The sequence below is a fragment of the Scyliorhinus torazame genome, chromosome 16 (genome assembly GCF_047496885.1).
Source record: "Scyliorhinus torazame isolate Kashiwa2021f chromosome 16, sScyTor2.1, whole genome shotgun sequence".
Taxonomy (NCBI): domain Eukaryota; kingdom Metazoa; phylum Chordata; class Chondrichthyes; order Carcharhiniformes; family Scyliorhinidae; genus Scyliorhinus; species Scyliorhinus torazame.
In genome coordinates, this window is record NC_092722.1 from 110,102,919 (window position 1) to 110,247,097 (window position 144,179).

General features: G+C 49.9%; 1 protein-coding gene across 1 annotated transcript; it reads left to right on the plus strand.

Moving 5' to 3' along the window:
* The first annotated feature begins 139,111 nt into the window (after window positions 1-139,111).
* Window positions 139,112-139,661, plus strand: LOC140392991 (small ribosomal subunit protein uS17-like). Its single transcript, XM_072478829.1, has one exon. The coding sequence runs from the start codon at window positions 139,131-139,133 to the stop codon at window positions 139,611-139,613; it is 483 nt and encodes a 160-aa protein (XP_072334930.1). The 5' UTR covers window positions 139,112-139,130; the 3' UTR covers window positions 139,614-139,661.
* Window positions 139,662-144,179: the final 4,518 nt, after the last annotated feature.

Consider the following 144,179-nt stretch of genomic DNA (forward strand, 5'->3'; position numbering starts at 1 on the left):
TGGCATAATGCACCTCTTTGTCCCTTGCTGCTAACTGCTCTTTTAAACCTCTATTCTCCTTCTCACTTCGCTCACGTCTACCTCACTACTTCTGTCTCTCTCCTCTATCTCTCTACGGAGCGTCCTAACGACCTCCTCTGTGCTTCGCAATTGTGCCAAGCAGGACACGATTGCCACCGGCTTGCGAGCGTTCCCCAAGCTCTTCTTGTGGATCTCTGACAGGTTCTCCCACCAAGTATGTCCTATACTCCCGGGACCTGTTTCCTCATTAGCGCAGAATTCACTCCAAAGGGGCCATCCTTTCCCTTTGAGATCCTTTCCTGATCTCATCTTCCCAAACGGGACACTGTCCTACTCTACTGGTCGCTGCGACCTCAAATTCCTGGGGGTTCATAAGGCGTTCCATTGCCTTCGTTGCCATTTTCTCTATCTAGGTTCTCTTCTGAATTTGGAACAGGGGGTGATAAAATGGTGATGTAAACACGGGTAAGGCTTACGCTAATTTCCAGCCTACAAACTCCCGACAGTTTTACGCAACAAAATCTCTCAGGTTTACCTTATATCCCTGTTAGTACACATGCATTAACACACTTCCGAATTTCACAGGCTTGATCAGTACTGTTCTTACGCTTGTGGTTTTTCTGTTTCCAATTGGATTCCAATTCAAATTTGGGTTCTCTCGGAGTGGTTAGGCCACTTCTAAGTCGAGTCCCACCGGAGTCGCCAGTAAATATTGCTAACTTGCTGTTGTCTCTTAATTTGGCTCTGTTTAATTACGTTTGCTCAAGAGTCGCCAGGTATCTTTCGACACCGCCACAAGGTTCAAAACCGAATACTGATCAAAGACTCGATACACCAGTTAGTAAGCTCAAAAGCAATGCTCATTTATTTACATACGGTCAAATCTACTCATGTATAAAACTCTACAACTTAAACTATCACTATTACTAAAAGCCTATACTTAGCTTCGGGTGCCCACTCAGTCAGAGGAACAATGGCCGTTGCTCGGTTCTGAAGCTGCTGGGTTGAGCTGTTTACAGGATAGCAACTAGGAGCGTCTATCTCGTAGCGTGCGTTGACTTGGAACTTACTTGGTCTGGTGTAGCTGCTCGGTAGGTCTCTCCTCGCTGAGAGCCAAGGCCAAGAGAGAGATCCTCTCTTGGGGAATACTTTTTATACCCCAAAAGGGCTTCGCGTGCTTTTGGGCGGGCCTTGAACCTGGCCCCAATTAATTGGGCCGTTTCCCAATTGTCCTTATCGATTTTCCTCCAATAGAGGGGTGGGTTCCCTGGTTGCTGGGCGTGTCCTCGGTGGCCGTTGGTTTGCTTTGTTTTAGTCTCCTCCGGCGTCGGGATGTCTGGCTTGAGCCTTGTTTACCTAAATGATGCCTTTTGTTCCCAGGGATGGCTCATTAGTATGTAGATGGCTTAGCAATACCGGTCCTGTCTGAGAGCTAAGGCTCTAATAAACAGACAGACCTTGCTTTTTCGGTATTGTCCAATTTTCGGTATTGTCCAATTTTCCCTGCATTCTTTGCAAGTGTCCATTTTGTAATCGGGACGTGGCCATCCCAGATGGCTACACTGTCTTCATAGCTGAGGCGCTTTCTCCCCGTATTCGTACTGCATCCCCTTGCCCTACGCAGCTGTCCTACCGCCCTCCCCCTCGTCAACCTATCAAATTGCCCCTGCAAATTTTTCCTCGTCGCCAATCCCTCCGTGTGGTTGCCCTATCTACCTCAACTATCTCCATAAGACCATAAGACATAGGAGCGGAAGTAAGGCCATTCGGCCCATCGAGTCCACTCCACCATTCAATCATGGCTGATTTCAACTCCACTTACCCGCTCTCTCTCCATAGCCCTTAATTCCTCGAGAAATCAAGAATTTATCAACTTCTGTCTTAATGACACTCAACGTCCCGGCCTCCACCGCCCTCCGTGGCAATGAATTCCACAGACCCACCACTCTCTGGCTGAAGAAATTTCTCCTCATCTCTGTTCTATAGTGACTCCCTTTTAGTCTAAGGCTGTGCCCCCGGATCCTAGTCTCCCCTGCTAATGGAAACAACTTCCCTACGTCCACCCTATCTAAGCCATTCATTATCTTGTAAGTTTCTATTAGATCTCCCCTCAACCTCCTAAACTCCAATTAATATAATCCCAGGATCCTCTGACGTTCATCTATGTTAGGCCTACCATTCCTGGGATCATCCGTGTGAATCTCCGCTGGACACGCTCCATGTGCCAGTATGTCCTTCCTGAGGTGTGGGGCCCAAAATTGCTCACAGTATTCTAAATGGGGCCTAGCTAGTGCTTTATAAAGCCTCAGAAGTACATCCCTGCTTTTATATTCCAAGCCATTTGAGATAAATGACAACATTGCATTTGCTTTCTTAATTATGGACTCAACCTGCAAGTTTACCTTTAGAGAATCCTGGACTAGGACTCCCAAGTCCCTTTGCACTTCAGCATTATGAATTTTGTCACCGTTTAGAAAATAGTCCATGCCTCTATTCTTTTTTCCAAAGTGCAAGACCTCACACTTGCCCACGTTGAATTTCATCAGCCATTTCTTGGACCACTCCCCTAAACTGTCTAAATCTTTCTGCAGCCTCCCCACCTCCTCAATACTATCTGCCCCTCCACCTACCTTTGTATCATCGGCAAACTTGCCCAGAATGCCCCCAGTTCCGTCATCTAGATCGTTAATATATAAAGAGAACAGCTGTGGCCCCAACACTGAACCCTGCGGGACACCACTCGCACCGGTTGCCATTCCGAAAAAGAACCTTTTATCCCAACTCTCTGCCTTCTGCCTGACAGCCAATCGTCAATCCATGTTAGTACCTTGCCTCGAATACCATGAATACCTTATTTTACTCAGCAGTCTCCCGTGAGGCACCTTATCAAAGGCCTTTTGGAAGTCAAGATAGATAACATCAATTGGCTCTCCTTGGTCTAACCTATTTGTTATCTCTTCAAAGATCTCATTCATTAGCCGTCCATATTCCTCCCTCCTTTCCTTACCTGCATGAGCTTTGAATGAGATAATCTCCCCCGGACCACTGCTTCTAATGCTTCCCAAAATGTGGCTGCTGACACCTCCCCATTTTGGTTCAATTCTACATAATCTTTACTCACAGCCTGGACGTTGTCACAAAACCCTCTATCTGCCAACATCCCTGAATCGAGCCTCCACCCCGGCCTCTGCTCCCATCCCGATCTAAGCCAAATCTCCAGCCAGTGGGGCGCATGGTCCGTGATTACTATCCCTGCGTATTCTGCCCCCTCCATCCCAACCAAAACCTTCTGGTTCATCATAAAAAAGTTGATTCTTGAATACACGCTATAAACATGTGAGAAAAAGGAATACTCCCTTCCCCCTGGGTTCTTGAAGTGCCAAGGGTCCACCATACCCATCTTTTCCATAAACCCACCCAGCTCCTTTGCCATCTGTATCCCACCCATTGACCTGGGGCTCGATCTACCTACCTTGGGCTCTAGAACACAATTAAAATCTCTTCCCAATTCATTTTTTCCAATTGAGGAGCGATTTAGTGTGGCCAATCCACCTAGCCTGCACATCTTTGGGTTGTGGGGGTAAAACCCAAGCTAACACGGGGTGAATGTGCAAACTCCACACGGACAGTGACCCAGAGCCGGGATCGAACCTGGGACCTTGGCGTTGTGAGGCAGCAGTGCTGACCACTGCGCCACGGTGCTGCCCTATCTCCTCCCATAATCAACTGGTGCATGTCCAAGTCCGGGATCGTTGCCAGCAACCCCCTCACAAAACCTACGTTGTCCCAATTCAGCATCCCCTCTAATACCCCACTCACCATCAATATCTCCCATCTGGGTCCCTCACTTCCTTTGCGTTCACAAACCCCGTTTTCTTGCTCATCAAAACTGACACCCCATGATTTTGAATCAAACCCCGATTGGAAAACCTGACCCACCTATCTCATTCTCAGCCTAACCAGGTCCTTCATACGGAGGTGCGTCTCCTGCGGAAAGACCACCCCTGCTTTTAAACTCTTTAGGTGCGCAAAGCCTGGAGATCTTTTCAGCAGTCCATTGAGCCCTCGCACGTTCCATGTTATCAGCCATACCGGGCTTATCCCTCCATTCCCCTCTACCGTCCGCCTTCCTCACCATTTCAGCTCTACCCCCGTTTATTTCACCCTGTTCCTGGCCCACCCAAGAAGTCCCCTTTCTCCGCCGCTGACCATGTTTCTTGTCAACCTCGCTGCGTCGCATCTTCCCCCCTACCCCGACCGCGCCTCCATGGCCACCTCTCTCAGCCTGCTCCCACATCTCACTTCCGATCATCAGAATTACCTGCCAGCGCGGAAACTCCTGCCCAAAGGCTTCTCCTACCGACCTCGCCACCGCTCCTCCACCCTCACCTCTTTGTTCTGTGAAGAAGTCGTCCCATGGACCTCCCCCTCCCCCATCCAAACAAATACTCATCTCAAACAAAGGTCACCTTTCCCAAAGACAAACAAAAAGAAAAAAACACAGCCACAGGCAGAGGAGGGGGTGGGGTGGGCGCCCCCTTAGAAACTTTTCACCCCTGCTTTGTCAACCCAACGGAATAAAGGAGAAGACCCCTTCACATTGGAGGAAAAGAACCCCCTCCTTCCAAACGCCACTCTACCCGTATTCTTCATTACTCCAGAGTGCCATCATCTCCGTCTCCCCCAGTTTATGCTCCTTGATAAAATCATTGGCCGCTTCTGGGGGCTCAAAATAGTATTCCTGGTCTTGGTAGGTCAGCCATAGCTTCGCCGGGCAGAGCACCTGACACCTGGTCTGACATCGATACAGCACTGTCGTGGCACTGTTGAACCCTGCACACCGTTTTGCCAGTTCGGCTCCAATGTTCTGGTATATTCGGACCTTGTTCCCCTCCCATTCACAGTTCCATTTCTCCCTGGCCCACAGCAGATCTTCTCTTTCTCCATGAACTTGTGGAGTCTCACGATAATCGCCCGTGGCGACTTCCCAGCTCTTGGCTTCTGCCTCAGAGACCTGTACGCTCTGCCCACCTGGAGGGGCCTTGTCCAGCACCCACTGTAGCCACTTAAATTGGCCAACTCCCGATTTAAAATGGCAAATGGCAAAGGCTGATGGGAAAGTCAGCCAACAAGACAAAAAACAGCAGCTGCAGGTTTGCTGTGTATTTACCTCTGCAAAAACCGGACAACATCGGTACCAATGACCATCAGCATAACAAAGTGAACAGCCATCTGCATACTGATGCGCAATGCCCGGGAACAATAAGTAACATTTTGACACACAAAGCAAAGCCAGACTCCTCGGCGCCGGCAGGAGCCAAAACAAAGGAGGTGAACGAGCACCTCAAGACCGCCCATCGATCAGGGAACCGCTCCAGTATTGGAGAAAATCGAACCAAGCGATTGGGACAAAGTCCAATCACTTGGGACCAGGTATAGGGTCTGCCCCGAAAGACGGGAAGCCCCTGGGGACTATAAGAATTGAGCCCCAAGTTCAAATCGCTCTCTTCTTCACCTCTTCGCTCTCTTCGCGCTCTTCTTCCTGCCCGGGTCACCCAGCAACAACTAACCAACATTGACCGTGACCGGTGCAGTGACTCCAGTGATCATCGAACTCGTAAGTCTTAAATCCAACGCTCGCTATGAGATAGGCGCTCCCAGCTACCAATCCGTACCAACTTCGAATCCCGCAGACTCAGAACCCGAACGAAAGGCCATTTGTTCCCCTGACCTGGTGGGCCAGTTCAAAGTTAAGTATAGGCCTGATAGTTGTAGAAGTAACTTAGATGTAGAATTTGTGCATGAGTACCGATTGCTGTGTATAATAAATTTGCTTTGATTTAAATCTTACTAAGCGGTGTATTGGATTATTGATCATTACTCGGACTTGAACCTCATGGCGGTATCATAAAGATACTTGGCGACTCGAGAGCAAAGGTAATAAAACAGAGCAATTGAACCAAGGAGAAAATTAGCAACACCCCTCCGCCGCCAGCCCCGCCAGCATCCTCGAAATGTACCTCATGGCATTCGCACCTTTCACTCCTTATGATTCAGGCAGGTCAACTATTCGCAGATTTTGCATTCTCAACCTGGTTTTCTGCTCCTCCACCTTTGCTCTCAACATCTTGCAAAGATCTCCTAAGAGCCCAACCTCTGCCTCCAGTGTCACCACTCTATCGCTGTGTTCCGACATCATCCTCTCGATCTCTCGGATCTGGGACCCCTGAGCCTCCATACATTTTTCCTCCCTCTCCATTGAGCCCTTCAGGGGTGCCACAGCCCCTACGATGGCCTTCGAGCATCCTCGTGCCTCTCCTTCCTCTGATGACTGAACTCTTCCTTGATGAAGACCATCAACTCTTCCGTCTGGGGCCTTCCAACTTGCACTGACCCTTCCCCCTCTGCCATCTTTCCACTAGCTGCTGCACCATAGGTCTCTTTCAACTCTTTAGCCAGAACTCTCGCCTTCTTCTGCCGGATTTTGTAACCAGCAGACATGCCACTCCCAAGGGGAACATCTCCTCCGACCTTCAGTCACGCTTTTCTGTCGAAGTTACACCCAATTTCGGGTAAAAAGTGCTCCTTTCTAAGCCTTCAAGCAGGAGCTGCCACCGGAGGCCTGCTTATCCTTCCGTACTTTACCGCTGCATTTACGTGTGTCCCCAGGATGCACGTCTGAGGTGGAAGCAGCCTGCTGCTCACCGCGTCCTATGGCCTCCGATGCCCCTGGCAGGCATCCTCTGGGGGGCCCTGAGGGCGGAGGGCCCCGGCCGACTTGTCGGCGGTCCATGCCTCGCTGTTCTGGGTGCTGACTCCGAGATGCGCCATCGTCAGGGGGATGGAACTCGGAGGAGCTGGTGGCTGTCGTCGCCACTCCATAGGGTGGCTCTGGGTTGGCAACCTGCACCCCCCTTACCGGTCGGTGCACATAGGACCCTGGGGGTCACCTCGGGATGGAGGAGCAGCTGGATCGAGCCCGGTTGCCCCTGCATCATGTGCATGTACATAAGGGGTTAATGTGCAACCAGAAGATCATGAGAGGGCAGCACTAACGGGCAGAAAAGCCAGACACAGGCTGTTCCTCTCTCTTCTTTTGCTTGGTCTGTAATGAGAGCAGAAGCACATAGTCTTAGCTTAGAGTGATTAGTGTAGTCAAACAAAGGTACTGTATTTAGATCTAGTAACCTTACTACTAGTATTGATATTAAAGTAAAGAACGCACGCAATTGTTAATTTAGTTACTCAATAAACCTTTCATTACTTCTGGACGACTTCAAGTCTTTTTCGTCAAGATACAGAAAACCACATTCGCAACTGGATTGAGTAACACATGTTACGTTCAGGAGTGTAAGCAAACACAATCTGAAAGAGGAACAAAAGATCTGCCAGCCTGGCAGCTCCCCGATGTTTGCAGCAAAGTGTTGATGCCCTCGGTGATGCTCCTCAGTGACTGGGACATGCTCTAGAGTGCCCCGGCCATGCCCACCTGCGACTGGGACATGCTTTGGAGTGCTTTGCCAATGCCCACCTGAGAATGGGATATGCTCTGCAGCACCTCATACAGATCCACTTGGGACTGTGGACACGTCACCCAGCGACTGGGACATGCTGTCGAAGCGCTCAGCCATGGCCGTCACTGACTGAGCCACGCCTTGGACACCTCCACACATGCTGCTGACATCATTCAACCAGGCTTTCCACTGCGGTCAACACCCGACCTGCTGGAATATTGCTGACATCCCCCTCAGAAAATGCCGGCCACACCCGAATGCAGCATTGGTAGTTTGGGCAGCAGCTCTGGTAAACCTGATCCAGAGGCTCAGCATCTGAGGGATCCAGCAGACTGCTGTCTCGCCTGGGCGTGCCTGCTTGCACCTAATATGCATCAGCAACTGTGAGGTGCTCACTTGAATGTACCCCAGAAGCCTGACCACGACTGTTGCCAACCAAAGTGTGTGCCTCTGCGTTGGTGGAGGGTGAGGATGATAGCTGTGCCGCGAAATTGGTGGCCTCCTCGGAGCTCCCCTCCGAGGTGTTCTCATGGGAAGCGGTGGAAGGGGGACACCCTGGATGGGCCGGCACTGTCGGATGGAGATTCTGCGGGATAATGGACATGTGGTCAGTGGGATCGATGGCTCCAGTCTGTATGACATTAAAAACTCAGGTTTGACAGGTCATCTGGATGTGGGCCTGTGGATCCTTGCCTCTGCACTGTATGTCAACCTCTACGTTGGTGACTGATCTGCCCTCGGCCACCCTCATTGCCTCCAGGATCCATTCTCACAAGGGTGAGGACTCTGATGTCTAGCACTCTCCGCCCATCTGGGGCCTCTCCCGTCTGTTGTGGGCCACCTTCTCCTGCGGGGACACAGACGGGGCATCGTGAGCCGCAGACTTTGTTTGTCGCAGGTGGAGAGGGGGATAAGGGGGTGAGGATGGGGGGATGGGGGCCAGTGTGGGCATCTCTGCGGCCTGATGGAGGTCATTGATCTACTTACGGCTGGGTGCCGGTCCTCCTGGTGATGCTCCGAGAGCTGACTGCCACTGCCACCTCCGTCCAGGTGACACTAGTGCCCTATGCCTGACCTTCCCTCATGGGGAAACAGGACATCCCGTCGGCACTCAACCACGTCCAACAATCTGGCCAGGTCAGCATCCCCAAATTGTGGGGCTGGTCTCCTCGGTGGCATGACTGCGAACTGTGTGGGGTTTGCTCTGCAGGATCGGTTTAAGTGCTTCTCCCCCTTGTTGACCGCGAGCTGGCGGACGCAATCCCAGCGAATCAGCCGGTGGCGGGACCATTGTTTGTGAAGCCCGTGGAGCCTTGTTAAGTGGTCCAATTAATGTTTGATAACGCCAAGTCAAGCGTCGGGAGGCTTGAGGCAGTTCTTGCTCGCTACGCCATTTGGAAAATTTTCCATTAAATTTTGCCCCTAAAGAGCACGGGCGGGATTCACCGCCGGCGAGATTCTCCGTTCTGCCGGCGCTCGGGGGTTTCCAGAAGGCGTGGGGCAGCCCCACAATGGGAAACCCCACTGGCCGGCTGGCGTAACGGAGAATCCCGCCAGTGGGTCGGGGAAGAAATGTGGCGCGGAGGGGTGGAAAATCCCGCCCCGCATTCCCAGTTTCCCCATTCTCTCCATGTAAATACTGTGGCTTCAAGAGCAGGTCAGAGGCTGGTCATTCTGCAATGAGTGCCTCACCTCCTGACTCCTCAAAGCCTGTCCACCGTCTGCAAAGCACAAGCCAGTAGCGTGATGGAATACTCTCCACTTGTCTGGATGAGTGCAGCCCCAATAACACTCAAGAAGTTCAAAACCATCCAGGATAAAGTAGGCCCCTTGATTGTCTTCTCATCCACCATCCCCTCAGTCACACTCTCCACCACCAGTGGCAGTAGTGTGTACTATCGATCTCTGTGGTATTTTTAAAATACAGACTTGCAGACCACAATGACACAACCCAAACAAGAGCTTTATTAGAAAGGTGTTTACTCTCCAGACTGACGGTTAGCCTGCCCAAACTACCAATGACATCATCAGTACATCATGTGAATGAACATTTAAAGTGACCTTGTTCCAACTGGGAACAAACATGAATACACAACACTTTCTGTCCCCCTTTACATCAGAGAGGTTCCTGCAATGAAACACAATATAACATTAGCAATCAAAATTTACACGATGAACAATGAACAAGCGCAGCAGTCAATAACTTGGACATTTTGGAGGACGTCAATTCCTGTTTGCTTGTCGGTGAACATCTGACGTCTGCTTTCACTTCAGAGATTAGCCTCTACTTCTTCTCTACCTCCCGTCTGTATTCCTTTGCAGTTCATTCCATTTCAAACTTTCATTCAGACTGCTGAGCGTGTCACACCCAGTTTGAATCTTAGCTGGAGTAAGCTGTAGTTGGCATTCTGAAGGTGTTGGCGGTCTTTGACTTCGCTCAAGCTCGGTTTCCAGTCTCTTTAGAGACTGTTTTTTCGTTGCCTATTGCTGCCCCTCTAGGCTGGATAGCAGGGCCCCCTTTGCCTAAATCTTGTGGCACAGCCTCTGTCATGCCTTCTCCAAATTGTGATGTGCTTCCATCAGACCCTGCGTCTCACCCCTCGAGGTTTCATTCTTGCTGCATTCACCCACATAGAACATAGAAGATAGAACGATACAGTGCAGTACAGGCCCTTCGGCCCACGATGTTGCACCGAAACAAAAGCCATCTAACCTACATTATGCCATTATCATCCATATGCTTATCCAATAAACTTTTAAATGCCCTCAATGTTGGCGAGTTCACTACTGTAGCAGGTAGGGCATTCCACGGCCTCACCACTCTTTGCGTAAAGGACCTACCTCTGACCTCTGTCCTATATCTATTACCCCTCAGTTTAAAGTTATGTCCCCTCGTGCCAGCCATTTCCATCCGCGGGAGAAGGCTCCCACTGTCCACCCTATCTAACCCCCTGATCATTTTGTATGCCTCTATTAAGTCTCCTCTTAACCTTCTTCTCTCCAACGAAAACAACCTCAAGTCCATCAGCCTTTCCTCATAAGATTTTCCCTCCATACCGGGCAACATCCTGGTAAATCTCCTCTGCACCCGCTCCAAAGCCTCCACGTCCTTCCTATAATGTGGTGACCAGAACTGTACGCAATACTCCAAATGCGGCCGTACCAGAGTTTTGTACAGCTGCAACATGACCTGACTCCGGAACTCAATCCCTCTACCAATAAAGGCCAACACTCCATAGGCCTTCTTCACAACCCTATCAACCTGGGTGGCAACTTTCAGGGATCTATGTACATGGACACCTAGATCCCTCTGCTCATCCACACTTCCAAGAACTTTACCATAAGCCAAATATTCCGCATTCCTGTTATTCCTTCCAAAGTGAACCACCTCACACTTCTCTACATTAAACTCCATTTGCCACCTCTCAGCCCAGCTCTGCAGCTTATCTATGTCCCTCTGTAACCTGCTACATCCTTCCACACTGTCGACAACACCACCAACTTTAGTGTCGTCTGCAAATTTACTCACCCACCCTTCTGCGCCTTCCTCTAGGTCATTGATAAAAATGACAAACAGCAGCGGCCCCAGAACAGATCCTTGTGGTACGCCACTTGTAGCTGAACTCCATTCTGAACATTTCCCATCAACCACCCCCCTCTGTCTTCTTTCAGCTAGCCAATTTCTGATCCACATCTCTAAATCACCCTCAATCCCCAGCCTCCGTATTTTCTGCAATAGCCTACCGTGGGGAACCTTATCAAACGCTTTACTGAAATCCATATACACCACATCAACTGCTCTACCCTCGTCTACCTGTTCAGTCACCTTCTCAAAGAACTCGATAAGGTTTATGAGGCATGACCTACCCTTCACAAAGCCATGCTGACTATCCCTGATCATATTATTCCTGTCTAGATGATTATAAATCTTGTCTCTTATAATCCCCTCCAAGACTTTACCCACTACAGACGTGAGGCTCACCGGTCTATAGTTGCCGGGGTTGTCTCTGCTCCCCTTTTTGAACAAAGGGACCACATTTGCTATCCTCCAGTCCTCTGGCACTATTCCTGTAGCCAATGATGACATAAAAATCAAAGCCAAAGGTCCAGCAATCTCTTCCCTGGCCTCCCAGAGAATCCTAGGATAAATCCCATCAGGCCACGGGGACTTATCTATTTTCAGCCTGTCCAGAATTGCCAACACCTCTTCCCTAAGTACCTCAATGCCATCTATTCTAATAGCCTGGGTCTCAGCATTCTCCTCCACAACATTATCTTTTTCCTGAGTGAATACTGACGAAAAATATTCCTTTAGTATCTCGCCTATCTCTTCAGACTCCACACACAACTTCCCATCCCTGTCCTTGACTGGTCCTACTCTTACCCTAGTCATTCGCTTATTCCTGACATACCTATAGAAAGCTTTTGTGTTTTCCTTGATCCTACCTGCCAAATACTTCTCATGTCCCCTCCTTGCTCGTCTTAGCTCTCTCTTTAGGTCCTTCCTCGCTACCTTGTAACTTATCCATCGCCCCAACTGAAACTTCACACCTCATCTTCACATAGGCCTTCCTCTTAACAAGAGATTCTTTGGTAAACCACGGTTCCCTCGCTCTACACCTTCCTCCCTGCCTGACCGGTACATACTTATCAAGAACACGCAGTAGCTGATCCTTGAACAAGCTCCACTTATCCAGTGTGCCCAACACTTGCAGCCTACTTCTCCAACCTATCCCCCCCAAGTCACGTCTAATGGCATCATAATTGCCCTTCCCCCCGCTATAACTCTTGCCCTGTGGTGTATACTTATCCCTTTCCATCACGAACGTAAACGTCACAGAATTGTGGTCACTGTCCACAAAGTGCTCTCCTACCTCCAAATCCAACACCTGGCCTGGTTCATTACCCAAAACCAAATCCAACGTGGCCTCGCCTCTTGTTGGCCTGTCAACATATTGTTTCAGGAAACCCTCCTGCACACACTGTACAAAAAACGACCCATCTAATGTACTCAAACTATATCTTTTCCAGTCAATATTTGGAAAGTTAAAGTCTCCCATAATAACTACCCTGTTACTTTCGCTCATATCCAGGATCATCCTCGCCATCCTTTCCTCTACATCCCTAGAACTATTCGGAGGCCTATAGAAAACCCCCAACAGGGTGACCTCTCCTTTCCTGTTTCTAACCTCAGCCCATATTACCTCGGAAGAGGAGTCCCCATCTAGCATCCTCTCCACCACCGTAATACTGCTCTTGACTAGCATCGCCACACCTCCCCCTCTTTTGCCTCCTTCTCTGAGCTTACTAAAACACCTAAACCCCGGAACCTGCAACATCCATTCCTGTCCCTGCTCTATCCATGTCTCCGAAATGGCCACAACATCGAAGTCCCAGGTACCAACCCATGCTGCCAGTTCCCCTACCTTATTTCGTATACTCCTGGCATTGAAGTAGACACACTTCAAACCACCTACCTGAACACTGGCCCCCTCCTGCGACGTCAAATCTGTGCTCCTGACCTCTATACTCTCATTCTCCCGTACCCTAAAACTACAATCCAGGTTCCCTTGCCCCTGCTGCATTAGTTTAAACCCCCCCAAAGAGCACTAACAAATCTCCCCCCCAGGATATTTGTGCCCCTCAGGTTCAGATGTAGACCATCCTGTCTGTAGAGGTCCCACCTTCCCCAGAAAGAGCCCCAGTTATCCAGAAATCTGAATCTCTCCCGCCTGCACCATCCCTGTAGCCACGTGTTTAATTGCTCTCTCTCCCTATTCCTCATCTCATTATCACGTGGCACGGGCAACAACCCAGAGATAACAACTCTGTTTGTTCTAGTTCTGAGCTTCCATCCTAGCTCCCTGAAAGCCTGCCTGACATCCTTGTCCCCTTTCCTACCTATGTCATTAGTGCCAATGTGGACCACGACTTGGGGCTGCTCCCCCTCCCCCTTAAGGACCCGGAAAACACGATCCGAGACATCACGTACCCTTGCACCTGGGAGGCAACATACCAAACGTGAGTCTCTCACGCTCCCACAAAATCTCCTATCTGTGCCCCTGACTATAGAGTCCCCAATTACTAATGCTCTGCTCCTCTCCCCCCTTCCCTTCTGAGCAACAGGGACAGACTCCGTGCCAGAGGCCCGTACCCCATGGCTTACCCCTGGTAAGTCCCCCCCCCCCCCACAAGTATCCAAAGCGGTATACTTGTTTCTCAGGGGAACGACCGCAGGGGATCCCTGCACTGACTGCTTCTTCCCAGTCCCTCTTACAGTTACCCATCTATCTCCAATCTTTGGTGTAACTAATTCCCTGAAGCTGCTATCTATGACCCCCTCTGCCTCCCGAATGATCCGAAGTTCTTCCAACTCCAGCTCCAGTTCCCTAACTCGGTCTTGGAGGAGCTGGAGATGGCAGCACTTCCTGCAGGTAAAATCAGCAAGGACACTAACGGCATCCCTCACCTCAAACATCCTGCAGGAGGAACATTGCACTCCCTTCCCTGCCATCCTTCTAACTTTCAACCAAGATCTGGCTAACAACTAAATTTAAAAAAATAAAAATAATAATAATAATAATTACCTCACACCAATGGGTTTTATTATTAGGTTAGAGGAGGAGGGCGGGTGGGAGACACTACACGTGTAGTGTAGGGTTTCCTCTCCACCAGAATTTATTGGTGAGGGACTTCCCAGAAGTCCGCGGGTCGAACTTCCTGTTCCCGCCTTAAAAAAAAATACAACAGCAAAGAGGAACAGAAACGGGACCAGGTAAGTGTTTACTTAAATACTCACCCACCAGCAGCCCCCGCACTCCGCTCCCGCTGAAACTCCAAGAGATGCTCCTGCAAGGTAAGTTATTTTAAACTTCAATACTCACCCACCAGCAGCCTCTGCACTCCGCTCCCGCTGAAACTCCAAGTGATTGCCCCTGCAAGGTAAGTTATTTTAAACTTCAATACTCACCCACCAGCAGCCTCTGCACTCCGCTCCCGCTGAAACATGTTTTGGGCATTGTTTCTGGAATAACAGCTTCTAAACTATCTAGTTGAAGCTGTTGCTCCTTAACATCACAGACATGGATATATCTCTGGAATTGGTGGGGGGGGGGGGGCTGTTATAACTCTCATGGAGGTCACAAGATAAGGACAATTAGATTCCAGAGGATGACCTCCTCTGATTATGAGTTCCCCCGGTAACGAGGGGCGAGATTTCCCCCTTAACTGAGAGCCCAGCATTCTAGTATAAAAACCCTGGCCTGGGAGCAGGTCAGGGATGAAGCCCTTTGGGGGGAATGGAGAGTGTAATATTGTGACTAAACAGAATCTTGGTTTTCTACCTGGCTGATCCATGTGCTGCTTTAGCGGATTCTACACAAAGGGAAAACATAAATTCATTCCAGGGGCGTCATTCTCCGACCCCCCGCCGGGTCGGAGAATGGCCGTTGGCCGCCGTGAATCCCGCCCCCGCCCCCGCCGAAGTCTCCGCTCCCGGAGATTGGGCGGGGGCGGGAATCCAGCCGCGCCGGTTGGCGGGACCCCCCGCTGGATTCTCCGGCCCGGATGGGCCGAAGTCCCGCCCAGAAACTGCCTGTCCCGCCGACGTAAATCAAACCTGGTATTTACCGGCGGGACCAGGCAGCGTGGGCGGGCTCCGGGGTCCTGGGGGGGGGCGCGGGGCGATCTGACCCCGGGGGGTGCCCCCACGGTGGCCTGGCCCGCGATCGGGGCCCACCGATCTGTGGGCGGGCCTGTGCCGCGGGGGCACTCTTTCCCTTCCGCCTCCGCTACGGCCTCCACCATGGCGGAGGCGGAAGAGACTCTCCCCACTGCGCATGCGCGGGAAACTTTCGGCGGCCGCTGACGCTCCCGCGCATGCGCGGGGAAACTGACAGCGGCCGCTGACGCTCCCGCGCATGCGCCGCATTTCCGCGCCAGCTGGCGGGGCAACAAACGCCATTTCCGCCAGCTGGCGGGGCGGAAATCCCTCCGGCGTCGGCCTAGCCCCTCAATGTTGGGGCTAGGCCGCCAAAGATGCGGAGACTTCCGCACCTTTTTGCCGGCGCGATGCCCGTCTGATTTGCGCCGGCTTTGGCGCCAGTCGGCGGGCATCCCACCGTTGGGGGAGAATTTCGCCCCAGATATCCTCGCTGAGTTTTTCAGTATACCTTCATTTTTGACAAAGCATTCATCTGCATCTTCCGTAAGCTCTTCACCCTTTTGTTTCTCGGCCCTGACCTACATTTGTTCCAGCAGCCCGAGCCTTTGTTGTCTTGGACCCAGCACTGCGACACTGAGCCTTGGCCACAGCTGCTGTTAGAGCATTTTCAGCAGCTGCTACCTTCTGTTGCTTTAGGCTTTTAGTTGGGCCTGCTTCGGAGTCTGACATGAGATTCACCTCGTCCCAGTCTGGCTTGATTCTCTCCAGCCAGGTTCTCCCCATTCGGGCTGGATAATTACTTTGAACAAGGTGCAGGGACAAGTCTGTGCTATGTCTGTCTATCTGCACATTTACATCGATACAGCCCGCATAATTTCTCTTGATAAACAGTTTCTGGGACCAACAAACAGCTGCGCCAGTGTCCACCACTATTTTCACTGGTTGTCAATCCAGCAAAGGAGTGACCCAGTAATGGTCTGTTGTGCCCATAATGGCCAATACATTCAACGACAGTTCATTATCTGACTGTGACTCTAGTCCATTTTGGTGCCCTTTTCATATCACGTGGGTACTTTTCACTGTTCGATTTTCAATTTATGTATTTGGGTCTTCCTTTTTAGAATTCTTGTTTGAAACTTGTTTCTTTCTCCAACAAGCATGTTCATTGTCCCCCTTTTGACCAAAATTCTTGCCTTTTGCCTCAGCAATCAGTTGCTGTGTGCCCAGTTTCTGCACAGAGATGGCAATTTTGAACCAGTGTTGGTGTTTGGGGTCTCAGCTGATATTTTATGGATTTTAGTGGTTGCGCTTAATTGTTGCACTTCCTTAGCTGTTAGTTCCATAGAGGTTGTGACTTCTAAATTCTCCTTTAGGTCAAAGTTACTCTCTGTTAACAGCCTTTTTGTATAACTTTGATTATTAGCCCACACACATGCTTGTCTCTAATGGTGTCATTTAAGACATCTTTAAATTTACAGAATTCAGCGAATTTCTTTAATGTAGCTACGATTCAGCTTCCTGCTGGTTATGTTTCTGGAACCTGAATCTTTTGGCAATGACCAAGGATTTCAGTGAGAAATGGACCTGCAATATCTCCACAAGTTTGCGAGCCTGGCTTTTCTGATTGCAGCAAACTTCGCAGGAGGGTGAAAGCTTTCCCCCATCAAAATTTTGTTCGCCTGGAAAAAGTATTTGAATGTTTCAGTGTATGAGTCCAGTGCTTGATGCTTTCATCATACAGTCCCATGGTGCCAAAAACTCCCACAATTTTACTGTGGGAAAACTTGAGTAAGCACAAATGTGTGCCACAAAGTTTTTAGCACTACCTCATTTCTTTTTTCCCCTTTCAAACAAGGTAACCCTCAGCTCAGCCTGTTTCTTTCCGAATTTTGCAAGGGATGTTACAAAACTTCTCTCGCTCTCAATTAATTGTTGCAGGTTCTTTGTTATGTTACTTGCTACTCACAGTGGAGGGAGCACTGTTGCAGAATTTGTTGGGCAGAGCATGTGGCAAGCATCTTGTGATGCAGTTTTCCCCAAAATGTTTATTTAAATTTTGGTTCCTTCATGGTTGCTGCTATTGTTTGGCATCCCTCCATTGTCAGCTTTGGTGTATCGATGTGTTTATCTTCTTAATCCTTTTTTAGATGGCTGCAGCGTGGATTGGAGATTTCTTTTACTCCACCAAATTTCTGCAATTTCTTTCTGTTTTTTACAGTGCGGGTCAACCACCTCACTGCCAGTTTCTTTGTGGTATTTTTAAAGGACAGACTTGTAGACCACAAAGGTACAAAACAAACAAGAGCTTTATTGGCAAGGTGTTTATTCCCCAGGCTGCTAGAATAGACTGACTGTTCGCTCGCCCAAACTGTCCATGATATCATCAGTACGTCACTTGATCGAACTCTTAAAGTGACCTTGTTCCAACTAGGAACAAACATGACAACACAACAATCTCTAAGATACACTGCAGCAACTCAGACTCACAAAATGGTTACAGGACAGAAGAAGACCTGGCTGTCTGAAGGAGCAATTCACCTAGTGTCACTCCCCCACCTTCTCCCTGTGGCCCTGCACTTTCCTCCTTTCCACATAATAATCCCATTCCCTCTTGAGTGCCTCAACTGAATCTGACTCAACCACACTCTCAGGTAGTCCACTGCAACTCCTTCAACAGTACCTACCAAACCTTTGGAAACATAGAAAATAGAAAACAGATGCAGGAGTAGGCTATTTGGCCCTTTGAGCCTTCACCACAATTCAATATGATAATGGTTGATCATGCAAATATAGTATCCCATTCCTGCTTTCTCTCCATGCTCCTTGATCCCTTTAGCCGCAAGCGCCACGCCCAGTTCCCTCTTGAATATATCCAATGAACTGTCCCCAACAGCTTTCTGTGGTAGAGAATTCCACAAGTTCACAGTTCTCTGAGAGAGGAAGTGTTTCCTCATCTCGTCTTGAATGGCTTACCCCTTATTCTTAGTATGTGACTAGTTCTGGACGTCCCCAACATCAGGAACATTTTCCCACATCTAGCCTATCCAGTCCCATCAGGATATTTATGAGATCCCCTCTCAATCTTCTAAACTCCAGTGAGTACAAGCCCAGTCGATCCAGTCTTTCTTCATATGTGAGTCCTGCCATCCCAGGAATTAGTCTTGTGACCCTTCGCTGGACACCCTCAATAGCAAGAATGTCCTTCCTCAAACTAGGAGACCAAAACTGCATATAATATTCAAGATGTGGCCTCACCAAGGCCTTGTATAACTGCAGCAAGACATCCCTACTCCTATATTCAAATCCTCTCACTATGAAGGCCAGCATTCCATTAACTTTCTTCACCGCCTGCTGTACCTGAATGCCAATCTTCCTAAACTGCCACTGTTCCGATAATAATCTGTGTTCCTATTTTAGCTACCAAAGTGAATAATCTCACATTTACCCACATTATATTGCATTTGCCAAGTATTTGCCCACTCAGCCAGCTTGTCCAAGTCAACCTGCAGCCTCTTTGCATCCTCCTCAAAGCACACACTGCCACCCAGCTTAATGTTATCTACAAATTTGGAGATATTGCACGCAATTCATTCGTCCAATTTATTAATGTATATTGTGAACAGTTGGGGTCCCAGCACTGAACACTGCGGTACCCCTCTAGTGACTGTCTGCCACTCTGAAAAGAACCCATTTATCCCCACTCTCTGCTTCCTGTCTGCCAACCAGTTCTCTATCCACGTCAATACATTACTCCCAATATCATGAACTTTAACTTTGCTCACTAATCTCTTGTGTGGGACCTTGTCAAAAACCTTTTGAAAGTCCAGATACACAACATCTACTGGTTCACCCTTGTCCACTCTACTGGTCACATCCTCAAAAAATTCCAGAAGCTTGATCAAGCATGATTTCCCTTTAGTGAATCCATGTTGACTTGGACTGATCCTGTCCCCACTTTCCAAATGCTCAGTTATTTCATCCTTAATAATTGACTCCATAATTTTCCCCACTGCCAATGTCAGGCTAACTGATCTATAATTCCCTATTTTCTCTCTCCCTCCTTTTTTAAAAAAGTGTGATTACATTAGCTATCCTCCAATCCATTGGAACCCTTCCAGAGTCGTTAGAATGCTGGAAAATGATCATTAATGCATCCACTATTTCACTTCCTTAAGGGCCATTTACTTAAGTACTCTGGGATGCAGAACATCAGGCCCTGGGGAATTATCGGGTTTTAATCTCATCAATTTCCCCAATACAATTCCCTGACTAATAAGGATTTCCTTCAGTTCCTCCTTCATGCTAGACCCTCTGTCGCCGAGTATTTCCGGAAGGTTATTTTGTGTCCTCCTTTGTGAAGACAGATCCAAAGTAATTGTGCGACTTGGTCTGCCATCTCTTCGTTCCCCATTATGAATTCACGTGATTCTAACTGTAAGGGACCTACATTTGCCTTGACCAGTCTTATTCTCTTCACATATCTATAGAAGCTTTTGCAGTCAGTTTTTATGTTTTCTGAAAGCTTACTCTCCTTATCTATTTTCCCCAGCCAAATTAAAATCTTTGTCCTCCTCTGCTGAATTTAAAATTTCTTCCAGTCCTCAGGCTTACTGCTTTTTCTGGCCAATTTATCTGCCTCCTCTTTGACTTTAACACTATCCCTGATTTCCCTTGTTAGCCATGGTTGAGCCACCTTTCCCGTCTTACTCTTGCACCAGTCAGGGATGTACAATTGTTGAAGATAAGATCTCTACTATGATCTCTACATAAAGAAATGCTGAAAAGAAGAAGGGCAGCGGACACATGGGGACACAACCGCCTGAAAGTTCCTCTTCAAGACGCACGCCACCCTGACCTGGAACTATATCATTGTTCCTTCACTGATGCTGGTCAGTATTCTGGATCTCTTTTTCTAACAGCATGCTGATTTTACCTATGCCACATGGCGGCACACCATCTCATTCTCAAGGGTATTTAAGGATGGGAAATAAATGCCAGCCTTGATGACATCCACGTCCAATGAATGAATAATAAAAAATTAATGTAAATGTCCATTGCATGCTCCCCAAAGCCTTGGCATCATTCCTAAAGTATGGGCGTAGAATCTAATGCAATAGATTCTACTGCAATTGGGGCCCAGCCAGTGATTAATAAAGATTTAGCGTAACATCCTTGCATTTATAGTTTATGCCTCCAATTAAAGGCACGACTTCTACATCATTTGAATAGCCTTCTTATTTGGCCCTTCCACCTTCCACAGTGTGTGCATAAACTTCCAGGCCCTGCTGTTTCTTGCGCACAGCTTAAAATTGTACCATTTAGATTATAGTGCCTCTTCACCATTTTTCCTACCAAATGTATCACTTCGCACCTCACTGCATTGCATTGTATCTACCATGTATCTGCTGATTTCACCCATCTGTCCATACCCTCCTGACCTCTGCTACTGTCCTTCTCACTATTCTCTCCCTTTCTGAACTTTATGACATGTGCAGATTTTTGAAATGTTGCCCTGTATACCAAAGAACAGGCCATCAATGTATATCAGAAAGAGCAGTGAATCATAGAATCAGAGAATTTACAGTGCAGAAGGAGGCCCTTCGGCCCATCTAGTCTGCACTGGCCCTTGAAAAGAGCACCCTACTTAAGCCCACACCTCCACCCTATCCCTGTAACCCAGTAACCCGTCCTAACCTTTTTTTTTAGTGGGCCAACACTGACCCCCTGGGATTCATCACTTCCTTCCAGACGGAAAAAACAACTGTTCACCACTACGCGGTTCCTTAGCAAATGTTGTATCTAGACTGCCATGGGCTTCAATTTTGCTAATGCATCCATTATTTAGTATATCATAAACCCCTTTTAGAAGTCCATATACACATCATCAACCACACTGCACTGATCAACCTACACTGTTCATTAAAAAACTCAAATCAATTTGGTCAAACACAATTTGCCTTTAACACATCCATGCTGGCTATTAGTTACTTATCCATATTTCTCCAAATGACAGCTAACATTGTCCTGGATTAGTCCATAGAATCCCAACAGTGCAGAAGGAGACAATCAACCCATCAAGTCTCCATTGGCCCTCCAAAAGAGCACTCTCCCTAGGCCCACTCCACCGCGTGTTGATCATGGCCAATCCACCTAACCCGCACATCCTTTTGGACTAAGGGAGGAAACCAGAGCACCAGGAGGAAATGCACACCGACACGGGGAGAAAGTGCAAACCCCACACAGACAGTCACCCAGAATTGAACCTGGGTCCCTGGCATTGTGAGGCAGCAGTGCTAACCACTGTGCCACCATTATTGCCCTTAAGAGTTTCCCAACCACTGACTTCAAGCTAATTGGATGGTAGATGCTGGGTTTACCCTCCCCTTTTTTGAACAAGGAGATTTAATTCTATAGCACAACCCCATATCGAGAAGAGTTGGAAAACTGTGGGCCGAGCCTCCAAAATTTCCATCATTATATCTGTCAGCAATCAAAGATGTATCGTATCGGCTGGGTGACTTTTTGATTTGAAAGCTGCTGACCTTTTTTTAAAAAAAAAATTAGAGTACCCAATTCATTTTTTTTTCCAATTAAGGGGCAATTTAGCGTGGCTAATCCACCTAACTTGCACATCTTTTGGGTTGTGGGGGCGAAACCCACGCAAACACGGGGAGAATGTGCAAACTCCGCACGGTCAGTGACCCAGAGCAAGGATCGAACCTGGGACCTCGGCACCGTGCGCCCGCAGTGCTAACCCACTGCGCCACCAGCTGCTGACCTTTTGAGTCATGATGTGGAGATGCCGGCGTTGGATTGGGGTGAGCACAGTAAGAGTCTTACAACATCAGGTTAAAGTCCAACAGGTTTGTTTCGAATTCACCTGAGGAAGGAGCAGTGCTCCGAAAGCTAGTGATTTGAAACAAACCTGGTGGACTTTAACCTGTTGTTGTAAGACTTCTTACTGTGACCTTTTAAGTACATCCTCTTGTTCCATTTTTACCCAATGTTTATGCAGTTCACCATCTTTTTTACTGTGACATTGGCACCACACTCTTCATTGCCCATCCTTTTGCTGCAATTTCTCTACTGAGTTATGAACCAATAATTATCCTTTTCCTGTTTCATTTAATCTCACTGGGTGGACTCTTACCAGAATTTGGCAAAGTGTCAGGCTCAGACTTAAACTGGCATATAACTCTCCAGTTGCACATACCAGTTTTTTTCTCCAGATATTGAACCTTTTTAAAGGAAAAAAAAGAGTGGGCGTGGTTTATGCCATCACTCTGGCAAGGTGGGCCTGATAGAGCCGGCAAAGGGTGCCCCGATCAGCACTGAGGCCTAATGGCCCCCAGCCCCCACCAAGGAGGTATCGGGGGCTCTTCCACTTCCCCTGACAATTATTACCAGCATTCTTTATGTCCGCTCTTACCCCCACACAACACATAAGTGACACCCCCCCCCCCACCCCCCATGGGGCTCCTACTAAGGCCCCCTCTGACACTTGCCCCTAGCACTGGTTGGCACTGCCAATCTGTGCCAGGGGCAGTGCCAGAGCACTGCCAGACATCTCCCCCCCCCCCTTCCCCGGGGGCTATACCAAATTCTGCGTCCTCAGTAGGATCCCTTCGACTGATTGTCCTTTGGCCAAACCTGTTGCCAACCTTGGCGATGTGACATCACATCGGCAAGGGATGAATATTTAGTGAGGGGGGATTATGTGGTGGGGGGCCTGTTAATAATATTTAAATGCAGTAAAATGCATTCAAATGTGGTTCACGCCCTTTGTTGACATGAATCTCGTGACATCACTAGCGAGGGGGCGGGAAGAATCAGGAAACGCAACCTCTCCGGAGAGAATCACATTTCCCAATTCTCTCTGGATTTTACACCCACCATCCTATGTATGGCTAGGTGGACTCAAAATCACTCCCCATATCTTTAGACATCTGAGGTGCATTAGCTTTGGATGCCCTTCCTTTCTCCCTTTTGGTGCAAGTGCTGTTGGTACCAAACTATTTTTTGAAAACCTCCCACTGCCCATTTTCTGTTTTATGTGCCAATCTTTGATTCCATTGCCCCTTGGCCAGATATCCTTTAAAATCTCGGAAATTAGCCCTCCTCCAATTGAATATTTCCATGTTTGATTTTTCCTTGTGCATTTCTACAATTATTTTAAATCTGATCTTAAGATCACTCCTTCCCAAATGACCCTCCACTAAAACATGATTCTTTGGCCCCACTTCATTCCCCAGAACAAGAACCAACATTGTTTCCTTCCTCATTGAGTTAGAAATGTAATGATCAAGAAAGTTCTCTTGTACATAATTCAATAATTCTTCACCCCTCTTTGACGTTTAGGCTGTTATTTCTCCAGACTATATCTGAAGCCTTCCATTGTCACTACTATAGGCCATGATCTTGAGCCCACATTCGCCATCTGGGGGATCGGCGGTGACGGAGGCAAATCTCGTGAGAATCAGGAAATGTGATTTCACCAGTCAGATCACGTTTCCCGATATTCCCTGCCCCTTGCCTGCGGCGTCACGGGATTCAAGCCCACAAAATGGTGAACCTCATTTTAATAAATTAGAATACATTTGCATGTTCATAGCACCCCCCCACCCCCCACCCCCGCCCCGGCCAAATGTTCCCCTCCCTCACTAAATATTCATACGTCATGTCGGCGAGGTTTACAACAGGTTTGGCCAGGTGTGAGGCAGTCAAGGGGGTCCCTCCTGGGGCACAGAGGTAAGTATAGCCCACCAGCGGTTAGGGGGACATGCCCGGGCAGTTCCCCGGCACTGCCCCCAGCGCAAGTTGGCAATGCCAGATTGGCACTGTGCCAACTAGGACATACCAACCTGGCAGTGCCGACCTGTGCTACAGGCAGCGCCAGGGCAGACCCGAGTGAGAGCCCCAAGGGGCGGTGCGCGTTCATGTGTGGTGGGCTGGGGGGAGAGCAGAAACTGGGGAGTTGGGGCCGGGTGGGCTGCCGGCTAGACTTCTGCATTGCTAGTTGGGGAGTCACAACGCTGGCGATGAATGTCGAAGGGGGGGAGCGGTTTGCCAACGGTGAATGTCGGGGATTGGGGTTGGTTTGCCGATGAGGATTTTGCAGAGGGGTTGGTGGGGTGGGCCCCCGATATCTCCGTCATGGAGGCTGGGGGGTGTTAAACTGCAGCACAGATCAGGGTACCCTTTAAAGATTGTGCCCTGATCTCTTGGATCCGGTTCCCAGCTCGATGAGGCCCCGCCACAGTGACGGTGTAAACCACGCCCACGCAGTTGTTTTTGGCAAAGACGCTCAAGATTCTGTGAGAAAACTGGCCCTCACGGCGCCGAGGTCCCAGGTTCGATCCCGGCTCTGGGTCACTGTCCGTGTGGAGTTTGCACCTTCTCCCCGTGTTTGTGTGGGTTTCGCTCCCACAAACCAAAGATGTGCAGGCTAGGTGGATTGGCCATGCTAAATTGCCCCTTAATTGGAAAAAATGAATTGGGTACTCTAAATGTAAAAAAAAAGAAAAACTGGCCTGTGAAACTGGAGAGTTACACGCCTGTTTTCTGTCTGAGCCTGACACTTCGCCAAATTTGGTAAGATTCCGCCCTGTAGTTCTTGCATGTTTCTGAAATTTGTGAGCAAATTTGCTCCTCTACCTCCTTCCCAGCAGTGGAATAGCTACTCTGTTGTTCCCTAATTCTAATCAAATAGATTCTGACTACTACCTTTGATCGATACTGCCGTTGCCACCACCTCCTTTATTCTTCCCTATTCTTCCTGAACCCATTGTAACCAGGAATCTGGGGCGTCATTCTCCGACCCCCCAGCAGGTCGGTGAATGGCCATTGGCCGCCGTGAATCCCGCCCCCGCCGGTTGCCGAAGTCTCCGGTACCGGAGATTCGGCGGGGGCGGGAATCGGGCCGCGCCGGTTGGCGGGCCCCCCCGCTTGATTCTCCGGCCCGAATGGGCCGAAGTCCCGCCGAGAAATTGCCTGTCCCGCCGGCGTAAATTAGAGTACCTATTTACCGGCGGGACAAGGCGGCATGGGCGGGCTCCGGGGTCCTGGGGAGGACGCGGGGCGATCTGACCCCGGAGGGTGCCCCCACGGTGGCCTGGCCTGCGATCGGGGCCCACCGATCCGCGGGCGGGCCTGTGCCGTTGGGGCACTCTTTTCCTTCCGCCTCCGCAACGGTCTCCACCATGGCGGAGGCGTAAGAGACTCTCCCCACTGCGCATGCGCGGGAAACTGTCAGCGGCCGCTGACGCTCCCGCGCATGCGCCGCCCCGACATGTCATTTCCGCGCCAGCTGGCGGGGCAACAAACGCCGTTTTCGCCAGCTGGCGGGGCGGAAATCCCTCCGGCGCCGGCCTAGCCCCTCAATGTTGGGGCTCAGCCCCCAAAGATGTGGAGCATTCCGCACCTTTGGGGCGGCTCGATGCCCGTCTGATTGGCGCCGTTTTGGGCGCCAGTCGGCGGACATCGCGCCGTTTGGGGAGAATTTCGCCCCTGAAGTTCACATTACTGCCCGTGTTTGAGCCAGATCTCCATTCTTGCCACTATATTGTAACCCTGTCTGGCAATTTGCATCTCAACTCCCCAGCCTCATTGACGCACACACAGTATGAATACATTTTCACCTCCCTTACATTTCCCCGCTTCTGATTCCTCCTAATTCCAAGATGTGGAGATGCCGGCGTTGGACTGGGGTGAGCACAGTACGAAGTCTTACAACACCAGGTTAAAGTCCAACAGGTTTGTTTCGATGTCACTAGCTTTCGGAGCTCTGCTCCTTCCTCAGGTGAATGAGGAACCTACCTCTTCATTCACCTGAGGAAGGAGCAGTGCTCCGAAAGCTAGTGACATCGAAACAAACCTGTTGGACTTTAACCTGGTGTTGTAAGACTTCGTACTGTCCTATTTCCAAATCATTCTTTATTTCATTGTTGTTTGTCTCTCCCAGTGTTCTGTGTACCCTGTATCCCCTCTCTAATGCTTTATATTCATGCTCTGTAATATATGCTTCTTTCTTTCACTGAATTAAGTAGTTCCCCCATGTCCATGAATGACTTACCTGTAAGTGAGTTACCTGTAATGGTTAATGTTTCTTTCGGAAACCAACATGCATTTTTGTTGCTCCATCTTCTTTTGCATCCTACGAATGTCTCCCGTCCCATCTCAATATAAGGTTATGCCAAAATAATTTCACTGGAATTGGCCCCAGAATGCTGAGGAGCAAATTCCCTGCACAATTTCGCCCCCTTTGGCAAACTACCAGCAGCACAGTTTACTGGCACTATACACTGCACGTGGAAGCCAGATAATATTGAAGGAAAGTTCTGACAGCTCCTGGCCCCTTCACACCCTCTCAGCTGCATTCACTCCCTCGGCTTCCAATCATCAGCTGCAGTTCAGTCCAATTTCTCAGTTGGTTTATATTGTCTCCTACCACCCCCCCACCCCCCCCCCCACCCCCCGAAGCTTCGCTCGTAGGAAAATGTTGTTTATCTTCTGAATCATTTCGTAAGATATAGGGGCATAATTAAGCCATTCAGCCCATCGAGCCTGCTCTGCCATTCGATCATGGCAGATATGGGGCGGGATTCTCCCCTACCCGGCGGGGCGGGCCATACCGGCGTCGAGGAGTGGCGTGAACCACTCCGGCGTCGGGCCGCCCGGAAGGTGCGGATCCTCTGCACCTTCAGGGGCTAGGCCGGCGCTGGCGGGGTTGGTGCCGCACCAGCCGGTGCGGAAGGGCTGCGGTGCACCACGCCAACCTGCACCGAAGGCCCTCCGCTGGCCGGCGCGGGTTGGCGCATGTGCGGGAGCACCAGCGTGTTCTGGCATCATCCCAGCGCATGCGCAGAGTGGTTCCTCTCCGCGCCGGCCATGGCAGGGGTTGACAGCAGCCGGCACGGAGGGAAAGAGTGCCCCCATGGCACAGGCCCGCCCGCGGATCCGTGGGCCCCGATCGTGGGCCAGCCACCGTGGGGGCACACCCTGGGGCGAGATCCCCCCCGCGCCCCCCCCAAGGACTCTCCAGGCCGGTACGGACCTGGTTTGATGTACGTCGGCAGGACTGGCTGAAAACGGGTGGCCGCTCGGCCCATCGCGGGCCGGAGAACCGCCAGGGGGGCGCTGCCAGCGGCCGCTGACTGGCGCGGCACGAGTCCCGCCCCCGCCAAAACCCCGGCGCCGGAGAATTTGGCAGCCGCCGTCGGGGCGGCAGGGTGGGATTCAAGCCGCACCGCCCGCCCCCCCCCCCCCCCCCCCCCCCGCGCCCCCCGGCGATTCTCCGGCCCAGTAGGGGTCGGAGAATCCCGCCCATGTTCCTCATCCCCATTCTCCTGCCTTCTTCCCATAACCCCGATCCCCTTATTCATTAAGAAATCCCCTGATTAATCAAGAGCATCAGGGGTGGGGTTCTTCATCGGCTGATGCCGGAATCGCGATTGGTTAAGAATCACTCGTAAGCCGAAAATTAAGGTTGCCGCTGGAACGCCATGTTCCGGTGTTGTCATGTGAGAGTACCTTTAAGAAATGGATGTTTAAGCAATGTACCTTTAAGAAAACAGTGATGTCAGAGAGTGGGTGGAGCTGAGCTCAATTCAGCCATTTTGAAGTTTCAGTTTGAAAAAGAGCTTGGATGTGTGTCTGTGTTTTGCAGTGAGCTGGATCTGCTGTGACCTCTGCCATGAAAGACTATCTCAGGATCATTTGGGTGATTTAAACTCATAATAGTAAAGCCTTTAATCTGATGTATTTCTGTTTAAAGATGTTAAGTCTCATGGATGTTGAAAGGGATAACTGAAGGATTATTTAGTGTTGTAATTTTTGGGGTTATCTTTGAAGAAATGGGTGTTAAGAGATCCAATGTTTATTTAAGAGGTTATGTTGAGTTCATGGAATAAACATTTGTTTTGTGTTAAAAACCACGTGTCCATAATTGTAATACCACACCTGGAGAACAAGCCGCGTGCTTCAAAAGCAACAACCCATTAAAGGGAGAGGTTGGTTGAACTCCATGATACATTTTGGGGTTCTGAAAATGCCTCCCCATAACAATTGGGGGCTCGAGGGGGATAAAAGTCTCTCTATTGGATTGGCTTTTGTGAACTTAAAGACAGTGAAGGTTTGTTGCTTTTCCGTTGTGGTATTTTAGTTTAAGTGGGGAGAGTGTTGTGAACAATGGCTCTTTCGGAGGCTCAGAAGTTTTGGGGTTGGACACGGTACCACGTGATACCTTACGGACAGAGAGTAAAAACAGACTGTTAGGTTTGGCAAAAGCATTGCAGTTAATACGGCCTAGCAAAATATGAAAAGATGAGGTACTTAACGCGGTATTTGCGCATTTACGTTTGCCTGTGATACATTCTGACTCATTAGATATGGCAAAGCTCCAGTTGCAGATTAAGCAATTTGAACATGAAAAAGAATTAAAGCGGCTTGAATATGCAATGAGAAAAAAAGAAAGAGATAGAGAGGAAAAAGAAAAGGAGAGAGAAGAAAGAAACAACGAAAGAGCTAGAGAGGAAAGGGAAAAAGAGAGAGAGTTTGAACTTCGGAAAATGGCTCTGAAACATGAAAATCAGGTAAAATTGGCAGACGCAAAGGGACACGTACAGTTGGAGGAGATGGATGCGGATAATGAGACAGAGCGTCATAGTCGAAGACGTGGTGGGGATCTATTTAAATATGTCCAAGCATTGCCAAGATTTGACGAAAAGGAGGTAGGAGCCTTTTTCATTTCATTTGAGAAGGTAGCTAAACGAATACAATGGCCACAGGACTTGTGGGTATTACTGATTCAAACAAAGCTGGTAGGTAGGGCTAGTGAAGTGTTTGCATCACTACCAGAGGAGGTATCTGGAACGTATGAGGATGTGAAGAAATCCATCTTAAGTGCATATGAGTTAGTGCCTAAGCTTACAGACAATGGTTTAGAAATTTAAGGAAAGAATTTGGTCAAACATACATGGAGTTTGAAAGGCTCAAACAGAGTAATTTTGATAGGTGGATAAGGGCTTTGAAAATAGACCAAACGTATGAAGCTCTCAGAGAAATGATACTTTTGGAGGAGTTTAAAAATTCAATTCCTGATGTAGTGAGAACTCATGTGGAAGAACAGGGGGTTAAAACTGTGAGATTAGCAGCAGAAATGGCAGATGATTATGAATTAGTTCGTAAATCAAAGATTGGTTTCCGACATCAGTTTCAGCTGGTGAGGGATAGAAACTGGGGACATGAGAAATACTCAAGTGGTAAAGGTAAAGGTGATCTGATGGGAGATAATAAAGAGAGTTTACCTCAGATGTAAAAAGAAATCCAGGAGGATGGAAAAGAAATGAAAAGTTTCAAATGTTTTCACTGTAATAAACTAGGCCATGTAAAGTCACAGTGTTGGTGGTTGAAGAAAAGCACTGGGAAGGCTGACGTGGTAAAACAGGATAAGACAGTGGTATTTGTTAGAGTGTTAAAGGAAAGCCCAAGGGAAGCGAAGGAGGTGCAAACGATTGTCCAGCCTGTTCAAGAAGTAATTGTTAAGAAGGTGCCAGATGTCTTTAAAGAATTTACTTGTGTGGGTAAAATTTACTCATGTGTATCAGGAGGAGCAGGTAAAGAAGTCACAATTTTAAGAGATACAGGGGCTAGTCAATCTTTAATGGTAAGAGATGAGGAGTTATGTAGTTTGGGAAGAATGTTGCCAGAAAAGGTGGCGATATGTGGAATTCAGGATGAGAGGAGTAGTGTTCCATTATATAAGGTAAGGTTGGAAAGTCCAGTGAAGAGTGGTGAAGTGGTAGTAGGAGTAATAGATAAACTATCTTGTCCAGGAATACAGTTTATCTTGGGTAATGATATAACTGGATTGCAGGTGGGAGTGATGCCTACTGTGGTTGATAAGCCAGTGGAAAATCAGATAACTGAAGCGTTGAAGGACGAATATCCTGGGATTTTTCCGGATCGTGTAGTAACAAGGTCGCAAAGTCACAGGTTAAGACAAGAGGAGAAATCAAAGAGTGAAGATGAATTTGAAGTGCAATTATCAGAAACGATTTTTGATCAGATGGTTGAAAAAGAACAAGAACAGGTGGAGGATGAGGCGGATATTTTTAGTTCAGGAAAATTGGCAGAGTACAACAGAAAGATGTAGAAATAAAACGGATATATCAGAAAGCATATACGGAAGAGGAATCTGAGAGTATACCAAAGTGTTATTACCGTAAAAGTGATGTCTTGATGAGAAAATGGTGACCTTTACATATGCAGGCGGATGAAAAGTGGGCAAAAGTTCATCAAGTAGTATTGCCGGTAGGGTATAGAAAGGAGGTGTTGTGAGTTGCACATGAGGTACCAGTGTGAGGTCATTTGGGAATAAGGAAAACTCAAGCTAAAATCCAGAAACATTTTTATTGGCCTGGACTACATAAAGATGTAGTTAAATTTTGTCAATCATGCCACACATGTCAAGTTATAGGGAAACCTCAAGCAGTGATAAAACCAGCGCCCTTAATACCCATTCCAGTATTTGAGGAACCCTTTACGAGGGTCATAATTGATTGTGTAGGACCGCTTCCTAAAACAAAAAGTGGGAATCAATATCTTTTTACTATAATGGATGTGTCTACTAGGTTTCCAGAGGCCATTCCAGTACATAATATTACAGCTAAAAGGATTGTGGAGGAGTTACTTAAATTCTTTACTAGATGTGGACTACCCACAGAAATACAATCGGATCAAGGATCAAATTTTACTTCAAAGTTATTCAAATAAATTATGGATAGTTTAGGAATAAAACAATTTAAATCAACTGCGTACCATCCAGAATCGCAGGGAGCGTTAGAAAGTGGCATCAGACAGTAAAGACAATGTTGAGGGCATATTGTCAAGATTATCCAGAGGATTGGGATAAAGGAATCTCATTCGTATTGTTTGCAATTAGGGATGCACCTAATGAGTCTACCAAATTTAGTCCTTTTGAACTAATTTTCGGTCATGAGGTAAGAGGACCACTTAAATTGATTAATGAAAAATTGGTGGGTGAGAAATCGGAAATTATTGGATTACGTGTCAAATTTTAGGGAACGATTAAATAGAGCAGGTGAATTGGCTAGACAACATTTGAAAGTTGCACAAAATGTGATGAAACGGGCAGCGGACAAGAAATCCAAAGTTCGCAGTTTTGCCAGTGGGGATAAAGTTTTAGTGTTGTTACCAGTGGTAGGGGAGCCTTTAAAAGCTAGGTTTTGTGGACTGTATCAGATTGAAAGGAAATTAAGTGAGGTGAATTATGTGGTAAAAACACCAGATAGAAGGAAGAATCACCGAGTGTGTCATGTGAATATGCTTAAAAGGTACTTTGAAAGGGTAGGAGAGAAAAAGGAGGTTTTAATGATTCTAACTCAAAGTGACAAACCAAATCCAGATGACTGTGAATTTGACATACCTCAAATTAAATTGGAAAATGAGGATGTTCTTAAAAATTGGGATGAATTGTTAAGTTACCTTCCAGAGGAAAAACAAACTGACCTGAAAGAGTTATTGATATCACATGGGCAGGTTTGTAGAGATAAATTGGGAAGTACTCAAATGGCTATACATGATGTAGATGTGGGAAATGCTGTTCCGATCAAACAACATCCATATAGACTTAACCCTTTAAAATTGGCACAAGTTAACAGATTGAGAGTATGTTGAAGAATGGCATAATTGAAGTGGGTTGCAGCCAATGAAGCCCACCCATAGTGATGGTACCTAAACCAGACGGTACCCAGCGGCTGTGTGTGGACTATATAAAGGTGAATGCAGTTACAAGAACGAACTCTTATCCTATCCCACATTTGAAGGATTGCATTGAGAAAGTGGGACAATCAGCTTTTATTTTCAACTTCCAGACATGGAAAGAACATTTTAAACATCGTATGGAGTTCTTCGATCGACTTCAGGAGGCGGGTTTGATGATGAACCTAGCCGAAAGTGAATTTGGAGAAGCCCGAATCACTTTCCTTGAGGAGTTTCTGATACCCTCAAGACAAAGGGAAATAATACGATCTCTTAGCATGAGTGGATTTGATCGAACCTTTGTGCACAAGATTTGTAGCCTGGTTGCTCCACTGATGGACCTGCTGAAGAAACGTAAAAAATGTCAATGCACAGGGGACTTTCAGCAGGCATTTGACTGCCTGAAAGCTGTGATCACCAATGCTCCTGTATTGGAGAACTGCAAGGGACTCTGTGGTCAGATTGAACTAAAGTATCTGATTCTAAAGAGAAATGCCGAGGAGTAGAGGAATGGATGGATCGTGCAGAGACTTTCTTGTTCAAAGAGAATGTCAATCGAGAAGGATTTCGGTTGGAGGAAGAAGAACGGGAAAAATGGACGTTATTATTATACCTGTTTGCATGTGTTGTTTTTTTTTTAGCCGGTAAAGTGTTTTTACTGTGTACATTTCTTAATTGATGGTGCAAAGGTGAAAAATGAAACCATGTTGAAGTTGATGGGTTTTTTTTTTGGGGGGGAGGTGTCATGTGAGAGTACCTTTAAGAAATGGATGTTTAAGCAATGTACCTTTATGAAAACAGTGATGTCAGAGAGTGGGTGGAGCTGAGCTCAGTTCAGCCATTTTGAAGTTTCAGTTTGAAAAAGAGCTTGGGTGTGTGTCTGTGTTTGCAGTGAGCTGGATCTGCTGTTACCTCTACCATGAAAGGCTATCTCTGGATCATTTGGGTGATTTAAACTCATAATAGTAAAGCCTTTAACCTGATGTGTTTCTGGTTAAAGGTGTTAAGTCTCATGGATGTTGAAAAGGATAACTGAAGGATTATTTAGTGTTGTAATTTTTGGCGTTATCTTTGAAGAAAGGGGTGTTAATTTAAGAGGTTAAGTTGAGTTCATGGAATAAACATTTGTTTTGTGTTAAAAACCACGTGTCCATAATTGTAATATCACACCTGGAGAACAAGCCGCGTGCTTCAAAAGCAACAATCCATTAAAGGAGAGCTTGGTTGAACTCCATGATACATTTTGGGGTTCTGAAAATGCCTCGCCCATAACAGTGCCTTGATAGTGGCGTGAATGTGGGACACGCCGCACGCCTACGTGGGCATGCAAAATGTACAGTAGCATGCACTGACATCTTCTGAATGGGCAATCGGTGGCATACTGATGACCCCCACCCCCCCACCCCGCACAATCTGGTGCCACCCTGCTGGTGGAATATCACACAGCCCACCCAAGGTGAACGCCCATACTAGACCCCACAGGATGGTGCAGGACAGGGGCGCAGAGCGCATTGCTGACATGGGTAGTGCCAACCACCGGTACCCCTCCCGGCAGGGATGGGTGGTGGGGTTAGAGGCTGGGGCTGGCCAGGCACTGACGGGGCCAGGGATACGATGCAGAGGGCAAAGCGTCAGGTGGAATGGCTGGGAATGGGAGTGGGTATTTGGGGGGGGGAGGACAGTGCGGGGGCAAGGCCTGCAGTATCAGCCATGGCCACTGCGCTGCCCTTTCTGCCTGGTTGGGCACAGGAATACTCACCATGCTAACATGTCTGCCCTTCGCCCCCTCCAGATAATGGAGTTCGGTATCCAACCAGCCATGGTTGGCATCTGACTGGCCGCTGCAGCGCCGGCAGAAGCATTTTGGCTGCATGAGCTGGAGCTGCTCGGGGAGGGCCCAGCAGAACTGGAGCCTGCCCTAGAGGAGCAGGAGCCAGCCAGTGAGGATGGAGATCCGGCTGTTCAACAGGCCGAGGAGGAGGTGGAAAGAAGGTGTAGCATCAGGTCCCGTGTATAGCGGCAGTGTTTGTCGTTCGAGGACCTGCTGGACTGAGTGTATTGCTGAAGACTCCGGCTAACCAGGGAGACCATCCGACATATATTCCGAATCATATCGCATCGGGAACTGCAGGGATATGGGGGAGGACACCCGCTCTCGGTGGCCGTTAAGGTGACAGTTGCCCTCAACCTTTATGCCACGGGGTCCTTCCAAGCGCAGAGTGGAGGCCCGTCTGGGGTCACCCAGACCTCCGTGCACAGGTGCATCTGCGCCGGATGGGTGCCCTATATGCCCGGGTGGCACAATACATCAACCTGAATATGGACTGAGCCTACCAGGTTGCACAGGCAGCGGGATTTGCCGGCATCCCTGGGATGCTCCAGGTCCGGGGGTGATAGACTACCATCGGGATGGTAGGACACCCACGATCAGTCCTGGCGTCAGCGCTTAGTCTGAAACGGAGAATCCCGCCCCAGATTTGTGCTTGAGGTGCTGTTAACTTCAAGGTTACAGACCAAGAACTGGAAGGTGGAATTAGACAGAGTAGTTCTTTCTTGGAGCATAATAACTAGGAGCAGGGTAGGCAATTTAGCCTCTCGAGCCTGCTCCACCATTTAATACGATCATGGCTGATCTCAGCATGGCCCCAACTCCATCGTCCTGCCCATTCTCCGTAACCCTTCAACCCATTACTAATTAAAAATCTGTCCAACTCCTCCTTAAATTTACTCACTGTCCCAGCATCCACCGCACTCTGGGGTAGTGAATCGCAGATTCACAACCCTTCACGAATACAGGAAGTCGGTCATTCAACCCCTCGAGCCTGCTCCGCCATTCAATCAGATCATGGCTGATCTCTTCCTGGCCTCAAATCAACCTCTTTACCAGTTCCCCATGTCCCTTTAACCTGTTTTTTTTTTCCAGAAATATATCTATCTCCTTGAAATCATTTTATGACTCAGATGAGGAGAAGAAGTTTCTCCTCCTCTCTGTTTTAAATTTGCTACCCTTTACAGTGAATCGCATTGTGGCTTCACAGCGCTAGGGTCCCAGGTTTGATTCCCTGCTGGGTCACTGTCTGTGCGGAGTCTGCACGTTCTCCCCGTGTCTACGTGGGTTTCCTCCGGGTGCTCCGGTTTCCTCCCACAGTCCAAAGATGTGCAGGTTAGGTGGTTTGGCCATGATAAATTGCCCTTTGTGTCCAAAATAGGTTAGGAGGGGTTATTGGGTTACGGGGATAGGGTGGAAGTGAGGGCTTAAGTGGGTCGGTGCGGACTCGATGGACCGAATGGCCCCCTCCTGCACTGTATGTTCTATGTTCTATCCTGAGGCTATTACCTCTCGTTCCAGAATACACCATAAGAGGAAGCATCCGCTCCACGTCGACTTTGTCAACACCTTTTTTGGAAAAAATCTTTTTACTGCCTTTTCTCATATTTGTAAACAGTTGTTACTGAAATACATTACATTTTTCTTGCCCGTGCTAATTTGCTTTATTTTACAGAGAAGTTTGTTTTGTCACTCATTTGACTAACTGTACGTACATTTTACTGTCCTCTGGATCGGTCTATGATATCCCCCCCTTCCTCCTCTCCTTCCTCCTCCCCTTGTGGTTTTCCCCATTCAGAGAGTCCATAAGTTCGAAAAGTTCATAAATTTAGTCTCTGAGGTGGGCGACGAATTCTGGTTGACCGTAAGGGTGGCACACCACTCATCGTCTGGATCGATGCTGTATACTGATAGAGGCTGGATTCTTTGCTTCGGGGACACCCTGTTTTTTGTAACGATACCGACTCGAAAAGGCGCCTTCGAGTCCTCCGTGTCAATATCAGGTAGCAGGTCCGAATCGGACTCGGCGACCGTGGGTTGAATGGCCCGGCCAATCCTGCGCGGCTGGCTGGAGCGACAAGAGTTGGCAGACTGAGCTGATCTGCATAAAGCAGCATAGTGGCCAAGTTTGCCACATCTCAGGCATCGTCGGGATTTGGCAGGGCATTGCCGCTTTAAGTGGGCGGAGCTACAGTTACCGCACGTTGTAGCGTCAGTACGTTCGCTGCGCCACCCGCATGAGTGGTGCGGTCGTACGTGGTGCGCGCCTGCGCAGTACGTTCATCGACGTCGCCGTCCCCTCGTTCGGTGCGCACAAGCACAGGAGTCCGCGAAAAGTGCGCGAAATGGCCGTCCTCATCCAGGCTGAGGCCCTGGAGTTGCTCGATTGCTTGGACCCGTTCTGCCTCGTGGGGACCTTGCCGCGCCGTTTCAGCCACTTGGATGTGGGAATACCGACTAATGGCGTGTTCGTGTATCACGCAGGTCTCGATGGCAATCACTAGGGTGAGCTGCTTTACCTTGAGGAGCTGCTGGCGTAGGAGGTCCGACTGAACACCAAAAATGATCTGGTCGCGTATCATGGAGTCGGAGGTGGGCCCGTAATTGCAGGACTGCGCAAGGATGCGGAGGTGGGTGAGAAACGACTGGAAAAGTTCATCCTTACCCTGCAAACGCTGTTGGAATACATAGCGCTCGAAACTTTCATTCACCTCGATGTTGCAGTGACTGTCAAACTTGAGGAGGACCGTCTTGAATTTTGATTTATCTTCACCATCAGCAAAGGTGAGAGAATTGAAAATATGGATGGCATGGTCCCCGGCCGTGGATAGGAAGAGAGCGGTCTTCCTGGTGTCTGAGGCAGCTTCCTGGTCTGTGGCTTCCAGGTAGAGCTGGAAGCGATGTTTGAATATCTTCCAGTTGGCCCCCAGGTTACCGGTGATGCGGAGCGGCGGCGGTGGGCGGACGCTGTCCATTTTTCAGGATGACTGTATGCTGGTGGAAGGCAGATCACTTGCAGGTAGGTCTAAGAAGTTCTAACATCCCTCAACTCCTGGTATCATGTTGTGTTGGGTGCTCTGGATCCGTGGAACACATACAGGCCACCAACACTTAAAATAGTGCAACACTATTTTATTAAGTTAGAAACTGTTGAACATACTTTCACTGTGGGTTAACACGATGTTAGATTAAACTAAAGACCTATGCCTGTCCTAACCAGTCTCTGCACTCAGCACATGGTGAAGATCTGTGCTGTAAGCTGTAAGCTCTGTCCTTCTGAGAAGCTGCATCCCGAATGAGTGGGAACTCTGATGTCTTTATAGTGAGTGTGCTCTAACTGGTGATTGGCTGCGGTGTTGTGTGTGTTCATTAGTCCCACTGTGTGTCCATCAGTGTGTGTGTCTGCACCATGATATACTGGTGTATATTATGACACTGCCAGGCCCCGGAGGGTTGTTCCTTTACAGGATGCCTCCTCCATTTGTACCCAATCTGTGTCGGGTTCTTGTACCCATCCCCTCACTTTTTCTGCCGTTGCTGCCCAGTGGTAGTATTGTAGGTTTGGTAGAACCAGGTCCCCTCTGACATTCCCTCTTTGCAGTTTCGGTTTGGGAATTCTCGGGTTCTTGCCCCCCCACACAAACGCCATGTTAGCCTGTCTATGTTTTGGAAAAAGGCCTTGGGAATGAAGATCGGGATGGATCTAAACAGGAAGAGGAACCTTGGCAGTAAGTTTATCTTGATCGCCTGCACTCTTCCTGCCAGGAGAGTGGGAGTGAGCCCCACCGTTGAAGGTCTTTTCTTACTTCCTCCACCAGGCTGGTCAAGTTCCACTTGTGGTTCTGTGTCCAGTCTCTGGCTATTTGGATCCCCAGGTAACGGAATCTGTTCTGGGCTGTTTTGAACGGGAGCCCCTCCAGCTCTGTCCCTCCCCCTTTTGGGTTCACTGGGAATGTCTCGCTTTTTCCCAGGTTAAGTTTGTATCCCGAGAAGGTTCCAAACTCTTTCAGCATTTGCAGTATTGCCTTCAGTCCCTCCTGTGGCCTCGAGACATAGAGGAGCAGGTCATCTGCATAGAGTGAGACTCTGTGCTCTCTGTCTCCTCTCCGGATTCCCTTCCAGCTTTTCGCGTCCCACAGGGCTATCGCCAGGGGTTCGATCGCTAGCGCGAACAAGAGTGGGGACAGGGAGCAGCCCTGTCTTGTTCCTCTCTGGAGCTGGAAGTATTTAGAGCTGGTAGTGTTAGTTCGGACACTTGCTTTGGGAGCGTTGTACAGGAGCCTCACCCAGGCGGTGAATCCCGCTCCTAGCCCAAACCGCTCCAGTACCTCGAGGAGGTAGCTCCATTCGGCTCTGTCAAAGGCCTTTTCTGTGTCCCGGGAGCCGATCACCTCTGGTGTTCTCTCCCCGGGGGGGTGGGGGGGTGTCATTATCACATACAGCAGCCGCCTGATGTTCGCTGTGAGCTGCCTAACCTTGACAAAGCCCGTTTGGTCCTCTGCGACCACCTCTGGTACGCAGCCCACCAGCCTTTTGGCCAGGACCTTTGCGAGTATTTTCACATCCACGTTCAGCAGTGAAATGGGTCTGTAAACCTTGTCCTTTTGCTAAATAATATTGCTACCCCCCTAGCCCTCGTCCTGTAGCATGAGTGGTTTGTCTGTCCCACCCAGCCCTTCCTTACCAGCAGTCGGTCCTTCTCCCTCAGGTGCGTCTCTTGTAGGCAGATTATGGCTGCTTTAGTGGCTTCTTAGGTGGGCTAACACTCTGGATCTTTTCACTGGGCCGTTGAGTCCCCTTACGTTCCAGGTAACAATCCTGGTGGGGGGTTTCTGACCTATACTTATGTGGTGGACGCACCCCTGCACACCGGGGTTTCCCTTTGCTAGGGGGCCGTCCAAAATGGCCAGGGTCACCACTCACACCATGGGGTCGGGCCCCAGCGCTCAGGGGTTTCCCTTTGCCCAGGGGGCACCCAATGTGGCCACTGGCTGTGTGTACGCCACACGGGTGCGCCCTTGCGCTCCGGGGTCTCCCTCCGCCCTGATGCCCTCTCGAGTGGCTGTTTGCGGCACCCTCTTGGTTCCTCGCTCTACTCCCTGCCCGCCGAAGCCTAAGTCTGTACTGCTTCACTATCTCACCCTTCTCTCTGCTTCTCTTTTGTTCTGCGTTCTCCCCCAGACTCCTCTCTCCCCCCCCCCCAAGACCCTGTCCCTTTGTCCCCCCCTTGCGTTCTCCCCCCCCCCTCCCCTCCTTGTGCCAGGCGCTCCCCCTCCCCTGAGAGGGGCGTCGCGGCCTTCCTTTCCTGCCCTCCCGTGCTGGCCCTCCTCGCTAGGGCGGTGGCCCTCCTCCCAGTATTCGCCCAGTTCTGGCCCTGTTTAACCTTTCTCCTACTGCCCTTGTCTCGCCCTCCTGTTTGCTTTCCTCACCCTCATTTCCCTCGCTCCACTCCCCCCCATTGCATTGAGGGAGGAGACAAGCTCTGAGACAAGACAGCACAGTCCCGCGCAAAGCATAACACACATGTGCACAGTTCATGTGTCCATTGTCCTTGTTTGTGGTCTGTCCTCCGCTCTTTGTTCTGGTTTCCCCTTCCTTTTCCGTCTCGATGTCTTTCATTGCGGTTGCGTGTGCTCCTCCCCCAGCTTGTTCACTCTCACAAACCCATCAGCCGCCGCTGGGTGTTAAAATACAGCCCTTTCCCCTCAAATGTTACCCAGAGTTTGGCCGGGAATAACATCCCAAATTTGACCTTGCTTTTGTGCAGTGCTGATTTTGCCTTGTTGAATTCAGCCCTCTTTTTGGCCAGGTCCGCCCCAATGTCCTGATCCACCCTTATGGTCTTCCCTTCCCATGTGCTCTGTTCCGCTTGCCGGGCCCACTTTAGCATTCTCTCCCGGTCTTGGAACCGGTGCAGCTTCGCAATAATTGCTCTGGTCGCTGGGCTTGGGTTGGAGCGACTTGTGCGCCCTGTCTATTTCCGGTGGGTTTGGGAATACCTCCTTTCCCACTAGCTTGCCCCTCATTTGGGTGATGTAGCCTGTTGGGTCTCTGCCCTCTATCCCCTCTGGCAGACGCACTATTTTAATGTTCTGCCGTCTGGACCTATTTTCCTGGTCCTCCACTTTCCCTCAGGCTCCCCTGGGCCGTTACTAACCTTTTGACCTCGGCTTCTAGGGTTATCATCCTGTCGCTCTGGTCCGAGGCGGCCCTCTCCAACTCCAGAATCGTTTTTTTCTGCGCCTTCACTTCACTTTCCAGGCCTTCGATGGTCTGCTGCATTTTGTGCGCCGTCTCCTTCATCATTGCTTGGAGCTCCGACCAGAGCAGCTCCTTTATGCTGGTCGCTGCGTCCTGCTCACGCTCCGCTGCTTAGTCCGCCATCGTTTTCCCTTTCAGGCTCGCCTGTACCTCCGACTCATCTTGTGGGGCCGCCTGCCTCATGCGCCTTACCCTCGCTGCTGCTGCTGCTTGCGTCTCGCTGTCCCTTCAACTTGATGTTTTTCTTTTCTCCAGCCATCTGTCTGTCTCTCTTTCAGTCATGATATCCACATCAGCATATCATGGTCAATCACACACACACTGATGGACAGGCAGTTGGACCAACCAGCACACACATAACATCGCAGCCAATCACCAGCGAGAGCACACGCACTATAAAACAGGGAACACCACAGTTCCTGCTCATTCTACCAGGAGATAGCTCAGAGCACAGAGCTCACAGTGCGCCACTCAGACATAGATCATGTGCTGAGTGCCTCAATAGGATAGTGATAGGGCTGGGTCCACAGGTTAGCTGGTGAAGCACGCACCCAAGCCAGTAGTTAGTTGTTACCGTTGGTTAGACAATAAAACAGAGTTGTACCATCTCCAGCCGTGTTGGATTATTTGTGCATCAGAACACCCAACACGACATGATACCAGTAGTGGACGCAAACCAGCGACTGTGAGACCTACCTGCACCCTTTCAGAAATCCGCCATCCTGCTCCATTGAAAACATCAGCCCGCCGCAGCCGCTCCGAATCGCTGGTAAACTCGGCGTAAACTGGAAGCTGTTTAAACAGCGCTTCCAGCTCTTCCTCGAAGCCACAGACAGGGAGAATGCATCGGACACCAGGAAGATCGCCCTCCTCCTCTCCACGGTGGGGCTACACGCCATCCACATCTATAGCTCCCTGGCATTCGCGGACGGCGAGGACAAAACAAAATATAAGACGGTGCTTCTGAAGTTCGATGAACACTTCAGCGTGGAAGTCAATGAGAGCTTCGAGAGGTACCTATTCCAGCAGCGCCTGCAGTTAAGGATGAGCCTTTCCAATCTTACTTAACATACCTCCGAATCCTCGCGCAGCCCTGCGGTTATGGGGCCACCTCCGACTCCATGATCCGAGATCAGATAGTTTTTGGGGTCATCTCGGCCAATCTACGCCAGCAGCTCCTTAAAATAAAGCACCTCACCCTAGCGACTGCCATCGAGACCTGCGTCCTCCATGAGAACGCGACCAGCCGGTACTCCCAAATCCAGGCGGCCGAAACGGCACAGCACGGGTCCCACGAGGCGGAGCGGGTCCAGTCGATCGAGTGGACGAGGGCGGCCATTTTGCGCACTTTCCGAGGCCTCCCGCGCTTGTACGTGCCAAAAGATGGGACGTTGATGCAGAGGAACATGATGCGCAGGCGCGCTCTACGCAGGACCGCGCATGCGCAGTGGCGCAACGAACGCAACGAGCGCCATGACGATGTGCGGCAACTGTGGCTCCGCCCACTTAAAGCAGCAATGTCTGGCCAAAGCGCGACAATGCCTTCGATGTGGCAGGATGGGCCACTACGCTGCCTGCTGTCGAGCAGCTCAACCTGCCCACTCCCAACAATTCCGCCAGCCTCGCAGGGACGTGCGGGCGATTCAGTCCCCCTACACTGAGTCATATCCAGATAGTATGCAGATCAGCGATACAGAAATTGTAGGATCCTCGAAGGACTCTCTGTTGTGCAAGATCCTCCACCTCGTTCAGCGGGTACACACTCTGTCTCCAGAAGGCACGTCCGATTTCCCAGATGCAGACTTTAGGGCGCAGCTCCACTCACTCTTCGCGCACAAGCAGGAGGTTTTCGAGGGCATGGGCATACTGCCCTCCACGTACAAAATCCGGCTCAAACCGGATGCCACCCCGGTCATTCACGCACCTCGTAGAGTCTAAGCACCACTCAAGGACCGCCTCAAGCAGCAGCTGCAGGACCTGCAGGACCAAGGGGTGCTGTCCCGGGTCACGGAGCCAACGCCATGGGTCAGCTCCATGGTGTGCGTCAAGAAGCCCTCCGGCGAGCTCCGGATCTGTATCGACCCAAAAGATTTAAATCACAACATTATGAGGGAACACTAGCCCATACCCAAACGAGAAGAAATCACGAGCGAGATGGCTCGGGCAAAAATATTCACCAAGCTTGATGCCTCAAAGGGTTTTTGGCAGATTCAGCTGGATCAGTCCAGCTGGAAGCTGTGCACTTTCAACATTCCATTTGGCAGATACTGCTACAATAGGATGCCGTTCGGCATCATCTCGGCCTCCGAGGTGTTCCATCGCATCATGGAACAGATGATGGAGGGCATCGAAGGGGTACGCGTCTACGTAGACGACGTTATCATCTGGTCCACCACACCGCAGGAGCACATCAGTCGTCTCCAGCGTGTCTTTGCACGGATAAGAGATCAGGGCCTGCGCCTCAACCAAGCCAAATGGTCTTTTGGCCAGACTGAGCTAAAGTTTTTGGGGGACCACATCTCCCGGTCAGGTGTGCGGCCGGATGCCGACAAAGTGGCAGCCATCGCAGCCATGCAGCAGCCGGCAGACAAGAAGGCAGTGCTGAGATTTCTCGGGATGGTCAACTTCCTGGGGAAGTTTATTCTTAACTTTGCTTCCCACACGACTGCTCTTCGCCACCTGGTCAAAAAGACAACGGAATTCCAGTGGCTGCCCGCACACCAGAGTGAATGGGAGGAGCTTAAGATCAAGCTCACCACCACCCCGGTACTGGCGTTTTTCGATACCACACGGGAAACAAAGATCTCAACTGATGCCAGCCAGTCTGGCATGGGGCGGTACTCCTACAACGGGACAACACCACATCATGGGCTCCAGTCGCCTATGCGTCACGGGCCATGACCCCCACAGAACAGCGCTATGCGCAGATTGAGAAGGAGTGCCTAGGCCTGTTGACTGGCATCGACAAGTTTCACGACTATGTATACGGTCTTCCGCAGTTCACTGTGGAGACCGACCATCGCCCCCTAGTCGGAATCATTCAGAAGGACCTCAACGACATGACCCCTCGCCTCCAGCGCATTCTGCTCAAGCTCCGGAGGTACGACTTCCAACTTGTCTACACCCCGGGGAAGGATCTCATCATCGCAGATGCTCTGTCCAGGGCGGTCAACACACTGCCCAACTCGGAGGGGTTCGTTTGTCAGGTCGACGCACAGGTAGCCTTCACATTGGCCAATCTGCTGGCCACTGATGCACGTCTGGCCCACATTCGCCGTGAGACTGCGGCTGACCCCCTTCTACAACATGTGATGCGCCACATGACGGAAGGGTGGCTCAAGGGGCAGTGCCCACAATTTTACAACATCCGGGACGACTTGGCCGTCATTGATGGTGTCCTCTCGAAGTTGAACCGGATCGTGATCCCACACAGCATGCACCGGCTTGTCCTTGAACAACTGCACGAAGGCCATCTCGGAGTTGAAAAGTGCAGGCGGAGGGCCCGAGAGGCTGTGTACTGGCCGGGCATCAGCGACGACATCGCCAACATGGTGCTCAACTGCCCCACCTGCCAGAGGTTTCAGCCGGCACAACCCCCTGAGACACTTCAGCCCCATGAGTTGGTCACGTCCCCCTAGGCGAAGGTGGGCGTGGACCTCTTTCATGCGCTCGGCAGGGACTACATCATCCTGATTGACTACTTCTCAAATTATCCGGAGCTCATACGCCTGCACGACATGACATCATCAGCTGTCATCCGGGCCTGCAAAGAAACCTTTGCTCGCCATGGGATTCCGCTCACCATCATGTCTGACAACGGGCTTTGCTTTGCGAGTCAAGAATGGTCTTCTTTTGCCACTTCATACAACTTCACACACGTGACGTCCAGTCCCTTGGATCCTCAGTCGAATGGCAAGGCGGAAAAGGGCATCCACATTATGAAGCGGCCTCTCTGCAAGGCTGCTGATGCTGGATCTGACTTCTGTTTAGCCCTGCTGGCCTATTGCTCGGCCTCACTGTCCACGGGCCTCTCGCCAGCCCAGCTGTTGATGGGTCGCACCCTCAGGATCACTGTGCCGTCCATTCATGTTCCTGACCTCGACCATGCTCCAGTATTGCGAAGGATGCAACAACAGCGTGCTCAGCAGAAGGTGGCACATGACGCTCGGGCGACTGATCTTCCTGCCCTGGCGCCTGGAGACAACGTCCGCATACACCTACCGGAGCAACTGCCGAGGTTCTCCGCCACGTGGCTCCCCGCTCATTCCTGGTTCGTATGCCTGATGGCTCCATTCGCCGCCGTAATCGGCGGGCCCTTCGTCTGGTTCCGCGCTCGCTACGAGATCATGCAACGGTGCCACGCCCTCCTGTTATCCCTGATGTCGACCTTGTTGAGTTTCCTGCCACTCTGCCTCTTCCTCTCTCGCCCGTGGCCAGGCCCATTCCTCAGCCGGTGGATCCTGACCCACCCGTGAGGCGGTCAACCCGAATTCGTCATCCACCTGAGAGACTTGAGCCTGTTAGCACATTGGACTCACTGAATTGTTTTACAGTACTGTTAACAAGTTTTTTTTCTCGTCGTTCATTGTTCCAGAAGTTTTCTCTCATCATTTGCTGATTGCATTTGTTCTGTTTTTGGTACAACGTTGTTGTTCTGTTGCACCTGACACCTTCCTCTGTATATAGTTTAGCCTCATGTACATGTTGTAAATATTGCACACACATACTCAGATGCACTCAGTACACATTTCTATTTATTACCATGTAGGCACATATCCTTTGTGAAAGGGGGGATGTCATGATATCCACATCAGCATATCATGGTGCAATCACACACACACTGATGGACAGGCCATTGGACCAACCAGCACACACATAACATCGCAGCCAATCACCAGTGAGAGCACACGCACTATAAAACAGGGAACACCACAGTTCCCGCTCATTCTACCAGGAGATAGCTCAGAGCACAGAGCTCACAGCGCGCCACTGAGACATAGACCATGTGCTGAGTGCCTCACTAAGATAGTGATAGGGCTGGGTCCACAGGTTAGCTGGTGAAGCACGTACCCAAGCCAGTAGTTAGTTGTTACCGTTGGTTAGACAATAAAACAGAGTTGTACCATCTCCAGCCGTGTTGGATCATTTGTGCATCAGAACACCCAACACGACACTTTCTTTCTCCGCTGCTGTTCCTTACCCTGGGGTTGCTCTCACCTTCCCCGCTCCTCTGCTCTCGCTGGGTCTGCCTCGGGCTTCGAGTTTCTTTTTTTTTGTTGATGGTGGGGGGCGGTTGTGGTTGGTTACCTTCCTCCCTTCCTTCCTTTCTCTCGTTCCTGGTTTCTTTATTGATTTACTTTTATTTTTCCCCCTTCTCCTCTTTTTTCCCCTTCCTTCTCACTTTTCAGAGAGGTTTCCCGGTGCAGACGGGAGTCCCTCTTTGCCTCGTCGCTCACCGCGTGGTCGCCGCCGGTCCCGTTGGGGGGTTCTCTCTCTCTTTCTCCTGGTCTTTGGCCCTGCTGGCTCCACTCCCGAGCGCTTGTGTCTCTGGTTCGCGGTCCGGGCTGCCGCTTCTCTTCTGCTGCCCACGTTCTGCTATGGGGGGTGGGCTCGGTCAGGCAGGCTCGCGCTCTTAGGTTCTAGTCCTGTTCGAGGATGCGACTCTCCTCGGCCGCTTCTGAGCCTCCAGCTCCGGTTCCTCCCGCACCTTTTAAAAAAAAATTCTCTGCTCCTCTCGCACACTTATTTCTCCCACGGGCCTCACCTTGGTCCCTTGCGGCTTTTTCCTTCATGCCCGTACCTTTGGTGAGCGCTGCGTGGGTTCTTTCTTTTTTGTTAGATATTAAAAAAAAAAGTTTAAAAATACCCCCGGGACTAAACAAACAAACAAAAAACCCTGAAAGTTTAGTCCTTTAGCGGGAGCTGCTCCGTGCACGTCTTACCCCTACCGACTGGACTGTTCTCGTCAACACCTTTTATCATCCTGTATACCTCAATTTGATCTCCCCTCATTCTTCTAAACTTGAGAGAGTTTGGACCTAAATTGCAATCTCTCTTAAGACAAACTTTTCATCTCTGGAATCAACCTAGTGAACCTCCTCTGAACTGCCTCCAACGCCACTAAATCTTTCCCCAAATAGGGAGACCAATACTGTGCACAATACCCCAGGTGCAGTCTCACCAATGCCCTGTACAGTTGCAACGACACTTCCTTACTTCCATACTCTATTCCTTTAGCTATAAATTCGAGTTGGTGGGATTGTTTGATTCTCTGCTGCTACTACTTGATCCATTTGTTTTCTCACAAGTTTTCTGGCTCTCATATGAAGGTGCTAACCCTTTATAAGTGTCCACTACTGGGCGGCAGAGTGACGCAGTGGTTAGCACTGCTGCCTCACGGCGCGGAGGACCTGGATTCGATCCCGGCCCAGGGTTACTGTCCGTGTGGAGTTTGCATATTCTCCCTGTGTTTGCGTGGGTCTCACCCCCACAACCCAACGATGTGCAGGGTAGGCGAATTGGGCACACTAAATTAGCCCTTAATTGGAAAAAAAAAGAATTGGGCTCTCTAATTTGTTTTTCAACGCGTCCAGTACTATCCTTATATGTACAGCACAGAAACAGGCCATTCGGCCCACCAGATGCGTGCTGCCATTTTTCTGCTGCAGGAGCGAAGATTCTTCTCAACTTTCAATTCCTATTATTTTAATTCTTCCCCTACCCCCTTACCATGTGCCTGTCTTGTGTGTGTTTGGGTGGAGGGTGGGATGGGGTTCTGGGAATAGGTAGACTAGTAGACCATCATTCCATTATTTCCTTTATGTGTTCATCTTTTACTCTTGTTATAAATAAATAGCTTGTTAATGTTTTACTTATACATCTGGGGCTGGATTCTCCGATTCTGGGGCTCTGTCCCCATGCGTGGGAATGGAAAACTGGGGCAAAACGGCCACCGATTCCCCGTTTGGCTGTGGGCTAGCAGGACGGCAGCGTAGAGCACCCGGCTCTAGCTGACGATAAGCCCCGGAGAATTGCCGGGTCCGTGGCCGCGCATGCGCACGGCAGCGACCTGCAGCGACCTGCAGCGGCCGCGCCGTGCTTCATGGCAGAAGCCACACGCAGACCCGGCTCACAAAGTAGTCCCCCCACTTCGGTCGGCTCGCGTGCCATGGACCACCCCCCCCCCCCCCACACAGTGCCATCAACCCCGAATAATGTACCCCCCTGCCCGCGGATCTACCCTCCCCGACCTTTGGACTGAGTCCGCAGCTGCCACACCGACGAATGAGACCATGAGAGACCCACGCCATCGGGAACCCGGCCGGTCGGGGGCGGAGCATCGGGGGTGGGCCTCAGGCAATGTCCCGAGTACGCCGCTTTGGAGGGGGCGCGATTTCGGCGTCGACAACCAGAGAATCCAGTTCCTGGTGCGTGTAACTCATTGGAGCAGTCAAGGGTTAAAGATCTCAGGAAAACACACAAATTATTGATTAATTCACTTATTTTGTGACTCTGGGGTCTGTGGGGGTGGAACTGACTGCATGTGGCCAGGGTGTCATAACAACATTGTCTGTGATTCACAAAAGAGATGCTCATGGGGTTCTGCCACCACTTAAGCCCTCACTTCCACCCTATCCGCGTAACCCAATAACCTCTCCTAACCTTTTTGGACACTACGCCAGTATAAGGTGTAGTGTGTCCCATCTCTTAAAATCCCCCTAATCTCCTCCACCAATGCTGTCAAATTCCACTTGTGCATCGTGGCCCATTCCCTCGTCACCTGAATCTGCAAGTACCTGAGCCTTTCCTGAACTACCTAAAATGGCAACATCCTCAAATTGGCCCCGCCGCATTCACCCCAAACACGTCCCAATATTTAACTTATGCACAGAGAAGGCCCCAAACCTCTCCGATATTCCCATGATCCGACCATACTCTCCAGTGGGTCTGACACAACAACAACAGGTTGTCCGCTTACAGCGACACCTGGTGCTCCCTGGTAGAATTAGGTAGAAATGGAACTGCATTCAGGTGTCCAGACAGCACCTAAAATAAGGATTAGGCCCTTAACGTGTGAAAGTGGGAGAAAGGGGTTCGGAGGGAGAAGAGATGCTGAAGTGGAGAGTTACAGACTGCAGAAGGTAACGGCAGCTGAAGAAGCAGCGACTCCTGGAAATGTTAGTATGAAGTTCCAGCAAATGTTTAGGAAGGCAAATGGAATGTTGGCTTTTATTGCAAGGGGAATCAAGTATAAGAGCAGTTAAGAGTTGCTACAGGGCGTTGGTGAGACCGCATTTGGAGTACTGTGGACAGTTTTGGTCTCCTTATCTAAGAAAGGATATAACTACATTAGTAGCAGTTCAAAGAAGGTTCAATTGACTGAGTCCTGGGATCAAGTGTTTAAGAACTGAGGGAAGGTTGAGAAGTTTAGGCCTATATCCATTTGAGTTTAGAAGAATGAGAGGTGATCTTATTGAAACACATTGGCCGGGATTCTCCGAACCCCCGTCGGGTCTCCGGGCGATTCTCCGGGACCGGATGGGCTAAGCGGCTGTCCAGTTTTGGCCAGTCCCGCCGTCGTGATTTCCTCATCTCACGCATGGCAGGTGAGTGTGCGGGGGCGGTTCTCGGGGGGCGGGCGCAGGGGGATCTGACCCGGGGGGGGCCCCCACGGTGGCATGGCCCATGATCGTGGCCTACCGATCTGCGGGCGGGCTTGTTCCATGGTGGGACTTCTTTCCTCTGTGCCAGGCCACTGTAGGGCTACGACATATTGCCTGCGGGCCGGCGCGGAGAAGAGAACCCCTGCGCATGTACGGAAATACGCTGGCCATTCCGCGCATGCGCAAGATCATGCCGGCCATTCCGCGCATGCGCAAACTCGGCTGGAGCAGCGGCAACCCCTCATGCGTCCGCCTAGCCCCCAAAATTCTGAGAATTCCTCACTTTCGGGGGCTGTTGACGCCAGAGTGGTTGGCGCCGGATTTCCCGCCGGCGTGGGGACTTAGTCTGCAGAAGGAAGAACCCCGCCCATTAGATCCTGAGGGAAAACAATAACAGACAATACTGGACAATCTCAGCAGGTCTGACAGCATCTGTGGAGAGAGAAGGGAGCTAACATTTCAAGTTTGGATGACTCTTTCTCAAAGAGATCCAGACTCAAAACGTTAGCTCCTTCTTTCTCCGGAGATGCTGTCAGACCCGCTGACATGGTCTGTTTCTGTTTAAAATTCCAGCATCCACAGTAATTCTCTTAGATCCTGAGGGGTCTTGACCGGGTGGAAGCTGGGAGGATGTTTCCCCTGGTGACGCAGCCTAGGACTATTTTTTTCTCTTGAGGGTCATTAGTTTGTGTAAGTAGCGGAGGATGGGTCATTGAATATATTCAAGGCTGAGTTAGACAGATCTGTGATCGACAATGGAGTCAAGGATTACGGGGGAAAGGTAGCAAAGTGCAGTTGAGGCCACAATCAGATCAGTCATATGCTTAATGAATGGCAGGACATGTGCAAGGGGCCGAACGGCCTACACTTGTTCTTAATTCTTGTTTTTGTGTTTACAAACAATGGAAAAACAAGTCTGATGAAAATTGGGGGAGAGAGGGGAGGGAGATTGAAGTGGGAATTGAAGGATGAGAGCCTGATACTAACAGATCTCAGAATTTTGCTTTTCGGCTTTTCCACCAATGAGACAACGGCCTTTTCCAAACCTCTGTGGTCCACTAAATGAAAAAGAAATGTTGAATAAGAACCATAAGCCCTTGAAGAACAGAGGTACTTGGACCAGGAGGGCCAGCTTGCCAGTGCTTGAGGGCCATGTATGCACATCTAGGAGCAATGGATAGGCATCCATGAGATAAGGCACCAGCTCATTATTCAAGAGTCACTTTCACCATGATGCTTGAGTTAGTGGAATCCATTCTCGCTGCTAGATGGCAGTATGGAATTATTCTTCCGATTCCAAGCTGACACCAACGAGTACACCTTTGACTTACTGTGATAGTGTGAAATGGGTGCTAGTAAGTCAGCAGCTTGCTTTACATCACTCTGGAGAGTTATACAACATTTTTCATGACTTCAAGTCTTTCCAAGTGTGACATTCTCATAAATGTAAGAACTGCAAGGGTTAATGAAATGTCTGGATCAACCAGTAGAGGGAACTCGAGTTACAAGTATATAAGACATTGATGCTAAGCCTTGGGGGAAGAGAAGTCAAGGAGATATCTGGAGTACAGATTAAAGGAAAGATAGCCTGAGTGAGAGCAGATCATAGTTAATATAACAGTGTAGAGATTAGTAGTAGATGAATGTAGATTATATGTTAATCATCAATTGTGTATTATATAGGAGTAAATGTCGAATCCAATTAAGTAGTGTTAATACATTTATAGCTATGTTCAAGTTAAAGCTATTTTGTGGTCTTTGTGAACACTACGCCAACCACCTTAGCAACACAAAGAACACCCCACCAAGGTGATTCACAGTCTTGGTAGCACGCTATGAAGTGCAGGTTAAAACATTACCAAATAAGAGGCAATTATTTTTTTCTCCCCCAAACTTTCAACACTTCTGCAGCTTTCCCCTGTTCTGGCCCTGTTTCAAACGGGTCTGCCTAAAAGATTTCTTTTTCTTTTTGAAAAAAGCATTAGATATGACCCAAATTGTTAGGCCGATCCTTCATGCTTGTCATCACTCTGGAGAGCAACTTGATGGCATATCCATCTTCACAGGGCATGGGTGGTCCGTAGGGAGAGACTACTTTGCATGAAGAAAGCTTTCTGGGTCTGCCCCTGCCACCCGCTCAGGGAGTTAATTCCACACTCCAACCAAGGGTGAAAAAAGGTTTCCTCGCATCTCATATACTCCATTTGCAAATCATTTTGAACCTGTGCCCTCTAATTTCTCACTATTTACACTGTTCATAACCCTCCAGATCTTGAATTCCTCTATCACATCTCCTCTCAGCCTCCTTTTCCCCAAGGAAAACAGTCCCAGCCTCTCTAATCTACCCTTATAGCTGCAGTTGTTTATTTCTGGAATCATTCTTGTGAATCCCCCCTATACTCTCTCCAATGCCTTCACAGCCTTCCTCAAGTATGGTGCACCGAACTGGAGTCAGTGCTCCAGACCAGGCCCAACTCGTGTCTTATACAAGTTCAACACAACCTCCTTACTCTTGTACTCAATGCCCCTATTGGTAAAGCCTAAGATGCTACATGCTTTAGTAACCGTTTTGGGTATTCAAAAGGGAATTAGATTCCTATCTGAAAAGAAAGAATGTGCAAGGTTACAGGGAGAAGGCAGAGGAGTGGGTATAGGTGGAATGCTCTTTCAGAGAATGTGCAGACTCGATGGGCTGAATGGTCTCTTTCTGCACTGTAAAGATTCTGTGATTCTACAAGGTTTCACAGGCAGATGAGGAAGATTCCTGCAGCTGCAACTGTTCTTCTGGTGAGCACTGGAGAGATGCACCTCTGTGTTGGCCATGCTCAGCATGGCGCTGATAGCCTGGTATGCCAGCTTTGGGATGCCTCAGCTGTCAATTCCACAAAATCTGGGTCAGAAACCATACGCCTGAGAGTCAGTCATCTCATCTGTGATGACTGTAGGCATGTGTGTGTATTCCTTCAACAGGCCCACTGATCCGGACTTTCCCTAGGTTCTGTGAATCCGGGTTGCCAGGCTGTCCATGTCAAATCTTGCAACACGTTGAAGCCAGACCATGGTTGCACATTACAGATTAGGATCTAAGGCTGCTATAAAAACAATGCCAGAATTTCTTTGCTGAACACTACGGTTCAGTCCACCACAATGACCCTCAGCTTCCAGTCACTTCCACCACTAAAATGGTCAGGTGAGCTGCCCTCATGCCATGATGTGAGGTCATGTATTGGAGCCCAGTGTGTGTGCAGAATCCATGCCTGGGCCTGTGTTATGGACCCTGCAGATTCTCCGCTTCTGTAGGTCTGGGATTTTCAAACAACTATCAATTCAGTGAATCAATCTAATTATTTTCTGCACTCTATTAAAATATATATATATATATATATATATTACATCTGTTTGCATGCAGTGTTGGGACATATTGTGTGAAAATGGAGCACACACTTACAATCAGGTTACTGATGAAGCAAGCAGTATCTGTGTTCACAGCATTTTGGGTTTAATTCACTGACCTACATTTAAAATGAAACACCAAACAACCCATATTTCACTCTTTAAATAATCCTGCTCTAAGGCACACAAGAGACAGAATTGATTTAACACTATTGACAGGAATCTCTCGTATATATTCCCCATGTCCTTGTACATCATGGAAAACATATAAGTAATAATGAAATATGCATCTGCAGATGTTGCAATCTGTCCGACTGTCTCGAAGTAGATCTAAATAGATTGTAATAATCATCATTTACTGTCACACTCAGTGTCGGCACTGTTATTCTGAGTCGTGGGTTCAAGTCCCACTCCAGAAACACAAAATCTCGGGTGACAATGAGGGGGTGTTGCACCATCAGGGGTATAGGGCTGGATTTTACCAACCCTCTGGCAGGAGGCCTCTGAAATGGCGACGGCAGGGATCAGGAGGAACCCTAAAGTTTTCCCCATGCCGCAGGATACTCTCAATGATGGGATTGATAGCAGTGTGGCTACCTGCCTCTGGCTGGCTGGCGGCCAACTAAACTAATTAATTAGCCAATTAATGGCCACTCCCTGCCCCATCAGCATTTTACTGACATCAGGACGGACCCTCGCCAGGTTAACACTGGTGACATCCCAGCTGGTTCTGTGGGGGCAGGGTACTACTTTACGGTTACTCCATGGTCCAGCCATGGAAGTCCCACCACTGCCAGAGGGGATTTTACCCCTCTGAACACCAGGCCTAACTCCCATGCCTTGGCAATAAAAAGATTACTTCGCCTTTGAATGGAGCCTCAACATGGGGAAACCCTCTTCTTCCAGCAGCCTCAGGAGTGGCCAGCTCGACCAATGGCAATGTTGACGCTGCTGGCCCTCTGATTAGACTGACGGCTCTGAGAGGCGGGTTACTGTCCTCAATTGGACAATGGTCCCAGTGATGGCTTCTTAATTGGCTGTTGCCAATGACATCCCGCTCAGGGTCCTGCCATCAGTATGCCCGAGATCAGGACCCGCTTTGACCTTAGTGGCAGAACAACCTGAGGTTTGGAGAAATTGAGCATATCAACATTTCTAAAGGGGCAATAAATTGAGGACCTGTCTGCTCACTTCGTTGGACTTCCTTTGGAAGAAGAGTAGGTGGACCTCTCCTGGTGGAGTGGCCAATACTTATCCCTCAACCACAACAAGACCAAGAAGAACAACTGGAGCAAACACCGTGATAGTGCCAAAGTGGATGGAGACAATAAGCGATTATTATTATTATTATCTCTGGAAGATGTGTGGCTGCAGGGCCAGATGGTCGATTATCTTACATGTTAACCTGCTCAAGCCTCTGCGAATAGACCTGATTCAACATTTAATCATGATCTGGCCATTAATCTTATTGCTGCATGTGTGGGAGCTTACTGTACTCAAACGGGCTGCTGCATTTCCTACATTACAATGGGGAAGACAGTTTAAAAGTAATTCATTGGCCAGTGAAGCAGTTTTGGGCACCCTGAGATCACCAAAGTTGCCAAAATATTGGGAACAATTCTCTCTGAACTCTCTTTTCCATTTCACTCTCTGTGACCTCTCTTTAATTATTGTAATATACGTTGTATATTTTTTGCAGTGTCACTGCTTTTTGGCTAAAATGGAATAACCAGTAACTTGCAACTTGGTCTTCTGACATTCATGGCTGGGGGTTTTGTGACAGTGGCACTAGGTTGCTCACAATACATCCTTCTCTGATCAAACTGAAGTAACAATGCTGGTTTACACAGTACCATTTATGCTATAATTCAAGATTGTGTAGTCCCCCCCCCCCTTTCTGTTTACTATCTAAGCTGAGTAAACATTGATTAATTACTCTAGGCTGGTGGTTGTCATTTTCTCTAATTTGGGTGAATAACAAACCCAGTGAAGTTAACAGGATCAAAAGCAATGAATCTTAAAACTGCTACATCCCAAGGAGGCCCTGATTACCATTGTGCTGCTCTTGCTCCTGGTACTGACTCAAACTCTGCTCCTGACCCCTTGACTAACAAGGGAATCAGGGGTTATGGGGAGAAGGCAGGAGAATGGGGATAAGAAACTTATCAGCCATGATTGAATGGAGGAGCAGATCCGATGGGCCTAAAGGCCTAATTTCTGCTCCTATGACTTATGGCCTCATGCTCGCCATGGTCCTGACCCTGTTCCTGGTTTTGGTCCAGTCCTGGCTATCCTGCTCCTCCTGTGAGACTGATTGTCCTGGAGGCCTCCTATCCACCGCCGCCCCCCCCCCCCCCCACACCTGTTGCTCAGAGGAGAAAGGCATTTTTGTTGAGTTATTTCTTAGCCATTCAGTGGGACAGCATTGATGCCAGCGGCAAGGAAGAGTTGACAAGGGAGATGGAAGCCTTTTGTGTTGTCAAGTGTCACTGACTCTGTCACTGGCAAAGGTATCTTAAATTCAATTCAGATCCGACACAAAGCATGGAAGTGTCAGAATTGACTCACTTACTGCCTTTTACAGAACTAATTTAAACAAAATCCTTTGAACACAGCACATAATCCCGTAAACTGCAATTGAAAACAAAATAGGTGGCGAATTAGGAGGCAGCCTTTCTGTTTGATGATTGCCGGAGACGGAGTGATTTAGGGATGTTCCATTTCTATCAAAACTAATGTTGATTTGGAAGCTGAACCAAAGTGAAAATGGATGAAATGGCTCATTTAAACTTGTGATAACAGCACTGCAAAGTCTGCTCATCCTGTGTACACAGCTACACGGTCCAGTGTTACTCAGCAACATCAAAGTTCAGCCATCCATACCCGACAAAGAGAGTAAACAGTTGGCACAGTCCCAGTTTTATGGTACAGCGACCATCAATTGCAGTCTGCGCCCGTGTTCTCCTCCAGGTCCCCAGTCTAATCCCACTCTCCTGCAGGTTCCCTATCACCGTTTCTTTTTAACCAGCTGACAACAGTTTGTACAGGAATTTCGGAATTCCAACCATTCTGCATGGACATTCTATCCTTCCAACCCTTTTGATTTTCTTCCAACAATATTTTTGAGAGATGACTTTCTATGTACTCTCTGTTGACTGAGCGGCCTTGCGTTCAGATAAATTGAGGGTTGAACTTGGAATGCTTGGCACTATCACACTGAGACCAATATTAAAGGAAAGAACTTGCATTTATATGGCATTTTTGACAACCTCAGGACATCCACATTATAGGCAGTTAACCATGTTTGACATGTAGTCACTATCGTGATGCAGGAACTGCAGAGGCTAATTTGAACTTCGTGATCTCACAAGCTGCAGACCTGGTCATCTGTTTTGAGACGTCGGTTGAGTAGCATGAGATCAAGTACCGATGGGGGCCTTGATTTAACGTGTTATTCAAAAGATTCCACCACAGACAATGCAGATTGAGGATCGATAAATCTTTGCTAGACAAAGGTGTCAAAGGATATGGAACCAAGGTGGGCAACTGGAGTGGAAATGCAGTTTGCCATGTTGTAATGCACAATTTATGGGCTGAATGGCCCACTTCTGCTCCCATGTTACAAGAAAGAGGCAGCCTACACATTTCCCAAGCAAAAAGCAGAAAGGACTAAGTGAGATGGAGAGGAAACAAACACAAACTGGGAAAGATGGTTGATCTGAGTTTGGTGGCAGGATTTTAGATGAGGGGTGGCAAGACTTGGAATAATTTATTCAAAGAAAGGCCTGAACCCAATCAGATACAATCTGAATTCTCTGATTTCAGATTTGTTTCTGAAGTGTTTAACTTTGCTTAATATTGATTTGCTTTGCTTTGCTCGGTCACTGTAAATAATACTCTGTGCAAGCCGCCATTCTGTCTATCCACCTTATTGATGTTTGCTAAACATGAGGCATTTTGATGCCCTGTATATTACGTTTGACTCAGCCGTGCTGTTAGAGGGAGACAGGTGGTTCCCAACAGTCTGGTAATTTATTCTGGACAACTCATGTACTTCCAAGGAGTCAGCAACCAAGTAGGATTGGAAAAAGGCTTGGGAGCAAATGGTTGAATGGGGAATGGTTTGTATCAAAGGGAGAGGGGGACAGCAGACAAATGGAATGGGCAAAATATTCAGCAGAAGTTCATTTCCATCCTACCAGTATATTGAAGACCAGAAAAGAACATAAAAACATAAGAAAAAAGGGGAGTCGATCATTCGGCTCTTTGAACCTGCTCCACCATTCAGTAAGATCATGCCTGATGTGATTGTGGCCGCTACTCCACTTTTCTGCCAGCCCCAGAACTCCCTGTAGATCACATTGACTCCCTGTAGATCACAAATCTGTCCAACTCGGCCTTCAGTATATTCAATTTAATGCTCTCTGAATTAGAGAATTCCAAAGGTTAACAACCTGACTTAAATAGGAGACTATTTTTTCTGAAACTGAGCCCAAGCCTCTCCATGAGTATCCATCTTGTCAGATTCCCCAGAATCTTCTATGTTTCAATAAGATCATCTCTCATTCTTATGTGATCAAATGAGTATAAGCCCAACCCGCTCAACCTTTCTTTGTGAAACAACCCCTTTGTCACAGGAAGTAACCAAGTGAGTCTTCTCTGAACTGCCTCCTATACAAGTACATCCCTGCTGAAGTCTCTCTCTCTCTTCAGGTACTATGCCCTGAGCCCTAAACAGGCAATGGTGACCATGGACCCCCATGCTCATCTTGCTCCAGAGACATGGATCATCTTTTGCGGTGGTACATTCCTCCAGTTTGCAAGGCTCTTTAAAAAGATCATTCTTTGTCTACGATCTCTTTTACCATCTATCTTTCCCTTCTCAGACTTTCTAAATCATGATTTCTCATTACGTGCTCAAGAAATTCCAACTGTCTCTTCCCGATCTTGGTCGGCAAGGTACATTTGGTTTCAGATATAACACCTCTTCATTGGTAGTGTGACGTATTCAATTAGTGTGACCTGTCTTCATGATTCATCTGAAAAAGCACAACTCTGCAGCCTCAATTCTTCGTTGCATTGATTCACTCCCAACACTCTCTTCTTTATGTCAAAATTGGTGTGATGTAGCATTCCAAGATTCTCAGCTTAAGTAAAATGGGCAAAACTATACTGTACATCACAGTGTGAGACCACACCGAGAAGTACTGAACTTCTAGCTGTGGTTTCACCAATGCGCTGTACAGTTGCATCGAGATGTCCCTGCATTTATATCCCATCCCGCTTGTAATGAAGGCCAACATTCTATTTGCGTTCCTAATTACTTGCTCTATGCATATGCCAACCTTTTATGATTCCTGTACAAGGACACCAAATCCCTGAGTACCACATCATTCTATAGTTTCTCATTCTGTGACAGCTGTCACTTATATCACATTTTTCATCTGGATTCCTAGTATACAATGAATGCACATCTTGAGAGTTTCATTAAGGAAGTGGCAGATTTTATAAATGAGTTCTTCTAGTGTTGATTGGACTTGATCGAAACCCAGTCGGATAGTTGTCCGCAGCCAGTTCATAGGCTCCTGAAGTTAGTCATTAAAGTTAATGACTGGGAAATTAGGAATCTTGTCAATTGGGCAAGCTGACCTTAGTGCTGAATTGTCCTTTCTGCTGTTGAGCAAGACACCATGCCAGGAGCACAAACACTCAAAATCCACCCAGATAATAGCTGCTCAGAATATTTTCTGATATGGTTCCTGGTTGACAGCAGAGGACTTCATACGTTTACAATTGGGGACATATTATGACCCCAGACCAGATCCCAACAGTGGCTAGGGTACTGGGCTGAAACCCCAATATTTTATTTTTGTAAAGGGCGGCATGGTGGCTCAGTGGTTAGCATTGCTGCCTCACGCCGCCGCGGACCTGGGTTCGATCCTGGCCCCCGGTCACTGTCTGTGTGGAGTTTGTACATTGTCCCCGTATCTGGGTGGGTCTCAACCCCACAACCCAAAGAAGTGCAGGGTAGGAGGATTGGCCACGCTGAAATGCCCCTTAATTGGGAAAAAAAAGAATTGGGCACTTCAAATTTATTATTTTTTTAAATTTGTATGACGGTGTGGAAAGAATGATTCGCCCTGGGAGTGATTGCATAAAGAAATGGGGATTTGATATTTTAAAACGAACTTCATATTAACACAATATTAAACTCTTTAAAATCACACTAGAAAATAGCTTACAATTCCCCCTTGAAAAATACTACTCAATACAGTAAACACAATACCCTCAATTACGATCGCTATAACGGCGAATGCCAGAGGCGCGGCTTGGGGAGGCGGAGGGCGCGAGCTAGAGGTTGGCCTAAAAAGGGTAATGGCTAGTCGGCAGGGGAAGAGGGGAGCGGGGGGGAGGGGGCTGGAAGCCCCCCGACCGAGCTGATTCCATGGAACGTCAGAGGGCTGAATGGGCCAGTCAAGAGGGCTCGCGTGTTTGCGCATTTGAGGGGGCTGAAGACGGATGTAGCAATGCTACAAGAGACACACCTAAAGGTTACAGACCAGACGAGACTGAGAAAGGGCTGGGTTGGCCAAGTATTCCACTCAGGACTGGACTCAAAGACCAAGGAGGTAGCGATCTTGATCAACAAACGAGTGGCATTTGAGGCAGGGAATATCATGTCAGACATGGGGGGTAGGTACATAATGGTGAGTGGAAGCTGGAGGGGGTGCGGGTGGTACTCATGAACATATATGCTCCGAATTAGGACGATGTGGAATTTATGAGGCGGTTGTTAGGTAAGATCCCAGACTTAGAGTCACATAACCTGATCATGGGACGAGACTTTAACACAGTCATTGGACCGGTCAAAATCCCGGACAGGGAGGAGGCCGGCTGCAGCAAAGGAATTGAAGGGGTTTATGGAACAGATGGGGGAAGTAGACCCATGGAGGTTTGCATGGCCAAGGGCGAAGGAGTTTTCCTTTTTCTCAAATGTCCACAAGGTATACTCTCGCATTGACTTTTTTGTTCTGAGCAGGGCGCTAATACCGGAGGTGGTGGATACTGAGTACTCGGCAATCGCAGTGTTGGATCATGCCCCACATTGGGTGGATCTAGGGGTTAGTGTGGAGAGAGGGCAACGCCCGCTGTGGAGACTGGATGTGGGGTTGCTAGCAGACGAGGCGGTCTGTGGGTGGGTTAACAAGTCCATCCAGAACTACCTGGAAACAAATGATACGGAGAGGTCTCCGCAGTGACGGTTTGGGAAGCTCTGAAGGCAGTGGTCAGAGGGGAATTAATCTTGATACGGGCCCACAGTGAAAAGGCGGAACGGGCTGAGAGGGATAGATTAGTGGAGGAGATGCTCCAGGTGGACAGGAGATACTCGGAGGCCCCGGACGCGGGGCTACAGAGGGAGCGGTGGAGGTTACAGGCGGAGTTTGGGCTGTTGACAACAGGGAAAGCGGTGGAACAGTTGGGGAAGGCAAGGGGGAACGATTTATGAGTACGGGGAAAAGGCAAACAGAATTTTGGCGCTCCAGCTCAGGAAAAGGGAGGCGGCCAAGGAGACAGGGAAAGTAAAGAGTAGAGGCGGGAATGCTGTCCTGGACCCAGTGGGGGGTGAACGAGGTGTTTAAGGACTTCTATAATAAATTATATGAGTCGGAACCCCCGGCTGTGGCGGAGAGGATGAGGCAGTTTTTGGATCAGTTGAGGTTTCCGAGGGTAGATGAGGATCTGGTGGAAGGGCTGGGAGCCCCCATTGAGACTGAGGAAATAATCAAGGGGCTGGAGGGCATGCAGTCGGGCAAGGCCCCGGGGCCTGATGGCCATCCGGTGGAATTCTATAAGAAGTTTTCAGAGATATTGAGCCCACTGCTAGTGAGGACATTTAACGAAGCAAGAGAAAAGGGAGTTCTCCCCTCAACAATGTCGCAGGCCTCGATTTCATTGATCCTGAAACGAGAGAAGGATCCGGAGCAATGCGGATCACACAGGCCAATTTCTCAACTGAATGTGGACGCTGTCATGATATGCAGACACACACATAATGATATACAGACAAGCAGCTAATGGACACAGAGAACAGGACATGACCAAATAGCAGGCAGGACACTCGGGTGGGATCTGTCTATAAAAGACATGAGGCACTCACACTCCACCTCTTTCCACTGATGAACATCTAGAGAGTCAGTCAAGGGTGTTGTTACAATTTCACACCTCCACCATGTGGCTAAGAGCTAGTCTGGTTCAGTTAGACAGAGTAACCACACTTAAGTTAGCAGAGAGTCGAACTCACAGAGAACTGTGCTAACTGTGCTATTAGGTCAATAAACCTGATTGAACTAACTTCAAGGTCTGGAGTATCTTTCTGATCTAAGCTGCATCCAGTTGCAGCCAGTGTTGGACCAGTGTACCTAACACGACATGATACCAGAAGACTACTAATTTAAGGTGGCTTACCTCAGTCCGTTCCGTGACGACCAGCAAATGTATCCCGGCACCATGGAGAAGATTCAGGCTCCTCACCAGCTCAGGACCTCCAGCAATCTCAGTGTCAACTGGCGGATATTCAAGCAAAAGGTTCTGCTGTACATCGAAGCCTCAGACCTCGAGGGTGCATCTGATGCAAGAAAGATCGCCCTTCTCCTCTCAACAGCGGGTGATCAAGCCATCGAACTCTTCAACTCGTTTAACTTCACCGAAGGCCAGGACAAGACAAAGTTTCAGACCATCCTGGACAAGTTCGATAGTCACTGTGAAGTGGACACCAATGAAATCTTCGAGCGCTACATATTCAAACAACGTATTCAAGGTAAAGATGAATCTTTCAATGCCTTCTTAACTAGCCTCCGCCTGAAGCGCTGTCCTGCAACTTTGGTGACATTGCTGACTCCATGATCAGAGACCACATCGTGTTTGGAGTTCACTCTGATCCTCTGAGAGAGCAGCTACTGAAAATAAAGCATATGACCCTGCCAGTCGCGATTGAAACATGTACAGTGCATGAGCACGCAAACAATTGGTATTCCCAATACAAATCGGCTGAAAGATGAGAAACTTGCCTCCCACGAGGCAGTGAGTGTACAGGCCATCTCCCGGATGCAGCGCCTCAGCATTGAAGACAGCGGCCATCTCGCGCGCTTTTCCCGGAGCCCCACGCATGCGCGATGCGAACGGGATAACGAAGCGGCCGACACCCACACTGCGCAGGTGCAGACGTCTGCCGACCACACTGTGCATGTGCGACGACGTACACCGCGTCATGATGCCGACGTCATGACGTGCCCGAACTGCGGCAACGCCCACTTAAATGGATATTGCCCTGCAAGAGGCAGGCAATGTTTAAACTGTGGGAAGCCTGGACACTATGCAGCCTTGTGCAGGTCTGCACCACCAGTCAGAGGCCAGCGCTCCCAATTCTAACGACGGCGAGTCCAGAATGTGCAACAATGATTACAGGATTCTGATCCTGGCAGTACAACGGATCCAGAGGACGAGTGCCTGGAGTCCGCCTACCGAGTGGGCATCATTATCACACGTGAACATGCCACACCTAACTCATCTCACATTCAGTCCATCCTCGCTGTGGATTCGGAGGACGAATGGCGTGCGGTGATGCAGGTCAACTGCTGCTCCATCCAGTTCAAGCTGGACACAGGTGCTTCTGCCAACCTCCTCTCACAGGCAGACTTCAAATGCATCAAGAAGCCCCCCAAGGTCCTTCCAGCAGCCTGCCAGCTCCTGGACTATAACAGTAATGTCATCACGGCACTGGGGTCCTGCAATCTACCCGTCTCCAACCGGAGTACCCATGCACGGCTAAGGTTTGAAATTGTCAAGCCGGACAGGGCATCCCTACTGGGCGCGCATGCCTGCAAAAAGCTAAACCTGGTGCAGCGGGTTTATTCAACAACATCCTCCAACGTGGATCTTCAAGCTGGCATTCACGACATCCTCGCTCAGTATCCTGATGTGTTTGACGAGATGGGCACTTTGCCATATCGGTACAAGTTCCTACTGCGACCCGATGCCAAGCCAGTGGTCCATGCACCACGCCGGGCCCCGGCCCCGCTGAAGGAGCGCCTGAAGGAACAGCTCAAGGAGCTGCAGCAGCAGGGGATCATTTCCAGGGTAACTGAACCGACTGAGTCAGCTCAATGGTGGTGGTTAAAAAACCCTCTGGAGACCTGCGCATCTGCATTGATCCCAAGGATCTCAACCAGAATATAATGTATGAACACTACCCCATCCCGAAACGGGAGGAACTAACCAGTGAGATGGCACAGACACGGTTTTTCACCAAGTTAGATGCGTCACATGGATTCTGGCAAATCCAGCTGGATGATTCCAGCAGAAGGCTCTGCACCTTCAAATCACCGTTTGGCAGGCACTGCTATAACCGTATGCCGTTCGGCATTGTCTCGGCATCGGAAATATTTAATCGCATCATGGAGCAGATGATGGAGGGCATTGAAGGGGTTTGTGTGTACGTGGACGACATCATCACATGGTCCACGACCCCTGAGGAGCATGTTTCCCGTCTCCAGCAGGTATTCCGCCGTGTCGACACCAATGGCCTAAAGCTGAACAGGGCCAAATGTTGCTTTGGCATGTCGACACTCAAGTTCCTAGGAGACCAGATCTCTGAGCAGGGCGTGTGCCCCGACACAGACAAGGTCAAGGCCATCGCAGCCATGAAGGTCCCGGAAGACAAGAAGGCGGTATTGCGCTTCCTGGGCATGGTCAATTTTCTGGGCAAGTTCATCCCAAACATGGCCTCACACACCATGGCCCTACAAAACCTAGTGAAGAAGTCCCCTGCCTTCGAGTGGAAGGCGGCCCATCAGGCAGAGTGGTTGGAACTGAAAGCCAAGCTCACCACTGCACCCGTATTGGCATTTTTCGACCCAGACAGGGAGACGAAGATCTTGACAGATGCGAGCCAGAATGGCATCGGTGCGGTCCTGCTGCAACGCGATGACACTTCATCCTGGGCACCAGGTGCCTACGCATAAGGGCAATGACACCCACCGAACAAAGGTATGCACAAATTGAGAAGGAATGCCTGGGCCTTCTCACTGGCATTCTCAAGTTTCACGACTATATCTACGGCCTGCGACATTCACAGTAGAGACGGATCACAGGCCCCTGGTCCACATTATCCACAAGGACCTGAACGACATGACGCCTCGGTTGCAGCGCATCCTCCTCAAACTCAGAAGGTACGACTTTGACCTGGTCTACACGCCTGGCAAGGAGCTCATCATTGCCGATACACTGTCCCGCTCCATCACCGTGCCTAGTGAACCACTGAACGTCATCCGGCAAATTGAGTCACAGGTTGAGTTACAGGAGCAGCTTGTGCTAGCACCCTCCCGGCATCTGATGAGAAGGTGATTCGTATCCGTGAGGAGACAGCCAAAGACCCCCCTCTTGCAGCGTGTTATGCAACACCTAGTCAATGGCTGGCAAAAAGGGCAGTGCCCTCAATTTTTCAATGTAAAGGACAATGTAAAGGACGGTGGTTGATGGTATCCTCCTCAAACTGGACCGGATTGTAATCCCACACAGTCTCCAGAGCTTGGTGCTCCGTCAAATCCATGAGGGCCACCTGGGTGTGGAAAGGTGCAGATGCAGAGCCAGGCAGGCTGTCTACTGGCCCGGGATCAGCCAGGACATCGCGAACATGGTCCTTAATTGTGCGACCTGTCAACGCTTACAGCCAGCGCAGAGTAAGGAGAAACTTCAGCAGCATGAAATCGAAACCTCTCCGTGGTCCAAAGTTGGCATCCACCTCTTTCATGCAAATGGTCGTGATTACGTGTTAATCATTGATTACATTTCCAATTACCCTGAAGTCGTGAAGCTCACATCCTCACATCTCGGACCGTCATCAAGGCCTGTAAGGAGACGTTCTCCAGGCATGGTATCCCACTCACTGTCCTGAGTGACAATGGCCCGTGCTTCAGCAGCCATGAATGGTCTCTGTTTGCCCAGTCGTATCAGTTCAAACACGTCACTTCCAGCCCACACTATCCGCAGTCATACGGAAAAGTTGAGAAAGGGGTGCACATAGTGAAGCAGCTCATCTGCAAGGCCGCGGATTCTGCGTCTGACATTCACCTTGCGCTGCTTGCGTACAGGGCGACCCCACTGTCCACTGGCATGTCGCCGGCTCAACTCCTGATGAACAGGGATCTGCGAACCACACTTCCAGCCATACACGTGCCCAACCTGGATCACCTCCCGGTGCTGCAGAAGGTGCAGCAACTCCGAGACCGACAAAAACAGGGCCTTGGTGCTCATGCCACCGATTTGCCCGTGTTATCCCTGTCAGACACTGTTCGGGTCAAGATCCCTGATGGAGGCTGGTCAGCTCCAGCTGTCGTTGTTCGACAGGCTGCGCCCCACTCGTATGTTGTGCGTCTGGCTGATGTTTCTGTTGTGCGACGAAACAGACGGGCACTGCGCAAAGTTGCCTGCCCGCAACCACATTCTTCTCCGTTTCCTTCTGTTGTTTTGCCAACTCCTGATACCTCAACTCACGAGGCCACCAGTCAGGCTTCAATCCCGCCCATCAAGGCGCTGTCGTCCCCACCACGACCTCTCCGGCGATCGACCAGGATCAAACGCAAGCCACAGAGACTGGACTTATGAACATTTGTTCTGTTTGCTATGTTCTGTGTTCTCGCATTAGACAGCTGTTTTCACATGTACATATGTTCACATCCACTGCATGTGTATATGTTAATATTGGTCTATTCTTGTAAATACGTTCACATATGTCATCCAAACATTTTTTTAAAAGGGGAGATGTCATGATATGCAGACACACACATAATGATATACAGACATGCAGCTAATGGACACAGAGAACAGGACATGACCAATAAGCAGGCAGGACACTCAGGGGTGGGATCTGACTGTAAAAGACACGAGGCACTCACACTCCGCCTCTTTACACTTAATTTTGCAGAGAGTTGAACTCACAGAGAACTATTAGTTCAATAAACCTGATTGAACTAACTTCAAGGTCTGGAGTATCTTTCTGATCTAAGCTGCATCCAGTTGCAGCCAGTGTTAGACCAGTGTACCTAACACGACAGACGCCAAACTGCTGGCTAAGATACTGGCCACAAGGATAGAGGATTGTGTCCCGGGGGTGATAGGGGAAGACCAGATGGGATTTGTAAAGGGCAGGCAACTCAAGGCCAAAGTTCGAAGGCTTTTGAATGTTATTATGATGCCCTCAGAAGGAGAGAAGGTGGAGGTGGTGGTAACGATGGATGCGGAGAAGGCTTTTGATCGGGTGAGTGGAATTACCAGTGGGAGGCACTGGAAAGATTTGGGTTTGGTGAGGGCTTTATTGACTGGGTGCGGTTACTCTGTCAGGCACCAGTAGCGGGTGGGCGTACGAACCGGTTGAGGTCGGGGTATTTTGAACTACACCGAAGGACGAGGCAGGAATGCCCCCTCTCCCCGTTACTGTTTGCTCTGGCCATAGAGCCAATGGCCATGGCGTTAAGAGCCTCTAGGAACTGGAAAGGGCTGGTTCGGGGGGGTGGAGCACCGGGTCTCGCTTTACGCATATGAGCTGCTCTTGTATATTTCAGACCCATTGGAGGGGATGGGGGAAGTAATGCGAATCCTGGGGGAATTTGGTAATTTATCGGGGTATAAATTGAACATGGGAAAAAGCCAGGTGTTCGCGATCCAGGCAAGAGGACAGGAGAAGAGACTGGAAGAGCTGCCGCTTAGAATGATAGGGAAGAGCTTTCGATATCTGGGAATCAAGGTGGCCCGGGAATGGGAGGCACTGCACAAGTCAAACCTATCCCGGCTGGTAGGACAAATAGAAGAGACTTTAAGAGATGGGACATGCTCCCGCTATCACTGGCGGGGAGGGTATAGACCGTGAAAATTACGGTCTTCCAAAGATTTCTGTTTGTCTTTCAGTGCCTCCCCATCTTCATCCCAAAGACCCTTTTCAAGCGGGTGAATAAAGTTATTTCGAGCTTTGTGTGGGCGGGTAAAACCCTGCGAGTGAAGAAAGTGTTGCTGGAGCGCAGTCGGGGGGAGGGAGGGTTGGCGCTGTCGAACTTCTGTAATTACTACTGGGCGGCTAATATAGCCATGATTAGGAAGTGGGTAGTGGGGGAGGGGTCGGCATGGGAGCGGATGGAGGCGGCGTCATGTAAAGACACCAGTTTGGGAGCACTGATAACGGCACCTCTTCCGTTCTCGCCGGCCCGTTACTCCACAAGTCCGGTGGTGGTGGCGGCTCTGAGAATCTGGGGGCAATGGCGGAGACATAAGAGAGTGGAGGGAGCATCGATTTGGACCCCGATTTATAATAATCATCGGTTTGTACCGGATAGGCTAGATGGCGGTTCCGGAGTTGGCAAAGGGCAGGAATTAGAAGGATGGGGGATCTATTTATAGATGGGAGCTTTCCCAGCTTGAAAGCTTTGGAGGACAAATTTGAATTGCCAGCAGGGATCGGGTTTCGGTATTTGCAGGTGCGAGACGTCCTGAGAAAGCACGTTCCGGCCTTCCCGCTGCTGCCGCCATGGGGGATACAGGACAGAGTAGTCTCCAGTACCTGGGTGGGAGAGGGGAAGGTATCAGATATTTACCAGGAGCTTTCGGAGGCGGAGGAAACCCCGGTGGAGGAACTTACGGGCAAGTGGGAGGACGAGTTAGGAGGAGAGATAGAGGCGGGTCTATGGGCAGATGCCCTAAGGATAGGATTTGTTTATTGTCATGTGTACCGAGGTACAGTGAAAAGTATTTTTCTGCGAGCAGCTCAACAGATCATTAAGTACATGGGAAGAAAAGGGAAGAAAAGAAAATACATAATAGGGCAACACAACATATACAATGTAACTACATAAGCACCGGCATCGGATGAAGCATACAGGGTGTAGTGTTAATGAGGTCAGTCCATAAGAGGGTCATTTAGGAGTCTGGTGACAGTGGGGAAGAAGCTGTTTTTGAGTCTGTTCGTGCGTTTCTCAGACTTCTGTATCTCCTGCCCGATGGAAGAAGTTGGAAGAGTGAGTAAGCCGGGTGGGAGGGATCTTTGATTATGCTGCCCGCTTTCCCCAGGCAGCGGGAGGTGTAGATGGAGTCAATGGATGGGAGGCAGGTTCGTGTGATGGACTGGGCGGTGTTCACGACTCTCTGAAGTTTCTTGCGGTCCTGGGCCGAGCAGTTGCCATACCAGGCTGTGATGCAGCCCGATAGGATGCTTTCTATGGTGCATCTGTAAAAGTTGGTAAGGGTTAATGTGGACATGCCGAATTTCCTTAGTTTCCTGAGGAAGTATAGGCGCTGTTGTCATTTCTTGGTGGTAGCGCCGACGTGGGTGGACCAGGACAGATTTTTGGAGATGTGCACCCCTAGGAATTTGAAACTGCTAACCATCTCCACCTCGGCCCTGTTGATGCTGACAGGGGTGTGTACAGTACTTTGCTTCCTGAAGTCAATTACCAGCTCTTTAGTTTTGTTGGCATTGAGGGAGAGATTGTTGTCGCTACACCGCTCCATTAGATTCTCTATCTCCCTCCTGTATTCGGACTCGTCGTTATTCGAGATCCGGTCCACTATGGTCGTATCGTCAGCAAACTTGTAGATGGAGTTGGAACCAAGTTTTGCCACGCAGTCGTGTGTGTACAGGGAGTAGAGTAGGGGGCTAAGTACGCAGCCTTGTGGGGCACCGGTGTTGAGGACTATTGTGGAGGAGGTGTTGTTATTCATTCTTACTGATTGTGGTCTGTTGGTCAGAAAATCGAGGATCCAGTTGCAGAGTGGGGAGCCAAGTCCTAGGTTTTGGAGCTTTGATATGAGCTTGGCTGGGATTATGGTGTTGAAGGCGGAGCTGTAGTCAATAAATAGGAGTCTAATGTAGGAGTCCTTGTTTTCGAGATGCTTTAGGGATGAGTGTAGGGCCAGGGAAATGGTGTCTGATGTGGACCGGTTGCAGCGGTATGCGAATTGCAGTGGATCAAGGCATCCTGGGAGTATGGAGGTGATGCGCTTCATGATCAACCTCTCGAAGCACTTCATTACGACTGAAGTCAGGGCCACTGGTCGGTAGTCATTGAGGCACGTTGCCTGGTTCTTCTTTGGTACCGGTATGATGGTGGCCTTCTTGAAGCAGGTGGGGACCTCGGAGTGGAGTAGGGACAGATTAAAGATGTCCGCGAATACCTCTGCCAGCTGGTCCGCGCAGGCTCTGAGTGCACGACCAGGGATCCCGTCCGGGCCCGTCGCCTTCCGAGTGTTCACTTTCAGGAAGGCCAATCTGACTTCGGAAGCTGTGATGGTGGGTATGGGTGAATTATGGGCTGCTGGGGCACTCAACAGCAGATTGTTGGTTACCTGCTCGAACCGAGCATAGAATGCATTGAGTTCATCGGGGAGGGGTGCGTGCTGCCAGAGATACTGTTCGGCTTCGCTTTGTAGCCTGTTATGTTGTTTACTCCTTGCCACAACCACCGAGAGTCTGTCTGTGACTCTAGCTTGGTTTGATATTCTCTCTTGGCATCTCTGATGGCTTTGCGGAGGTCGTACCTGAATTTCTTGTATAGGTCAGGGTCGTCTGCCTTGAACGCCTCAGATCTGTCCTTCAGTAGAGAGTCAATCTCGCGATTTAGCCATCGTTTCCGGTTGGGGAACGCACGTACTGCTTTCTTTGGCATGCAGTCGCCACACATTTGCTGCTGAAGTCTGTGATGGTGGTGGCATACTCATTTAAGTTGGTCGCTGAGTTCTTAAATATGGACCAGTCCACTGTCTCTAAGCAGTCACGTAAGAGCTCTTCTGTCTCCTCGGACCAGCACTGCACAACCTTCTTAGCTGGATTCTCCCGCTTGAGTTTCTGCTTGTATGCCGGGAGAAGGAGCACCGTCTTATGGTCTGATTTCCCAAAATGCGGTCGGGGGATGGAACGGTAGGCGCCCTTGATTTTTGAGTAGCAGTGGTCAAGAGTGTTGTCGCCCCTGGTGGGACAGGAGATGTGCTGGTGGAATTTTGGCAGTACACTCTTGAGGTTGGCCTTGTTGAAGTTTCCAGCCACGATGAACAAGGCCTCCGCGTGTTCTGTTTTGTAGTTGTTTATTACTGTGTATAGTTCGTCCAGCGCCTTCCTCACTTCTGCCTGGGGTGGGATGTAGACCGCTGTGATAATGGCTGAAGTGAACTCACGTGGAAGATAATATGGGCGGCACTTCACGGGCAGGTATTCCAGGTCTGGGGAGCAGTAGGTCGCCAGGGTCGCCACATCCAAGAACCAGGAGTTGATGAGGAGGCACACCTCTTCACCCTTCGCTTTGCCTGATGATGCCGTGCGGTCCGCCCGGTGAATTGAGAAGCCTTCAGGTTGTATGGCACAGTCCGGTGAGGCGGGGGTGAGCCATGTCTCTGTGAAACAGAGCACACAGCAGTCTCTTACTTCCCTCTGAGAGGTAAGTCTGGCGTTAAGTTCATCCAGCTTGTTTTCGATCGCTTGGACGTTTGCCAGGAGTATGCTGGGGAGAGGGGTCTTGAAACCGCGTTGCTTCAGTCTAACCTGTAGACCACCACGTTTCCCTCGCTTCCTCGGTCGGCGGCTGCTGCTGGATGATCCTGGGATCCGATGGCAGATGTCAGTTCTTGTGGAAGGTAGGTGGTTGTGTCTGGCGGGGTCCAGGGCGCTGGCGGGGACCAGGGCGCTGGTTGAGGTAGAGGGGTTGCTAGGGGGGCGACTTTGCGATCCGGATAGGTTCCGACGTTCTGCGGGCACGGGAATACCTTGCAGCGCGTTTGGGTCCTCGTGCGGGGTCTCCGCTATTTCGGGGGTCCTGGGTCATGGGCAGGGGCTTCCTGAGGCAGGTTGGGCTGGATCCCGTGGTCTGTTCCCTCCCTGGGCGCGCCCGGGGTCGGATTTTGAAGTAGGCCCGGTCGGGCCTCCACGTGGACTTTTCTTTCTTCCATCACCAGGTAGGTTGGGTTGTTGGGCGGGCCTCTCCGGGTCGGGTCACTGGGCGGGTCTCTGGGGGTCGCGTTGGGCCGGATCTTGCCGTCGGGGGTCGGGTCGGGAGCTCCTGGGACTGGGCAAGGCGATCTGGGGGCTGGCGTCGGTAGTTAGGCCGGGTTGGGAGCTCCGAGGTCCGGGTCGGCTCCAAATTGAGGTCGGGGCTGGGTTAATACATCTTCATCATGTGCCAGGCTTAGCCTGATACAATTTAAGGTAGTCCACTGGGCACACATGACAGCGGCTAGGATGAGTAAGTTTTTCGGGGTAGAGGATAGGTGTGCGAGGTGCGCGGGAAGCCAGCAAATCATGTCCACATGTTTTGGGCATGCCCAAAGCTCAGAGGGTTTTGGCAGGGTTTTGCTAAGGCAATGTCCACGGTGCTAAAAACACGGGTGGTGCCGAGTCCGGAGGTAGTGATCTTTGGAGTGTCGGAAGAGCCGGGAGTTTAGGGGGCGAAAGAGGCTGACGTCTTGGCCTTTGCCTCCCTGGTAGCCCGGAGATGGACCTTGTTATTGTGGAGGGACTCGAAACCCCCGAGTGTAGAGACCTGGGTTAGTGACATGGCTGGGTTTCTCAGTCTGGAGAAGATAAAGTTCGCCTTAAGAGGGTCAATGGTCGGGTTCACCCGGAGGTGGCAGCCGTTCGTCGACTTTCTCGGGGAAAATTAAAATGTCAGCAGATGCAGTATTCTGGGGAGGGGGGGGTGGGGGGTGAGCCGGATTGTTGTTTAATGGTTGAGGTGTGTGAAGATTGGGATGGGGGGGGGATGTTTATTATACCATGTTGATGTCATTGTTAATCTTATTTGTATTAAAAATTTCAAATACCTTAATAAAAAAATATTTTTAAAAAATTACTATCTCTATGCCCAATTAAAGAAGAAAGGAAAAGCAGACAGCTCTCAATCCATCCCACATCCCAATGGCACACATTAATACTTGCTTTCATGCTTGGTTCCTGTTAGAACCCCTGCAGACTCTGGCTAGATGTCTTCAAAAAGCTGTTTCAACTGGTTTGTTTCAGCTTCCCCCTTGTCCTCAGACAAGTCTGCACTGTTGTCAATACTATTACTCTCTTTTTGACTATCCTAAAGCAAAAGACCTTATGGTCTAAAGGGTAGTCAGATCAGACTTCTACTCAAAAAGCTTTCTCTAAAAAAAATGTCTTAATACCTTAGCTCCACCCAGCAATGACATCATCCCAAACTGAAAACAAATTAACTCTCCAGGCTGGAGACACATTAGCTCCCCAGGGACTCCTCCTAGTCAACAACAGTACATTAGCCCAGGCTGAAAACACATTACTCCGGTCAATTTCACCTCTGGCTTCTAAAAGCTTTCAAAGGTTATTTTAAAAACAGAAACTACTGCAGTCAAACACACTCTAAGCTGGTCTGTTAACCCTTAAATTGACAAATGATTTTAATACAATATACCTGAAGTCCTACATTCATCACAGACAAAACGCACTGTACAACTAACTGTGTCCAAAATACATTCCATTCCATTGTGACCAACTTTGAAATCGCGCTCGTCGCGGGGGCGGAGAATGGAGTGTCAGGCCCACGATCGGATCCGATGCCTTCCCGCGATTCTCCAGTGACCGGAGAATCGCCGCCAGTCGCGTGAGCGCAGTCAACGTGGCGCCCGTCGGGGTCCATTGAAAGAGACCCCCGCGGCAGTTCTGCACCGGCAACTTGCTGAATTCCCACTGGCGTGGTTCCAACATGGTTCCACCCAGCGGGAGCTTGGAGTCGCGGCTGATGTGACCGCACTGGTGGGGGGCGGGGGGATCTGTCACCAGTGGGGCCTCCCGGATAGCCATGCTCCCGATCAGGGGCCACCGATCGGCGGGCGCGCGTGATGTGGGGGGGGGGGGGGGGGGCTATTTCTTCGGCGCTGCACCGTTATGTGGGTCCGCTATGTCGCGCGGGGCCAGCGGCGCAGACCCGCGGCTGGAAGTGTCGGCAACCATAGCTGAGTGGAGCACTCCGGGGCCCTGCAAGCCTCCTTGAAAACGGAGAATCACTCCAGACTTTCTAGAAAAATGTCCGGAGTGATTCGCACCCGTTTTCACGTGGGATGGGGACATGGCCCCATTATTGGAGAGTCCCGCCCAAGGTCTGATTATACTCTGAAATGATGGTGAAGTCATTCAAAAGTACAATACGGACAGAAGGCCGGATTCTTCCGCCCCGCCTGCCGCAAGATCGCAATGGGTGGGATTCAGACCATGTAAAGGTCTATTGACTTCGGGCCGGAATTTCCGGTTGCAGGCGGGCGCGGCTGGATAATCCTGACCAGAGAATTTTGGGATAATTATAAAGAATTTGCAAATTTCATCCTGTCAGCTGGCAGGGCTGAGGGACATCACAACAGCACCAGTACAAAGGCTTCTGGAGGCGATGCCTGTCTAAGTTTCCTTTCCATCTGTGCTGGAAGTGGCTAGAGAGGGAGCATGCCACTTGGATACCCTCTGAATATCATGACACAGACTCCAGTGATGCTACAGAGCCAAAATTCACCCCCAATAATCGCAGTTGATCAAAATGTGAAAACTGAACCACAGCCAGGAAAAGGCAGAAGAGAGAGTTAACTTTCATTTATTGGGCGGCACGGTGGCGCATTGGTTAGCACTGCTGCCTTCACCGCTGAGGACCCGTGTTCGATCCCAGCTTCAGGTCACTGTCTGTGTGGAGTTTGCACATTCTCCCCGTGTCTGCGTGGTTCTTAACTCCAAAACCCAAAGTTGTGCAGGTTAGGGGATTGGCCACGCCAAACAACTTTTATTTATTCACTTTACTGTCGTTCATAAAACGGGAACCATGGGCTGGATTCTCCGGTTGCCGACCCCAAAATCATGTTTGGCAATCGGCCGGAGAATCCCTGGTGCTGGGAGTCAGTGCAGCCACCACTGATGGAACCACTCCCTCCACTGCAGCCCACTCTTCCACTGGCATTTCCGAAGTCCCTGCTCTCATTCACAGCTTCCATTCTCGTCTGTACAGACCCGGTGCCCATTGGCACAATCGGGAACTTCTTCATCCGCTCCCTCTTCCCCTCAGTCGTTCCTGCTCTCAGCTTGCACTGAAGTCCTGGGACTTTATTCGCTCCCACCTGCACCGATTAATGTCTGTCACTAGATGGAGCCAGTCCAGCCGAAACCAGGCAAGTGGTGAGAGTAATGTTTGAGTGGGCCATCCCAAACTGCCCCGTATAGGTCGATTCATAATGTATTTGATGGCCACTGTCATTCCGAATTTCTGGCCCGGAAAATGGTCATCTTTAAATTCAATCACACTCGCTGAGAAACACAATGCAGGCTGGACTGCTCAAATCGACACCTGACCACATTAGGTCAAAGTAAGACTTTTCAAATTTAGATTTGAGCTTCAACAGAAAATAAAGGCCCCCCACACACAATGGGACAAAACTGCACATTTTCAAGCTTAAATGGTATGTCGAACACTTTAAAGCAGTGCTTAGCCACACTCTGTCCCACTGTGACCACATCTTAATGCTTGAAAATTGGGCCACCTCCCCCTCCACCACCAAGTGAGGGGGGGGGGGGGGGGGTTGACGGAGGAAGAGCTTTTGAGTAGTGGGGGGGGAGGTGAGGGAAATGATTTTGTCCACAATAGTTTTAAAACTCTGATAGGGTCTTAAACTTAGGAATCATGCACACACATATTAATAATCTTTATTAATGTCACAAGTAGGCTTACATTAACACGGCAATGAAGTTACTGCGAAAACCCCCTAGTCGCCACATTCCGGCACCAGTTCGGGTACACAAAGGGAGAATTCATGTCTAATTCACCTAACAGCACCTCTTTCAGGACTTGTTGGAGGAAACTGGAGCACCCGGAAGAAATGAAATGACCATGCAGACACGGGGAGAACGTGCAGTCTCCGCACAGACAGTGACCCAAGCCAGGAATCTAACCTAGGATCCTGGCGCTGTGAAGCTACAGTGCTAACCACTGTGCTACCATGAGCAAATCAGAGGCTAGGAATCTTGCTAGGTACCTCACCTCAAATCCATCATTTACAAGGTGGAAGGCAGGAGTGTGATGGAATGCTCTCCACTTGCTTGGATGTGTGTGGTGTGTTGGGTGTTCTGGATCACAAACAGGTCACCAACACTGGAAGTGGTGCAACTCTATTTTATTATAAGGTTAACTATATTAACATACTTGAACTGTGGGTAAATGCAATACCAGCTTTAACTGTTGACCTTTGCCTAGTCCTAACCAGGTGATGCACTCAGCACATGGTGAATGTCTGTGTTGCAGGCTGTGAGCTATGTGCTCCGAGCTGGCTGCTACTAGAATGGGTGGGAACTCTCCTGTCCCCTGTCTTTATAGTGCGTGTGCTCTCACTGGTGATTGGCTGCGGTGTTGTGTATGCTGATTGGTCCCACTGCATGTCCATCAGTGTGTGTGTGTGTGTGTCTGCACCATAATATACTGGTGTATATTATGACATCCCCCCTTTTATATACAGAATATGTGCCTGCGTGACAATAAATATTGTGTAGTGAATGTACCTGACTATGTGAGTACGTGTTATTTACATGACTATGTACATGAGGCTAATCTATTTACACGGGAAGGTACCTGGTGCAGAGAAATAGGGTGTCACACCAACAACGAAATGAACATTATATACAAACTACTGGAACGATGAAACAGGATAACAGAACAGATCAAAGCGTCCAACATCGTAAAACTCATAAGTCAAGTCTCTGAGATGGGCGACGAATTCTGGTTGATCGCCTCAAGGGTGGGTCAGGAGCCACCGGCTGAGGAACGGGCTGGGCCACGGCTGAGTGAGGAGGATGCACAGTATTCGGAATCTCCACATTAACCAGGTTGGGGACAACAGGAGGGCATGGCACCGGTGGAGGATCACGTAGCGAGTGTGGAACGAGACGAAGGGCACGCTGATTGCGTCAGCGAATGGAACCATCTGGCAGACGAACCAGGAACGAGCGGGGAGACACCTGCCAAAGAACCACAGCAGTTGCAGCCCAGCCACCATCCGGAAGATGGATGCAGACGTTGTCATCCGGTGCCAGAGCAGGGGGATCAGTCGCCCGAGCGTCATGCGCCGCCTTGTGTTGTGCATCCGCTGAAGGACCGGAACGTGGTCGAGGTCTGGGACGTGAATGGACGGCACCGTGATCCTGAGCGTGCGACCCATGAGCAGCTGGGCTGGGGACAGGCCCGTGGAGAGTGGGGCCGAATGATAGGCCAGCAAGGCGAGGTAGAAGTCGGATCCTGCAACGGCAGCCTTGCAGAGGAGCCGTTTGACGATGTGGACGCCCTTTTCCGCTTTGCCATTGCGGTGGGGGTGCAGGGGACTGGATGTCACATGCACAAAGTTGTACCTGCTGGCAAAGTTGGACCATTCCTGGCTCGCGAAGCAGGGGCCATTGTCCGACATTACAGTGAGTGGGATGCCGTGACGAGCAAAGGTCTCCTTGCAGGCACGGATGACCACCGATGATGTGATGTCGTGCAGGCGTGCGACCTCCGGGTAGTTTGAAAAATAGTCTACAATCAGAACATAGTCCCTGCCGAGTGTATGGAACAGGTCAACGCCTACCTTAGACCAAGGGGATGTGACCAACTCATGGGGCTGTAGGTTCTCACGTGGTTGGGCCGGCTGGAACCTCTGACAGGTGGGGCAGTTGAGCACTATGTTGGCGATGTCCTAATTGATGCCGGGCCAGTACACAGCCTCTCGGGCCCTCCGTCGGTACTCCTCCACGCCAAGATGGCCCTCGTGTAGCTGTTCCAAAACGAGCTGGCGCATGCTGTGCGGGATCACGATGCGGTCCAGCTTCAGGAGAACACCATCGACTACTGCCAGATCATCTCTGATATTGTAGAACTGCGGGCATTGGCCCTTGAGCCACCCGTCCGTCATGTGACGCATGACACGCTGTAGTAGGGGGTCAGCCGCAGTCTCGCGGTGAATGTGGATAAGGCGTTCATCCGTGGCCGGCAGATTGGAGGCCGTGAAGGCCACATGGGCGTCAACCTGGCAGACAAACCCCTCTGGGTCACATGGGGTGTTGACTGCCCTGGACAGAGCGTTGGCTATGATCAGGTCCTTGCCCGGGGTGTATAGGAGCTGGAAATCGTACCGCCGGAGTTTAAGCAGAATGCGCTGGAGGCGAGGGGTCATATCATTCAGGTCTTTTTGTACAATGTTGACCAGCGGGCGATGGTCGGTCTCGACAGTGAATTGGGGGAGGCCGTACACGTAATCATGAAATTTGTCGACCCCAGTCAACAGGCCCAGGCACTCCTTTTCGATCTGCGCATAGCGCTGTTCCGTGGGGGTCATGGCACATGACGCATATGCAATGGGGGCCCATGATGAGGCCTCATCGCGTTGCAGGAGCACCGCCCCAATGCCGGATTGGCTGGCATCCGTTGAAATTTGTGTTTCCTTCGTGGGATCAAAAAATGCCAATACCGGGGCCGTGGTAAGCTTGGTCTTAAGCTCCTCCCATTCGCGCACGTGGGTGGAAAGCCATTGGAAGTCTGTCGTCTTCCTGACCAGGTTCCGGAGAGCTGTGGTATGGGAGGCGAGGTTGGGGATGAACTTCCCCAGGAAGTTGACCATGCCCAAAAATCGGAGGACCGCCTTCTTATCCGCTGGCTTCTGCATGGCCGTGATGGCTGCCACCTTGTCCGCATCCGGCCACACACCCAACCAGGAGATGTGGTCCCCTAGGAACTTGAGTTCCGTCTGGTCGAAGGAACATTGGGCTCTGTTGAGGCGAAGACCTTGGTCCTGTATTCGTTTGAAAACGCGCTGGAGGCGACTGATATGCTCCTGCGGGCTGGTGGACCAAATGATGATGTCGTCAACATAGATGCGCACACCCTCAATGCCCTCCATCATTTGCTCCATGATCCGGTGGAATACTTCTGATGCCGATATAATCCCAAACGGCCTCCTGTTGTAGCAGTGTCTGCTAAACGGGGTATTAAAGGTACACAGCTTTCTGCTGGACCTGTCTAGTTGAATTTGCCAGAATCCTTTCGAGGCGTCAAGTTTGGTGAAGATGTTGGCCCGAGCCATCTCGCACGTGATCTCCTCTGGCTTGGGGATAGGGTAATGCTCCCTCATTATGTTGCGATTCAGATCCTTTGGGTCAATGCAGATCCGGAGCTCGCCGGAAGGCTCCTTTATGCACACCACGGAACTGACCCAGTCAGTTGGTTCCGTCACTCTGGAGAGAACTCCTTGGTCCTGGAGGTCCTGCAGCTGCTGCTTGAGGCAGTCCTTGAGGGGTGCTGGGACTCTGCGAGGTGCATGAACCACAGGCGTGGCATCTTGTTTGAGCAGGATTTTGTAAGTGTTTGGAAGCGTGCCCATGCCTTTGAAAACGTCGCGGTGCTGGTCGGTGATGGCATTGAGTTGCACCCTGAAGTGCGCATCCTGGAAGGCAGACGTGTCTTCTGGAGAGAGAGAGTGTACTCGTTGAACGAGTTTTAGGAACTTGCACGCCTGTGCGCCTAACAGAGAGTCCTTCGAGGAGCCCACGATCTCGAAGGGAAGGATGGCTTTTCACGAGTTGTGCGTCACTTCGAGTTGGCATGAACCGGTAGCAGGAATTACGTTGCCATTGTAGTCCACTAGTTGGCAGGTCGACAGAAGAATGGTTGGTTTAACCCCAAGGGTCTGAAAGTCTGACCACGCTAGGAGATTAGCGGAAGCACCAGTGTCCAGGCGGAATCGGTTGACCGTCAGGGTGGCACACCACTCGTCGTCTGGATCAATGCTGTGCACCGACAGCGGCTGGTGGTTTTGATTCGGGGACAGCCTGTTCTTTGTTATAACAGCGACTTGAAGAGGCTCCCTCGGGTCCTCGGTGTCACTGATCTGCGGGAAGTCGGAATCGGACTCAGTGAACGTGGGTTGAATTGCCCGAACGTTCCTGCGAGGCTGGCTGAAGCGATGCGAATTGGCAGGCTGAGCTGCTCGACAGCAGGCAGCATCGTGGCCATGTCTGCCACATCGTAGGCATTGTCGCGATTTTGCAGGACATTGCCGCTTTAAATGGGCGGAGCCACAGTTGCCGCACGTCGTGACGTCAGTTCGCTCATTGCACCACCGCGCATGCGCGGTGCGGTCCTGCGTGGTGCACGCCTGCGCATCACATTCCTCCACGTCACCGTCCCCTCGTTTGACGCGTACAAGCACGGGAGGCCGCAAAAAGCGCGTGAAATGGCCGCCCTCATCCAGGCTGCAGCCTTGGAGGTGTTCAATTGTTTGGACCCGTTCCGTCTCGTGGGACCTTGCCGCACCGTTTCAGCCGCCTGTATGTGGGAGTTCCGGCTGGTGGCATTTTCATGCAGGACGCAGGTCTCAATGGCAGTCGCTAGGGTGAGTTGCTTAATTTTGAGGAGCTGCTGACGCAGGGGGTCCGACAGAACACCAAATATGATCTGGTCGCCTATCATGGAGTCGGATGTGGGCCCGTAGCCACAGGACTGCGCAAGGATGCGGAGGTGTGTTAAAAAGGATTGGAAAGGCTCGTCCTTACCCTGCAAGCGCTGCTGGAACAGGTATCTTTCGAAGCTTTCATTGACCTCCATGCTGAAGTGGGTATCGAATTTGAGGAGAACCGTCTTGTACTTTGTCTTGTCCTCGTCGTCTGCGAATGTGAGGGATTTGAAGATGTGGATGGCGTGTTGCCCGACCGTGGAGAGGAGCAGAGCAATCTTCCTGGTGTCCGAGGCTTTCTCCCTGTCCGTGTCTTCGAGGAAGAGCTGGAAGCGCTGTTTAAAAATCTTCCAATTGACCCCGAGATTGCCGGCGAATGTCTGTGTTGCAGGCTGTGAGCTCTGTGCTCCGAGCTGGCTGCTGCTAGAATGAGCGGGAACTCTCCTGTCCCCTGTCTTTGTAGTGCGTGTGCTCTCACTGGTGATTGGCTGCGGTGTTGAGTATGCGGATTGGTCCCACTGCATGTTCATCAGTGTGTGTGTGTGTGTCTGCACCATAATATACTGGTGTATATTATGACAGAGTGCAGCTCCAACAATCTTGAAGAAGCTCAGCACCATCCAGGACAAAGCAGCCTGTTTGATTGGTACCCTTTCCACAACCATTCACTCCCTCCACCATCGATGATCAGTCGCAGCAGTATGAAATATATACAAGATGCACTGCAGGAACTCACCAAGGCTCCTTCGGCAGCACCTTCCAAACCCACGACCACTGCTATCTATAAGGGCCAGGGCAGCAGATAACTGGAACATCACCAGCTGAAGGTTTTGCTCCAAGTCATTCACCTTTCTGACTTGGAAATATATTGCTGTTCCTTCGCTGTCACTGAGTCAAAATCCTGGAACTCCCTCCCTAACAGCACTGTAGGTGTACCTATGCCTCAGGAACTACAGCGGTTCAAGAAGACAGCTCACCACCACCATCTGGAGGGCAACTAGGGATGGGCAATAAAATGCTGGCTTAGCCTGTGATGCCCGCATCCAGTAAATAAGCAAAACCTTTTATTTTTACTGTCTGATTCATTGCTCTGGACTCATTTCCAAACCAAGTCGTAAAGCTACCCCAATTCCATGGGTTTTCAATTTTTTGTTCGTAATATCTTGTGTGTCTTTTGGAAGTCTGGATAGATAAAACTATAGACTCTTCCTTATCTATCATTGACCTCCACAAACAAAATCACCAGATCAGTTTTAATAGTCATGCTAACTCTCTCTGAACAGCTGGCCTTTGGTCAAATACTTCAGTCATTCTGTCCATTATGACTGCTGCTAGGGGCTCACCTGAAACCTATGTGAAACTGACTGCCTGTAGGTATTCCGTACACTTTTCTTATTTAATGGAGTTACATGAGCAAATTCCCAATCCAACAGCAGAACTTCCAAATAAAGGTTGAAAGTTCTGACTAACATTTCTGCAATTTCCTCACCCAGACCTTTTCATAGCCTGAAGTGGAAATCACCAGTCCCTGCAGTTTATCTGTTTTAAGTCCCATTACATTTTTCATTCTGTTATTTATAACCAATCCACTAAGTTACTTCCTTGATATATTTTTAATTTCCCTTCTTTCATGGGCATTTTAGAGACTCTGATGAAAAATACTTGTTTAATCTGCCATGACCTTGTTGTCTAGTATCACTAGTCTGTCTTTAATAATGATGAGGAGATGCCGGCGCTGGACTGGGGTGAGCACAGTAAGAAGTCTTACAACACCAGGTTAAAGTCCAACAGGTTTGTTTCAAACACTAGATTTCGGGGCACTGCTCCTTCCTCAGGTGAATGAAGAGGTATGTTCCAGAAACACATATATAGACAAAGTCAAAGATGCAAGACAATGCTTAGAATGCGAGCATTTGCAGGTGATTAAGTCTTTACAGATCCAGAGAGAGGGGTAACCCCAGGTTAAAGGTGTGAATTGTCTCAAACCAGGACAGTTGGTAGGATTTTGCAAGCCCAGGCCAGATGGTGGGGGATGAATGTAATGCGACATGAATCCCAGGTCCCGGTCGAGGCCGCACTCATGTGTGCGTAACTTGGCTATATGTTTCTGCTCGGCGATTCTGCGTTGTCGAGTGTCCTGAAGGCCGCCTTGGAGAACGCTTACTCGGAGATCAGAGGCTGAATGCCCTTAACTGCTGAAATGTTCCCCGACTGGAAGGGAACATTCCTGCCTGGTGATTGTCGCGCGATGTCCGTTCATTCGTTGTCGCAGCGTCTGCATGGTCTCGCCAATGTACCACGCTTCGGGACATCCTTTCCTGCAGCGTATGAGGGAGACAACATTGGCCGAGTCGCTCCACTTCTCCAGCTTCCACCCTAAACACATTAAAGAAGCCATCCCCTATGGACAAGCTCTCCGTATACACAGGATCAGCTCAGACGAGGAGGAGCGTAACAGGCATCTACAGACGCTGAAAGATCCCCTCGTACGAATGGGATATGGTGCTCAACTCATCGATCGACAGTTCCAACGCGCCACAGCGAAAAACCGCACCGACCTCCTCAGAAGACAAACATGGGACACAACCGACAGAGTACCCTTCGTCGTCCAGTACTTCCCCGGAGCGGAGAAACTACGTCATCTTCTTCACAGCCTTCAACACGTCATTGATGAAGATGAACATCTTGCCAAGGTCATCCCCACACCCCCACCACTTTCAGCGGGAGCGGAGCAGGTTAGTCAATTTCAGCGGGAGCAGTGCGCAAGTGATTTCTGGGAGGTAAGTTTCTCCTTTAAAAACACTTGTCTTTGCAGGAGCAGGCCAGTCGATTTCAGCGGGAGCGGTGCGTTAGTGATTTCTGGGCGACCTTCACAGGAGCAGGCTAGTCAATTTCAGCGGTAAACACTTAACTGGTCCCGTTTTCGGTCCCTCTTTGCTGTTTTAAAAAAAAATTTTAGTGTTTAAGGCGGGAACAGGAAGTTCGACCCGCGGACTTCTGGGAAGACCCTCACCAATACATTCTGGTGGAGAGGAAACCCGAGACACTACACGTGTAGTGTCTCCCACCCGCCCTCCTCCTCTAACCTAATAATAAAACCCATTGGTGTGAGGTAAGTACCATATTTTATTATTATTATTATTATTATTTTTTTTTATTTAATTTAGTTGTTAGCCAGATCTTGGTAGAAAGTTAGAGGGATAGCAGGGAAGGGAGTGCAATGTTCCTCCTGCAGGATGTTTGAGGTGAGGGATGCCATTAGTGTCCCTCCCTGCTGATTTTACCTGCAGGAAGTGCTGCCATCTCCAGCTCCTCCAAGACCGAGTTAGGGAACTGGAGCTGGAGTTGGAAGAACTTCGGATCATTCAGGAGGCAGAGGGGGTCATAGATAGCAGCTTCAGGGAATTAGTTACACCAAAGATTGGAGATAGATGGGTAGCTGTAAGAGGGACTGGGAAGAAGCAGTCAGTGCAGGGACCCCCTGCGGTCGTTCCCCTGAGAAACAAGTATACCGCTTTGGATACTTGTGGGGGGGGGACTTACCAGGGGTAAGCCATGGGGTATGGGCCTCTGGAACGGAGTCTGTCCCTGTTGCTCAGAAGGGAAGGGGGGAGAGGAGCAGAGCATTAGTAATTGGGGACTCGATAGTCAGGGGCACAGATAGGAGATTTTGTGGGAGCGTGAGAGACTCACGTTTGGTATGTTGCCTCCCAGGTGCAAGGGTACGTGATGTCTCGGATCGTGTTTTCCGGGTCCTTAGGGGGAGGGGGAGCAGCCCCAAGTCGTGGTCCACATTGGCACTAATGACATAGGTAGGAAAGGGGACAAGGATGTCAGGCAGGCTTTCAGGGAGCTAGGATGGAAGCTCAGAACTAGAACAAACAGAGTTGTTATCTCTGGGTTGTTGCCCGTGCCACGTGATAGTGAGATGAGGAATAGGGAGAGAGAGCAATTAAACACGTGGCTACAGGGATGGTGCAGGCGGGAGGGATTCAGATTTCTGGATAACTGGGGCTCTTTCTGGGGAAGGTGGGACCTCTACAGACAGGATGGTCTACATCTGAACCTGAGGGGCACAAATATCCTGGGGGGGAGATTTGTTAGTGCTCTTTGGGGGGGGTTTAAACTAATGCAGCAGGGGCATGGGAACCTGGATTGTAGTTTTAGGGTAAGGGAGAATGAGAGTATAGAGGTCAGGAGCACAGATTTGACGTCGCAGGAGGGGGCCAGTGTTCAGGTAGGTGGTTTGAAGTGTGTCTACTTCAATGCCAGGAGTATACGAAATAAGGTAGGGGAACTGGCAGCATGGGTTGGTACCTGGGACTTCGATGTTGTGGCCATTTCGGAGACATGGATAGAGCAGGGACAGGAATGGATGTTGCAGGTTCCGGGGTTTAGGTGTTTTAGTAAGCTCAGAGAAGGAGGCAAAAGAGGGGGAGGTGTGGCGCTGCTAGTCAAGAGCAGTATTACGGTGGCGGAGAGGATGCTAGATGGGGACTCATCTTCCGAGGTAGTATGGGCTGAGGTTAGAAACATGAAAGGAGAGGTCACCCTGTTGGGAGTCTTCTATAGGCCTCCAAATAGTTCTAGGGATGTAGTGGAAAGGATGGCGAGGATGATCCTGGATAAGAGCGAAAGTAACAGGGTAGTTATTATGGGAGACTTTAACTTTCCAAATATTGACTGGAAAAGATATAGTTCGAGTACATTAGATGGGTCGTTTTTTGTACAGTGTGTGCAGGAGGGTTTCCTGACACAATATGTTGACAGGCCAACAAGAGGCGAGGCCACGTTGAATTTGGTTTTGGGTAATGAACCAGGCCAGGTGTTGGATTTGGAGGTAGGAGAGCACTTTGGGGACAGTGACCACAATTCGGTGACGTTTACGTTAATGATGGAAAGGGATAAGTATACACCGCAGGGCAAGAGTTATAGCTGGGGAAGGGCAATTATGATGCCATTAGACATGACTTGGGGGGGATAAGGTGGAGAAGTAGGCTGCAAGTGTTGGGCACACTGGATAAGTGGAGCTTGTTCAAGGATCAGCTACTGCGTGTTCTTGATAAGTATGTACCGGTCAGGCAGGGAGGAAGGCGTCGAGGGAGGGAACCGTGGTTTACCAAAGAAGTGGAATCTCTTGTTAAGAGGAAGAAGGAGGCCTATGTGAAGATGAGGTGTGAAGTTTCAGTTGGGGCGATGGATAGTTACAAGGTAGCGAGGAAGGATCTAAAGAGAGAGCTAAGACGAGCAAGGAGGGGACATGAGAAGTATTTGGCAGGTCGGATCAAGGAAAACCCAAAGGCTTTCTATAGGTATGTCAGGAATAAGCGAATGATTAGGGAAAGAGTAGGACCAGTCAAGGACAGGGATGGGAAGTTGTGTGTGGAGTCTGAAGAGATAGGCGAGATACTAAATGAATATTGTTCGTCAGTATTCACTCAGGAAAAAGATAATGTTGTGGAGGAGAATGCTGAGACCCAGGCTAATAGAATAGATGGCATTGAGGTACGTAGGGAAGAGGTGTTGGCAATTCTGGACAGGCTGAAAATAGATAAGTCCCCGGGTCCTGATGGGATTTATCCTAGGATTCTCTGGGAGGCCAGGGAAGAGATTGCTGGACCTTTGGCTTTGATTTTTATGTCATCATTGGCTACAGGAATAGTGCCAGAGGACTGGAGGATAGCAAATGTGGTCCCTTTGTTCAAAAAGGGGAGCAGTGACAACCCCGGCAACTATAGACCGGTGAGCCTCACGTCTGTAGTGGGTAAAGTCTTGGAGCGGATTATAAGAGACAAGATTTATAATCATCTAGATAGGAATAATATGATCAGGGATAGTCAGCATGGCTTTGTGAAGGGTAGGTCATGCCTCACAAACCTTATTGAGTTCTTTGAGAAGGTGACTGAACAGGTAGACGAGGGTAGAGCAGTTGATGTGGTGTATATGGATTTCAGCAAAGCGTTTGATAAGGTTCCCCACGGTAGGCTATTGCAGAAAATACGGAGGCTGGGGATTGAGGGTGATTTAGAGATGTGGATCAGAAATTGGCTAGCTGGAAGATGACAAAGAGTGGTGGTTGATGGGAAATGTTCAGAATGGAGTTCAGTTACAAGTGGAGTACCACAAGGATCTGTTCTGGGGCCATTGCTGTTTGTCATTTTTATCAATGACCTAGAGGAAGGCGCAGAAGGGTGGGTGAGTAAATTTGCAGACGATACTAAAGTCGGTGGTGTTGTCGATAGTGTGGAAGGATGTAGCAGGTTACAGAGGGATATAGATAAGCTGCACAGCTGGGCTGAGAGGTGGCAAATGGAGTTTAATGTAGAGAAGTGTGAGGTGATTCACTTTGGAAGGAATAACAGGAATGCGGAATATTTGGCTAATGGTAAAGTTCTTGGAAGTGTGGATGAGCAGAGGGATCTAGGTGTCCATGTACATAGATCCCTGAAAGTTGCCACCCAGGTTGATAGGGTTGTGAAGAAGGCCTATGGAGTGTTGGCCTTTATTGGTAGAGGGATTGAGTTCCGGAGTCAGGAGGTCATGTTGCAGCTGTACAGAACTCTGGTACGGCCGCATTTGGAGTATTGCGTACAGTTCTGGTCACCGCATTATAGGAAGGACGTGGAGGCTTTGGAGCGGATGCAGAGGAGATTTACCAGGATGTTGCCTGGTATGGAGGGAAAATCTTATGAGGAAAGGCTGATGGACTTGAGGTTGTTTTCGTTGGAGAGAAGAAGGTTAAGAGGAGACTTAATAGAGGCATACAAAATGATCAGGGGGTTAGATAGGGTGGACAGTGAGAGCCTTCTCCCGCGGATGGAAATGGCTGGCACGAGGGGACATAGCTTTAAACTGAGGGGTAATAGATATAGGACAGAGGTCAGAGGTAGGTTCTTTACGCAAAGAGTGGTGAGGCCGTGGAATGCCCTACCTGCTACAGTAGTGAACTCGCCAACATTGAGGGCATTTAAAAGTTTATTGGATAAACATATGGATGATAATGGCATAGTGTAGGTTAGATGGCTTTTGTTTCGGTGCAACATCGTGGGCCGAAGGGCCTGTACTGCGCTGTATCGTTCTATGTTCTATGTTCTATGTACTTGCCTTCAAACAACCGCGCAACCTCAAACAAACTATTGGCAGCAAACTACCCAGTCTTCAGAACAGCGACCACGATACCACACAACCCTGCCATGGCAATCTCTGCAAGACGTGCCAGATCATCGATATGGATACCACCATTACACGTGAGAACAACACCCACCAGGTACGCGGTACATACTCGAGCGACTCGGCCAACGTTGAAGTGTTGTAAGACTTCTCACTGTCTTTAATAAACCCACATTCTCCCTTAGCCATTCTCTTACCTTTAATATATTGAGAAAAACTTTTATTCTTATCCTTTGTGTTCGATTTTAAAAATTCTCCCAGAGGTTCATAAGAATGATCCCTGGAATTAAAAGCTTGTCATATGAGGAATGGTTTAGGACTTTGTGTCTGTACTCGTTGGAGTTTAGAAGGATGAGAGGGGATCTTATTGAAGCCTACTCGTGACAATAAGCGATTTTCATTTCATTTCATTTATTGAAACTTACAGGATACTGCGAGGCCTGGATAGAGTGGACGTGGAGAGGATGTTTCCACTGTAGGAAAAACTAGAACCCAAGGGCACAGCCTCAGACTGAAGGAACGATCCTTTAAAACTGAGATGAGGAGGAATTTCTTCAGCCAGAGGGTGGTGAATCTGTGGAACTCTTTGCCACAGAAAGCTGTGGAGGCCAAATCACTGAGTGTCTTTAAGACAGAGATAGATAGGTTCTTGATTATAAGGGGATCAGGGATTAAGGGGAGAAGGCAGGAGAATGGGGATGAGAAACTTATCAGCCATGATTGAATGGCAGAGTAGACTCGATGGGCCGAATGATCTGATTCTGCTCCTGTGTCTTATGGTCTTATCTCTGGGCATCAACTTCTTTTGGTATCTTTCAAAAACCTACTCTTTTTTAGATCTGTACTACACAGACCTCAGAAGCTGACAATGGCTTGACTTTACAAGTGGAACTTTTCCTTTTTTGGGTTACGTATTGGCACTTCTTTCAATACCTTCCATTCTTTTATGTGTACATTCACCTGTTAACAGTTCAGCTCAGTTTGATGAGTGCATGCTTATATTTAAATCCTTCTGAGGCAGTTTTAGTTATTTTTAAAACATTTGTTATTGAGTGTCAAACTCTACCATGTTATGGTCACCATTTCCTCACTGTCAGTTAATAATTAATTCTGGCTTGTTATTTGTTATTAGACCAAGTCAGAATTCACAGCGCGGTATGTTTTATGTGATACCAGCTGTGGCCAGGAGGGGGCATTCGAGGACCGAAGAGAGAAAATTTGGAGGAAGATTTGGCAGTTTAGGTGTCATAACCATGTACAGCTTTCAAAGTGACTTCTGTTGTTTATTTTATAAAGGTTTGGAACAAAATAGAATTCTGACTATTTTTGCTTTATTAGATATAGTTCATATCATCTATAAATCAAAGTCAAGGCTTGCCTGGGAGAGCTCCGGCAGGTTAGGGTTAGGGTTGTTGCCAGACTGTGCACATGGGACCATTCACTTTAAGAAGGGTTATATGTGCATTGGGGAGAGTGCCAAGAGAAACAGCAAGAATGATTCCATATGGAAAGGGGATGAATTATGTGGGAAGTGTAATAATTCCAGGAGGCGCAGAGTGAAAAGTTAAATTGGTTTATTTTAAAACTAAAATAAAGCCACTCCCAAGGCACGCAAAAGAAATGTCCCGGGACTCTCTGGAATTCCCGGTCCGAGTCTGGGGACTACATTTAAAGGTACCTTTAAAGACGGGCCACCACCTGCTCACCATGGGAACCCCTATTCCACAAAGCCCACGGGGAGATCAACCAGCAATCCCCCGTGGTCCCTGTGAGGATCATCGCACCCCTCCCCCTGTAGTCCAAATCACCCCCCCCACTCCCATGGTGATGAGGCGCAATTGGGGCAGTGCTGACCTCCGGGGGGAGGCAGTGCTGACCTCCGGGGGGGGGGGGCAGTGCTGACCTCCGGGGGGGGGGGCAGTGCTGACCTCCGGGGGGGGGGGGGGGGAGTGCTGACCTCCGGGGGGGGGGCAGCGCTGACCTCCGGGGGGGGGGGCAGTGCTGACCTCCGGGGGGGGGGGGCAGTGCTGACCTCCGGGGAGAGGGGGGGGGGGCAGTCCACACAGATGGCATCTCCTCTCCTGAAGGCCCCTTCGATTCCGTTTTGAATGTATGAACTGCCTGTTCGGCCAGGCCATGGATAGTATGGTGCCATTCGGATGTGCTTAATGCTGTTCGACTTCATGAATGCCTGGAATTCTCCATATTGCCGTAGTTTTTCTATTGTTGCATGAGAAGTCATGGAGGATGTACAATGTACTTCCAACACTTTGAGTGGGTGCCGACTGTAATAAGGAACATGGATTCTGTTGGATTCAGACAGAGCGACCACAAGGAAGCAATGATGGAGGCAAAGCAAAAAGGTTCAATTACACAATACAAATACTCCAGTCCCAGAGGGTTCTCTGGCCCCGGCCCACATCCGGGTTGGGGTTTCTATATTTTCTACGCCTCCCTTGTTAAGGCATGGAGGGCATTGTGCGAAAAATGTACTGCATTCATTCCACATATTGGACCCAGTCATCTGTGCCTGCATCAAAGGTTTCCAATTTTCCTATATGTGGCATTTCTGTTGGTAAAGCAGCCTCCTGAGGTCTTTGAAAAGTGCGGCAAGTCCTGAGAAGTTGGTGCTATCGGCAGCTCCACTTTATCCTCGTCTCCAGTGTTGGATCTAGACAGAGTAACCACACGAAAGCGATGATGGAGGCAAGACAAAAAGGTTTAATCAAACAATGCAATATGCAAACTCCACTCCCCAAAGGGTTGTCCCACCGCGACCCACATCTGGGTCATGTCTTTTATATCTGCCAGGCCTCCTTTGTTCAGGGGAAGCCCCACCCCTTAATGGGGAAGCATGTATTCCAACGTGGTCACAGGAAACCTAACAGTCCACATCCTGTGACCTCCTTGAGGGTTGTAACAGATCCCAAGAACAGGCCAGCGAAGTTCACATGCACCCGTACCTATGATCCTCCTGGCCATTTCCATGAGTGAAAAGAGGCCGAAAGTGGGAGCTTCTGGTTCTCCTGGCACAAGAGGCACTGCTTCACCCGATTCCTGATGCCTGTATCGAGCCGGGCCACCAGACATAGTTTCTTGCGAGCATTTTCATCTTGGATACCTGGGGTGTCCATTGTGTAATTCCGTCAGGATTGGGCACCAACCTGGGTGGGGAAACTACTTGGACTCCTCACAGGATGATGCCATCTTCTACACTCAGCTCTTGTCGGTTAGTGAGGAAGGACATCATGTCATCCGTGGGGTGTCCTCGGATTCCGCCACTGAAGATCAAATTGTGCAATTTTATAAATGTGGGGTCCTTTTGGGTCTGCACTTAAATCTGCTTCCCGGATTCTGGCAAGGCATGTAGGAAATTCAAGGTCATGATGACTTCTTCCGATGTTGGCAGAGGGCCAAGCTTGTGTGCAGCTGGAGGCGACTCAGGGCATCCGGATTGGCAATGTATATTCCTGGGTGGTGCTTGAGAGAGTATTCGTAGATCGCTAACAATAGTGGCCAATGTTGGATCCGAGGCGAGGGGGGAATTGCTCTATCCTCTTTGAAAAGGCCCAGCAGTGGTTTATGGTCTGTCATGATTGTGAAATGTCGGCCGTAGGTATATGGGTGAAATTTCTTCACCCCAAAAATAACAGCCAGTCCCTCCTTTTTGATTTTTCCGCCTCCGCCAAGGTTCTGGGCACATAACCTATAGGTCTCTCTGTGCCATTGTCCCATTGATGGGAAATTACTGCCCCTACTCCATATGGAGAGGCATCACGTGTTAATACCAGTTCTCTCTTGGGTCGTAATGAGACAGGATGTTTGATGATAGTAAGTGCTGCTTCACCTTTGCGAAGGCTTCATCCTGTGGCACCTGACACAACCACTTCTGGTGTTTTTTAACAGTGTGTGCAGAGATGACAATAAAGTGGCCAAGTTTGGGATACATTTCGCATAGTAGTTTATGAGGCCCAGGAAAGATTTTAATTCTGTTTACTTCATGGGGTCGGTGCCTCTTTGATCATATGGCCTTTTTAACCGACTCGGTATCCTAGGTAGATCACTTTGCCTGACTGGAACACACATTTTTCTTGCTTTAGACAGATAGCTGCATCAGGAAATTGTCTCAAAACCTCCTCCAGGTTTGCTAGATGCTCTTTTCCCCTTGCTCCTGTGATTAGTTCATCGTCTAAGTATAATGCCACTTTATTTAACCCTTGGAGAACGTTCTCCATCATGCGTTGAAAAATGATACATGCCGACGAGACTCCGAAACGCAGGCCAAGTTTGGGATACAAATATTTGTATAAACCCTATGGGTGTTAATTGTCACGTACTTCCTGGATGATTCTAGCAGTAAACATGGCTCATATCTAATTTGGGGGTGGTTTGACCCCCTGCCAGTTTAGCAAATAAATCTTCAATGCATGACATGGGATCCCGATCTAAAAGTGAGGCTTTATTAACCTTTAGTTGATAGTCATCGCAAAGGCAGACCAACTTGTCGGGCTTGAGGACAGGCACTGCTGTTGCAGCTCACTCTGTGAACTTCGCTGGTCATATTATCCCAAGGCTATCTAACCGTTTGAGTTCAGTCTCTACTTTGGTGAGCAAAGTGTATGGGACTGGTTGTGCTCTGAAATATTTGGGTACGGTGTCAGGGTCCACATAAATCTTTGCCTGACTCCCTTTATTCTACCAAGGCCTTATCATAGAATCATAGAGTCTACAGTGCAGAAGGAGTTCAAGATGAAGGCCTCCCACAACCCTGGAACACTACAGCAGTGGGTGGTGGGGGAGCACCTGTAGGTGGGCTTTCCAGATTAGGGCGTCCATCTTCTAGCCTCACAATGTTCCAGGATATCGATCTTTGTTCCCAGGAGGAATCTTCCAGTCTCCGAGTGCTCCCAGAGATCCATTTTCATTTTCAGGAAGTCCACCTTTCTTCAATGGTGGGTAAGTGACTTTGGGCCTCTTTCTAATATGGTACCCGGATAATTGCCATCAGGCCTACCACACCACAGAAACACCCAGGTACATAATTAATGAGGTCAGGGCTGGAAGATTTGCCATGTTTCCCCGCCAGCCTCCACAGTGGGAAAGTCCACGTTCCCGCCCCTGACATGGCACTTAGTCTCAAAATGGGAGAATCCTGCCCCGGGAACGGTTATTCCGCTCCTGTTTTTGGCGGGTAGGAAAGCCAGATAGGCAGGGAATTCAATAGGATTCACCAACCAGCTTTTACACTGGCGAGAGTTCCCGTTGATATTGTCCCTCCCCACCTCAATTTTTATCGGATTGGAGTGCCCTTTAAAAATGGCGTATGATCTGTCAGGGGCTGAGGTTGCTAGCTTGTTCAGTGCCTGCCCCACCAGTATGACAACATCATCCCCAGCCCTTTCCTTTTCTTCTCAGAGTGCTTGAAAGTTTGGTGGGTAAATTCGGTAAGGCAGCTGCTGGTCTACCCCCTGCTTTTCTCGTCCGGTACCACACTTTTGAAAAAAGAAATCATAAACTTCCGCCGTTAGTCCCAGTATCTTCTGCTCTTTCCCTGAAGTCCTGCAATTGTTTCCCTTTGAGTATTTACCGAACACCCTTTTGAAGTTTATTATTGAATCTGCTTCCACCACCTGCTCAAGCAGATCACAACAACTTGCTTCGAAAACAATTCTCGTCATCTCCCCCCCCAGTTATTTTGTCAACTCTCTTAAATCTGTAGCCTCCTGCCAGTGGAAACTGTTTCTCCCTAGCTGCCTGATCAAAATCTTTCATTATTTTGAATACATCCACTTAACCTTCCTTTAGCTTTCCCTGCTCTTAGAAAAAAGAAATTGCTGAAAGAACGATAAACATTTCGAGTAAATGATCAGGTATGATGGAAGAATAGACAACAATTTTGGAATACGAAATGCAATTGGACCAAAGACAGGGCTGGCTCATGCTGGGCAAACAGGGTGGTCACCTGGCAGGCAATGTGCTAAGAGGTGTCAAAAAATGGAGAGAAGGAGAGCAAGTAAAATAAAAATAAGATCAATGACTAAATGGAAAATTTAATTATTTAAGGTATGTGATACTGCATTACAAGGTTAATTAGTGTTATATAACTTCATACTCACCAATAGTACACTTCAGGTCACCTTAACCTGCCATGTGGCTTGGCGTGGGTGAGCATGGGTGAGCATGGGCATTTCTTGTGCTTGTGAACAACAATTATCTACAATATTTATAATATGTAAGAGGTACTCAGATAAATAAGCAAAATACTGCGGATGCTGGAATCTGAAACAAAAACAGAGGAGACGAGAAAAACTCAGTAGATCTGCCAGTATCTATTAGGAGAGAAACAGAATTAATCTTTCAAATCACAGACCCTTTGTCAGAACTGAAAGGAGGGAGAATGTTAGAGTAAAGGAAACTGCAACAAAAGGTAGCAACTTTAAGAACAAACGACTAAGATGGCCTGGTGTGAGAGGGCGGGATTCTCCAGTCCTCCAGCTGCGTGTTTCTTGGCAGCGCACCGTTCGCTGGCAGGGGATGCCCTTATTCCGCCGCTTGTCGATGGGATTTCCTATTCGAGCCACCCAACGCCGCTGAGAATGCCAACGGCTGGAGAATGCCAAGCAAAGACTTGCATGACAAAAGAAAAGCTAAATTCACAAGCAATTTTGTCAATAGAAAATTAACTTGGAATCATAGAATCCCTACAGTGCAGATGGAGGCCATTCAGTCCAACGGGTCTTCACCAATACTCTGAAAGAGCATTCTACCTAGGCCCACTCCCCCACCCTATTCCCATAACGCTATCTAACCATTGAACACTCAGGGGCAATTGATCATGGCCAATCCACCCAACCTGCACATCTTTGGGTTGTGGGAGGAGCACCCGGAGGAAACCCATGCAGACACGGAGAATGTGCAAAGATTCCAAGGCTGGAATTGAACCCGGGTCCCTGGCGCTATGAGTCAGCAGTGCTAACCACTGTGCCACCGTGCCACCCCCAGAGATATAGAACATTTGCATATCTAAAGTCAAAGAAAGAAATTGGTTAGGATAATGTAAGGAATTACCCTTCTGTTGTTGTCTTTGCTTTATTTTTGGTATTTCTTTTCCTTTCAATTTTTAAAACTTATTTACACAGGGTAATAACTTCAATTCTATTTTTCATTGCTTCTATTTTATTACCATGAAAATAATTCCTAAAATTGTAAATGACTTAAAGTTTCAGTTAGTAACTGTAATAAATTCTTTATCACTATATTTGTAGTTTATTTTGTCATTCTGAAGTAGTAATGAAAATGACAAAAAAGTCTTTAGGGCACTGAAATTCAATTTTCCCAAGTCGCTAACAAACATTGAGCCGGTCCTGACCAAATTGTGCGACTGCTGGAGGGATACACTGAATGGATAGATGGGCTCCTCCTGCCCTTGACATCTAATGTTCTTGTGTATTGCACATCTCACCTTTTTTCTTTAATCACAGAGAGGAAATGGCACTTTTGCTGTGTCAAGCAAGGACAATGCCTCTCAGCAATGTACTGAAATTTTGATGAGTCAATATCTAAGCATACCAGAAATAGATTCAGTGCTTAGAATGCAGGAGGAGTCATCAGGTCTCAGAATCTGCAAAACAAAAACATGGAACCATGATGATGCAATTGTGCTCAGTCTCTGATCTCCAAATGTTCTCCACTGGAGAATGTGTTACTGTGCACCAATCTGCTTGAATCAGTATGTTCCCAAAGTCTGCTGGTATCTCAAAACTTCCTACTTCCCTCCTGCCCATATGCTCCATTCCCTGCCCACCCGCTAACTTCATCTTACCTCTGGACCACTTTCTTTTTCAAATTAAAAAAAAATGTAGAGTACCCAATTCTTTTTTTTCAATTAAGGGGCAATTTAGTGTGGTCAATTCACCTACCCTGCACATCGTTGGGTTGTGGGGGTGAGACCCATGCAGACACGGGAAGAATGTGCAAACTTCTCACGGCTTCCTGACCACTTTCTAAGGCTGAACTAGACTGTTCATAATAGTGGAATGTTGTTATATCTTTATCTGAACTTCAAACCCCATAACTGATGTCCCGCACCGACCATTGACTACCTCTGCCTTCTCACTGAAAACTGTTTGCTGGTTGTTGCCATCTTCAGACTCAATGGATCTGAATTTTCCAACTTCCCTCACTTCTGGTCCACGTACCCTTCTTGCACTAAATCCCACTTGCCCAGCACCCAGCATTTTCACTGATCAACAATGTATATTCATCCTCAAGCCAAGCAATTCAAAATTCTTGCACTTCCATGAAACCCTCCGCAGAATGTCTCCATCCCATTCCTCGAATCTATTCCCAGATCCCTCTGAAACGCGTTATTCCTCTGCCTTGGGTGTTCTTTGCTTCCTCTTACTCCATTCGGCACTCGAGAGATGGCAGTTCCTCCAGTCACGCCCTTCCTCATCTGTGGAATTTCTGCCCTAACCCTTCTCTCCAGCTCAAAAGATCTTCCTCAAAACCACATCTCTTTCTCTTCCTCGGGCACCCTTCCTAATCAATCCCTGCCTAGCTTGATTTCCACTTTCCTTATGTCTGTGATTTAGTTTTTAAAATGTTGGATGTAGCGAATTAATATAAGCTGCTGTTATCTGCTGTGGTTCAATGGATAGCCATTCTTACTTCTGAGTCCAAAAAGTGCGGATTCAGGCTTCACTCCAGAGACTTGAACAGATGATTTAAGCTGACACACCTATACAGTACCTGAAAGAGTGTTTTCTTTCAACTGGATGTCGAACTGAGGCCTCTTCTGTACGTTCAGATGGACATAAAAGAGTCCAGGGCATTATTAAACAAAGCACAGTTTACTATTCCCAGTGTCTTAGCCGATGTTCATCTCTCAACCAACTAGCAAGTCATTTATTTTATTTATTGCACGTGGGATCTTGCTGTGTAAAAATTGGCTGCTGTGCTAATGACAGCATAGGTACTTCAAGAAGAACGTCATTGGTTATGAAGCACTTTGACATCCCGAGGAGTGAAAGGTGCTTTATTAAAGGCAATTGAATGTATCACTCCAGTGTGTGGCTATATTTTGAGATTTCCATTGAGAAAACCAACTTCTCACAAGGCAGCTTAAGTACTGAATGGGTCATAGTGATTAAATGAATGAATGGCCGAATAACAGCTGTAACAGCTTATTAGTGCTCATTGTGACTGTGGTCTCAACAAACAAAAAAGTAAAACGTGGAAGAATGTCTGAAATATTCATTTTTGTGTTAATTGAACAGCATAAAATTCTCAGAGCCACTGTTGTGGTCATCGAAGGGTTAAGCAATGACGCCTCAACTTGTGAGAATTGAGGGCAGCCTGGAGATGCAAGTTGAGACTGCTCTATTTCCATGTGTCAGCCAGATTCTCAGGCGGGTTGAAATATTTGGGAAGGGTTAACAGGGTCTGACATAGATCCAAATTGCTCCAGAAGATCTCCAAAATGATACTGTGGTGACCTTGAATGCGCCTGAAGCAAATGTATCTGATCATAACAGATAAATCGCTCAGTAAAACTGGCCTGAAACTCTAGCTCCTTTTAAAGACACTGCCTAATTAAATTTGTTAATTATTTATGGCAGTCTTGCTGCATAAATCTCATGCAGCGTTGCCATGGACACAGCTTGGAATCCTGTTTTGGTTTAATTGCAATCTACAAACACCAAGATTCCAGATTTAAACCCTGCCCACTTGATGGAAATGAGGTGGGATGGTGGTTAAAAGAGGCCTGGAGGGCTCATCGCCACCAAGTTCCTGATGTGGTCACCATTCTAACTACACATTTTTGGAGATGGGCAAGGTGTCTTATGTTAAAATTGCAGCTCGCACCCGGGCGACACTGTTGGCATGAGAATGTCACTTTAAGAAATGTTTGGCTGCTCATGTTACTGCAGTGATGTCAGAGTGTGGGTGGAGCTGAGCTTTGGCTCTGCTTTTTAGTTTCACTTGGAGAAAAGCTTGGGTGTGTCTGTGTTTTTTTGGTTTCGTTTTTCAGTGTGTTGGAGCTGAAGCCAGACAAAGCAGGTGTACTGTTGTTCTCTCTGCCATGAAAAGACTATCTCTTGATCACTTGGTGAATTCAGAATTATACATTTTTTCAGTAGTGAATGTAAACCTGGTATGCTTCTGTTAAAAGGTGTATATTTTGTCTTCTGGATGTTGTTTGGGAAGTTATTAAGGATTACTTAGTGTTGTATTCTTTGGGGGTTGTATTTCAATTGATGGTTGCTAAGATGTTCACTGTATGTTTTAAAAAGGTTAACTGGAGCTCATAGAATAAACATTGTTTTGCTTTAAAAAATACTTTTCCATTTCTGCTGTACCACACCTGTAGAGTGGGCCGTGCGCTCCCCATACCACAATCTATTAAAAGTTGTGGGTCAGGTGAACTCCATGATACACTTTGGGGTTCTCTAAACCCTGGCCCATAACACTGTTACTGTAAATTGTGGCAAATCTCACCCAGTGTCCAACCAACTAGGAAAACCAAGCAGGACTGGTCTTAGAAACAGCGTTTACAGGGGTACTCACCTGCAATGACAGGATTCTTGTGCTAATTAGATTTTCAGGAGAGATTCTAGCTTCCAGATCGCTACCTACTCTTTCTTTGTTTGCTATGGGTAAGCTTTATCTATTTATAAATGGGGTGGCATGGTGGCACAGTGGTTAGCACAACTGCCTCACAGCTCCAGGGACCCAGGTTCAATTCTGTCCATGAGTGACTGTCTCTGTGAACGTTGCACTTTCTCACCGTGCCTGCGTGGGTTTCCTCCGGCTGCGCCAGTTTCCTCCCACAGTCCAAAGATGTGCAGGTTAGGTGGATTGGCCATGCTAAATTGCTCCAAAAAGGTTAGGTGGGGTTACTGGACTGCGGGGAATTCTGGAGAATAGAATCCTACATTGCAGAAGGAGGCCATTCGGCCCATCGAGTCTGCACCGACGCTCTGAAAGAGCACCCTGCCTAGTCCCACTCCTCCGCCCTTTCCATGTAACCTCATAACCTCACCTGACCTACACATCCTTGGACACTAAGGGGCAATTTAGCATGGCCAATCCACTTAACCTGCACATCTTTGTACTATGGGAGGAAACTGGAGCACCCGGAGGAAACCCATGCAGACACGGGGAGAACGTGCAGACTCTGCACAGTCACCCAAGGCCGGAATTGAAGCCGGGTCCCTGGCGCTATGAGGGGCAGTGTCACCATGTAGCCCCAAACAGTTGGATGAAGAGGGACCACAGCAGCCAAACCTATCAAATACAGAAGGTGAGGGGTGACAGGGTGAGTGAGACTTTTCCCCAAATCACACAGGCCTGGAATTACTCACAGATCTGTCTGAAGCACAGTGTGACAGAAGGCTGGGAATCTCCAGGCAGAGCTCTCCAACCTGCTGGACCGAAAGGTCACACTTTGTCCCTGGCTGGCAAACTCACCATAGCCCTTGCCTTCTCTGCCACTGCATCCTTCCAATGCGCTGCGGAGGGCATATCCCAATGTCCAGGTCTGTAACTGTGTTAAGCAGATTCCACCGCTAGGACCTCCAGGGAGGCACGAGAAAACGTGGCTGGGTGGGAGAAGGTGGTGAGGAAGAGGGTAGCCCTGGGCTGCATCTCTGCTGCCACAATATTTTCTGGCATTCTTCAAGCAGCAATCAAAGAAGTGAACACAACCTGACATTAAGATATACCCAGCAGAGGCCCCAGATGCTGACATCAGACTGGCATCACACATTGTGACGTTGTGAGCTTGGTTCTTCCCATGACCCCCTCACCCTGACTCACTCTTCGAGTTAAAATCAAAGTTAAGATCTGTGCGTGGTGAGGGATGGAGGTTCCAGCAGGAATATTACAAATATCCAATGTGTACTTCAAATTCTTTTAATCCGAAAAGAGACTGAAATAAAATGAAGGCAATATAACAGATATACAAAATATGATGTGGAGCAGGAACCCTGTTGGGTTTGGGCTGAATGGTCTCATTTTGTGCTGTAATGACTATCGGTAGAGTTTACAGGCCTATCATGGGCACAACAGAGGCAGAAAAGGACCTAAAATGCTGGTTTGCTGATGCCATCCTGGTGCCTGCCATTTTAGATGAGACATAGGAACATAGCAAATAGGAGTGGGAATAGGCCATTTGGCATTTGTGTCTGCTCCGCCATTCAATATGATCATGGTTGATCCTCTATCTCAACACACAGTCCCACATTTTCCCCACACCCCTTGATGCCTTCAGAGTCCAGAAATCTATTTAAATTTTAAATTATATTCGGTGACTTGGCCTCCACAGCCTTCTGTGGTAGACAATTCCACAGGATCACCGCCCTCTGAGTGAAGATGTTTCCCCTCATCTCAGTCCTGAATGATCGAGCTGGTATCCTGAGACTGTGACTTTAATAAGGACATGGGGAGTCCACACTGAGTAAAATAAAGAACTTAGGTTTATTAACTATAACAGTATATACACTACCTGGTAGATCTTTACCAGATTCCTTCTCTGGTCGATGCCTTCATGGCCAATCTTTTATGCAATGGTTTATAGAGTTCCCCGTCCCTCAGTGGGGGAACCCGTACTCCGCGAGGCCACGGGCAAAATAATCATTCCCATCCCATAAGTCCCATGCGAGATATTACATTCCTCCGCCCCAAAGTCCAAAGATCCTCTCAACGACTGATGAGGAGGGGAAAGAGAAGGACGGGCAGGTGGAGGATGTCAGACTTACTTCGGTTCCGGCAAATCATCATGTAGCTGATGCGCCGGATCAGTCGCCGTATACCTCGCCGGTGAATGTCGTCTGCTGCAGGAATGCTGTGATAGATGATCGACAGGAGGCGGCAGAACTGTTGAATCCTGTCCGAGACCACAGATGTCTGCATCTCCATTTCAGAATCAGAAGATACAACGTCGGACCTGTCGGCGTTGACACAGACTGGAGACGTCACAGCAGGTGGGTTCGGCAACGGACTCAGAGGATAAAATAGGTTTCTTCTGAGGGGGGGGGTGGCACGGTGGTGCACTGGTTAGCACTGCTGCCTCGTGACGCTGAGGACCCGGGTTCGATCCCAGCCCCAGGTCACTGTCTGTACATTCTTCCCGTGTCTGCGTGGGTCCACCCCCACAACCCAAAGATGTGCAGGGTAGGAGGATTGGCCACACTAAATTGCCCTTAATTGGAAAAAAGAATTGGGTACTATAAATTTATTTTTAAAAAGATTTCTTCCGAGGAACCTCACAAGGTGCAACCTCCATGAATGAATGGGACAGAAATGCCATCTCATTAGTTGCCCCCAGACCCAAACTTGGTAAGAGATTGGTCCTGCTTGACGGATGACAATCCTAGAGAACCAGCGAGCACCGTCGTTGAAGTTATGAATGAACACCATGTTGTCAGGTGCGAAGTGTCGAAGAGGTCGATGTCGAACTGGGCAATGCCCTTGCAAATCTTGGTTACGGCGCACCTTCCCGCCAATGTCAGGGAGAACTATCAGTGGGGGCCATCCCAGTCACTGCATGTGGCGAGAATAAAAAACGTGCCAGTCTGGTGTCCATCGAGCTCTAAGTCTGTTTCTTTAGCCCCTATTTAACCATCACATGGCCCTCTCTGCCAAGCCATTTGATGCCGGATTGTATGGGCAGTGCAGACATGACGAATCCAGTTACTTTTCACAAAAGCGGCAAATTCTTCGCTCGTAAAAGAGGCCCTGTTATCCATTATGAGCACCTAAGGGATCCCATGGGTGGGAAAAGAAAAATGCAATCGCTCGACGGTCACCTGGGAGGTGATCGTCGCCATCTTGTGGACCAGCAGCCACTTGGAGTAGGCATCCATCAGGACGACAAACATTGAACCCAGGAATGGACCAGCAAAATCAGTGTGTATGTGCCCCAAGGCCCCCCCCGGCCTCTCCCAAGTGGGTTGGAGTGCCACCACGGTCTGCTTCTGGTGCTCTTAACAGATGGAGCACTGTTGAGCCAACATCTCGACATCCTTGTCCAAATCCGGCCGCCAGACGTAACGTCTTGTCAGCATCTTCACTTTGGACACTCCAGGTGCACGTTGTAAAGGTCCTTCAATGCAATTGCCTGCCCATTTGCCGGAACAACAACCCTCGTGCCCCACAGGAGGATACCGTCTTCCACGGTCAGCTCCGAAAACCTTGAGGGGAAAGCCTTCAACTCCCCTGGTAGTTGATGCAGGCCACTGTACAGCATCAGATGCCGCATCTTGGCAAGGACAGGAAATCCACAATCGTTGGGACTGTCCGTTCCAGAAGCCCGAAACGGGTCTGGATGGCAGCTAGTTCCTGGGGTCGGCCCACCCTCTGACCGCCCTCCCCCCCTCGGGAGTTCCTACCTCCACCTGATGTACCGGATTAGCTTTGTGGTGTGCACCAGAGAGTGTCCCAGGAACCCCTTCACTCGTGCCCACTCTGGGATGAGTGTCTCTGGGATGGTAGAGGGTGTTGGAGACAGCTGTGACAAGAAATCTGTGTCATCCTCGGACTTGAGCTTCGCGGTGTCCTTAGTCTTGGGTCAAGGGTTGCCGTCCGGACTGCTCTCATTGCTGCTTGGCTCACGGGGGGGGGCCTCCGGCCATGGCACTGGCTGGGGGGCAGGGGACACCAGATGGACCCACCCCATAACCACCAGGTCCTGCAAGGCACAAGACAAGAGGCATGATTAGACCGCAGGCCGGAGGGTGGTGGGGGTGAGGGTGGTATGGGGGTGAAGGTGGTGTGGGGGTTAGGGTGGCGGTGAGTGTGAGGGTCGTGTGGGGGTGGTTTTGGTGGGGGCGGTGACACACTTGTAACGGGGAACTGCAACTAAGCAGAGTCTCATTTCCTTGCCTGCAGCCAATTTCCATTCCGCCGACCTCCCTTTTCTTCAGGGCCCTCTGCTTTGACACGGTGAGGGACCACAGGTCCAACAGTCCCCCTCCAGTTTTCTCCTGCTCCCGGCGGTGAAACGGGTAGCTGGTGGCCTCAGTGGCCATGGCACCCAGCCATGGCAGCCGGTATGGGTGCCGGCATGTGGTGCAAGGTGGGTGTCGGCTGCCCTCAGGTGGGGCGTGGGGTAGGGTTACAGGTGTGTGGGACGCGGGTTAGTGCCAGGGGCACAGTGTTGCCTACACACCCTAGCCACCCTGAGGAGGTCATGCAACCTCCTTCCCAGGCTGGCGACAGGGTCAACTGCCTCTCCTCCACCGCGTCCAGGAAGGTCTCCAGCTCGGCGTCGGTGAATCTTGGTGCTGCTCTCCTTGCTGCCATCTTGTTGGCTGGGATGGTGTGTGTGGGGAGTGAAGTGTGTATAAGCGGCTGCAGCTTGTCAGCCTCCTGAGTGTCAATCTCGGACCCGGCAAATCCGGCACCGTTTCTCATTGGAATCGATTGTGTTCCACGTGACACCGGTGCTGGTCCCTTAACAGTAGCTGAATCGGTCCAGGTGCGGCGCCAGTTTTGCTGTTGTGGAACTCCACGAATCCTGCGCCAGCATCAGCACTTAATCTCAGGAACGGAGAATTCCGCCCAGTACCTTTGAACGATCACTGATGGGGTTGGGTTAAAGTGTTGCACCACAGGTGCCACGAGTTGGTCGAACCAGTGCGTATCTGGCCGTATCACCCTGAACATGTGCGCCCTGCAGGCTGTCAACAGCATGATTCCTGCGGGACCACACTGGTCATTGCCTGCCACTTCGAAAAAGACTAATGTATTCCTACTCTTTGTTTCCTGCCGGCTAACCAATTCTCAATCCATGCCAAATTATTACCCCCAGTGCCATGCACTTTAAGTTTGCACATTAACCTCTTATGTGGGACATTATCAAAAGCTTACAAAAATCCAACTACATCACTCCCATTGATTCACCATTATCTATTCTTAGTTATGTCCTCAAAAACCTCCAGTGGGTTTGTCAAACATGATTTCCCTTTCGTAGGGCGGCATGGCGGCACAGTGGTTAGCACTGCTGTCTCACAGGACCGAGGACCCGGGTTCGATTCCGGCTCCGCGTCACTGTCCATGTGGAGTTTGTACATTCTCCCCGTGTTTGCATGGGGCTCATCCCCACAACCCAAAGATGTGCAGGGTAGGCGGATTGGCCATGCTAAATTGCCCCTTACTTGGAAAAAAAGAATTGGGTACTTTACATTTTTTTTTCTTAATTTATGTTGAATTTGTTGAATCCTGTTGATATTTTTGAAGTGTCCTGTTACCACATCCTTTATAATAAACTCTAGAATTTTCCCTACTATTGATGTTAGGCTAACTAGTCTGTAATTCTCTGTCTTCTCCTGCCCTCCTTTGTTAAATCACAGGGTTACATTTGTCACCTTCCAGTCTGGCGGTACTGTTCCAGCATCTATACTGTGGTATACTTGTTACATGCATCTCTAATTTCCAGTTTAATGCCATCCCCCACCTTACCACTGCTGTTTGGAGGCCGATAGACAATCCCACTATTGTTTTCCACCTCTTGCTGCTTCTTAGCTCCACCCAGACTGATTCCACATCTAGATCACTGTTCTTCAAACTTTTTTCCTGGCGACCTACTTTTACCAAATGGCTGTCCCTCGTGACCCACACCGTGTTCACTTACTACTCAGGTCAACCTGTTCTCACTTTTATACATTTAAAATTAATATAATTGATCTTCCTCACCTATGACGGTAAATTACATTCAGTTCTGCAGACTTAAAGCCAAGTTGTTGCATGGCAACCAAATAATGCCACCTTGTAGTTTGCAAATTTAACTTACCAACAGTTTTACATCCCCGACACTGAAATCGCTGGTTTTGTCCAATCGGACATTTCCAACTCGAAGCCTAGATTTAAGTCTGGGTCCAAAGTACCAAAAGGCTGCTTAAACGATCTGAGGATTTGACACGCTGTGTATCATATGGGAGTCACCGGCACAAGCCCCATCACCCTCCTCCTCTCTCAGGGTGCCCGAAGGCCCCCGGCTACTGCATGGGGCGGGGGTCTGAGGAGAGCTATCCCCTGAGGCTCCCCCGCCACCTGGCACTGCCATTCCTGGAGGCCCACTCTGATCTCGACCAGGGTCCGCATGCTCGAGGCCATGGAGCACACGGAGTGGACCATCTCTGTTTGGGGCTGCACCACATCACGCTGCGTCTATGCCACCAGCTTCTGGGTTTGTGTCACATCAGCCAATGACTGCGCCATCTCCCTCTGGGATTGGGCCACTTCCCTCTGTGTCTGCGCCACGTTGGCCAACACGTGGACAATGCTGCTGACGTTCCCAGCCACGGCCATGCTCAGGAGCACTGCTGCGATTTCCAGGTGGCTCTGGGACATGGTTGCCCGTGAGTCGGCAACCCTGTCCCGGGCCTTGGTCAGCGCCTGCACAGACTGCCCCAGGCCTTGGACATGTTGATTCATAGCCAAAACCATCGCCCCAATGCCTCCACCGCGGAGGTGTGTGCCTGGGTGGCACACATTGTCGGCACCACACCCTGCTCCAGCAACTCTTCCAACTGCACCTGCAGGTGCTGGATGCATTCCAACAACCCCTCATGCAGTCCCTGTCTCTGCCACTGCATCTCCACTATCGATAGGACTGTTTTTTCCAGAAGCTCGAGCCCGTCTGGATGATAGCTCGTCCCTAGGTTCGACCTCCCTCGAACCGTCAGCACCCTCAGGTGCTCCTACCTCCACCTTCCACACTGGTCAACTGTGCAGTGCGCACCAGACAGTGTCCCAGGAGCCTCTTCACTAACGTGCCCAACTGAGGTAATTGTCCCTGGGATGGTGGAGGGTATTGTAGACAGCTGTGACAGAAAATCACTGTCATCCTCCGACCTGAGCCCCGGGGTCTCCAGAGTCTCAGGTGGATGGCTGGTGACTGCTCTTAGCGTCACTGCTCGGCTCACAGGGGGGCCCTGGTTGTGACACTGGCTGGGGGTGGGGGACGTCAGATGGACCCTGCCCATCACCAGCAGGTCCTCTGAGACACAAGACAAGATGCATGTTTAGACCGCGGGCCACGGGGGGGGACGGGGGTTTGGTGGTATGGGGGTGAAGGTGGTGTTGGAGTGAGGGTGGTGTTGGCGTGAGGGTGGTGTAGGAGTGAGGGTGCTGTGGGTGGTGTGGGGCGGGGGGGGTGGGGGGTTGACCACAGGTGTCACAGGGAACCGCAACTTAGCACTTCGTGGCCGACCTCCACCTCGGCGACCTCCTGTTCGCCCAGGCCGCCGACCACATCCAGGGCCCTCTGTTTGGCCACGGTGAGCGGCCGCAGGTCCGGCGGTCCCCCGCCTGTCTTCTCCTTCTCCCGGCAGTTGTGCACGGCCTTCTCAAATGTGAGGTAATGCATTTTGGAAGGTCTAATACAGGTAAGGAATATACAGTGAATGGTAGAACCCGCAAGAGTATTGACAGTCAGAGAGACCTTGGTGTACAGGTCCACAGGTCACTGAAAGGGGCAACACAGGTAGAGAAGGTAGTCAAGAAAGCATACGGTACAGGGAGAAAGCGAGTATAATGCTGGCGCACCAACTGCGCAAAAGGGAGGCGGCCAGGGAAATTGGGGAAGTACGGGATAAGGATGGCAACACGGTCATAGACCCAGAGGGGGTGAACAAAGTCTTTAGGGCATTTTACGGTAAATTGTATGAGTCAGAGCCCCCGCCCGGTGGGGGGGGGGTGCTCTGTTTAGGGCACATGCTGTCGGGCAAAGCCCCAGGGCCGGACGGCTACCCTGTAGAATTCTACCAGAGATTTTCGGAACTGCTGTGCCCACTCCTGCTAAGCACCTTCAATGAGGCCAAAGAGAGAGGGACCCTCCCTCCAACAATGTCACAGGCTTCGATTTCACTCATCCTCAAACGAGAGAAAGATCCGCTACAGTGTGGATCTTATAGACCGATATCGCTCCTGAACGTGGAAGCCAAGATCTTAGCTGCTAGGATTGAGGACTGTGTCCCTGGGGTGATAGGGGAGGATCAGACAGGATCAGACAGGCTTCGTCAAGGGCAGGCAATTGAACTCCAACATACGGAGGCTCCTAAACATCATCATGATGCCTTCAGAGGGAGGGGAGGCAGAAGTGATGGCGGAAATGGACGCGGAGAAAGCCTTTGACCGGGTGGAATGGGAGTACCTGTGGGAAGCGCTAAGAAGGTTCGGATTCGGTGAGGGGTTCATAGGTTGGGTCCAGCTACTCTACCAGGCCCCAGTGGCAAGTGTGTGCACGAACAGGGTGAGATCGGAATACTTTAGGCTCCACCGGGGGACAAGGCAGGGGTGCCCCCTCTCCCCGTTATTATTCGCCCTTGCGATAGAGCTGCTGGCTATAGCGCTGCGGACTTCCATGAACTGGCGAGGGTTGGTTCAGGGGTGGAGGAGCATCGGGTCTCGCTTTATGCGGATGATCTCCTCCTGTACATCTCGGACCCACTAGAGGAGATGGGGGAGGTCATGCAGATTCTGAGGGAGTTTGGCAATTTCTCGGGGTACAAACTAAACGAGAAGAAAAGCGAGATGGTCGTGATCCAAGCTAAGGGGCAGGAAAAGGGACTGGGAGAGCTTCCGCTGAAATTGGTCGAGAAGAGCTTTGGGTACCTAGGGATACAGGTGGCTCGAAAGTGGGATGCCCTCCACAAGCTTAATCTATCTCAGCTGGTAGAGCAGATGGAGGGGGACTTCAAAAGGTGGGACATGCTCCCGCTATCTCTAGCTGGGTGGGTGCAGACCGTTAAGATGACTGTCCTCCCCAGATTTCTGTTCGTCTTCCAGTGCCTTCCCATCTTCATCCCTAAGTCCTTCCTGCAAGCGGGTGAACAAGATCATCTCGGGATTCGTATGGGCAAATAAGACCCCGCGAGTAAAGAGACTGTACCTAGAACGCAGTCGGGGGGGGGGGGGGCTGGCGCTGCCGAACCTTTGCAGCTACTATTGGGCGGCTAACACAGCCATGATTAGGAAATGGGTATTGGGGGAGGGGTCGACGTGGGAGCAGTTAGAGGCGGCCTCATGTAAAGGTACCAGCCTAGGGGCACTTGTAACGACACCTCTGCCGTTCTCGCCGGCCCGCTACTCCTCTAGTCCGGTGGCGGGGGCAGCATTAAAGATCTGGGGACAGTGGAGAAGACACAGGGGGGTGGAGGGAGCCTCAGTCTGGACCCCGACATGCAACAATCACAGATTTGTCCCGGGCATGGTAGACGGAGGGTTTCAAAGCTGGCATAGGGCAGGCATTAAAAGGATGGGGGACCTTTGCGTGGACGGGACCTTCCCCAGCCTGAAAGCGCTTGGAGAGAAATTCAGTTTGCCCCCTGGAAACGCTTTCAGATACCTTCAGGTACGCGCCTTTCTGAAAAGACAGGTGGTATCATTTCCGCTGCTACCCCCACGCAGGATACAATATAGGGTGGTCTCCGGCACCTGGGTAGGGGAGGGGAAGGTTTCGGACATTTACCGGGAACTTCAGGAGGTGGAGGAAGCCCCAGTGGAGGAGCTTAAGGGCAAATGGGAGGAGGAACTAGGTGGGGAGCTGGATGCGGGCCTGTGGGCGGACGCCCTAAACAGGGTCAATTCCTCCACATCATGTGCCAGGCTTAGCTTAATCCAGTTTAAGGTGGTCCACTGAGCACACATGACGGCAACCAGGATGAGCAAGCTCTTTGGGGTTGAGGATAAATGTGCGAGGTGTGCGGGAAGCCCTGCAGATCATGTCCATATGTTCTGGGCATGCCCGGCTCTTAAGGGATTCTGGCAGGGGTTTGCTCAGGCAATTTGCAAGGTTTTAGACACGCGGGTGGTGCCGAGTCCAGAGATAGCGATCTTTGGTGTGTCAGGCAATCCGGGACTTCAGGAAGCAAAAGAGGCCGACGTATTGGCCTTTGCCTCCCTGGTAGTCCGGAGACAGATACTTTTAATGTGGAGGGACTCGAAGCCCCGGAGTGTAGAGACCTGGGTTAGTGACATGGCTGGGTTTCTCAGTCTCGAGAAGATAAAGTTTGCCTTGAGAGGGTCCATGGCAGGGTTCTCTCGGAGGTGGCAGCCGTTCCTTGACTTTCTAGGTTCAGCAGAAGCAGCATCCGGGGGGGGGGGTAATCGTTACGTTGTATTGTTACTTTCTTTGTACATACGGTTAACATTTTTTTTTCTTTTTCTCTTTGTTCTGTTAATTGTTGCTTGTTGCGAACGGTTATGCAAAAATTATGTTTTTTGACAAAAATTTGAATAAAAATTTTTTTTTTTAAAAAGAAAGCATACGGCATGCTTGCCTTCATTGGCCAGGGCATTGAGTATAAAAATTGGCAAGTCATATTGCAGCTGTATAAAACCTTAGTTAGGCCACACTTGGAGTACAGTGTCCAATTCTGGTCGCCACACTATCAGAAGGATGTGGAGGCTTTAGAGAGGGTGCAGAAGAGATTTACCAGGATGCTGTCTGGTATAAAGGGGATTAGCTATGAGGAGAGGTTGAATAAACTTTGTTTGTTCTCACTGGAATGAAGGAGGTTGCGGGGGGCCTGATAGAGGTCTACAAAATTATGAGGGTCATAGACAGAGTGAATAGTCAGAGACATTTTCCCAGGGTAGAGGGGTCAATTACTGGGGGGCATAGGTTTAAGGTGCGAGGGGCAAGGTTTAGAGGAGATGTACAAGGTAGGTTTTTTACACAGAGGGTAGTGGGTGCCTGGAACTCACTGCCGGAGGAGGTGGTGGAAGCAGGGACGATAGTGACGTTTAAGGGGCATCTTGACAAATACATGAATAGGACGGGAATAGAGGGATACGGACCCCGGAAGTGTAGAAAATTTTAGTTTAGACGGGCAGCATGGTCGACGCAGGCTTGGTGGGCCAAAGGGCCTGTTCCTGTGCTGTACTTTTCTTTGTTCTCTTTGTTCTTTGTTCTCATGGGGTGGGGGGGGGGGGGGGGTTGTGGGGGCAGTGATAGACAGTCCGACGCATGCAGCCCAGGGGGTGGGTAGCTGGTGGCCTCAGGCAAGGGCACCCGGCCATGGCAGCCGGTATGGTTACCCATATGTGGTGCAGGGTGGGGATTCGGTCATTATCCTGGTGGGGGGGGGGGGGGGGGGGATAGGGTTATGGGTGTGTGGGATGCGGGTTACTGCCAGGGGCACAGTGCTGCCTACTCACCCTGGCCGTCCTGAGGAGTTCTGCAGTTTTTTCCGGCACTGCTGGCTCATCTGGATGGTGTTGCGCACAGCGCTCACGGTCTCTGCCACCTGCGCCCAGGCCCAGCGAACGGCGACAGCTGGCAGCCTCCTTCCCGAGCCGGGGTACAAGTTCATCTGCCACTCATCCACTGCATCCAAGAGGGTCTCCAGCTGGCATCGGTAAACCTCAGGGCTGCTCTCTTCGCTGCCAACTTGTTGGCTGGGATAGCATGTGTGGTGAGTACAGTGTGTATATGCGGCTGCAGCTTGTCGGCCTCCTGAATGTCAATCGCTAATCTGGCAAATCCGGCACCGTTTTCATTAGAATCGTGTTCCACGTGGCGCTGGTGCTAGCCCCTTAACAGTAGCGGAATCAGTCCAGGTTCTGCACGGTTTTTCTGTTGTGAAAGTCCACAATATCTGCGTTGGCGACTGTGGTAGTCCCCACTAGCAGTATTATATGTATTACGGTAAGACACGTATTATAGAGGTATATGGGCAAACCCCTGCCTGCTGGCTCCGCCCAGTAGGCGGTGTATAAATGTGTGTGCTCGCCGGTGCTGCAGCCATTCTGGTTCCAGCTACAGGAGGCACCACATCTTTACTCAATAAAGCCTCGATTATTCCACTATTCTCGGCTTTGTGGTAATTGATAGTGCATCAATTTATTGGTCACGATTTTTAAAACGATGGAACTTCGCATCAAGTCTGATCGCCTGCAGCTGAGCCCTCAAGCAGCCAACGCTACGTCCGCTTTTGACCACTGGCTAGCCTGCTTCGAAAGCTACCTCCGAACATCTGCTGAGGAACCCTCGGACATACAGAAGCTGCAAGTCCTTTATTCATGGGTGAGCCCTGACATTTTTCCTCTCATCCGGGATGCGTCCACTTACTCCGAAGCAATGGAGCTCCTGAAGGTGTGGTGATACACCACTGTACTTCCCTAGCATTGTACATAGTTATATAATAGTTGTGTGTAACGTGGCCCTGTAATCCTGTGTATTGTACTGTGTATTGTACTGTAGCTCTAGAGGTTCGGTCACCTGTATGTAACCTGACCTGGCCACGGAGAGCTCCGCCTTGGCCACTCCCCCGGGAGTTAGGTATAAGACCCAGCTTCTGAGACCTGACCCATTTTGTCTGGGGTCGTCTGTGTCGGGTAAGCTTCCTATGTAGTGTATTAAAGCCTTGATGAAAGTCTCACATGTCTTTGTGGTTCTTGACGCTTAGTGCATCAGAAGGTACAATACGCTTGGCCAGTCAACCACCTATACGCCAGGCACCTCCTGTCCACGAGACAGCAACTCCCCGGTGAGTCCCTAGATGATTTCTGGCGTGCCCTGCACATCCTGGGGAGGAACTGTGACTGCCAGGCAGTTTCGGCAGTCCAGCACACAGAACGATTAATCCGAGACGCCTTTGTTACGGCATGAGGTCTGTGTACGTCCGCCAGCGCCTATTGGAAGAGGGTACGCTTGATCTTGCGGAAACCAGGCAGCTCGCGAATTCGTTAACAGTGGCCTCCCGTAACGTCCAGTCAAACACCCCCGGCAACGCTGCCCGGCGTGGAGTGCAACCTGCAACTGATGCGGAAAGAAGGGACACTTTGTTTCTGTGTGCCAGGCCCGGTCGGTCGCCGCTGTTTCTAGGCCCAGCGTTCCTACACCGCGACACAGGGGCCCCACCATTTTCCTCCTCGCAAGCCATGTGCGGCCCGTGGGCGCCGCCATCTTTAATGTTGCCCGCCCCATTTTGGATGGCCACCACCGCTGACCAGCCCGCGGCATCCCAGCATCGGCCGCAGCTCGCCTCAATTGACCACTGGCTAGCCTGCTTCGAAAGCGACCTCCGAACATCCGCTGTGGAACCCTCAGACACACAGAAGCTCCAAGTCCTTTATTCACGGGTGAGCCCTGACATTTTGCCTCTCGTCCGGGATGCGCCCACTTACTCCGAAGCAATGGAGCTCCTGAAGGTAGACCAGTCCCGGCCCAGAGCCTCACGACTGCAACGACAATGGTGAAAATCGATGGGCACGTGACGACCTGCCTTTTTTACTCCGGGAGCACAGAGAGCTTCATCCACCCCACGACGGTAAGGCGCTGCTCCCTCTCGGTACACCCCGTTACCCAGAAAATCTCCCTGGCCTCCGGATCCCATTCTGTGGAAATCCGCGGATACTGCATCGCGACCGTCCAAGGCGTAGAGTTTAGCAAATTCCGGCTCTACATCCTCCCCCACCTCTGCGCTGCCTTGTTACTCGGCCTGGACTTCCAGTGCCACCTCCAAAGCTTAATCTTAAAATTCGGCGGACCCCTACCCTTCCTCACCGTCAGCGGCCTCACGACCTTTAAAGTCGATCCACCTTCCTTGTTTGTGAACGTCACCCCGGATTGCAAACCCATCGCCACCAGGAGCAGACGGTACAGTGCCCAGGACAGGACCTTCATCAAGTTGGAGGTCCAACGGCTTCTGCGGGAAGGTATCATCGAGGCCAGCAACAGCCCCTGGAGAGCCCAAGTGGTAGTAGTAAAGACTGGGGAGAAGCACAGGATGGTCATTGACTACAGTCAGACCATTAATCGGTACACGCAGCTCGACGCGTACCCCCTCCCACGCATATCTGACATGGTCAATCAGCTTGCACAGCAGCGGGTCTTTTCCACAGTGGACCTGAGGTCCGCCTACCACCAGCTCCCCATTCGCCCGGAGGACCGCCAATACACTGCGTTCGAAGCAGACAGCGGCCTCTATCACTTCCTTAGGGTTCCCTTCGGTGTCACTAATGGGGTCTCGGTCTTCCAACGTGAGAAGGACCGAATAGTTGACCGGCACGGACTGCGGGCCACCTTCCCATACCTAGACAACATCACCATCTGCGGCCACGATCAGCAGGACCACGATGCTAACCTCCTAAAATTTCTCCACACCGCCAAATTCCTTAATCTCACATACAATAAGGAGAAATGCGTGTTCCGCACCAGCTGCTTAGCCATCCTTGGCTATGTCGTGGAAAATGGTGTTCTAGGGCCCAACTCCGACCGCATGCGCCACCTCATGAAACTCCCCCTCCCCCACTGTCCCAAGGCCCTGAAACGATGCCTGGGGTTTTTCTCCTACTATGCCCAGTGGGTCCCTAACTATGCGACAAGGCCCGCCCACTCATTCAGTCCACAGATTTTCCCCTGACGGCTGAGGCCCGCCAGGCCTTCGACCGCATCAAGGCAGACATCGCCAAGGCCACGATGCACGCGGTCGACGAGTCCCTCCCCTTTCAGGTCGAGAGCGATGCATCGGACGTAGCTCTGGCCACCACCCTCATCCAGGCGTGCAGGCCCATGGCCTTCTTTTCCCGCACCCTCCATGCCTCTGAAATTCAGCACTCCTCTGTTGAAAAGGAGGCCCAAGCCACTGTGGAAGCTGTGCGGCATTGGAGGCATTACCTGGCCGGCAGGAGATTTACTCTCCTCACTGACCAGATCGATCGCACCTGGTGAAGGCCTCCCACCCCTTTGAGTGCCTCAGCATGGACTTCAAAGGGCCCCCCCTTCCTCCGGCCGCAACACGTACTTTCTGAATGTGGTCGATGAGTACTCCCGGTTCCCTTTCGCCATCTCATGCCCCGATATGACTTCTGCCACGGTCATTAAAGCCCTCCACAGCATCTTCACACAGTTCAGTTTCCCCACCTACGTCCACAGCGATCGGGGATCCGCCTTTATGAGTGATGAGCTGCGTCAGTTCCTGCTCAGCAAGGGAATTGCCTTGAGCAGGATGACCAGCTATAACCTCCGGGGAAACGGGTAGGTGGAGAGGGAGAACGGGACAGTCTGGAAGGACGTCCTGCTGGCCCTGTGGTCTAAAAATCTCCGGTCTCCCATTGACAGGAGGTCTTCCTCAACGAGCTCCACTCCATCCGATCGCTCCTCTACACCGCGACTAACAAAACCCCCATGAACGTCTCTTTGCCTTCCCCAGGATGTCCACGTCCGGGGTCTCGCTCCCAACATGGCTGACAGTTCCTGGACCCGTCCTCCTTTGCAAGCATGTGCGGACCCATAAGTCGGACCCTTTGGTCGAAACCCGCAGTACGCCTACGTGGAGCACCCCAACGGGCACTAGGACACAGTCTCCCTCCGGGACCTGGCAGCCCAGCCATGGCCCCTGACCCGACACCCCCCTCCACTCCTCCCTCTGGTTGCCTCATTCACCCCTGCGCCACTCCCCCTCCCCCCAGCGAACCTCACCGCAGCCCCCACCCCAGGAGAATCCGTCCTCCCACTGGTTCCACTCAGGGGTGACGAAGACGAGGACAACACGCTCCCAGAGTCACCGGTGACCAAGTCGGCGCCCGCATCACCACCAGGACTGTGGCGGTTGCAGAGGAGGGTCAAGGCCCCGACAGATTGAGCTTGTAATTTTTTCCACCAGCCCCGCTGGACTCTTTTTTTTAACAGGGGGTGAATGTGGTAGTCACATATAATAGAGGTACATGGGTAAATCCCTGCCTGCTGGCTCCGCCCAGTAGGCGGCGTATAAATGTGTGTGCTCGCCGGTGCTGCAGCCATTCTGGTTCGAGCTACAGGAGGCACAACATCTTTGCTCAATAAAGCCTCGATTATTCCACTACTCTCGTCTTTGTAGTAATTGATAGTGCATCAGCGTCAACACACTGGATTCTCCATTCTGGAGACTAAGTCCCCATCGGCATGAAAACGGTGGCGCTTTATTACCAGGAAAAGTGGCGCAAAACGGCCACCGATTCTCTGTTCCGGGGGGGGGGGGGCTAGCAGCCAGGCAGCGTAGAGCTCCCAGCTCGAGCTGCCGCTACGGCCTGGAGGATTGCCGGGTCCGTGGCCATGCATGCGCATGGAGGCGGCCTGTTGCTTCATGGCGGTGCCACGCGCGGACCTGGACCGCAAAAATAGTGCCCCCATTCGGCCAGCTCGTGCACCCCGGACTGCCCCACCACAGTGCCCCCAGCCCCAAATTTGTGTGTCCCCCCCTGCCCGCAGATCGGCCCTCCCCCGACTGTGGCGGCGCTGAACTGAGTCCACAGCCACCACGCTGAGTTCCCAATGGCTGAGATCACATACGACCCACGCCATCGGGAACTCGGCCGGTCGGGACGGAGCATCACGGGGCGGCCCTCAGCCAACGTAAGGAGGGTATGGTTACGGCGGGGGGGGGGGGGAGTATCGCGCAAGCGGCGCCGCCCCTGATTTCGGCATCATCGGGGATTCTCCGCCCTGTCGCTGAACACGATTTTGGTGTCGGGGATCGGAGAATCCAGCCCTTAGTCTCAGAAACGGAGAATCCCACCCGGTGCCTTTTGACTTGTCTTATATTTAAGTGTCTTTTGGGGTTTTCACATATTGTATTTCATAACTCATAAATTACACTTTACATAGCGGTGCCAGAAAGTGAAATTAAAAAAAACAAGCAAAAAATAAAAGGAAATAAAAAGACAGGCAGAAGTCTGTACAGATATTTATATACAATTGCTTTCCCTCCTTCTGGATCCGTGATGCTCCTTCGGTCGTTTTACTTTTGTTTCAATTCCTAGTTTGGCCTGGATGTGTATTTACAGATGCCTGTCTACAGTTTTGGTCACTTGTCCCTCTTGTTTTCTTGCGTGTCCTCCCCACCCCCATCCCTCCCCACCCCTTTTCTTTTCATATTTATCTCGTGACTCACATGTGTCTCCTCCTCCCCCCCCCCCCCCCCGTACGCCCCCCCTCCTAAACCCGGGCTAGGCCTCCCTTGCACTGTTCGCATTTGTCCTCCTCCTCCAGAAAGAAACTGAACATCGGTTAAGTGTACTCTGTGCACCAACTTTAGCTACGTTAGGCTAAGCCCTGCACATGTGGAAGTGAAATTTCTCCCTATGCAATGCTTCGATCCAGAGTCCTCCCCCTATTTCTATGCCGAGTTCCTCCTTCCATTTTTCCCTTGTCTCATCTAGGGGGGAGCGTACCTCCTCTAATATTGCGTCCAATATTGCAGGAGCAAACCTGTGGTTATTGCAGATGGGGGCCATGGTGGACATTTCAGTTAGGCCAAAGTGTTGCCTCATTCGGTATCACATCTGGAGTGTGGTTACTACCACTGGGCTCTCAAGTGCTTGGCCGGGGGGGATGGGTGAGGGGGTGGATAGGAGAGTGATTATGACCAGGGCTTGTAGGGACATCCTTATGCAGGAACCCTCCTCCATATTCACCCATTCTGCTCCCAGCTCCTTCACCCATCCTCTCACTCTTTCTGCTGTGGCCGCCCAGTGGTAGGACTGTACGCTTGGGAGGGCCAGGTTCCATGTTTCTTTTCCTTTGTAGGAACATCTTTTGGACCTCGTGTTCTCCCCCCCCCCCCCGTCCTTACAATTGCCATTCTTAGTTTGTCTACCTATTAAAAAAGGCCTTGGGGATGTAGATCGGGAGGGATCTGAACAGGAAGAGGAACCTGGGCAGTATATTCATTTTGATCATCTGCACTCTCCCTGCGAGGGAGGGAGAGTAGGAGTGAGCCCCACCTCAGCAGGTCCATTTTGCCTTCTTCCATCAGACTTGTCAGATTCCATTTGTGGATTTGTGTCCAGTCGTAGCTTTTTGGATCCCCAGGTAGTGGAATTTGGTCTGGGCTTGTTTGAACAGCAGTCCCTCCAGCTCTGTTCCTCCCCCTCTGGGTTCACCGGGAAGATCTCACTTTTGCTCAAATCTGTAACCCAAGAAGGCTCCAAACTCCTTTCGGAGTTTCATTATCCCTTCCATGCTGGCCCAAGGGCTGGAGATATAGAGGAGCAGAACTCTATGCTCTCTGTCTCCCCCCCTTTGGATACATCTCCAACTCTTCGCCGTTCTGAGGGCAATCGCCAGTGGCTCGATTGCCAGAGCAAACAGCAGCAGGAATAGTGGGCATCCGTTCCTCGTGCCTCTGTGCAGCTGGAAGCATTCAGAGCTGCTGGTGTTTATCCCTACGTTTGCTATGGAAACGCTATATAGTCATTTCACCCAGGAGGTGAACACTGATCGGAACCTAAACCGTTCTATACCTCTATGAGGTACTTCCACTCGACTCTGTTGAATGCCTTTTCTGCGCCAAGAGAGATGGTCACGTCTGGTGTTCTCTCCCCGGATGGGGTCAATATCATGTTCAGGTAGCGCCAGATGTTTGCTGTCACCTGCCTTCACTTGACAAAGCCTGTGTGGTCTTCCCCAACTACCTCTGGGGTTCATTGCCATCGCCAAGATGCCCCGGGTCCCGGGGGTGATCGAGGTGATGCATGTTACACTATGAGCATCTGCAGAAGATAGGCCATTCTTCACAAACCAAAAGGGGTTCCACTCGATGAATGTGCAGTTGGTGTGTGACCATCAGATGTGCATCATACACGTCTGCTCCCGATACCCGGGCAGTGTGCACGACGCCTTCATCTTCGGCCATTGTGGGTGGGAGGCCGCATAACGTGTGCGCCTGGGCCAATGCGCATGGGATGCTCTAATTGCCTCCAGGTTCATCGACGGGGGGTGGGAGGGTGAATGGCCAGGGGCACAGACACTGCATCCCATCTCCACACATGCTCCCCGCTGCTTGCAGCCCCCTCCGTGATTCCTACCAGCCTCACTACAGGGAGCAGGCCCTGGGTTGGCAATAACAGTGGGTCTGGACCATGGGATGGAGGATGATGATGACCCGCTCTGGGATGATCTCTGGTGCTCCGTATCATTTGACAACGTTTGTCCCCTGCCCACAGTAGCACTTTCCACCATCCACCTGGGTGATCCCTGCATGTGAGCTGGCCATTCCATCACATGGTCCCATCGAATCCCTGGGGTGGCGGAGGTGGGTTTGTGGGGCGAGGGCCACCGGGGCAGTGAAGAACTGCAGTCCCCAGGCCAATATCATCCACAATGTCCATCCATTGCCCCCCCCCACCCCCCCAACCCTTCTGAGCACCAAGACAGGTTGTAACATTGTCGACAGGTGTTTAATGTGAACAAATTGTGAAAGGCTTGTGCCCTAGCCCCTAACGCTGGACTGTGCCCTACACCCGTGTCAACATAACTGCTGTCTACTTTTCTGGCCATATGGGCCCTAATGCTACAACTACATGGTTCCCCAGACGGTACATCAGGAGTGAGGCGGCCTGCTGTGATTCCCACGCTGTAACCGGGGTCCCAGTTGGCAGTCATCCTCTGGGGTAACCGGGCCTGGATGGGCCCAACTGCTGCTTGGGTGTCCAGGTGTTGTGATGCCGCCTTGTATTGCCCAATGCCAATGTAATGCTCCAGGAACAGGAGGGGACCTGCGGGGGTCACCGGCACCACCTCCTCCTCCCTTAGGGTGTCCGATGGCTCCCGGGCTACTCCATGGGATGAGGTTGCAAGCGGAGCTAACCCCTGAGGCTCCCTTGCCAGTCCTGGAGGCCCGCTCTCCTCTTGATCAGGGTCTGCATGCTCGCGGCCTTGGAAGACAGGGAATGGACCACCCTGTTTGGGACTGCTCCACATCACCCAGTGACTCTGCCATCTCCTTCTGGGACTGGGCCACCTCCCTCTGAGTCTGTGCCACCGACACTCTCAGTCATGGCCCGCTGTGACTGAGCCACGCTCAAGAGCCCTGCTGCAATGTCGAGGTGACTCTGGGATATGGCTGCCTGTGATAGGGCAGCCTCGCCCTGGGCCATGGCCACCGCCTGCACAGAGTACCCCAGTCCTTGAAGGCTGAAACCTTCACCCCCAAGGCCTCCACCACGGATGCCACCCTTGCGGTGTGTTGGCCTGCATGGCCCATCTCCTGAACGCGGTTGAACTCCCCACTGGATGCCGACAACCCCTCTTGCAGTCCCTGGCTCTGCGACTGCATCTCCACAAACGGTGGGACCGTACATTCCAGAAACCCAAAACTCGTCTGGATCGTAGCTAGTCCCTGAGGCCAGCCTGCCCTCTGACCGTCCGCCCCCTCGGGAGTTCCTGTCTCCACCTGATGTACCGGATCAGCTGTGTAGTGCGCACCAGAGAGTGTCCCAGGAGCCTCTTCGGTAAAGTGCCCAACCGAGGTGAGTGTCTCTGGGATGGTGGAAGGTGTTGGAAACAGCTGTGACAAGAAGTCAGTGTCATCCGCGGACTCAAGCTCCGGGGCGTCTCGGGATGCAGGTCAAGGGCTCCTGTCTGTGTTGGTCTCGTCCTCGTCACTGGTCAAGTGGTTGTGGCTGGGGTCGGGGGCAGGGGACACCAGAAGGGCCCTTGCCATCGCCAGCAGTTCCTCCAAGGCACAAGACAAGACACATGATTGCATCACGGGCGGGGGGGATGTGGGTGTGTTAGTGGGGTGGGGGGGGGGGGTGATGGAGAGGGAGGGATGTGGGGAGGGGGGTGTGGGTGGTGTGGGTGTGGGGATGGTGGTGACGGGGGAGGTGACACACGTGCCATGGGGTACTGCAAATTAGCAGGGTCTCACTTCCTCACCCAATGCCAACCTCCACCCTTTCCTCGGCCTCACCAACCATGTCCAGAGCCCTTTGTACTGCTGCAGTGAGGGGCCTCCGGTCTGGCGGTACCCTCCTGTCTTCTCCCGTTCTCGGCGATTATGAGTGACCTTCTCCTGGGGGTGGGACCACAGAACATGCACAGTGTTAGATGGTCCGACGCATGTAGCACAGAGGCTGGGTGGCTGGTGGCTTCAGTGGTCAGGACTGGTAAGGGTGCCGGCATGTGGTGCAGGGTGGGGCTGCCCTTCTGGTGGTGGTGGTGGTTGGGAGGGGGGGGGGGCGGTTACGGGTGTGTGGGCTGGGAGTTAGTGGTTAGTGCCAGGGGCACAGTGTTGTCTACTCACCCTGGCCTCCCTGAGGAGGCTGTACAGCTTTTTCCGGCACTGCTGGCCGGTCTGGATGGTGTTGCCCCTGGCGCTGATTACCTCTACCACCGGCGCCCAGGCCCGGTGAACGGTGGCAACTGGAAGCCTCTTTCCCACCCCGGGGCACAGGGTCGCCTGCCTCTCCTCCATGCCATCCAGCAGGGTCTCCAGTTCCGTGTCGGTCAATCTCAGGGCCGCACGCCTTGCTGCCATCTTGTTGGCTGGGATGGTGTGTGTGGCGAGTGTAGTGTGCATATGAGTGCGAATGCCGAACATGGCGAATCTGGCACCGTTTCTCATTAGAATCGATTGTGTTCCATTTGGCGCGATGCTAGCCCCTTAACGGCTGTTGAATTGGTCCTGGTGCGGCGCCAGTTTTGCAGTCGTAGAACTCCACTAATCTTGCCCTAACGTCAACACTTAGTCTTAGGAACAGAGAATCGGCTGATGGGATTTGTGTATGAAGAGATTGTGCAGTTTAGGCCTCTACTCTCTTGAGTTTCAAAGAATGAGAGGAGATCTAATTGAGGTATGTAAGGTGATAAAAAGTGTTGACAAAATAGACATGTTGCGGATGCTTCCTCTTGTGCGGAAATCTAGAACAAGACATTAGTTTAAGATAAGGGGTAGCAGATTTAAAACAGAGATGAGGAGAAATTACTTCTCTCAAAGGGTTGTGAATCTGTGGAATTCACTACCCCAGAGTGCGGTGGATGCCAGGACTTGAGTAAATGTACAGAGGAAGTGGACAGATTTATAATTAATACTTGGTTGAAGAGTTACAGCGAACAGCCAGGAAAGTAGCGTTGATGCCGAGATGAGATCAGCCATGATCGTATTGAATAGCGGAGCGAGCTCAAGGGACTGAATTGCCCACTCCTGTTCCTAGTTGGGGCACGATTCTCCGAAATGGAGACATGTTCGCGTTGTTGTGAACGCCATCGTGTTTCACGACGGCGCAAAACGGGCGTGGGGACTACTGATTCTGGCACCCACAGGGGGCCAGCACGGCACTGGAGCGGTTCACGCCGCTCCAGCCTCCCTTCCCGGCACCAAATGGGCACCGCACCAACCCGCGCATGCGCAGTTGGGCCGTGCCAATCCGAGAATGCGCGGGTGACTTCCTCAGCGCGCCAGCCCTGACCCAACATGTCATGGGGGTTCAGGGGCCGGCCGCGTAATAAAATAGGGCCAGGGCTGGAGAGGCCGGCCCGCTGTTCGGTGGGCCCCGATCACGGGCCAGACCCCATCGGAGGCCCCCCCCCCCCCACCCAGTGAAGGAGCGCTTTTCCCCGCTCCGCAGGCCGCCCCCCCCAACCCTACGCGCTGAGTTCCCGCCGGCAGCTACCAGGTGTGTACGGCGCCGGCGGGATTCTGCTTTTTACGCGCGGCCGCTCGGCCCATCAAGGCTGGAGAATCAGCTGCCCGGTTGTGGACAGCGGCCCGCGGCCGACACCGCGCCAAACGCACCGGCGCAAATGGCGGCGATTCTCTGCTCCTCGGAGAATCGCCTGCCGGCGTTGGATGACGCCGCGGGAAAAAATGGCGCCAAGGGCGATTCTCCCATACGGCGCAGCATGGGAGAATCGCGCCCTCTTATGTTCTCCCCATTTATCTGGGTTGGGGTTGGGAACTGATACGTTCTGGCTTGCTTGCACCAGCGCTGGGTTCTTCCCACAGCTGACACCTAAGCTGCTGTAAAATCTTTATATAGTTGATGTGCTAAAGACTATATCATGTGGTAGTGCTTTTGTTGCAGGATACAATGAGTTTGATCTGGTTAAAGAGTTCTCAGACATGTTTTTACAGTATGCCTGTTGTTTTAGAGAATTATTAACTTCAGGGAAAACATTGGTGAAAATTTGTTGGCAATGTGAATAGTTGAGCCGGTTTGTACTGCTCTTGTTTTTGATGCTGTCTAAACACAGGTGGCAAGTAAATGAACTCAAGCTTAAAAACTCCTAGCTTAGGTTCAAGAGAATTATTTACGATATATACAATGTCCAATCATTGGCAAATGATTGCAATCTTGGAACTGACGGCAGGGCGAAGATTTTATGCTACTTCACAACGGATCCCTTTGAAACTAAGGAAGCAGCAACTCCCAGCAGATGTTTTTAGTTGCCCCTTAATTGCTGTTGCCAGAGGTTTCACCATGGAATGAGGTCATGAGAGAATCATGACAAGTCTGGCACGCTGTCTCTGATCCAAGGATTTCTACCAATAAAAGCTCAGGAGACCCGTAAAGGTGTGCTCAAACGGAGGTTTATTCTAAGGGAATAAAGGCCGCAACGCGACATACAGTGCAAAGGTCCCAACTACCGATCATGCCGGTCCCAATCCGGGCCAGATTTTAAGAGGTGACTTCTATGAGTCCCAGCTGGTGGGGCTCCGCCCTTTGGCAGGGGGGCTCAAATTGCACCAGCCCCACGGGGAGAGCAAACAGGTAGTCCCCGTGGGTCTCGTGAGGGTTACTACTTCCATCCTCCCTGAAGTCCGAAGGTCCCTCTATTGCTGGATGCAGAGGGCTTTACCCAGGGTTGTGCTTGGCCAGGAGGCATGTAACGTGTCGGGAATCATCGTTTTCACACCTATCATCGGAGGGGCCCTTTTGGAGGTCTGTCTCTGACCATATTGTCCTGTGTAAGTATTAAGGATGCCAGGTCCATATCTGATGCTGAGTCTTTCATCTCCTGCTGACCTGTGCCCAGGTCCCTGGAGAGTTGTGCTCCTTGGCTAACAGATGGTAGGGAAGGGGGAGGGGGGGGGGGGCGATTCATCTGGGCGAGCTACTTCTGGGAGGGGCTGCCTGCCCTTGAGGTGGTCCACGTGCTTGCGTCTGGTCCGTTCTCTGATCTTGACCGTGTTTTCTTCACTGTGGTCCCCGATATCCACCAGGCGCCTTCCCCAAAATTCCAGACGTAGACTGCGCCCCCTGGTTTGAATGCTCTGTCCTGCTTCTGGTGGTCGTGATTCTTCTTCCGGAGATCTTGCTTATTTTCCACTTTCCACCAAGGTTGGGAAATGTCAAACTTAGACGGGTCTGAAAATGTCGGCCCATCAGTAGGTCCGCCAGCTCAACCCTGGCTGTAACATCAAAAAACATGTCAGTTTTGTTTCAACTGACCCTGTAGTTTGTTTTTTGATGCTCCTCTTAAAGGTTTGTGCTGCTTGCTCAGCCAGATCGTTGGAAGAAGGGTGATATGGGGTAGTTACAAATGTGGTTTACTCCATTCGTTTGCACAAACCCCTGAATTTCTTCCCTTGTGAAGGGGGCATCATTATCGACGACAAGCACCTCTGGAATACAGTGGATGCTGAAAGATTGGTGTAGCTTATCTGTGGTGAGATGTAAAGGAAGGCATCCAGTGTATATCCATCCACTTTGAGTGGGCGTTGATCAGTAGCATAAACATTTATCCCAGGAAGGGCCTGGTGAAATCGGCGGACAAACACACCTAAGGGCATCCCAGTCACTCCCAAGGGTGGAGGGAGGCTGACGGAGGGAGTTTCTGGTGCTCTTGGCAAGCCACACACTGCTGTATCATCTGCGCAATGTCACCATCAAGTCCTGGCCACCACAAGTAGTTCCTGGCGGGCATTTTCATTTTGGAAACCGCAGATGTCCAGTGTGCAAGTCCTGCAGAATGGTTTTCCAGCCTTGCCTCGGAATGACCATGCGGGCTTCCCACAGGAGGATGCTGTCCTCCATGCTGTGCTCCTGCTCCTTTGTTGCGAGGGCCCACAACCCTTCCAGGGTGTTATACCGTCAATTCACTGTGAGGCCGTGAGAACGAGTGAACATTAGGCTTTATTATCCATGAATTTGCCTGCCAGAGTCGGCTGTACAAATGAGTGCCACACACAGGTGGCCGGTCTATATTTGGCCCCGGTGAGGGCAGAGCCAGAGGCGGAGCCCACCAGGGTTCCAGTACAGTACCTGGAAGTAGCCTGTATCATCACTTCCAGGTCTTAATAAATTGTTATACCGTCAATTCACTGTGAGACCGTGAGAACGAGTGAACATTAGGCTTTATTATCCATGAACTCACCTGTCAGAGTCGGCTGTACAAATGAGTGCCACCCACAGGTCTATATATGGCCCCGGTGAGGGCGGAGCCCACCAGGGTTCCAGTACAGTACCTGGAAGTAGCCCGTATCATCACTTCCAGGTCTTAAGTCACAGCATTATACAGACAGCTCATGCATTAGGTGAATACATTCACCACACCGGGATTTCCCTTGTAGTCCCCTATGTTGGACGACGTGGCATGCTTCGCCAATGTAGGGCCATTTTGGGTCCATGTTTGGATTTGTGAGGCAGTAATAGGTAACGTGTCCATGAAATTTAGTGCCAACAAACTTTGTCCGCTACTGACGGGGACGGGCAGTGTACAACAGCGGGAGTCAGCTCAGAGCATCTGCGTGCACAATCTGTGCGCCTGGATGGTACTCAAAAGTATACTCGTATATTGTCAACAGCAATGCCTATCACTGAATCCTAGTGTTGAAAGTGGATCCTTCTGTGGGGGACTTGCCTCATGGTCCCATACGCGGGTCAGGAGTTTATTCTGTGAGATTTGCATAACAAGCACCCAGCATATCAAAGAAGAAAATGCTGTGTCTGGTGGACAGGCCTGGATGAAGAGAGAGAGCGACTGGTCCAGCAATGCAGTGTTTGTCAGGAACTGCAGAAGCTCCAACCATGGAAGTGGCCCAGATGTCCTTGGGTGCGCTTCATGCAGATTTTGCTGGTCACTTTCAGGGCTCCCTGTTTCTGAATTATTGTGGATGCACATTCAAAGTGGTTGGATATTGTTCACTACTTTGAAGGTGATGATTGAGAAACTGCGACTTTTGTTCAGTACAGACGGTATCCCGGAAGTGTTGGTCACTGACAATAGCACTCTGTTTACTCACAAAGTGTTTGGGGGGGTTTTATGAAGACGAACGGGGTAGGAAACATCCTCACGGCCCCGTGCCACCCAGCCTCAAGTGGACTGGCAGAAAGGGCGGTGTAAACTTTTAAGAGAGGCTTGAAGAAGCAGACCTTGGGATCCCTCGACGTAAGCCAAGCCAGATTTTTATTCTGCTACTGTAACGCCCCACATGCCGCGGCCGGCGTAGCATTAGCAGAACTTTTAATGGGCCGCAGACTTCGCATCCACCTCAGCCTCGTGTTCCCAGGGGCGGGATTCTTCGGCCTTGCCCGCCCAGCGACTGGAAATTCCCACCCGAGGTCAACGGAACTTTACATGGTCCCCGTCCTGTCCGCGGCGATCTTGCAGTGGGCACAGCCGAAGAATCCAGCCCCAGATGTTGGCGGGAGAATGCGCTGCAGTCAAGAGCAGCAAGGGCGTTGCCTAGACAGGTGTACTAGGTGACGCAGTCTACATTAGGAACTTCGGTGACGGTGCCAAGTGGGTTCCAGGAACGATAGTTCGACAGAGAGGGCCAGTCTCAGACCAGGTTCAGAGAAATGAAGAAGCATCTAGAGCACCTCCGAAGCAGGAGGCCAGCTACACACAAAACTCATCCAGAGGAACCTGCTTCTATTCAGACAGCCCGGCACCAGCAGCTTCGAGGTTGTTGCCCCCAGGGGTACCCGATGCAGAAATGACGGAGGTCCAACTCTGATATGGAGACCCAGATACTGGATGTTTCTGATGGTGAACACACTGAAGAGCAGCCACCAGTGGTATTTTCACCACGATGATCGGCAAAGGTGTTGAAATATACACCTCCTGGTCCAGCTCCACAGGCGCAAGAAGCGCAGCCACAACCAAAAATATGCAGGTGCCCTCCTGCTCCACCTTCCTCAGAAGAGTCTTTGGTCTTTGTGGGGGAGGGATGTTATAACCCACACATGATCTACAGGGACGGACCAATTAGCCACCCCGTGAGCCTTGTTGAATATGAGCTTCTTCACTGAGGGGAGAGGGTCCCACCAGCTGAGTAATGGACTCTGTATAAAAGCTTGGCCCAAATGGGAGCCAAGCAGAGCAGTCCCAGCTGGGGCCTTAAGTGTATTGTGGAAATAGCTACTTTACAATAAAAAAACAGTTTCTTTACACCTCTTGTGAGGGAGAAAGGAATCGAATATATCGATGCGGTGAGGTAAAGATGGGTGGGAGGAGGCTTGTGCGGTGTATAAACCTGTTAGGCCGAATGGCCTGCTTCTGCGCTGTTAATACTTCAGTAACTGCCTTTATACAGCAACTTTCAAAATGTTCGGATGTCACAAATGATTTTTCAGCACAATTCTCTTCACTTCTAGTCAATGCTGTAAATTTTGTAAACCTTCAGTGCACTCCAGCTATAAAATGGTTTTCCATACCACTAACACCATCCCCACTGTTTAAAGCCACATGCTGTGCTGAAGCTATTTTTCCACTCTATGTGGTGGCAGTGAAGCCAAAAAGCAAAGTAACTGGTATATTTAAAGGATACAAGAACTCTCACTTAGCAACTGTCTTTCCTATTTGTTAGCGCTTACATCCAGAATCTCACCACTGAGGTAATTGCACTTTGACAAAGTGTGAACAGCTGATTGAAGACATGACTTTGGCTGAATGAAGCCGTGCTTTTGAATTGGGCAAATACAGGGTAAGTATTTGTTAAACTGCCCAAAGTAGTCAGAGCATTGAATACATAATAAGTGGCTATTTCAAAATTGATTCCGATGATAATGTCAAATGCTTAGTGCACTGTATATGGTTGATAAGTAGGAACAATGTCACTGATAGGGCTGCACTGAAAGCCATAAAATATGTTATTACAATGGTTGCAAATGCTTGCCACTACTTTAAATGGTAATGAATAATACAACATGTGTTCACATTAAATACTGCTACGGCCCACTTTTCTGGAACCAGTCAGACTCATGTCAGTTTAACTTTTATGCTGTACTCTTGAGTAACTCACCACTGATATCCTATCTGAAAACAGATAACGACCCATTTCAACATTCAAACCAATGATCAGTCCAGCGCGCTCCCAAAACAACATTGCTTCAAGCTGACAGGAATCAGCATGTCAGGCACCCATGTCTGTCAGTATTGAGGTCAGATAGTCAGTGTTATGTAGACACATCACAGGCATCTGTCGAAACACAACCGGAGGCATCAGTCGGCATGTAACCAAACTGCCGCCTAGCCGTTGCAAACAAACACATCTATTCTGTCTAGCAGGCAGAGTAATTCTGGCAGATCTCCTTCCACAATCAAAATAAATAATAATTTTTAACGCTGCTCATCAAAGAATCATTTCAGGAACAAATTTCCATGAGAACGCAATAAGAACATGAAAGCAACACTTAGGTTTAGAGAGAAAAAACTGCATTTCGACAACACCGTTCATGATCCCAGACAACCCAAAAGGTTTTGCAGACAATAGAATGCATTTTAAAATGTAATTGCTAATGCAATGTTGGAAACATAGCAGTCGATTCGTGCTCTGTAAGGTTCCCCAAATTGAAATGAGATAAACAACTAGATTATCTGTTTTAGTGATGTAGGTTGGGGGATCAACATTGATAAGGGCAACTCCACTGCTCTTCCTCAAATAGTACCTTGTGATCTGATAGATCTATTTGAGGACAGGCATGCATCAGTTCATCACCTCAACATGGCATCTCTCACAATGCAATGCTCCCTTAGCGCTGCACTGATGTCTCTCTAGTGGGAAGCTTGAATCCAGGACCTTCTGATTCAGAAGCAAGAGTGCTACCACTGAGCATGACTGGTCAAGCAAACATATGGGCAGGAATAATCGATTCAGCGCCTTAAACCTGCGTTCATTCAACTAGAGGAATTTAAGAATTCCCTACCTTCTATGATAAGAACCCATGTTGAAGACCAAAGGATGACGACTGCTGGATAGGCAACAATTATGGCTGATGATTATGATATGTCAGCAATCAAACTGAGTGGACTGCTATTGAGGATTTACTAATGTCCTTTAGCAAAGGAAATCTGCCATCCTTACCTGGTCTGGCCCACATGTGACTCCAGACCCACAGCAATGTTGTTGATCCTTAAAGGCCCTCTGAATGGCCAAGCAAGCCACTCAGTTGCATTCAACCACTACAAAAACACAAAGAAGGAACAAAACCAGACAGACCACGCAGCACTGGAAATGACAACGTAAACCCAGCCCTGCTGACCCTGCAAACACCTCCTTACTAACATCTGGGGACTTGTGCCAAAGTTGGGGGAGCTGTCTCACAGACTAGTCATACTCACAGAATCATACCTTACAGACAATGTCCCACATACCACTATCACCATTCCTGGGAATGTCCTGTCTCACCGGCAGGACAGACCCAGCAGAGGTTGCGGCACAGTGGTAAAGGCTCAGAATATGCTCTAGATGGGGAGGTCAATATCCATCACCAAGACTGGCTCAGTAGTACCACCACAGACCGAGCTGGCCAGGTCCAAAGGACACATCTGTTAGACTGGGACTGCAGGTGAGGGAACCAACAAGAGGGAAAAACATACTTGACCTCAACCTCACCAATCTTCCTGCTGCAGACGCATCTGTCCATGACAGTATCGGTAGAAGTGACTACCGCACATTTCTTGTGGAGACAAAGTCCCGTCTTCATATTGAGAATACTCTCCATCGTGCTATGTGGCACGACCATCGAGCTAAATGGGATAGACTCCGAAGAAATCAAGCAACTCAAGACTGGGCATCCATTAGGCGTTGTAGGCCATCAGCAGCAGCAGGATTGTATTCAACCAAAATCTGCAACCTCATGGCCCAGCATATCACCCACTCTACCATTACCACCAAGACAGGGGATCCACCCTAGTTCAATGAAGAGTGCAGGAGAGCATGCCAGGATCAACATCAGGCATATCGAAAAATGAGGTGTTCACTTGGTGAAGCTACAACACAGGACTACTTGTGTGCCGAACAGCATAAGCAGCAAGTAATAGACAGAGCTAAGTGATTCCACAATGAACGCAGCAGATCAAAGGGGAGGTGGTGACGTAGTGTTATTGTCACTTGACCAATAAACCAGAAACCCAGGGTAATGTTCTGGGGACCCGGGCTCGAATCTCGCCACTGCAGATGGTGAAATTTGAATTCAATTAAAATCGGGAATTAAAAGTCTAATGATGACCATGAAACCATTGTCGATTGTCGTAAAAACTCATCTTGTTCACTAATGCCCTTTAGGAGAAGAAATCTGCCATCCTTACCTGGTCTGGCCTACATGTGACTCCACACCCACAACAATGTGGTTGACTCTTAACTTCCTCATCAAGGGCAATTAGGGATGGGCAATAAATGCCGGCACAGCCTGCGACACCCACATCCCTTGAACAAAGTTTAAAAAACGTCCTGCCACATCCAGCCGTGAGTGGCGGTGGACAATTAAACAACTCACTGGAGGAGGAAGCTCCACAAATATCCCCATCCTCAATGATGGAGGAGCCCAGCAGGTATGTGCAAAAGACAAGGCTGAGGCATTTGCAACAATCTTCAGCCAAAAGTGCCGAGTGGATGATCCATCTCAGTCCCAGCACCACAGATGTCAGTCTTCGATTCACTCCACTCCACTCCACGATATGAAGAAATGGCTGAAGGCACTGGATACTGCAAAGGCTATGGGCCCTGACAATATTCTGGCAATAGTACTGAAGACTTGTGCTTCAGAACTTGCTGCACCTCCAGCAAAGCTGTTCTAGTACTGGCATCTACCCAGCAATGTGGAAAATTGCCCAGGTGTGACCTGTACACAAGAAACAGCAAAAATGCAACTCAGACAATTGCCGCGCGATCAGTCTACTCTCCATCATCAGCAAAGTGCTATAAAACGGCACTTACTCAGCAATAACCTGTTTGCAGAGGCTCAGCCAGGGTCATTTAGCTCCTGACCTCATTACAGCCTTCAAACATGGACAATGTGGTGATATGCCTGTGAGCAATATTGTAGATGGCTGGTGGTGCGACCTCCGACCAGCAGGTGGCAGTACAGACACACAATGCAGTCTCAAGACAGTGGTCATGTGACAAGGCACTCAGAGAAAAGTGGGGGCACATCCGGTGATCGAGAGACGGTTATAAGACGTACAATTGAACAGACTAGCCTAGGAGTGGGTGCAGAAGAGTACAAAGAAACTCCATAACTTGTTCTGCAACAGATCGTTATCTTACCACCTGTGATTTGATAAAGATTCTTGTTTGAACAAGTCACAAGTCATTTGGTAGATTCCTTGCTACCAAACACAACAGACAAAAGAGCTAAATGCCAGAGGTGAGGTGAGAGTGATTGCCCATGACATCAAGGCAGCATTTGACCCAGTGTGGCATCAAGTAACCCCAGCTAAACTGCAGTCAATAGGAATCAGGGGGAAATCTTTCTGCTGGTTGGAGTCATATCTTGCACAAAGGAAAATGGTTGTGGCGGTTGGAGATCAATTAATTCAGCTCCCGGACATCACTGCAGGGGTTCCTCAGTAAGACTACTAAGACTAGTGACTTAAGCCCAACCATCTTCAGTTGCTTCATCAATTCCCTCTCTTATCATAGAATCATAGAATCATAGAATTTACAGTGCAGAAGGAGGCCATTTGGCCCATCGAGTCTGCACCGGCTCTTGGAAAGAGCACCCTACCCAAGCCCATACCCCCACCCTATCCCCATAACCCAGCAACCCCACCCAACACTAAGGGCAATTTTTGGACACTAAGGGCAATTTAGCATGGCCAATCCACCTAACCTGCACATCTTTGGACTGTGGGAGGAAACCGGAGCACCCGGAGGAAACCCACGCACACACAGGGAGGATGTGCAGACTCCGCACAGACAGCGACCCAAGCCGGGAATTGAACCTGGGGCCCTGGAGCTGTGAAGCAATTGTGCTAACCACTATGCTACCGTGCTGCCCGTCCTCTCTTCCATCATAAGGTCAGAAGTGAGGATGTTTGCCGAGGACTGCACAATGTTCAGCACCATTCGTGACTCCTCAGATAATGAAGCAGTCCGTGCCCAAATGCCTGGACAATATCAGGCTTGGGCTGACATGTGGCAAGTTACATTCGTGCCACACATGAGTCAGGCAATGGCCATCTCCAACAAGAGAAGATCTAACCATCACCCCTTGACATTAAATGGCATTACCATCGTTGAAAGACCTACAATCAACATCCTGGGGGTTACCAGCGATCAGAAACTGAACTCGACTAGCCATATTAATATTGTGGCTGCCAGGGTAGGTCAAAGGTTAGGAATCCTATGGCAAGTAACTCACTTCCTGACCCCACAAAGCCTGTCCACCATCTACAAGGTTCAAGTAAATACTGTAATCCCAAATCCTCCACTTGTCTTGATGAATGCAGCTCCAACAACACTCAAGAAGCTCAACACCATCCAGGACAAAGCAGCCCACTTCAATAATCCTCCTTTCACAAACATTCAAACCCTCCACCACTGATGAACAGTGGCAGCCATGTGTACCATATACAAGATGCACCAAGTAACTCACCAAGGTTCCTTATCATAGAATCCCTACTGGATGGCCATTCAGCCCATCGAGTCTGCACCAGCCTTTGGAAAGAGCACCCTACCTTCACCCTATCCCCGTAACCGAGTAGCCCTACCTAACCGTTTGGACACTAAGGGGCAATTTAGCATGGCCAATCCAACTAACCTGCACATCTTTGGACTGTGGGAGGAAACCGGAGCACCAAAAAGAAACTATGCAGACACGGGGAGAAAGTGAAAACTCCACACTGACAGTCCTTCGACAGCACGTTTCAAGCCCTGGGCCTGGGTTAGGGTGCTCTTTCAGATGGGACTTAATGGGCCGAATGGTCACCTTCTGCACTGTTGGGTTTCTATGATCTATGACAATGTGGAGCTCATGATGGTGATGGAATCTCACTGTTTCAGGGAACTCCTCCAGTTTTCCAAACATTAGTTGCTGATTATCTAAATACCATGCCCCAAAAGGTGACTCCTGAGGCTCCATGTTCCTGCTCAATGGAGCATCATGATTCTCCACCCCTCCTCTGAGGGGGCTGTCAACTGATGCCTCTGACCCATTCTCCTGTACTCTGGTGCGAAGGTTTTCACCCTGTGCTACTGACTCTAAACATATGCTACATCCTCCAAAGTTCTTAGATTCCCTGAAGTGCAGAAGGAGGTCATTCGGCCCATCAAAAATGCACCGACTGTCTGAAAGGGCATTCTACACAGGTCCGCTCCCCCGCCCATCCTGTCTGCCCCGCCCCCATAACCCCACCTAACCTACATATCCCTGAACACTAAAGGGCATTTTAGCATGGCCAATCCACCTAACTTGCACATCTTTGGACTGTGGGAGGAAACCGGAGCAGCTGGAAGAAACCCACTTTATAGCCATTTTCATTGTCAGCTAATTACATGACTGCATAATATCTGTACCAGCGGGCAAGGATGATCCCATCTGCAAGGCTGTGCCTTGAGAATCCACTCCATGCTTTCTGTGGTTCAGTAGAGTACACTTTGCTGAGACAGCAACAATAGCAATTCTCCGAGGGCAGCACTGTGGCGCAGTGGTTAGCATTGCTGCCTCACGGCGCCGAGGTGCTAGGTTCGATCCCGGCTCTGGGTCACTGTCCGTGTGGAGTTTGCACATTCTCCCCGTGTTTGCGTGGGTTTCACCTCCACAGCTGAAAGATGTGCAGGGTAGGTGGATTGGACATACTAAATTGACCCTTAATTGGAAAAAATAAATTGGTTACTCTAAATTTTTTTTAAAAATCAATTGCAATTCTCCGATTGGAGAAGCCCATGATGGGTCATCCGTTCCAGGGTCAGCTAACAGCTGCACCGCATTTATAGCTAGGACAATCACCAGATAAGGCAATGACATCTCCTCTGTGGCACAGGGACTTAACCATTGGTGACCTACTTCTCAAATGGGCTTTTCTGAAGGCTCGCTTTTTATCTGCGTCAGAGTTGCTTGCCCTGCCTCGGGCCTGCCTCAAACCAGACTACTTCCAGTGTTCTCTGTTCCAACTAATAATCTGGCCCGAACCCTACAGACTGAAAATCAGCAGTTTGGGCAGAATCTTTTAGGGGTTGAGCTCACGGGGCTGGGAATTCATCCATCTCTGTGCACCTGATCCAGGAGTGAAAATCTGGGCCTAAATTAGAAGGTTGTGGGGATCAAGGCCTATTAAAGGCATGAGAGTGTGTAACGTAGGGTGTATTAGGCTGGAACAGTGCTACAATGGTATCGGTGCTTCAGTGTTGTGGATGAGGTGTTAAACTGATGCACTCTTAGGTGGACATAAAATATTCCTTGGTATAATTTCAACAAACAGTATAGGAATTTTCCAGCTCATTTATCCCTCGACTAATATTGCTGTAATAGATTATCTTGTCATTTTTTTCTTTTAAAAAATTTAGAGTACCAAATTCTTTTTGCTCCAATTAAGGGGCAACTTAGCGTGGCCAATTCACCTACCCTGCAGATCTTTTTGTTGTGGAGGTGAAACCCATACAGACACAGGGAGAATGTTCAAACTCCACATGGAAAGTGACCCAGGGCCGGGATCAAACCCGGGTTCTCGGTACTGTGAGGCAGCAGTGCTAACCCACTGTGCCACCCGTGCCGCCTGATTATCTGGTCATTTATTTGATTTTATTTCTATTTATGAAGTCTTGATTTCTGTAAACTGGTTGCAGTGTTTCTTACATCATTCCATTTTCAAAAACCCTTCATTGGTTGCACAATTCTTTGGGAGCGCCTGACATTGTGAAAGACTACAGAAATGCAAGGTCTTTGTTTGTAAACATTGTTAACAGTAATTATATACTCCTTAAAGCCAAGAAAGAGAGCAATGAGAAGGGAACAATGGCTTTCTTTCAATTTATACGTGTTGACAATTGTATATCTTCGGGATCAATGCTGGCACCTCTTAATACAAATGATTTGGACACAGGGAAAAGAGGAATGATGTCAGGGTTTGCTGCTGATACCAAAATAAAGGACATGGAAAATTGTGGGAGGATGGCATAACATTGCCAAAGGGCACGGATACATTTGTGAAGTAAAAACAGAGTGTTGGAAATACAGCAGGATCTGTGAAGACAGAAACAATATTAACGTTGAGTCAAATATGACTTGAAATGTTAACTCTGTTTCTCTCTCCTCAGAGGCTGCCAGACCTGGGGTGAAATTCTCCGCCGCGATCAGACGGAGAATTGGTCACCCGGCCAAAATCAAGGTCAGCGCCCGGCATGGATTCGGAAACCATACTCCAGTCATTCTCTGGTAGCAACAGCGAGATTTGCACTCCGCTAGGCGATGTAAGAGGCTCCCAACCAGACCTGTGGAAGGCACCCTTATTTAAAAGACTGAAGGCAGTAGCCAGACGTGTGAAGGGAACTAATGGCTCGAAAGGATGCAAGCAGGTTCTCCCACCAGGTCTGTAACAGTTTCATCCTCTGGCTGAATGGCTGGGAAAAGTCCAGTCTGAGAACTCCCTTCACGATACAGCCAGAATCTCTGCAGAGATCAGGCAAGCAGTTGTACAGCAGAGTGGATGTAAAATCTGCTGTAAACTCTCAGGTAGAAAACTCTAGTAATATCTCAGGGAGGCTGATAGTTCATCTGGTTGCCGCATGATAGGACTTCACAGACCTACAGCTGGGATGATAGTCCTTAAAAGATCTGAACTCACCAATGGTCTGCAACACCTCGCATTCTGAAGAAATCACCTCCTACAAGAACCTCAACCACAGCAGCAAAGATCCTCAAATAGCTCATACCCTTTTAACTCAAATTGCGCACGCTGATGCGTTGAGCTGGCTACCCTTGCCCACTAGTCCCCCACCTCCACCCAGGGCAGACAAAATTGTCACCACCCTGACCTTCATGGACTTGTTGCTGGTCACTGCGTCTAGGATCTGTGAGGGGACCGAAACAGAGCCGGTTCTTTCCAAGGTTTGGCATCTCATGTTATATGGAGCATCAACAGCTCCCATGTGAATTATGGGCTTACTCATCCAAGTTGTCCGAATTTAGTATGGAGGATGGTGTCCTGCACTGCGGTATGCTTTTTGTCATCCTGGAAAAGGGTCATAGTCTGATCCTGCAGGACTTCCACAACGGACACCCGGGCGTGTCAAACGTGAATAAGTTAGTGCACAGCAACGTCTGGTGGCTAGGCCTGGAGGCTGACATTGACTGATTGGCCCAACATGTTCCATTATTAGGAGCACCAAAAACTCCCACCGGCTGCACTAAGGTGGCCATGGGTGCGGTTGCATGCTGATTTTGCCAGGCCATTTCAGGGTTAATGTTTCTACCTCTAATTGATGCCCATTCCAAATGGCTGGAGGTCCACAAGATGGGGGTGACTACCTCCAAGTCTACGATTGCAAAGCTGTGTTTGTCCTTTTGTACCCATGCCCTACCCGCACTCCGTTTACGAGCGAAGAGTTCTTGGCGTTTCTGAAGGCCAACAGGGTACGACAAGTTCCACTGCCCCGACCACCCAGGTTTGAATGGGCTGGCGGAGAGGGCAGTCCAAACACTCAAATGCAGATTACAAAAACAGTCTTCGGAGTCAGTGGACACTAGGCTGGCTGGGTTCCTGTTTTTTCACAGGACCACCCCAGCTGAGGTGCTGATGGGACGGACATTTCGGACCTACCTTAGCATGGCCCTCCCTGACATCAGCGGGAAGATACGCCACAACCAGGGCTTGGTTGTCGACCGCCCAGGCTCTTCATACCAGGTGACACAGTGTATGTCCAAAATTTTTCACACGCACCTAGTTGATCTCCGGGGTGATAATCCGCCAGACAGGGCCTGCTTCCTACAAAATATAAGTCCAGGGTCGAGTAATGCGTAAGCACCAGGATCACATTAGGTCCAGGAGACCAATTCTTCGTAAAATTCCACGGGAACAAAAAGTTCTTGTCTAGCCGAACTTGATGCCTGAGCGAGCCAGATCATAACCCTAAGAGGGTCAGGAGGTTGAAAAATGAGAGAGGTTGTCATCATAGATTCAGCCATGGAGAACAGAGACTTTGCCACATTCCTTAGCGAGTGAATCATGTCCCTCACTGCCTCAGTCATGTCCCTCTGGGGATGACCCTTTATGACAGGCCCAGGTCAGTCAGCACTCGACCAATTCTCTGGACGCTCTCAGCCATGACCCTTTGTAATCTGCAGCTGGTAACACATGTATGCAAGGCATCTGGCCAAAGATGACAATACTGGTGTTGGGGTTGGTGCAGGGTGGAATGTGAGGGAGATGCAAGCAGGTGGGTTTTGTTTGGCCTCTATGGGAGTGGGGGTGTGATGTGAGGAGTGAGGGACAGGAGTAATCCAGGGAAACAGAGATGGTGGCTCACCCGAGCCACCCTCAACAGGTCATTCATCTTCTTCTGACACTGCGTGCCAGTCCGCCTGGTGAGGTTCACAGCACTGACCGCCACCCCCACCCAGATCCGTTTGACGATCGTGGTCTGGAGCCACCTGCCCACTCTGGGGACGAGGACGTCCCGCTCTCCCCCACTGCATCCAACACTCAGATTGTCGGGTGCTTTCTGACGACCAATCTGGCGAGACCGCTACCAGTACCTAATGTTAATTAGGGCCGCCAATAATGCCACACGGGCTTCACGTCGGAAATAACTGTCCTGCCAGCTGATTCGCCTGGACTGCGCCGGGCCTGATCCTCCAGCTCGGTTGTCGGGAAGCACCCGGCAATTCGCTTGCTATCAAACTCAGAAACATTTCCGTGAGATCTTAGTCTCCCAAACGGAGAATTCTGGCCCTGATATGAAAAGTGAATATGCTGGAAATACACTGCAGGGACAGAATTCTCCACTAACGAAGAGGGGCAGTACTTAAACCGATCCCGCAGAGGAAACCCCAGACAGCACGTAGCCATGCCACTGCGTAGACCTGCTGCATGATTCGGAGGTGCCGGTGTGGCCAGACTGTTGGGCGCGGTGGAGTCCAGACGGGATAGCCTGTTCCCCCGAGGGCAGCCTGGACCGACTGCAAGGCAGTGGCAGTACCCATCAGCACGGGGAGTGTCAACAGGAGGACAGTCACCCGGTGCCGCAAGAAGCTAAATGACCTCCATCCACCAGGCAGCACGGATGAGTTGACTTTGGTCCCCTGGCGCCAATCCCGCCTGCCACCCCGGTCGCCCCCCCCCCCCCGCTCACTGATGACCCTGTGGTTGGCTCCGCATCCTCTCACATCCCTGTCTGTGTGGAGTTTGCGCTTTCTCCCCGTGTCTGCGAGGGTTTCCTCCGGGTGCTTCGGTTTCTTCTCAGTCCAAAGATGTGCAGGTTAGGTGGATTGGCCATGATAAATTGCATCTTAGTGTCCAAACGCTTAGGTTGGGTTACTGGGAAATGGGGATAGGGTGGATGCATGGGCTTGAGTAGGGTACTCTTTCCAAGGGCCGGTGCAGAATCAATAGGCCAAATGGCCTCCTTTTGCAGTGTAAATTCTTTGATATGTCGCGGGGGTGGTCAAGGAATGCGTCGCAGAGATGAGTATCCACCGGCCCCCACCCAGATACGTGTCACATGTGAGTTGTTCATGCCAGGCATAATAATCCTTGTTTCCCACTGACCGCATATCCATTCTCCCATTCTGCTCCAGGGTGTAGCTGTCATGCACACTGCCTGCGAAACAGGCACACATGCGCCTGATCTTTTAAAAAAAAATCTTAATTCAAATTTTAACATTTTAACATGTAATACATAAAACACATAATTTACAAAATAAAACCAACCCTCGAAATCTCGCATCCATCCACCCAGGCTTAAACCCATGGTTCCCTCGAATCAGCACCAACGTCGATCCCGCCCCCAACTTAAAGTGTTGGCGAAACTGCCTCCATATTTTCAGCATGGCCACCACCACCAGTCTACCCGAATACCTCCCTGGGGCAAATGGAAGCGGCGCCGATTCCAGCGCCCGTAATCCCGAGCCCTGACAGTAACCTACCTCCATCTTTACCCAGCACCTTCTCAGCATTCGCTGCCCTGATAATGTAACAAGTTCGGAAGGGCCAGACCCCCCCCCCCCCCCGACTGTCATCCTCTCTGGAGCACCGTCCTCCTAATTCTTGCTACTTTACCTGCCCATCCCCCATAAAAAACGATTTTGGCAAAAAGACCGGCAAGCACTGAAACAAGAATAAAAACTTTGGCAAAATATTCATCTTAACCGCCTGCAGCTGGACTGCCAACAATTGGGTCAGCTTTGACAAAGGGTAATCTGGACTCGAAACGTTAGCTCTTTTCTCTCCCTACAGATGCTGCCAGACCTGCTGAGATTTTCCAGCATTTTCTCTCTTGGTAATCAGCTATCTCACCTCAGCAAATCCTCCTTCACCCTGCCCACCAAACTTGTAAAGTTCAATTTACGGAGCTGAGCCCAGACCTGAGACACCTGCAGATACCTAAAGTGGGTTGTTGCCACCCGAAAATTGCAATCCACCCCCCCTAACCCACCCCAGCTCCCGCCCCCGGAAAAGACACGACAAAACATTCACCTTTTTCAAATGTAACTGCTAGCCTGAAAAAGCCCTGAATCTCCTAAACAGACCCATTATATCCCCCACTGAGCCCACATTGGAAATATACAACAGCAGATCATCAGCATACAGGGACACACTATGCTCCACCCCCCTTGTATCCTTACCCCCTCCATTTATCTGAGCACCTCAGCGCTATGGCCAACGGCTCTATTGCTCGTGCGGATTCCTGCACGGCACGACGTGCCCTGAGTTTTGACGCCAGGACTGAACTGTGTGCGATTCACACGTCCGTTGGGGAGTTATTCAGTAAGCAAGTCAGGACATGCAAATAGGCCAGCACACTGCCGGTGCAAATTGAGATCAATTTCCAGCCCAGCGGGCGGTGTAACCACTGGAGCTGCAATTAGCGTCAAAGAGCCTGACAGCTGGAGCTGTTTTTAAGCACTCCACTTACCACACACTCATTGTAGCCACGAAGATGGCCCCCGGGTTTGGGAGTCCGACGTGGACCCACCGGTCCAAGCCAGTGAGGAGAGGAGGGATACCCTCTTCCCAGGATGGGCTGCAGACTCAAGCATGTTCTCCTGTACAGCACCTGGGAGATGGTGGCAGAGGCAGTCAGCGTTGCCAGCTGGTAATCCTGAGGGGTGGGGGTTCACTGGTACGGCCTCTGCCCTGAGAGGGGCAGAGAACCATGGAGGGTTCCAAAGGCCATGGTGCAGGTGTCCTTCAGTTGGGGTGAGCTCTGCTGATCCTCTGCTTCCTGTGCAGTGGGGCCTGCATCTGAGCAGTGCCAACACCTGGTGGGCCCCAATTTGAGCTCTGCCATGCCCATCCCATTGATGAAACAGCTGGGGTATGAGGATATCCAGGGCGGCATCCTTGGTGGGCTCCCAGATGACCAGAGGCTCTCTAAGCATTCAAAGGAAACAGGGAGTACTCAGCAGTGTGAGCAGCCAGGAGTCTGTAAGTAACACCAAAAGGTCCATTTAAATCACAAACTTCAGCAATGGCTGTGTGAGCCAGGCCACCCTGATCCTGAGGGGGGCACCAAGTTGTTCCCTGCCACTGCCCCCGGCCCGGGCAACATCCCCCCCAGCAAGCCCAATAATATTTGAGGCTTTTCTGGAGTTTCTTTTAGCCAATCCCAAGGAGGGCACCTTGAATCCACAGACTTGGCAGCAAGTTCTTCCCCACTACTGCCCCCAGCCCGGGCAGCCACCCCCCAGCAAGCCCAACAATATTTGAGGCTTTTTCAGAGTTTCTTTTATCCTCCCACTCTCCTTCCGCAGCCATGACACCCAGACCCCGCTTGTAAATACTTGCACTCATTCGCTAATATACTACAAATTACATTAATACGTCATGCCTAAGAGGGTAGGGGCATCGCAGAGGGGTGAAGCATGACGTATTAATGTAATTTAAATCCATGCAAATAGCGGTTTTGCATGGATCCACCGGCACAGGGCGCAAACTTCGCCAGTGAGGGACCAGAGAATGGCATTGGCATTGATGCTGGGCTTATGAGTTTGCTTATCTTTTCATATGTCATCCTTACTTTCTCAGTGTGGTTTTGTAGTATATTAGCTTATTTTCATAAATATATTGCAAACAATGTAGGAGACTCAGAATAATTGTTTCACATAGATTGGTTGAAATGGGAGAGATGAGACCCAGGAGGATATGTAATGTGTTATGTATTCTGGGATAACACAGGCTGCAACTGGATGCAGCTTTAACCAAAAGACACTCCAGACCTTGAAGTTAGTTCAATCTGATTTATTTAACCAGTAGCACAGTTAGCTCAGTTCTCTATGTGTTCGACTCTCTGCTAACCTAAGTGTGGTTACTCTGTCTGACTGAACCAGACCAGCTCTTAGCCACATGCTGGAGGTGTGATACTGTACATACACCCTAACTCACTCTGTAGATGTTCATCAGTGGAAAGAGGCGGAGTGTGAGTGCTTCGTGCCTTTTATAGTGAGATATCACCCCTGAGTGTCCTGCCTGCTCATTGGTCATGTCCTGTTCTCTGTGTTCATTAGAAGCCTGTCTGTGCCTGTCTGTATATCATTATCTGCATGTCTGCATATCATGACATCTCCCTTTTTAAAAAATGTTTTGTTGGCACATGGAAACGTACTTACATGTGGTGGCATAGATTAACATATTTACAAGCGGTGGCATATGTGAACGTATTTACATGTGAAGACAGCTGTCTAATGTGAGAAAACAGAACATAGCAAACAAAACAAATGTTCATAAGTCCAGTCTCTGGGGTTTGCGTCCTATCCTTGTCGACCGCCGGAAAGGTGGTGGTGAGGACGATGGCGCCTTGACAGGCGGGATAGAAGCCTGACTGGTGGCCTCGTAGTTCGCGGTATCAGGTGGCAAAACAACGGACAGAAACGGAGAAGAAAGCGGTTGCGGGCACGCAACTTTGCGCAGTGCCCGTCTGTTTCATCGCACAACAGAACCATCAGCCACACGTACAACATAAGAGCGGGGTGCAGCCTGTCGAACAATGACAGCTGGAGCAGACCAGCCACCACCAGGTATCTTGATCCTGACAGTTTCTGCCGGGGATAACACGGGCAAATCGGTGGCACCAGAAGGTGATCCAGGTTGGGCAAGTGTATGGCTGGAAGTGTCGCCCGCAGGTCCCTGTTCATCAGGAGTTCAGCCATCAACATGCCAGTGGACAGTGAGGTCGCCCTGTATGCAAGCAGCGCGAGGTAGATGTCAAGCAGAATACGCGGCCTTGTCCCCGGACTGAGTGCGCGAAATGGCGGATAACCAGACTGAGAGAGCTTACCAAAAGCAGCCCACCATCTTCCAGAACAAGAAGCGGGCACTTGTGGGTGAAGGCAGCAATGAAAAGCTTCCCCGCTACTATCGTAACGTAGGCCTGGGCTTCAAGACTCCACGAGAGGCCATTGATGGAACTTACATTGATAAGAAGTGTCCCTTCACAGGCAATGTCTCAATCCGAGGGCGGATCCTGACAGGTGTTGTGACTAAGATGAAGATGCAGCGGACCATTGTTATTCGCAGAGACTGTTTGCACTACATCAGGAAGTACAACCGCTTTGAGAAGCGACATAAGAACATGTCTGTCCACCTGTCACCCTGCTTCAGGGATGTACAGAATGGGGACAGTGTGACTGTGGGCGAGTGCCGACCTCTCAGCAAGACTGTACGTTTCAATGTCCTCAAGGTCACTAAAGCAGCAGGAGCCAAGAAACAGTTCCAGAAATTTTGTATATGATTGTAAATCAGCTACAATAAAAGCCTTTGTGAACAAAAAAAAAAAGAATACGCGGCCTTGCAGATGAGCTGTTTCACAATGTGCACCCCTTTTTCAACCTTCCCATTGGACTGCGGAGAGTGTGGGCTGGAAGTGACATGTTTGAAATGGTATGATATGTTGCCTGCCCGGTGCTAGGGTGCGGGACATCTCTAACCGGCTTGAAAGGATACTGGAGAGGGAGGGGGAGGATCCAGTTGTTGTGGTCCATGTCGGTACTAACAACATAGGCAAGTCTAGGAAAGAGGACCTGTTTAGAGATTATAAAGAGCTAGGATTCAAATTAAAAAACAGGTCCTCAAGGGTCATAATCTCCGGATTACTGCCCGAGCCACGTGCAAATTGGCATAGGGAGGCAAGAATAAGGGAAGTTAACACGTGGCTGAAAGAGTGGTGTGGGAAAGAGGGGTTCCTTTTCATGGGACACTGGCATCAGTTTTGGGACAGGGGGGACCTATACCGTTGGGATGGTCTCCACCTGAACCGAGCTGGGACCAGTGTTCTGGCGAAAAGAATAAATAGGGTGGTCAATAGGACTTTAAACTAAAGATTGGGGGGGAAGGGAAAGTCAGGGGACCAAGAGGTGAAGTAATCAGTGGGAAGCGTAGCTGCTTAGGAATACAAAAAAGCACGAAAAGACAAAACTCAGGAGAGGTTATGATAGTCCCCATCCCACAAAATATGACACAGTGTATGAAAAGGCTCAGTAAACCAAGGTCCACCACACTAAGAAAACAAAAAGGGACGGCCAATAGAGAATTAAAGGTGCGAAATTTAAATGCGCGCAGTGTACGGAACAAGGTAGATGAGCTTGTGGCCCAGATTGTGACTGGCAGGTATGATGTGGTAGGCATCACAGAGACATGGTTGCAGGGGGTTCAGGACTGGCATTTAAACATCCAGGGATTCACAACCTATCGAAAAGACAGGGAGGTGGGCAGAGGGGGCGGGGTTGCCTTGTTAATTAGGAATGAAATTAAATCAATAGCACTAAATGACATAGGGTCAGATGATGTGGAGTCTGTGTGGGTAGGGTTGAGGAACCACAAAGGCAAAAAAAACCATAATGGGAGTTATGTACAGGCCTCCTAACAGTGGCCAGGACCGGGGGCACAAAATGCACCACGAAATAGAAAGTGCATGTCAGAAAGGCAAGGTCACAGTGATCATGAGGGACTTCAATATGCAGGTGGACTGGGTAAATAATGCTGCCAGTGGACCCAAGGAAAGGGAATTCATTGAATGTTTACAGGAGGGCTTTTTGGAACAGCTTGTGATGGAGCCCACAAGGGAACAGGCCATTCTGGACTTAGTGTTATGTAATGAGCCAGACTTGATTAAAGATCTTAAAGTAAGGGAGCACTTAGGAGGCAGTGGTCATAATATGGTTGAATTCAATCTCCAATTTGAAAGAAAGAAGGTAGAATCAGATGTAAAGGTGTTACAGTTAAATAAAGGTAACTACAGGGGCATGAGGGAGGAACTGACGAAAATCGACTGGGAGCAGAGCCTAGTGGGAAAGACAGTAGAACAGCAATGGCAGGAGTTTCTGGGAATAATTGAGGACACAGTACAGAGGTTCATCCCAAAGAAAAGAAAGGTTATCAGAGGGGGGATTAGGCAGCCATGGCTGACAAAGGAAGTTAGGGAATGCATCAAAGCAAAAGAGAAAGCCTATAATGTGGCAAAGAGTAGTGGGAAGTCAGAAGATTGGGAAGGCTACAAAAACAAACAGAGGATAACAAAGAGAGAAATAAGGAAAGAGAGGATCAAATATGAAGGTAGGCTAGCCAGTAACATTAGGAATGATAGTAAAAGTTTCTTTAAATACATTAAAAACAAACGGGAGGCAAAAGTTGACATTGGGCCGCTCCAAAATGACGCTGGTAATTTTGTGATGGGAGACAAAGAAATAGCTGAGGAACTAAATAAGTACTTTGCGTCAGTCTTCACAGTAGAAGACATTAGTAATATCCCAACAATTCCGGAGAGTCAGGGGGCAGAGTTGAATATGGTAGCCATCACAAAGGAGAAAGTGCTAGAGAAACTAAGAGGTCTAAAAATTGATAAATCTCCGGGCCCAGATGGACTACATCCTAGAGTTCTAAAGGAGATAGCTGAAGAAATAGTGGAGGCGTTAGTTATGATCTTTCAAAAGTCACTGGAGTCAGGGAAAGTCCCAGAGGATTGGAAAATCGCTGTTGTAACCCCCCTGTTCAAGAAGGGAACAAGGAAAAAGATGGAAAATTATAGGCCAATTAGCCTAACCTCGGTTGTTGGCAAGATTCTAGAATCCATTGTTAAGGATGAGATTTCTAAATTCTTGGAAGTGCAGGGTCAGATTAGGACAAGTCAGCATGGATTTAGTAAGGGGAGGTCGTGCCTGACAAACCTGTTAGAGTTCTTTGAAGAGATAACAAATAGGTTAGACCAAGGAGAGCCAATGGATGTTATCTATCTTGACTTCCAAAAGGCCTTTGATAAGGTGCCTCACGGGAGACTGCTGAGTAAAATAAGGGCCCATGGTATTCGAGGCAAGGTACTAACATGGATTGACGATTGGCCATCAGGCAGAAGGCAGAGAGTTGGAATAAAAGGTTATTTTTCGGAATGGCAACCGGTGACGAGTGGTGTCCCGCAGGGTTCAGTGTTGGGGCCACAGCTGTTCTCTTTATATATTAACGATCTAGATGACGGGACTGGGGGCATTCTGGCTAAGTTTGCCGATGATACAAAGATAGGTGGAGGGGCAGGTAGTATGGAGGAGGTGGGGAGGCTGCAGAAAGATTTAGACAGTTTAGGAGAGTGGTCCAAGAAATGGCTGATGAAATTCAACGTGGGCAAGTGTGAGGTCTTGCACTTTGGAAAAAAGAATAGAGGCATGGACTATTTTCTCAACGGTGACAAAATTCATAATGCTGAATTGCAAAGGGACTTGAGAGTCCTAGTCCAGGATTCTCTAAAGGTAAACTTGCAGGTTGAGTCCGTAACTAAGAAAGCAAATGCAATGTTGTCATTCATCTCAAGAGGCTTGGAATATAAAAGCAGGGATGTACTTCTGAAGCTTTATAAAGCACTAGTTAGGCCCCATTTAGAATACTGTGAGCAATTTTGGGCCCCACACCTCAGGAAGGACATACTGGCACTGGAGCGGGTCCAGCGGAGATTCACACGCATGATCCCAGGAATGGTAGGCCTAACATACGATGAACGTCTGAGGATCCTGGGATTATATTCATTGGAGTTTAGGAGGTTGAGGGGCGATCTAATAGAAACTTACAAGATAATGAATGGCTTAGATAGGGTGGATGTAGGAAAGTTGTTTCCATTAGCAGGGGAGACTAGGACACGGGGGCACAGCCTTAGAATAAAAGGGAGTCACTTTAGAACAGAGATGAGGAGAAATTTCTTCAGCCAGAGAATGGTGGGTCTGTGGAATTCATTGCCACAGAGGGCGGTGGAGGCCAGGACGTTGAGTGTCTTTAAGACAGAAGTTGATAAATTCTCGAGGAATTAAGGGCTATGGAGAGAGAGCGGGTAAATGGAGTTGAAATCAGCCATGATTGAATGGTGGAGTGGACTCGATGGGCCGAATGGCTTTACTTCCGCACCTATATCTTATGGTCTTATGGTATGACTTGGCAAACATAGACCACTCGTGGCTGTTGAAGCACAGGCCATTGTCACTCATGACAGTGAATGGGATACCATGCCTGGAGAACGTCTCCTTACAGGCCTTGATGACGGTCTGAGATGTGAGGTCTGAGAGCTTCACGACTTCAGAGTAATTGAAAAAATAGTCAATAATCAACACGTAGTCACGACCATTCGCACGAAAGAGGTCGAAGCCAACCTTGGACCACGGGGAAGTCTCGATTTCATGCTGCTGGAGCGTCTCCTTGCACTGCACTGGCTGAAAGCATTGACAGGTCACACAGTTGAGGACCATGTTTGCGATGTCCCGGCTGATCCCGGGCCTGTAGACAACCTGCCTGGCTCTGCGTCTGCACTTCTCGACGCCCAGGTGTCCCTCATGGATTTGACGGAGCACCAAGCTCTGGAGACTGTGTGGAATGACAATCCGGTCCATCTTGAGGAGGATACCATCAATCACCATCAGGTCGTCCTTTACATTGTAAAATTGAGGGCAATGCCCTTTCTGTCAGCCATTGGCGGGGTGGCACATGACACGCTGCAAGAGGGGGTCTTTGGCTGTCTCCTCGCTGATGCGAACCTCCTTCTCATCAGAGGCCGGGAGGGTGCTAGCACACAGCTGCACCTGTGATTCAATCTGCCGGATGATTTCCAGCGGTTCACTAGGCAACGTGATGGAGCGGGACAATGCATCAGTGACGATGAGCTCCTTGCCAGGCGTGTACACTGAGTCAAAATCGTACCTTCTGAGTTTGAGGAGGATGCGCTGCAACCGAAGTGTCATGTCGTTCAGGTCCTTGTGGATAATGTGGACCAGAGGCCCATGATCCGTCTCGACAGTGAATGTCGGCAGGCTGTAGACATAGTCGTGAT

What these genes read in the sequence shown, in the direction of transcription:
- LOC140392991 (XM_072478829.1), top strand. Translation starts at nt 139,131, where the DNA reads ATGGCGGATAACCAGACTGAGAGAGCTTACCAAAAGCAGCCCACCATC.